The sequence below is a fragment of the Pleurodeles waltl genome, chromosome 9 (genome assembly GCF_031143425.1).
Source record: "Pleurodeles waltl isolate 20211129_DDA chromosome 9, aPleWal1.hap1.20221129, whole genome shotgun sequence".
In the NCBI taxonomy this organism is placed as follows: domain Eukaryota; kingdom Metazoa; phylum Chordata; class Amphibia; order Caudata; family Salamandridae; genus Pleurodeles; species Pleurodeles waltl.
Window position 1 is genome coordinate 950326366 of NC_090448.1, and position 144179 is coordinate 950470544.

Here is a 144179-nt window from a genome sequence, read left to right on the forward strand (position 1 = left end):
GGGCTAAATCCTCATGTCGGGGAAACTGGGTATAGCTGTCCAGGTCTTTCAACATTGCTGAAAGGACATCCTTCAACACCAGACTGAACATAGATTGGGAGATGCCAGCAGTTAGGGCTACTGTATGTTAGAAGGACCCTGTGGCTAGGAAGTTCCACACTGGCATTACGTATACAATGGGTGGTATGCTGGGTTGATAACTATTAGCTGGCATCATCTTGCTCCTAATGACAACATAAGTACACTATTGTTTGCCTATTCAGACTAAACATCAGGATGATATGGAGTACCTCCATGTTCTGATGGTCTAGCAGTAGATGGTAAAGAGTAGGTGGTCACATCCTCCCTCTCCCTGGGTACCTATGTATGACAAGGCATGATTTATAACTGTGACGGGCTGGCCAGAACCCGCCCGCACACTCTACCGACTTGTGCTGCCGCTGCCTGTAGTGTGCCGGAACACCTTAGAACCACCACCAATGGGAGAAGCGAGGCCAGGTCAACGCTGGAAGGAGGAGGAACAAGAAGGGTGGTGTCGGGACCACAGGAGGAGAAGGAGTCGGGAGAGAAGGCGATCGAGGAAGAAGAGGAGCGAGATGGAGGAGAGAAAGACCGAGAGGACACCGTGGAGAGAACCCCAGTCCGGAGGACCGGGGAGACCGGACAATGGTTTGTCCCCGACCGGGGAATTGAGGACGCCGAAGCAGCCGAAGGAGACCGGAATAACGCGGCGACCTGGGAAGCGGAGCGCAACAGCCTGCCACGCTCCTGGTGAAGTGTGCCATATTCAGGTGTGCAAAAGCGCCGTAGTTAAGGGAAGGGAGGATGGGTGGAGCGGACACAGAGAAGCACGGGAGGGGGTGGAGAAGAAAAGGGAAATAAGAGCAAACACTGGGGAAAACTATAAAGCACGGGTGAGGTGAGGGGTATTCCAAACAGCGTATATGAAATAAGGCAGGCACCAGGTCACACCAGTAATAAATAAAGGGAAAAAGCTTAAAACAGCAGTCGACAGGACCGCCGAAGAAAGAGAGCAGGAAGATAGAAGAAGACATGAAAAGACTAAGGAAAAGCATTGACAGGAAGGGAAAGAAAAGAGGAGGCTAACAGACAAGGAAAACAGAAAATGGAAAGAGAGAGAAAAGAAAAGAAAGAAAAGACAGAAGAAGAGGGAAAGCAAGAAACAGTTAGGAAAAGAGGAAATCAAATCACTTACCAATATTAATATTCTTTTCTCCACATGCGCTTCCCGGGAGACCTAAGAAACGGAGAGAAGCAAGGTAGAGGTTAAGAACCAGGAACCGTAGTAGCCCCAGCAGAGAAAGACAGAAGGACAAAGGGAGAAAACCAGCAGGCACGAATCCAAATTACTAAACAATAAACAGCACTTACCTACTTGATGGCCGACTCCTGCGTTGTTATTTGCCCTTCGATCGCCACACTAACATTAGGCTGTGTGTCCACAGCAACATACATGATGCATGTCAATGATATCATGTGACAAGGCATTCCTGAATGGATAGACATGGTAACCAGTACACATCAGAGTTGCAAATAACACAAGGGTCACATGTGACTACCCTGGTTTTCCATATATGTGGTCACAACATGTATGTGGACCAAACTCAAAGATGTGCAACATAGTTTTCCCTCAAAATGTGACTGGGAATCCAAACTCCCAAAATTACCATCTGTGGTGGTGGACAGTGCCCCACTGTTAAATGCCATCTGTGCTCTGCAACACGCTACAATGGTGTTTGAATAGTAGGACCTACATGACAAGGCAGAATAAGCCTGTTCGTGAGGTCAAAAATCTATTTTCACAGGTTTGACGCAGTTTATGTAGCCCAATTCAGCAATTCAGGCTGCCAAAATGGTGGTTGTCTGACCTACTCCACTGGAATTTATGATCCGCCCACGAACGTTGATGGAAGAGGTCATGGCGGTTGCAACCACTGCAGACGCAGCCATAGGCTAACGTTGTTGCCAGGGATGGTCATGGCCCAATGGCTGTTTCTACCGGCGGTGACGACCGCGTACATGGCAGATGTGATCGTAATGTTATGCAGATTCATTCACTTGATTCCTGACATTGTTACCAGCAAGACCTCCACGATCTGAGCTGCTGTGTGCCACCTGTGGGAGCAATCAAGCCACATCCAGCAGGTGATATGGCCCCTGCTTTCTCTCTAGAGGAGCTGGAGAGGCTAGTGAATGAGGTCCTACCCTGAATAGACAGCTCTATGGCTCACCAGACAGGCAGGTAAGTTTCTCAAGTATTTTCTCTGTACTTCACCATCCTTTCCCTCATCACAGGTAAGAATGTGCCCATGTTTGCCAGTTTGACTACTTGTGTGCCTGTTGTTGCAGTCTCTGTGGCATCAATGGGACAACGTTGCATAACTGACAGTGCCACAGTGCAGACAGTGGGTTGATCCCTGTCAGGCCATGACCATGACTTAGTAGCTTGGTCACATAGCTGAAACTGTACAATGCATGCCTTTGTTTGTTGGATGCCATCTCTGTTGTACAGACACATATGTCCAAAGGAGTGTTCTGTGGTACAGGTTTATAGCACAGAACCCCACCCCCTGAAGTGGCACGAATCTGCATTTGTTAGTCCACATGTCCACACATGGACAAGGAAGACCATTTCTGTACCCACCATGCCAGCCCCTTTGTTGTTACTCATATGTAATGTTGGAATTTGCACTTTGGTAGTTGTGTAGTGTTTCATAGTGGCTCACATCACAGTACAGGTTTCTAGAGCATGGGCTACCTAACCTAACGTCAGTAAGCTTGTTTGGTCATTGTAGGTCCTGAGAAGGGTATTGGATTAGTCTGCAAATGGAAGAATATATGTATGTGGTCAAGTCCCTGTACCTATTGACTTGTGTGTGTGTCACACTTGGGGAGTACTGAGAAATAGAAAAGTCCTAGCTTGGAGTTACTGACATATATGTGACAACCTTTTGTGATGAAACTTGTGATTATAATGTCTTGGTTTCTCTTTTACACACATGCAGGACAACACCCATCAAAAGAAGGCACTATGGAAAGCCATCACCAGGGAGGTGCAGACCCTGGGGGTCCACAGTCAGCGGAGCACCCACTGCAGGAAAAGGTGGGTTGACCTGCAAAGTTGGGCCAGGAAAATTGCTGAGGTTCAGCTGGGGATGTCCAACCAAGGTGGGCAGGATACCCATCAGACCATGACCCCCCAATGGTCTGCATTCTGGGAGTGTCCTATCCAGAGCATGATGGGCATTTGAAGATAGTAGAGCAGCCATAAGGGGGTGAGTACAGGGTATATTCCTACCTGATATATTGCCAAGTGAATGTGTTGGGTTCTGACAGCACCCCCAGACAATTAGGGATGAGCCATGTGTCAGACAGCAGATGAGTAATTGTTTGTGCAGATGTAAGGGGAGAAGAGAGATGGGACGGTAGTTTGTCAGGTCATCCGGATCTGCCTTGGGTTTTTTGAGGAGCGCGTTGACTTCAGCGTGCTTCCAAATATCTGCGGTGACGAAGGAACAGTTGACGATGGCACAGAGCTGGGGAGTGATGATTTTACTGGCCTTGTTAAAAATGTGGTGAGGGCAGGGGTCTGTGGGAGAGACTGAGTGGATGGAGTTCATGGTTTTGTCTATCTCTTCATTGTTGGTGGGGGTCCAAGTGTGTAGTTGGTTGGTGTGGGAGGGTTTTGTGTTGTTGGTTGTGTCAGTGGTGGTGATGATGGGTGCTGATGCTGTGAAGCTGTTGTGTATGTCTGTGATTTTTAGGTGAAAGTAGTTGAGAGGGAGTTGCAGAGGTTTTGGGATTGTGGAGGGTCGATGGTGCCGGATTTGGGTTTGGTGAGTTCTTTGACGATGTCAAAGAGTTCCTTGCTGTTGTGTGTGTTGATGCCTATGCGTTCTTTGTAGAAGAACCGTTTGGTGGTCCGGATGAGGTGGTGGTGTTTGACCATGGCTGTTTTGAGGGAGGAGAAATTGCTCGTTGAGGGTTCTTGGCACCAGGCTTTCTCAATTTTACGGCATTCTCGTTTGGAAGCTTGGAGTTCTGTGGTGAGCCAGGGGGCGGTCTTGATGGTGCGGGTGTTGTTGTTTCTTTTCAATGGGGCGAGGGAGTCTGCGTAGGTTGTTAGCCATTGTGTGAGGTTGTGTGCAGCAGTGTTGGGGTCGTTGGTGATGGGAGGTGGAGCTTGTGTGAGGTTGGCGATCAGGTGTTCTTTGGAGATCTTGTTCCACTTGCCGTAGGATGTAGGGTGTTGTTGGTGGTGGGTAGGGGGTTTCAGGAAGGAGACATGATTGCAGTGGAGGTCAGTCCAGTGGAGTTCGGTGGTGTGAGGGAAGGTGATGTGGCTGCTGGAGGTGAAAATGGCATCAAGCGTGTGTCCCGCTGAGTGAGTGGGTGAGGTGTCCAGTTGCTTGAGGCCGAGGTTTGTGAGGTTGTCCAGCAAGACTGTGGAGTTGCTGTCGTGGGTGCTTTCCAGGTGAAAGTTGAGGTCACCAAGGAGTATGTAGTCTGTGGAGGTGAGGGCGTGGGAGCTGTTGGTATCTGCGATGGTGTCGCAAAATGGGGGCGGGGTCCTGGTGGTCTATAAATGAGGGTTCCTCTAAGGGTGGTGTTGGCGTTGATGTGTATTAGAAAGTGTAGGTGTTCTGCGTTGTCTAGGGTATCGTTGGTGTTGGTGGATATTTTGATGGTGTTTTTTTGTATCATGGCGATACCTCCTCCTGCTTTGTTTCTGCGGTCTCTACCGGTGATTTTGTAATCTTCTGGGATGGCTATGGCTATGTCGGGTTCTGATGAGGGCTTCATCCATGTTTCCATGAGGAAGGCGATGTCAGGGGAGTATGTTGTGAGCAGGTCCCAAAGCTCGATGGCTCGTTTGGAAGCTTGGAGTTCTGTGGTGAGCCAGGGAGCGGTCTTGATAGTGCGGGTGTTGTTGTTTCTTTTCAATGGGGCGAGGGAGTCTTTTCAATGCTGTATACTGATGTGCACTGCCTATTGGCCTGGGGACCTAGGATACAACTGTGTACAATCCATAAACCACTTGTTCTCCATGGATGACATATGGCTGTGTACATTGACCAATCAAGTACTGTTTGTTGTAGTGTGTGGAAATGCTATGCAACAGACTACTACTCATAAATGTTACAGGCCAAAGATAAGTAAGTGATAGATCACTGTCCTCAGCCATGTGTATAGGTAAATGAATATATTGGCATCTCCCACCCAGAGGCTAGTTGTCTTCAGCGTATGACAGGTTCTGGTGCCTCACTGCAGTTTGTAATATGAAGGTGGCCATTATACATGTGACAGAGCCTACGTTGTACTTTGAGTGCAGCTATAGGTCAATATTTTCCCTTGGTAAGTGGGGAATGTCTATTGACATGGTTTATGTGCCATCACTGCTGCCAACATTCATTGTACCTACATGTCAGCATGTGTCTCTTTCTCCATTGGAAAACATTTGTAGGCTATTGTTCAAGCATTGTCTACCTGTGTTGATGGGATGATGTCTGTATTCTCTCATATACATTTGCATAACATGTGTGTGGAATAAGCCATTTACAGTGGGGGTACATTTCAAATTGTGTGGCATACAGGAGTGTGTCATCATGGTTTATTGGTTGATACATTCCTTCATGAATCATAGCATGTAATTTGGCATGTACAACTGCAGTGGCAGTGAGGGGCAAGACAGGTAGGCCTAGAGTTTTGAGCCACATTGTGCATTCCTATACCACTGATGTGGCAGCATGTAGCAAAGTGCACTGCACAGTGTAAGGGGTGAGGTTTGGGACCTGGCTGTTGGCATGCATCATGGAGTGACTTGCAGTTATGTTGAAATCAAATGTTTGGGTACAAGCATTCATCCACAGACAGACATCTGGATTTGCATGCCCATAATTGAGACAATAATGTAACTTCCAATTGGGCAACATGTTGATGTCCTTCAACAAGTACTTGCAAATCTCTGGGCCTCTACAACATCCAAGGGACTAATGGTGTCTACTAATGCACTCAGAGTATGTCATTGTAAAAGGTGTCACACATAAGTGGAGATTACCTCAGGGCTTGCAGATTCATTGTGTCATGGATTTTGGAGACATCTCTCCCTGACATATTGCACATCATGTCTACAGTGTCCATTTCCACATAACATGTGTGGCCCATCTGAGAAACATTAGTATTACCTCCATGACACTATGGGGACAGTTATAATTTGGTAAAGTATGCATTGTTGATATGTTTTCAGTGTGACATAAGTATTTCCATGTCACCTTCTCCAAGCTATAGTATTTTTGTCATCAACATGCAGAATTTTGGAGCATCATCTCCTATTGTTGGGTCATTATCTATGTGACAAATAGATGTGTACATGACTTTGTGTGGGCTCTGTGGGAATGCATTTGGCATTGGCCTACTATTGTATGACAACAGGTAACTGAGGTCTGCTCCATGGGGCTAAGCTTTGAGGGTAATAAGGTATCCTACTTGTTGAATTGTTACCTCTGATTGTTCAACATCAGCCATGCAATTATAGTTGTCTGAGATCATGAATTTCCTGTGGGCAACTGGTGACAGTTCAGATGGCAGGCATGGATATGGAATGGCACATGTATGAGCCACTTAGGTGGAGTTTGTTGTTGGGGCCTACTTGATTTCATAGTAATGTTTGCTAATCAGAACTGTTGTTCATGTGGGATCCTAGACATGTGATGACCCTATGTTTGTATTTGCAGCATCAGCACTGGCAGGTGAAGGAGACAGGGCACAGCCACTGGGGAAGCATCTGGCCACGGGACCTTGGAATAAGACACCACCGACAAAAAGGGACTCAGTGGTCTGGAGGACAAGGGGAGTGCCACAGAGGAGACTGGAACATCCTCTTCATCATCGGAATCTTCCTCCAGTGGACATTGCCTAGTGGTGGCAGACCCATCGGGTCATCCCCTTGTACAATTTTTGTCCGCTGCCCCCCATTCTTTCACCACCCTCACTGTTGCTCCCCACCCAGTTGGCAGTGTCTGCTCACACAAGAGGTGGGTATTAGACTTTTCATCCTTGGCGTGGTCTCCCTTAACCTTTCGCCTCTCCTTCCCAGGTTGTTGATGTGTGCTGGACTCTGTTTTTGCTGTTTTTGTTACTCTGGACCCTTTACCACTGCTACCCAGTGCTAAAGTGCAAGTGCTCCTATAAAAAATGTGTACGTATTTGGTTCTTCCATGATTGGAATATTTCATTTACTGGTAAGTCCCTAGTACAGTGCACTAGAGGTGCCCATGGCCTGTAAATGAAATGCTGCTAGTGAGCCTTCTGCAATGGTTATGCCACCCACAATAGTAGCTCTGTAAACATGGCTCAGACTTGCCACTGCAGTGCCTGTGTGTGCTGTTTTAAAGTGCCAATTCAACTTGGCAAGTGTACCCACTTGCCAGGCCTAAACCTTCCCTTTTCTTACATGTAAGACACCCCTAATGTAGGCCCTAGGCAGCCTCATGGGCAGGGTGCAGTGTATGTTTAAGGTAGGATATATACTAATGTGTTTATATGGCCTAACTGTGAAATACTGCTAAATGTGGTTTTCACTGTTGCAGGCCTATCCCCCTCACAGGTTAACATGTGGGCTGCCTTTAAATATGATTAAAGTGTAGATTCCTTTTGGGAGCGGAGAGACATGTGGAGTTTGGGGTCTCTGAGCTCACAACTTAAAAATACATCTTTTAGTAAAGTTGATTTTGAGATTGTGTGTTTGAAAATGCCACTTTTAGAAAGTGAGCTTTTTCTTGCTTAAACCATTCTGTGACTCTGCCTGTTTGTGGATTCCCTGTCTGGGTCAGTTTGACAGTTTGGCTGTTTGCACCTCTCTCTAGACAGTGATACAAAGGGAGCTGGGGTATAGACTGCATGTCCTGACGAGTTATCTGTGCCATGAGTGAGGGGAGGAGTGGTCACTCACACCTGAAAGGGCTGTGTCTTCCCTCACACAATGCAGTCTACAACCTCCTAGTGAGTGTCTGGGGCCTGGCCTGGGCAAGGCTGGATTTCACAAACAAGGGAGACTTTTCTTTGAAGTAAGCCTACTTCAAAGGGCAAAATGGGTATAAGAAGGGCACCCAAAACCACAGACTTTAGATAACTTCTGGAAACCAAGAGGAACCTCTGCCTAGAGAAGATCTGAAGTGCTGAGGAAGAAAAGCTGCCCTGTCTGTGACTGTGCTTTGTCAAGCTATTCTGCAGTTGCTGCTTTTGCCTGTGCAAGAGGACAAAGACTTGATTTTGTGTGCCTTCCTGCTTGTGAAGAACTCTCCAAGGGATTGAAACTGAGCTTGCCTCCTGTTGTTGAAGTCTCAGGGACATCAAAGACTTCTCTCTGACAGCACCTGGACTCTCTGCTGAGACTCCTGCCCTGCCAAGTGGTGCCCTATCCAGTTCCTGGGGCCTTGGCAGGTGAAGCCGGTGGACCAAGGTTGGAAACCCACGCACAGATCGATGTGCGGGGAAATTTCCGACACAACCTCCGAGAGTGACTAAAGAAACGATGTGCTGCCGGCTCCCCAGCTCAAATCAATGCAGAGCTTGCAGCGCGCCTGGGAAATCGACGCACGCGGCTGGAGAAACGACGCTCGACATTGCTGCCATAGACTGCAATGATGCTACATCGTTGGGTGCAGAAAAACAACGCAAGGCTGCCCAGACCCGAGCTGTTTTGTCCAGATCTATGCATCTCTCTGCTGCGGGGAAAGAAACGACAAATGCCGATCAGAGCAGAGAAGGAGAAACGACGCACAACTGTAGGAAAGTACCATCTTACTTGGCATGTTACCCCCATTTTTACCTGTATGTCAGTATGTTTTTGCCTGTCTCACTGGGATCCTGCTGGCCAGGACTCCAGTGCTCATAGTTTATGGCCTAATGTGTGTGTCTGTATAGTGCTTGACTGTGTCACTGAGGCTCATCTAACCAGAACCTCAGTGCTTATGCTCTCTCTGCTTTTAAATTTGTCACTATAGGCTAGTGACCTCATTTACCAATTTCAATTGGCACACTGGACCTCCCTTATAAGTCCCTAGTATATGGTACCTAGGTATCCAGGGCATTGGGGTTCCAGGAGATCCATATGGGCTGCAGCATTTCTTTTGCCACCCATAAGGAGCTCAGACAAACCCTTGCACAGGCCTGCCAGCTGCTCCTCCCTACCACCTCCCCTTCTTAATGGCGCCCGCTGCACGGAGCCCTGTGTGACCCCGACCTGCTTTTGGCCAGGAGTCAACTTTGGCTCCACCAGCCTGCCTCCATGCCCCTGACCCTGCCATTGGCCGCTAGAAGGAAGTTCGAGGCCCTCCTCCACCCACAGGCACCCGCCTGCGCCTCATCCCTGGTGCCTAGTGATAGGCAAATCTAGTGTACTCTGCACTTTGTATTTGTATTTCGCTTAGTATTTCATTTTTGGTATATCGTTTTTCGTTTAATGCACTGTTTCTGACTGTATTTGTGCCCTATTTCCATTCCACTTCATTTTGACCTCTGCGTTTACTGGCTGTTTTTCCAGCCGGCTCTTGACGGTTCTCCCGATCCCTGCCGCTGCGTCCCGTGCGGCCCTGCCCCCCCCCACACCCCCATTGGTCTTTCCCTCCCGCCTCCCAGCTGCTCCTCCCTCCCACCTCCCCTTCTTAATGGCGGCCACTGCGCGGAGCCCTGTGTGACCCCCTGACCTGCTTTTGGCCAGGAGTCCACTTCGGTCCCACCAGCCTGCCTCCGTGCACCTGACCTTGCTGTTTGCTGCTAGAAGGAAGTTCGAGGCCCTCCTCCACCCACAGGCACCTGCTTGTGCCTCATCCCTGGTGCCTAGTGGTAGGCATATCTAGTGTACTCTGCACTTGTATTTGTATTTCGCTTAGTATTTTGTTTTTGTATATCGTTTTTCGTTTTATGCACTGTTTCTGACTGTATTTGTGCCCTTTTTCCTTTCCACTTCGTTTTGCCCTCTGCGTTTACCGCCCGTTTTTCCAGCTGGCTCTAGCCAGTTCTCGCGATCCCTGCTGCTGCGTTCCCTGCAGCCCGCCCCCCTCGCGCCCCCATTGGTCTTTCCCTCCCGCCTCCCAGCTGCTCCTCCCTCCTCCCCTTCTTAATGGCGGCCGCTGGCGCGCCAGAGTCAAGCCCGTCTGCGCCCATCCGTGCCTGGACCGTGCTCCGCGCCCATCCCCTTGGTCCACGCTGCTCCAACCCCCCAAAGCAGCACTACTCCTCCACAGAACTCCATGGCCTCAACCCGGGACAGCACCCCGCCTGTGCCCAGGCCAACCCTAAGGACACACATGGACCATTCACATGCCACTCATGCCATTTTTCCTGCACTCAGACTAACACCAACAACACCAACATGCGCTGCAATAACACCAACCCCCGCAACCACCTTAACTGCGTCCTCCTTAACACCCGCTCCGTTCACAAACACGCCATCGAGCTTTGGGACCTGCTCACAACATACTCCCCTGACATCGCCTTCCTCATGGAAACATGGATGAACCCCTCATCAGAACCCGACATAGCCATAGCCATCCCAGAAGATTACAAAATCACCGGTAGAGACCGCAGAAACAAAGCAGGAGGAGGTATCGCCATAATACACAAAAACACCATCAAAATCTCCACCAACACCAACGATACCCTAGACAACGCAGAACACCTACACTTTCTAATACACATCAACGCCAACACCACCCTCATTTATAGACCACCAGGACCCGTCCCCATTTTGCGACGCCATTGCAGATACCAACAGCTACCTCGCCCTCACCTCCACAGACTACATACTCCTTGGTGACGTCAACTTTCACCTGGAAAGCACCCACGACTGCAACTCCACAGCCTTGCTGGACAACCTCACAAACCTCGGCCTCAAGCAACTGGACACCTCACCCACTCACTCAGCAGGACACATTCTTGACGCCATTTTCACCTCCAGCAGCCACATCACCTTCACTCACACCACCGAACTCCACTGGACTGACCTCCACTGCAATCATGTCTCCTTCCTGAAACCCCCTACCCGCCACCAACAACACACTACACCCTACCGCAAGTGGAACAAGATCTCCAAAGAACACCTGATCGCCAACCTCACACAAGCTCCACCTCCCATCACCAACGACCCCAACACTGCTGCACACAACCTCACACAATGGCTAAGCAACCTACGCAGACTACCTCGCCCCATTGAAAAGAAACAACAACACCCGCAGCATCAAGACCGCCCCCTGGCTCACTACAGAACTCCAAGCTTCCAAACGAGAATGCCGTAAAATTGAGAAAGCCTGGTGCCAAGAACCCTCAACGAGCAATTTCCCCTCCCTCAAAACAGCCATGCGCAAACACCACCACCTCATCCGGACCACCAAACGGTCCTTCTACATAGAACGCATAGGCATCAACACACACAACAGCAAGAAACTCTTTGACATCATCAAAGAACTCACCAAACCCAAATCCAGCACCATTCACCCTCCACAATCCCAAAACCTCTGCAACTCCCTCTCCAACCACTTTCACCTAAAAATCACAGACATACACAACAGCTTCACAGCATCAGCACCCACCATCACCACCACTGACACAACCAACAACACAACGCCCTCCCACACCAACCAACTACACACCTGGACCCCCACCAACAATGAAGAGATAGACAAAACCATGAACTCCATCCACTCAGTCTCTCCCACAGACCCCTGCCCTCACCACATTTTTAACAAGGGCAGTGAAATCATCGCTCCCCATCTCTGTGCCGTCGTCAACAGTTCCTTTGACACCGCAGATGTTTGGAAGCACGCTGAAGTCAACGCGCTCCTCAAAAAACCCAAGGCAGATCCGGATGACCTGACAAACTACCGTCCCATCTCTCTTCTCCCCTTACCTGCAAAGGTCGCTGAGAAGATAGTCAACGCCCAAATGTCTCACTTCTTAGAAGAAAACAACATACTCAACGCTTCCCTGTCTGGATTCCGCAAGAACCACAACACTGAGACTGCCCTCGTCACCTGCACAGAAGACATCAGGACCAGAGTGGACAAGGGCGAGACTGTCACCCTTATCCTCCTAGACCTCTCTGCAGCATTCAACACTGTATGCCACCAGACCCTCCGCGCACGCCTTTTTGATGCCGGAATTCAACACAAGGCCATTGACTGGCTCACCTCCTTCCTTGCCGAAAGAACCCAAAGAGTCCACCTCCCTCCCTTCCGATCTTCAGCCAACAAGATCATCTGCGGGGTCCCCCAAGGATCCTCCCTCAGCCCCACCCTCTTCAACATCTACATGGCCCCCCTGCTTCTTGCAGATTTCTTGAATGCCTGTTCAAGTGCTTCTGCGAGCGCTGCTTGCTTCTGCATGGACTCTCTCTTTTGCAGAGTGCCTCCTCTGTCTCCTCCTCAAAGGGGCTACCTCCTGGTCCTTCCTAGGCCCGGGCATCACCCATTATCTTCAACCGCAACCCTTGCAGCTAACAAGGCTTGTTTGCGGTCTTTCTGATTGGAAACAACTCTGCATTCTCCAGGACGCCTTCGTACATCTTCTGACCAAAGGAGAAGTTCCTGGCAACTTCCGTTGTTGCAGAATCTTCGGCTTCTTCCACCCAGAGGCAGCCCTTTTGCACCTTCATCCGGGGTTTAGTAGGCTCCTGTCCCCCTGGACACTTGTGTGACTCTTGTACTTGGTCCCCTTCCTTTGCAGGTCCTCAGGTCCAGGAATCCATCTTCAGTGCTTTGCAGTCAGTTGTTGTGTTTGCAGAATCCCCTATCTCGACTTTACTGTCATTCTGGGGTAGTAAGGTAACTTTACTCCTACTTTTCAGGGTCTTGGGGTGGGCTATCTTGGACACCCTTAGTGTTTTCTTTCACTCCCAGCAACCCTGTACACACTACACTAGGACTGGGGTCCATTCGTGGTTTGCAATTGACTTTGGGAGTATATGGTTTGTGTTGCCCCTCGGCCTATTGTCTCCTATTGCATTCTATTGTGTTCTACAGTGTTTGCACTACTTTTCTAACTGTTTACTTACCTGCTTTTGGTCTGTGTGTATATTTTGTGTATATTTTACTTACCTTCTAAGGGAGTATGGGGGTCATTCAGACCCCGGCGGGCGGCGGTAGCCGCCCGCCTGGCGGGAACCGCCAAATGACCGCACCGCGGTCAAAAGACCACGGCGGCCATTCTGTGTTTCCCGCTGGGCTGGCGGGCGACCGCCAGAAGGCCGCCCGCCAGCCCAGCGGGAAACCCCTTCCCACGAGGACGCTGGCTCCGAATGGAGCCGGCGTAGTGGGAAGGGTGCGACGGGTGTAGTTGCACCTGTCGCGAATTTCAGTGTCTGCAATGCAAACACTGAAATTCTATGTGGGGCCCGCTTACAGGGGCCCCTGCAGTGCCCATGCCATTGGCATGGGCACTGCAGGGGCCCCCAGGGTCCCCACGACTCCCCTCACCGCCATCCTGTTCCTGGCGGTCGGAACCGCCAGGAACAGGATGGCGGTGAGGGGGTCGGAATCCCCTATGGCGGCGCAGCAAGCTGCACCGCCATGGGGGATTCCTCAGGGCATCGGAAAACCGGCGGGACACCGCCGGTTTTCCTGTTCTGACCGCGACCAAACCGCCGCGGTCAGAATGCCCTGCGGGACACCGCCAGCCTGTTGGCGGTGCTCCCGCCAACCGGTCGGAATGACCCCCTATGTCTTCTGAGACACTTTTGGCATATTGGGCCTGATTACAACTTTGGAGGACGGTGTTAATCCGTCCCAAAAGTGACGGATATACCACCTACCATATTACGAGTCCATTATATCCTATGGAACTCGTAATACGGTGGGCAGGATGTCCGTCACATTTGGGAAGGATTAACACCATCCTCCACAGTTGTAATCAGGCCCATTGTCACTAAAATAAAGTACCTTTATTTTTAGTAACTCTGAGTATTGTGTTTCATATGATATAGTGCTATATGATATAAGTGGTGTAGTAGGAGCTTTGCATGTCTCCTAGTTCAACCTAAGCTGCTCTGCTATAGCTACCTCTATCACCCTAAACTGCTAGAACACTATCAATCTACTAATAAGGGATAACTGGACCTGGCACAAGGTGTCAGTACCACAAGGTACCCAGTATAAGCCGGGCCAGCCTCCAACATTGGTGGTGCAGCGGTGGGATAAGTACTTGTAACTGCTTTACCACTTTGTTATTGGTGCTTTTCAAAAGACAAACATATACCAAATACTTTAAAATATACACAGTTAACCTAAACAGTTTAACTTTCTTTCTTTAAACTTTCTAAAAAGTTTTAGAAAAGTTTTCAAAAGTTTGAAAAAGTTTTTTATTTTCTTTAAAAAGTTTCAAAACGTTTTTCTCTCTCTGTCCTTAACCCTTTCATGTCTGCAGTAGAACTTACTCCCCCAGTTGTCCAGTCAACATGTGGTACTTTAAACTTTAAAAGTTTGAGTGGTCTCTGCATTGAAATAGGTTTAACCATTGGTAAGAATCCATCCAAAGATATTCTTCTTAGGCTTCTCTTAGAAAGTGACCAGAAGCAGTCTGGCCCATCCCATGATCAGGAGGTATAGGAGGGGGGTACTCAGCAAGACTCAGAGGGGTCCCCTGAGGATGCTGGGGAGGGTTCTTCCAAGGACCTGACAGCTACCTAGTGACACTGGTAGTGGGAGGGGGCCACACACTAGTAGGGCACCTTTCACTCCTAAAGGCCAGGTTACTAGAGTCCAGCCATTTAGGGACTGGTCTAACTCTGCCAATTCCCATATTTTGTCTGTGTCTCACAATTCCCAAGCCTCCCACCCAGGGGATAACTTAATGGAAAGGGAACTCAGAAAGCTGAGGTTGGAAGAGGCCAGGCTGAAGCTTTAAAAAACAGCTGCTGGCCTTACACAGGGAATCTCTGGATGTGGTAAGGGAAAGGCAGAGATTGGGTTTAGTTCCCCATGGTGGCAGCAGCAGTGTTTTGATAGCAATCCTGTTAGAAAGCAACATTCCAGAAACCTGCATAAGATAGTCCCCCTTTACAAGAAGGGGGATGACATTAACAAGTGGTTTGCTGCACTTGAGAGGGCCTGTATGGTACAGTTGGTCCCTCAAAGGCAGTGGGCTGCTATCTTGTTGCTATCTTTCACTGGTAAGAGTATGGATAGGCTCCTTTCTGTCATAGAAAGTGATGCTAACAATTACAAAGTTTTGAAGGATGCACTCTTGGATGGATTTGGCTTAACCACTGAAAAATACAGGATTAAGTTCAGAGACACCAGAAAAGAGTCCTCTCAAGACTGGACAGACTTTGTAGACTGTTCAGTGAAGGCCTTGGAGGGTTGGTTTCATGGCAGTAAGGTGACTGACTATGAAAGCCTGTATAATCTAATCCTGAGAGAGCATATTTTGAACAATTGTGTGTCTGATTTGTTGCACCAGTACTTGGTAGACTCAGATCTGACCTTTCCCCAAGAATTGGGAAAGAAGGCAGACAAATGGGTCAGAACAAGAATGAACAGAAAAGTTCATACAGGGAGTGACAAGGATGCAAGAAGAAGGATGCTAAGTCTTCTGACAAGACTGGGGACAGCGATAAAAAACATTCTGAGTCTTCATCAGGCCCACAAAAATCCTCTGGGGGTGGTGGGCCCAAATTCTCTTCTCACAATCAGCAAAGGCCATGGTGTCATTTATGTAAAGTAAAAGGGCCATTGGGCAAGTGATGCCACTTGTCCAAAGAAAAACACCAAGGCTCCTGCTATCACAACCACAACTGCTAATTCTAGTGCCCATAGTAATAGCAGTGGCGGTGGGAAGTCTACTACAAATAGCCAATCAAAAGGGTGTAGCTGGGCTCACTATTGGCAGTGTAGTTGGGGTTGGTCTTGTTAGGGAGACCACAGAGGCTGTTTTAGTCTCTGACGGTGACAATGACTTTGCCACCTTGGTTGCTTGTCCCCTTAATATGGGTAAGTACTAGCAACTATTCCTAATTAATGGATTTGAGGTTGAGGCCTACAGGGACACAGGAGCCAGTGTAACTATGGTTATAGAGAAACTGGTTCACCCTAATCAACACCTACATGGTCAGCAGTACCAAGTGACTGATGCTCACAATCACACATTTAGCCACCCCATGGCTGTTGTGAATCTCAACTGCGGGGGGTTACTGGACCAAAGAAAATTGTGGTAGCCACTGAATTACCTGTAGATTGCTTACTAGGAAATGATTTGGAGACATCAGCTTGGGCTGAAGTAGAGTTGGAGGCTCATGCATTAATGCTGGGCATTCCTGGGCATATTTCTGCTTTGACAAGGGCTCAGGCCAAGAAGCAAAAAGGACAGGGAGACTTGGATCCTGGAAAAATGGACCAAGTGCTCCTAAAAGCTAGGGGTAGTCAGGGTAAACCCTTGCCCACTATCCCTCCCTCACCAGAAGACTCCCCTTTTGAGGAAGAGGAATCCTCTCCCTGTGCAGAACCTACTCCAGATGAGCTGGCAGCAGACACTGCTGAGCTTTTGGTGCAGTGGGACCTGCTAGGGAAGAGCTGAGTGTGGCACAGCAGACCTGTCCCACACTAGAGGGTTTGACACAGCAAGCTGTCAAACAGCAGAATGGGGATGTCAGTGATAGCCATAAGGTGTATTGGGAAGACAACCTCCTATATACTGAGTCAAGGGACCCTAAACCTGGAGCTGCCAGTAGATTGACCATCCTTTTGCAGTATAGGGAGTTTCTTCTTACCTTGGCACATGAAATTCCTTTGGCAGGGCATGTGGGCCAAAGTAAAACTTGGGACAGACTTGTTCCATTGTTTCACTGGCCTCACATGTCAGAGGACACTAAAGAGTTGTATCGCTCTTGTGTGACCTGCCAAGCCAATGGCAAGACTGGTGGCACACCAAAGACCCCCTTAATTCCACTTGCAGTGGTTGGGGTGCCCTTTGAAAGGGTAGGGGTTGACATAGTTGGCCCCCTTGACCCTCCAACAGCTTCAGGCACTAGGTTTATCCTTGTGGTAGTGGACCATGCCACTAGGTATCCTGAAGCAATCCCCTTAAGGACCACTACAGCTCCTGCAGTGGCAAAGGCCCTCCTGGGAATGTTTGCCAGGGTGGGCTTCCCAAAGGAAGTTGTGTCAGATAGAGCTAGTGACTTTATGTCTGCATACCTCAAAGCAATGTGGAAGGAGTGCTGTGTAACATACAAGTTCACTACTGCTTATCACCCACAAACAAATGGTCTGGTTGAGAGGTTTAATAAAACTCTCAAAGGTATGATAATGGGACTCCCTGAAAACCTCAGAAGGAGATGGGATGTCCTGTTACCTTGCCTCCTTTTTGCTTACAGGGAGGTACCCCAAAAAGGAGTGGGCTTTAGCCCCTTTGAATTCCTCTTTGGGCACCCTGTTAGAGGTCCCCTTGCACTTGTTAAGAAGGGTTGGGAGCAACCTTTAAAAGCTCCTAAACAGGACATTGTGGACTATGTACTTGGCCTAAGATCAAGAATGGCCGAGTATATGAAAAAGGCCAGTAAAAACCTTCAGGCCAGCCAGGAGCTGCAAAAGCAATGGCATGACCAGAAGGCTGTCCTGACCCAGTACCACCAAAGTCAGACGGTGTGGGTATTAGAGCCTGTGGCACCAAGAGCACTCCTGGACAAATGCAGTGGACCCTATTGTAGGAAGGTAGCATCTTTCTAGCCTTGTTACCCCCACTTTCGGCCTGTTTGTGAGTATATGTCATGGTGTTTTTACTGTCTCACTGGGATCCTGCTAGCCATGGCCCAGTGTTCATGGTGGAAACCCTATGTTGTCAGTGTGTTTGATATGTGTCACTGGGATCCTGCTAGCTAGGACCCCAGTGCTCATAGGTTTGTGGCCCATATGTGTATTCCCTGTGTGGTGCCTAACTGTATCACTGAGGCTCTGCTAACCAGAACCTCAGTGTTTATGCTCTCTCTGCTTTTAAAATTGTCACTGCAGGCTAGTGACTAATTTCACCAATTCTCATTGGCACACTGGAACACCCTTATAATTCCCTAGTATATGGTGCCTAGGTACCCAGGATATTGGGGTTCCAGGAGATCCCTATGGGCTGCAGCATTTCTTTTGCCACCCAAAGGGAGCTCAGACAATTCTTACACAGGACTTCCACTGCAGCTTGAGTGAAATAACATCCACATTAATTCACAGCCATATTTCACTGCACTTAAGTAACTTATAAGTCACCTATATGTCTAACCCTCACTTGGTGAAGGTTAGGTGCAAAGTTACTTAGTGTGAGAGCACCCTGGCACTAGCCAAGGTGCCCCCACATTGTTCAGGGCAATTTCCCCAGACTTTGTGAGTGCGGGGACACCATTACACGCGTGAACTACAAATAGATCAATACCTATGTGTACCTTCACAATGGTAACTCCGAACATGGCCATGTAACATGTCAAAGATCAATTAATTGTCCCCCAAAGCCAAATCTGGTATTGGGGTGCCAATCCCATGCATCCCCAGTTCTCCAGCATTGACCCCGGGTACTGCCAAACTAGCTCTGGGGTTTTCTCTGCGGCCACCTCTGCTACCAACCCTCAGACAGGTTTCTGCCCTCCTGGGGTCTGGGCAGCCCAGTCCAAGGAAGGCAGAACAAAGGATTTACTCTGAGAGAGGGTGTCACACCCTCTCCCTTTGGAAATAGGTGTTAAGGGCTGGGGAGGAGTATCCTCCCCCAGCCTCTGGAAATGCTCTGAAAGGCACAAATGGTATCTTGGACACTCTTAGTGTTTTCTTACACTCCCAGTGACCCTCTACACACTACACTAGGCCTGTGGTCCATTCGTGATTCACATTCCACTTTTGGAGTATATGGTTTGTGTTGCCCCTAGGCCTGTTGTCTCCTATTGCATTCTATTGTGTTCTACAGTGCTTACACTACTTTTCTAACTGTTTACTTACCTGATTTTGGTTTGTGTTTATATTTTGTGTATATTTTACTTACCTCCTAAGGGAGTATATCCTCTGAGATACTTTTGACATATTTTCACTAAAATAAAGTACCTTTATTTTTAGTAACTCTGAGTTTTTTGTTTCTTATGATATAGTGCTATATGATATAAGTGGTGTAGTAGGAGCTTTGCACGTCTCCTAGTTCAGCCTAAGCTGCTCTGCTATAGCTATAGCCTAAGCTGCTGGAACACTACTAATCTACTAATAAGGGATAACTGGACCTGGCACAAGGTGTAAGAACCACAAGGTCCCTACTATAAGCCAGGCAAGCCTCCTGCACCCTAGCAGCTGCAGTTCACCCAGTACACAGGATTATGGTCTGGAGAGGGGAGGCAAGGACTTACCTCCTCCAAATTAGGACAGCTGGACCACTGGACAGTCTGGGTAACTAGGGTCCACCACCTGTGTTCCAGGGGCCACGCTTGTCAGGATTAGAGTGGTCCCAGAGTACCATTGACGCTGAAGTTAGGTGCCTGCTGGAGCAGGGGGAAGATTACGTCGACCCACAGGAGATTTCTTCTTGGCTTCCAGTGCAGGGTGAAAGCAGACAACCCCCAGAGCATGCACCACCAGGAAACAGTCGAGAAAGCTGTCAGGATTTGGCGCTACAATGTCGCTGGTATTCTTCTTGCTACTTTGTTGCAGTTTTGCAGGCGTCCTGGAGCAGTCAGCGGTCGATCCTTGGCAGGAGTCAAAGAGGAAAATGCAGGGGAACTCTGGTGAATTCTTGCAAGTCATTATCTGAGGATAAACCCGCTGGAGAGATCCTAAATAGCCCCAGGAGGAGGATTGGCCACCTAGTGAGGTCTCTGGCGTCACCTGCTGGCACTGGCCACTCAGAGTCCTCCATTGTTCCCTCACACCTCTGGTTTTAAGATGGCAGAGGTCTGGGACACACTGGAGGAGCTCTGGGCACCACCCCTGGGGTGGTGATGGACAGAGGAGTGGTCACTCCCCTTTCCTTTGTCCAGTTTCGCATCAGAGCAGGGGCTGGGGGTTCCCTGAACCGGTGTCGACTGGCTTATGGAAGGAGGGCACCATCTGTGCCCTTCAAAGCATTTCCAGAGGCTTGGAGAGGCTACTCCTCCCAAGCCCTTAACACCTATTTCCAAAAGGAGAAGGTGTAACACCCTCTCTCAGAGGAAATCCTTTGTTCTGTCTTCCTGGGACTGGGCTGCCCAGACCCCAGGAGGGCAGAACCCTGTCTGTGGGTTGGCAGCAGCAGTAGCTGCAAAGAAAACCCCAGAGAGCTGGTTTGTCATTACCCGGGGTCCATGGTGGAGCTCTGGGGATGCATGGGATTGGCACCCCAATACCAGATTTGGCATGGGGGCACGATTCCATGATCTTAGACATGTTACATGCCAATATTCGGGGTTACCATTGTGAAGCTCCATATAGGTATTGACCTATATGTAGTGCACACATGTAATTGTGTCCCTGCACTCACAAAGTCCGGGGAAATGGCCCTCAACTATGTGGGGGCACCTTGGCTAGTGCCAGGGTTCCCGCACGCTTAGGGACTTTGCACCTAACCTTCACCAAGTGAGGGTTAGACATATAGGTGACTTTTAAGTTACTTAAGTGCAGTGTAAAATGGCTGTGAAATAACGTGGATGTTATTTCACTAAGGGTGCAGTGGCAGTCCTGTGTAAGATTTATCTGAGCTCCCTATGGGTGGGAAAAGAAATACTTCAGCCCATAGGGATCTCCTGGAACCCCAATACCCTGGGTACCTAGGTGCCATATACTAGGTATAGTATAAGGGTGTTCCAGTGTGCCAATTAAAATTGGTGAAAAATTTTAAAGGCAGAGAGAACATAAGCACTGAGGTTCTGATTAGCAGAGCCTCAGCAAGACAGTTAGTCACTACACAGGGACACACATTCAGGCGGTCATGGTGGAGGAAATCCTCCTGTTAGAGGCACAGCTATTCGGATCACAGGTGCAGCACACCTCCATTGCAAGGAAGATGGAGCTATGGCACAAAATTGTCGACAGGGTCAACGCAGTGGGACAGAATCCAAGAACTAGGGATGACATCAGGAAGAGGTGGAACGACCTACGGGGGAAGGTGCGTTCCATGGACTCCAGACACCAGATTGCTGTACAGAGGACTGGCGGTGGACCCCCACCACCTCCCCCACAACTAACAGCATGGGAGAAGCAAGTCTTGGCAATACTGCATCCTGAGGGCCTCGCAGGAGTAGCAGGAGGACTGGACTCTGGTAAGACATATCTTTATTACCACATCCCCCACCTGCATGCCATCACATAGCGCCACCCTCACCCCCATCACTCGTACACCTCACATATGCCCCACGATCACAACCCACCCATCCCAATACGAAGCCCTGCATGCAACACCAAAGCATGGACACCCATTACCAAAGCATGTCTACTACAGACACCTACACAGACCCCAAACCAACTATCACACAAGGACCAAGCCAAGAATGCAAGCACTGGAGTACAGGGTCACTCACCCATTTCACATGATGGCACATACAGATTTAATAATCATGCCTTTACACCCCTACAGGACCCCTACCCAACGTCACCGTGCAGGATGTGCCAGCCATGGCCCCCCACAGAAGAGACCCACAGTGATGACAGCAGCTCTGCACAACTGGATCAAGATGACCAGCCTGGCCCATCAGGGACCTCGGGACAGTTGGTTCCCCTGACACAGTCACAATCCACCACTGAACCTCCCCCTGCAGGAAACACCAGCACAGGTCCCACCAAGCGGGCCCATCCCTCTGTCCCCAGGACACGTCAATCAGCAGTGTGTCCACCACTACAGGGAACCCAGGCAACCGCACTAACACAGGACAATCAGGGACCTGGGGACAGTGGCAGTGGGCACATGGTTTAGGGGACAGAGGCACAGGAAAACAGGGAAGCTGGGAGGACTGCTGTGCGACAGGGGGGGGGACAGGCCCAGGGAACCCACTCACCACAAGGCACTCTCCAACATCATGGGAGCTTCCCATCATTCCCAGGAGCCAAAGGCAACGCTACTGGCCAAGTTTCAGGAGACCCAGCGGCTGCAGGAGGAACACTACCTGGGGATCAGGGAGGACTTGAAGTCCAATAAAAACACCCTGGTCACCATTGCAGGGGTGCTGCAAGACCTTGTCAACACCAGGAGGGACACAGTGGCACAACAAGGGGCCTCAGACACTAACCTGGACGATGAACAGTCCTCCACCTCCGCCGGCACTAGTGGACAGGACGCACCACCACAGGAACACAACACCAGCACCCCACCCCCTGCAGATGGAGAACCACCCCGCAAACGGTCCCTGAGATCCAGGAACAAACCAGAGAACATTGTCAAGACCTCCACCAGGAAATGAGACCCCCCTGAATGCCACCCGTGTGTCCCACTTTGTCACCCTGTCCATCCTTCACCTGCCATTGCTCCACTTCCTATGCCCCTTTGGACAATGCACCTGTGAAACAAATAGACTGGACTCTACCATGGACATTCCTCCACCATCCCCCCAGCCCAATTTACAACCCCCTCCACTTATTAGCACAGAAATAAACACACTTCAATTACAAAACAATCTGGAGTCAGTCCGTGCTTTCACAAACGTGTAATTGCAATAACCATGGAATATAGCAATGTCAATTTACTTGTGCACATACCGATGTAACACAGCTGTAGGCCTGCAGGAAATATAGCAGAGGGCACAAAGTGGGACCCACATCTGTGAAATGGAAAGGCAAAGTGACAAGTCAGGGTCCATACACTGAGTGAAAATGACAGACGTATGCTAGCTCCAGAATTTGTATGAGATGTGGGAGGCAGTGACATGCTCTTACCTGTGTCTCAATGGAAGTATTGCATGATTATATTGTTTTGGTTGTCGATATCCTCTTCTTCTGCCTCCTCTTCTTCACTGTCCACAGGCTCCACAGCTAACACAAGATCACCAGCTGGCCCATCCTCCTGGAGAAAAGGCACCTGCCGTCGCAAAGCCAGGTTGTGCAGCATACAGCAGGCCACGATGGTCTGACACACCTTCTTTGGTGAGTACTAGAGGGAACCACCTGACATATGGAGGCACCAGAATCTGCCCTTCAGGAGGCCAAAGGTTCATTCGATGACCCTCCTAGTTCGCCCATGTGCCTCATTGTAGCGTTCCTCTGCTTTTGTCCTGGGATTCCTCACTGGGGTCAGCAGCCATGACAGGTTGGGGTAACCAGAGTCACCTGCAAATATGGAAGGACAACTGTTAGACAAACACTAACCCTTATGGACAACCCCATACCCAGACACCTATTCACAGTGTATTGGGTCCTTTGCCTCACCTATGTGCCTCTGGAGTTGCCCCATCACATAAGGGATGCTGATATTCCTCAAAATGTAGGCGTCATGCACTGAGCAGGAAACTTGGCATTCACATGGGGGATGTACTGGTCTGCCAAACACACCATCTGCACATTCATAGAATGGTAGCTCTTCCGGTTTCTGTATACCTGTTCACTCCAGCGGGGGGTACCAATGCCACATGTGTCCCATCAATGGCACCAATGATGTTGGGGATATGTCCCAGGGCATAGAAGTCACCTTTCACTGTAGGCAAATCCTCCACCTGAGGGAACATGATGTAGCTGCGCATGTGTTTCAGCAGGACAGACAACACTCTGGACAACACGTCAGAGAACATTGGCTGGTACATCCCTGATGCAATGGCCACTGTTGTTTGAAGGGAACCACTTGCCAGGAAATGGAGTACTGACAGGACCTGCACTAGAGGGGGTATCCCTGTGGGATGGCGGATAGCTGACATCAGGTCTGGCTACAACTCAGCACACAGTTCATGGATTGTTGCACGATCAAGTCTGTATGTGATAATTATGTGTCTCTCTTCCATTGTGGACAGGTCCACCAGGGGTCTGTACACCGAAGGATGCCGCCATCTCATCACCTGCCCCAGCAGACGTGCCCTATGGAGGAGAACAGCGAGCAGAGAGTCAGCCAACACTGAGGTATCCCAAAATGTCATTTGCACAAATTTATTAATCCGCAATGTGCCTGTAACTGTGAGTATTCCAGGCCGACATTGGTGTGATGCAGTTATTATTAATGCCATGTGACCCCCTGAAATGGCGTCTGCCTGACCTGTAAGGTGTGACAAGGGGATATGAGGTAACTGCGCTGGCGTTTTACACCGTTGCGGTGGGCGGTCGAAGACCGCGGCGCTATTCTGCATTGGTTAACATTGGGTCCTGTGGGTCCGAGGAGCCAATGACGATGTTCGCCGGCGGTGACAGTACGCACCGCCGTGGACGTGACTGCCATTTTCTGTCTGTTCACTCACTTGATACCTGACCTTCAACTGGAGAAGACTTACGCTGCAAGTGCTGCTGTGACCTCAGTCTGGAAGCGACGATGGCTCATGTGTCTGGGGATAGGGCCCCTGCCTTCACTTCGGAGGAGTTGATGAGACTAGTGGATGGGGTCCTCCCCCAGTCCATGCAAATGTACGGTCCTCCAGACTGGGGAGTGTATTAGCATCAGGGCAAGGGTGGGAACGGGGGGCAATGAATATGACGGCCTGGACCGGTAAGCAATGTTCTTTCCCCCTGTACCATACCTGTAGGTCAGCACCTACCAGAAGAAGGGTATTAGGCGTGCCATCACCAAGGATGTCCGGACCCTGGGGGTCCACCACAGATGGAGCACCCACTGCCATAAGAGATGGGAGGACCTGCGCCACTGGAGCAAGAAGATGGCGGAGGCCCAGCTGGGGATGGCCTCCCAACGTGGGAGGGGTGCCCGTCGCACCAAAACCCCCCCTGATGTTCCGGAACCTGGCAGTGGCGTATCCGGAGTTGGTTGGTCGCTTGAGGGCATCACAGCAGCCACAAGGAGGTGAGTACACTCTCATCCAGCTGACCCTGTGCGCATTACGAGGTGTCTGGGTGGGGGAGGTGGGCAGTGGGTTCCCCGAGGCCAGGGTGATCTTGGTAAGCAAGGTCCCTTGTGAGGCAGGCTCTGTGGAACCCCAACCCCACTAGAGGTTAGTGCCATCTACACCTAGTCAGGCTCCTGTGACTTCCAGGTGTGCAGCAATCGGGCTTAGGCCTTGTACCCCATGGGCATGTGATTAATCTAGAAACTATAGGTGCATGGTGTAGTGCAGAGGGCTGCTGTGTCTGTTGTGTCCGCCAACGGTAGTGGTGTTGCATGCACTGAACATGTCTTTCCCCTGTCTCCCCCCCCTTTTTGTGGTCTCCCTGTTCTTGTGTGCAATAGCATCATCAGGCGGACGAGCATTGGTAACGGAGCAGGAGGGAGCTGCATCCCACTCGGCCCTGGAGGGTGAAACAACGGAGTCTGAAGGCACCAGTGGAACGGAGGGCAGGGGAGCTCCATGGCGGGGACAGGAGCAGAGACCAGCGACAGCGACTCCTCCTCTGATGGGAGCTCCCTTGCTGTGGCGGGCACCTCTGTGCCCACCGCATCAACAGGTACAGCTGCCACTCCCCTACCAGCACCACCCTCTCAGCAGCCCCTCAGCGTGTTTCCTGTGCCCACTCATCCAGGAGGGTGGGCATCTCCTTCGTCCCAGGCACCTCAGGCCCTGCCCCAGTCAGCCCTGCTGCCCTCAGTGAGGAGGCTTTTGACCTCCTGAGATCCCTCACTGTTGGGCAGTCTACCATTCTGAATGCCATCCAGGGTTTGAGAGGCAATTGCAACAAACAAATGCATACCTGGAGGGCATTCATTCTGGCCAGGCAGCCCAACAGAGAGCATTTCAGGCTCTGGCCTCAGCACTGATGGCAGCCATTGTCCCTGTGTCCAGCCTCCCCCCTCCAACTTTCTCCAACAAGACCCAATCCCAGGTACCTCAGCCTATCTCAAGCACACCATCATACCAGCGTGCACACGCATCAACACACAAGAGTGGCTCAGGGAAACATAAGCACCACACATCTCACAGGCACTCACACAAGCATCATGCCCATGCACACATACCAACATCCACTGCCTCCACTGTGTCCCCCTCCTCCATGTCTCCCTCCTCCCTCTCTGTCTCATCTCCACTCACACCTGCATGCACTACATCCTCAGCCACTACTGCCATCACTAGCACGCCCATCACCACACACCGCTCATGTGCACTCACCACCCCCACTACCATTCACACATCCCCAGTGTCCTCTACCAGTGTGTCAGTGAGCCCACCTCCCAAAGTACACAAACGCAGGCACACACCCACCCAACAGCCATCCACCTCACAGCAGCCTCCAGCCTATTCACCTTCACCCAAATTCAGCAGCCGTATGCCTCCTACAACCACTACCTCTACCTCCACTCCCAAACCCCCTCCATCTACCCGTCCCAGTGTGTCTAAAAAACTTTTCCTGGCTAACAATGACCTCTTCCCTACACCTCCCCCCCCGTCCTTCCCCTTGGGCCAGGCTTTCCAGGTCCCAGCCCAGCACCTCAGCCACCACATCCCCAGGCACAATAGTGCCAGCAACTGTGTGGTTACGGAGTGCACCAACCATCATGGCTGCCAGTGTGCCACGGAGCGAGGGTAAGGACATTCCACCAAATTCCAAGGTGAAAAAGGTGCCCACATCCCGGAGGGAGAAGCCGAAAACACCTGCCACCAAGGGGTCAGGGAAAACAAAAGGTGATAGTGGCAAGACAGCTGTGCCACCATTAAAGGTGGGGAAGGGCCAAAAACTGAAGGGCAGGTCAGGAGAGGGCATGGTGGCACCGACTGAGGGACCAGTGTCACACCTTCTGTCCAGGTCGCCGCCCACCTGTACGGCGGAGAGCACCCCCAACCACACCGCCACAGACCCCGCCGCCAGTACCGCCGCCACAGACCCTGCAGCCAGCACCGCCACCACAGACCCCGCCGCCAGCACCGCCGCCACAGACCCCGCAGCCAGCACCGCCGCAAGCACCGCCGCGACTGACCCCACGACAAGCACCGCAGTGACTGACACCGCCGCAAGCACCGCCAGCGGCCCCGCGACATCCTCAGACAGTGGCACCACCGCAGACATGGCTTCCATCCCCAGTGGTCAGTCGCCGGGGCTGGTGGAGAGTTCCATGACCCTGGGCAGCTACCATGAAGCGCCACTGTCATCACAGTTGTCACCTGCATATGGAATGCGAAGCCGCAGCAGTGTGGGGTATGTCTCTGCCTCCATGGCGTATCATGCTACCTGTACCTCGGCAATCTTGTGGCACACACACCCGGGCGAGTGTATTGTTCCAGCCAGACTGCATGTGGAGTACTCTGGGCACCAAGCCCCCTCCAGAACCAGTGGAGAGATACATCCACTACCTCAGTCCTTGGCTGGATGAAGCCCTCTGGGCACCATGCCCCCTCCAGAACCAGTGGAGTATCACATCCACTACATCAGTCCTTGGCACGATGTGGAGTATCACATCCAGTACCTCAGTCCTTGGCAGGATAAAGCACTCTGGGCGCCATGCCACCTCTAGAACCAGTGAAAAGATACATCCACTACCTCAGTCCTTGGCAGGATGAAGCACTCTGGGCACCATGCCCCCTCCAGAACCAGTGGAGAGATACATCCACTACCTCAGTCCTTGGCAGGATGAATCCCTCTGGGCACCATGGCCCCTCCAGAACCAGTGGGGTATCACATCCACTACCTCAGTCATTGGCAGGATGAAGCACTCTGGGCACCATGCCCCCTCCAGAACCAGTGGAGTATCACATCCACTACCTCAGTCCTTGGCAGGGTGAAGCACTCTGGGCACCATGCCCCCTCCAGAACCAGTGGAGACTGTTATCCACTAGAGATACTGTGGCTTTGCACTCCCCAGGATGCAGCAGTGGGCAACCCACCCACTGGAAAGACTTGAGAGACTGTGGCTTTTCACTCCCCAGGATAAAGCAGTGGGCAAACCACCCACTGGAAAGACTTGAGAGACTGTGGCTTTGCACTCCCCAGGATAAAGCAGTGGGCAAACCACCAACTGTAAAGACTTGAGAGACTGTGGCTTTGCACTCCCCAGGACCAAACTGTGGGCATGGAGCCCCCTCGTGGAGCAGTGGCATCGTGCGATTATCAGGCTGAGGTGACTGTATATTTTCTATGTGATGCCCTTCCGGTGTTCTCTCCGTTTGGAGTCAGGTATCTAATGTGGGCCTCGCCCATGCATTTTGGGCCCAGTGGTCCACGGACAATGATTGCTGCACTATCCGGACTTGTGTATTTGGTGTACATAATTGTATATACTGGATTTTGCATTTTGATAATGATATTTCACATGATTACATTTGTTCAAATCATTTCTTTTTGTCCTTGCGTTCTTCCAAGGGGGAGGGGAGTGTATATGTAATGTTGCAGCATGTGTTTGTGTGTATGGTGTTGTGGGTGAGGGTGGGGGTGGGGGTGTTGCGTGTTGCGTGTGTGTGTGTCACTTTCTTTTCCCTCACCCCTCCCCTGTGTTGTAGGTGCAGTACTCACCGTGGTCGTCACCGCCGTCGTTGGAACTCCTAATAGAGGAGCAGGAAGACCATCACCGGCAGTATCTGCAATTCGGGCTCCATGGCGACCTGGTTTCTCGTGGGGTGTGGAGAGGTGAGTGTTTTCCCTTCTGTGTACTGTTTCCGCCATATTTTTATTTGCGTTGGTTCCGCCCCGGAAAAGGTGGCGGATAGGCCTGTTGTGATAGGGTGGACGGTACATTGTCTCCCGCCTGTCTGTTGGCGGTGTCCGCCGCGCTGTTTGTTTATCCCGCCGTTGCATTCGGAGTGTTAAAGTGGCTGTCTATGTTGGCGGTTTCTGCCACGGTCATAATCCCATTTTATTTCTGCCGGCCTGTTGGCGATATTACCGCCGCTTTATCACCGACGGCCAGGGTTGTAATAAGGGCCTATGTGTCCTTTTCTCCACCGGGATATTTACATCAGCCAATTTGCTCCATTTTGGGCTTGTTGTGCTCCTAGTGGTTAACCATGGCTACCAATTGCATTTTCCTGAGGCCTCTTGCCCTCTAAAATTGATTTTCATCAATGAGCTGGTTTTTACTGCTCCTTCACAAAATATGTTCTCTGTCTGGGCTCTCTCAACTGTTCCTTAACCACATAAGAGACCCATCTCTTTTTTAGATGCCAACTGAAGTAAAAGTTAAAAAGTTCATCCTTGCAGAGGCGGTCTTCTTCCTTCCAGCTTGGCATCATTCCAGCATTGCAGCCTCAGGTCCAGAGCCTTCTCTAAAGTTTCTGCCTTGTGTTTGGTTTTTCATGTGGGGTGGAAAGCTCTAGATGTCAGACATCCCTTGATAGTCCTAGGGTACCACACCATCACGCCAACCCTTTCCCACCCTCTTGGACATAGGGTATTTATAAATGGTGACTTCAATTTGTCTATGAAATCCTTCCCGGAGAAGCTCATTTTGACCCACAAATGAGAAAGCTACCTGATCCTACCAAAACATCAAAGGAGTGCACTGTTTGGCTCTAGAGGTCTGGCCTTCCTCCATGGTTGTTGTAGGCTGGGAGTTTCCTAACCCAGGTGAGTGTGAGGAGTTAATTAACACACACACACATTTCCCCCAAATCTTCCTATCCCAGTAGCTGGGGCTAGAACTGTTAATGGCTCTTTGGTGTGTGGAGGCATTCAATTTACCTGCTGGCCAGTCGAGTAATTAACTTGATCCGGTAGGGAGTCAACAAAGGCCTGTGATCTAATTATGGCTAAGCCAGGGAAATATATAATTTCTCATAAGGGAGGTAGCTAGAGCAAATGTGACTGTGCATCTATTCTTGTGATGCATGCTTACACGAAGATTGGTACCTCACTTGACTCTGTTGGCCTAAGTGGGGTGAAACTGTACTTTGTTGAACATTTTGCCTATAATGTGATATTCAGTTAAGCACTGCAGACTTTCAGTAAGCACCACTGACCTACACTACAAATTCCCACACACATTAATAAGACCTACTCCAATTCAGCACCATGGCTTGAAGGATCCTTTATGTGAAAGCTACCTGTGCACAGATACTGGACTTTGCAAGACGAAAGTCTCACACATACCAGCCATACGCAGCCTGCGCATATGCACAAACCAATGTGCTCAGGGGTTCATAAGTACCCAACCCATAGTCTCCTACCCTAGGTGCGCAGCAGCAGCCTTATCTCAAAAGGTGGACAATGGCAGTTAGCATTCTCATTCTATTTCTACAGAATTTACAACAAGCGAGACTTGCTCACAGTCCAAGTACCAGATAGTCAAAAGGAAAATATCCAGGGGGATGTGATGGGCACAGCCCATTTCCTACAGGATGGATGAATAATTTTGCATAGGACTTATTAAATTACCAAATTACCCCCATGACCAGAAATCTGTTTACATCACATGTGGGCAGTGAGCCGAAGTCCTTGCTGTTGAGGACTTTCGGTTAAAGTTCAGTTCTCTTCAACATTTAGCTTTCGTGAGAGTAATAACATTCACAGAGATTTGAGCTTAAGCACTATAGCTAGATAAAGGCATCACAATGTTTGTTTAATAAAATTTAAATAAGAGAATCTGCTATGCTATTGCATGACTCCCTGGCATTTAGCATTAACTCTACATGCATGTATGCATGAATTCACAATTTCTATTAATCAATGTGAGAATTGCTGGTATGTTCTTATGTTTTACAGATAAACATGTATGTCAATAAAACAAATAGAAAAACAGAAAACCTTAAATCATCCTAGGGTCAAAAGGAAAAATACAATACAATCAAGAGTCTGAGTAGTAATATGTAGCAGTCAATTAAATTAAAACTTATAACGAATCAGAAGAAACCATTACTCTGCTACCCTTAACTAGTTCCTTTCCTTCCCCTCAACTCTTACCTTAGCAAATATCCTGCCACCTTCAAAAAATTCCCCCCACCAATTGACAGTAAAAACAGTGCATTTGTCACATTTTGACCTCACTGTGGAATGTGTTGCTCTGTGCTCTTTGTTAAAAACATTTATCTTCTAGCCATGTTCAAATTCAGTTTTCTTGTGGTTGAGAGCCATTGTAATGTTTTGTGGTTGAATGAGGTTAGTGAGTCAACATATAGAATGCCACTTCCCACTGAATCATTTGAAACATAATAATTCCCAATGAAGTCAGTTTAAACGTGTTAACCTCATTTAATAGTCATGTTGAAACTTTTAGTTATTTCAATCTGTGACTGTTTCTTGGACGTCTGTGTGTAGGTAGTCTTAATTGGGTTTTTGTTTCTGAACTGGTGTTGGTATTCAATGTAGAAATTAAATATACAACATTATGAAGTATTTTCACCCCCAAAATCAAAACCAAACACGGAGCATGTGGCAAGATGATGAGAATATTGAAAATACATGTTGTGTGTATGAGTAGGAAAATCCATTTTGTCACTTTATGATCATGCTTGTTTAGTTGCATTTCTAATATGCTATATCTAGGTTGTTGAAATTACTTATTCATCCAAATACTATCATGGCGAGCGTATCAGTGTAGAGTCGCAATTGCACAAATATTTATAATATTAATATTTTATTGAATACATTTATCATAGTTTGTTTGCACAAGACAAAATTTGTTAAGTTATTTACATACAGAGAGACATGGACAGCAAACCTATTTACAGCTAAAACTAGTGCTTAATTTGAGCCAGTTGTTTGCAGTGCAGAGCACGGGCACTTATTTTTGAAGGCCGATACTTATTTTTCTGACTCAAGCATTTACTGCGAGCAAAAGACACATGTGGGTAAAACGGGGGAAGAGAAAAATAAAAAAAAGTGTCACAAACTGAAAAAGCAGAAAGCTGAAAGAGTGCGCTCACTTTTTGCCTTCATTTTAGAAATGGGGTCTTTGGTTGGCAGTCAGGTTACCCCCCTATCTAAACAAGGACTCTCACTATAGTCAAAGTAAGTCACACACAATTCAAACTATCCTGTGCCCACCCTCTGGTAGCTTGGCACTGAGCAGTCAGGCTTCACTTAGAAGGCAATGTGCATAGTATTTGTGCAATAAATCATGCAATAACACAGTGAAAACACCACAAAAATACAACACATGGGTTTAGAAAAATATAGAATATTTATCTGAGTAGATTAAGGTCAAAGCTCACTTTTTAAATGATAAGATGATTTTTAAGTTCTTAAAAGCAACAATTGTCTCTTGCAAGCACAAAGTACCTGGTTGTGTCAAAATTACATGCATGAAGACCACAGAGGAGGTGATGTTTTGAAAAAGTTGGGTGTGCGTCGGATTTCCGGGCGCACATAGGTGATGTGTTAATTCTTTTCCACATGGCAAGTGCTTTGCGTCGAATTCTGACGTGCATTCTTGAATCCTCTTTGCTATGCAAGGTCTTTTGATGCCCAGTGACGATGTGTGGAAATCCTGGACGTGCAGGACAAAGTCACAGGTGCTGCGTCAACCCGGTGGGTGATGCATCAGAGTTTCTGTCACACGTCAGGTGCTGCATGGATTCCTCTTGCAGGAAGTCGGGCTGTGGCATTCTGGCTCAGCGATGCATCGATCCAGTGGGCTGTGTGTCGAAGTTCTGGTCACAACGCTGGCGCTGCATAAATCTCCACTGGGGGAGCTGGGCTGCGTCATTCCGGTTCAGCGATGTGGGGATTCTTTCCGCACTAAGCAGGCTGTGCGTTGTTTTTGGCAGGCTGTGCGTCGATTTTGCCTTTGAAGTAGGGTAGACTTTAGAGAGGGGCTTAGAAGTGCACAAGGCCCCCTTTCAGTACAATCCTGTCTGCCAGGGTCCCAGTAGGGGATTTGGCAGTCCATTGTATGAGGGCAGGCCACTGTCTTTTGAAATGTAAGTGTCAGGTCCTCCACCCTTTCAGCCAAGGAACACCCATTCAGTATGCAGATGCGTGCAGGTGTGACTGAACATCCTGTGTTTGTGGTTGTCTGTATGAAATGCACCAGGGAGCTGTCAACCATCCCAGACGTGGATTGTTAGGAACAGAAGGATTTAAGTGCAGAGAAATGATCACTTTCTAAAAGTGACATTTCTAAAATAGTAATATAAAATCCAACTTCAACTGTCAGCAGGAGTTTGTATTACCGTTCTGGCCATATTAAATATGACCTGTTTACCACTTTCTATTCAGAGTCTACCACTCAAATAGTTTATGAGGGTAGCCTTAATGTTAGCCTATGAAAGGATCAGGCTTCATAGCAGTGGAAAACGAATTTAGGAGTGTTCCACTACCAGGACATATACAACTCAGAGATATATGTCCGCCTTTTAGGAAAAAGCGGAGCTTAAGGCTTGGCAAGTACTTTTAGGTGCCAAATCGAAGTGCCAGTGAAACTGCACACACAGGCCTTGCAATGGCAGGCCTGAGACATGGTTAAGGGGCTTCTTATGTGGGTGGCACAGCCAGTGCTGCAGGCCCACAGTAACATTCAATTTACTGGCCCTGGGCACCTGTAGTGACCTTTACTAGGGACTTACCAGTAGATCAAATATGCCAATTCGGTATGAACCAATGTTACCATGATTTAAGGGAGAGAGCATATGCACTTTAGCACAGGTTAGCAGAGGTAAAGTGCGCAGAGTCCAGCAAACACAGTGTCAAAAAGTGGAGGGAGGCAGACTAAAAGTTGGATGTTACCACCCTAAGGCTGTTATGTCTAACACTTCACCTTCCTGTTTTGTTGCATTTTAGGACTCTGCACACTTTACTTTGCTAACCGTGCTAAAGTGCTTGTGCCCTCTCCTTTAAACATAGTTGAATTGGCTTTCCCCCAATTTGCACATTTAATTTAATTGTAAGTCCCAAGTAAAATGGTACTACGTGTAAACAGCACCAGTGATTTGAATGCTACTAGTGGACCTGTAGTTGTGTCACCCACTTAAGTAGCCCTTTTAAACATGTCTCAGGCCTACCATTGCAGTCTGTGTGTCCACTTTAAACTGCCATTTGGACCTAGCAAGATAAACTTTTTTAAAGGCCGAACCCCTCCTTTTTAATATATATAAGTCACCCCCATTGTAGGCCCTAAACAGCATGGGAGGGTGGAATGTTTCAGTACACTCATGGAATTGGCATACTTTGCTGAGTTCCAATCGCTGTGTGGTGGATTATTTTCCTGTGACGCTCCAGAAATGTGAGCTGGTGAGCACAAGCGAGATTTGGCGTCCAGTAGTAACACAATAGGTTGCGAATGGTCGTGAGCGGTTGCAGCCAGAGAGCTACTTCTTCAGTAGGTTTGCTGCCGCTTAAGTAGATTTTCTACTCAGCAGCAGCAAAATCAACTCAACTGGCTGCATACTCAAGTGCACCGTATGACCCCATTCACATGGATTTTTTAGCACTGATCACACTACTGGCACTAAAATGCAGTGCAAGCAGTGCAATATGCACAGTTTCTGCCCATTGGTGGAACTCTATTGAATCACACAGAGTATTCCAGTGGAATTCCGTGAAGTAGAACTCTGCAGGTTTCATTCAACCCTACTAATGAGCTCAGAGTGCAGGTGCAATGCATTTAAAAAGTTGGACATGTACATTTAATTTTGTCTTGGAAGTGAAAAACTCTTAAATTCATTTTTCTCCACTGCAAGGCATACATTTCCCATAGGATAACATTGGGGTACACTTTCCAATTTACAAAAGTGATAACTTTCAATTGGGAACAAGTCAGAACCTCGAGTTTGGTGTCTAAAGAATTGTAATTTAAAATCCTCTTTATATGGTAAAGTAATATTTTAAACCATGTTTCTGAAAATGTCCCTTTTAAAAAGGTTGCATTTTTTTCTCTTAACCATTTAGTGCCTGCAGTCTCTATTCCGGATGTAGCTTACAGCTGGTCATTGTGTATTACTCTCAGACAGTGAGAAAAGGGGGACTAGGTGCTGGCAGGATGGGCCGTCTCAGCCTTGCCAAGGGGGCAGAGCTGTCAGCTACCACATTTGCACATCACAAAGACTCTGCCTCAGCACACTGACAAAGGGTTTCATGCTGGTCTTTTGTGCCCTCAGACAAGGTGGGCCAAGGCAGGGAGGCAGGAAATTCTGAAAACCTTTGGGGGTGGACCCCTCTAGAAACCTCTCCTACTTCAAAGCAGGCACCAAGCAAAAAAAGTGGCTACTCAGACTCACCGCATCAGTGCACATCTCAGAAGACTAGGAAAAAAGAGTGTTGTGCTGTTCTGCTTCTAGAAAGAATGCCCTAAAAACCGGTTGCCTGAGCTAGAAGGACTGGAACTGCACCTTGAATCCAGGACCACCACAGTGACTCTAAGGGAGAGTTTGCTGGACTGCTGATCAGAGCCTCAGGGACAGAAAAGTCTCCAACCACGCTAAAGCCTGCACCTGGACTCAGCCTGCTGTAAGTCCTACTCCCTAAGTGCTACCACCCCTGGTCCTGAACCCTTGAAAGAGGACCTGAACGTTCTCTGCCTACCCAACTGCAGTCCTAGCAGAACTAATGCAATATGATGTGTCCCCTTGCAGCTCCACATCAGAATCACTACTGAGCAATGCATTCCAATGCTGGACTTTGCAACCCCTCAGAACCGCTGCTTCGTGATGAATCCTTGACACACGACTTTGCATTGCAGCCCCGCAGCTCCTCAGAACCAGAGCTACACAATGCATCCTCAATGCATGACCTCCGATTACAGCCCCGCAGCTTCTCTGGACCGCCACTGCACAACTCATCCTCAATGTGGGACCAAAACAAGGATTTAAGGTACTGTGTTTAGCAAGCCTAACTTAGTCCCTATATCAGGCCCGCGCTTCATCGAGGTCAGCTTGAACTTGTAACTTTGTCCTGGTCCAGCGTGACCAGATAATCCCATTTGGCACTTTGTATTTGTTTGCACTATTTCTAGTTACATCATTGAAACTGCATATCTCCAGTTCTACTTATTGGATTTTTTGTTTTTTTGGTGTCAAATAATTTATTACATTTTACTCTATTGTGTTAAATTAGAGTGGGATTTCTCTTCTGTTGTGTTTACACTTTATTACTGTTTGAAGTGCTGCATAAATACTTAAATCATAGTTTCTAGTTTAAGCGTGTCTGCTTTTCAGCCAAGCAACCAGAGGGTTAAGCAGAGGTTAATTTGGGTTTTGCTTGTGTTTCACTCTAACAACAATTATGTTTGCTACTTGATTGTGTTTCACCCCCCTCAATTAGTAATACCATTTCTTACAAGCACCGACCTTTCCCTTTCAGTCAAGGACAAGGGCAAGAGTTACATTTCTTAAAGTGTTTTTTTTTTTTAAGTTGATGGCTAGTGGTTGCAACTTTCACCAATTTGTGTGAAGTGCACACTTTGTTTCATGTCAAATATGTAATATGACTGACTCGATTGGGACATCTGAGTTTATTATTTGATTTAATTAGGTAAATATAATGGAGAAGAATTAACTTTGTTGTCCTGATTTTGGCCTCACCAATTACTGCATAGAGATTGGAATATCAGCTACTGAGTCAATAAGTCTGAAACAACATGAAGATACTTGCTTCATATTTGTGACTGTTGTTTTTATATCACTCCTGCACTGTTATACTATTTTCAATGCATTGCTTGTACTGCCACTTTTACATCTATATAAAATCTTTGTAATAAAACATTGCTTGCTAATTGTGATATTACCCAGATATCTGCCTTGTTTGTTAACTGGAATTCACTGAATATATACAGAATGAGACTTTACTACGTGTTAAACTCATATCGTACCTAACTCATATCGTTGTATTAAAGGAGTATAAAAGGGACATTGCCATTTATTTTATATTAGTAAATAGATTTCCGTCTGGCATGCTAGGCTGCCGTTTTGTTTTTTTACTAATCTGTGAAGAATATGTAACATGGCACCATTTTGATATGAGCAGAGTGTGCTAAAATATTGTAATGTATACAACGATTCGAACTGAAGCTGGTCTGATGAAAGGGAAGTAAATTGCCCCTGCCCGCTCATTTTTCAGTTCACCTGACTAGCAGAAAATTGTGCCCGTTCTGCTGAACTATGAATCCTGGACTAACGAATGACCTAGGAATGACTGGTTAGCCTTTTTTTTATGTTTTGGCACTAGTGTGACTGACTTCAGCCTCACTTCACTTGAGTCATTTGGGGTTTATTTCTCTTTTGGTAGTGGTTTGCTATTTCTTTGGGACAAACTTTGCACCATTGATTCATTCAGGTCAATCTTGCTGTGTTACTTAAGCTTTTAGATGCAAAGAAAATTAGGATTCAAAAAAACAAATTAATCAACATATACACATTGTTCCCATCACTGACTAGGTTGACACTGATTCATTTCATTTAAAGCTACAAGCTTATGTAACTACAGAGATTTGAAAAGGTAAGGCTCATATTTACACTTTTTTTGTGCCGCATTTGCGTCATTTTATGACGCAAACGTGGTGCAAACTTACAAAATATAATTGTATTTTGTAAGTTTGTTCCACTTTTGCATCAACAAGTGACGCAAATGTGGTGCAACAAAAGTAGAAATATAGGATTAAAGATCTAACAGATCATAATTAGTGAATAGTTTGACATAATTTTGTGTTTACAGCTCAAACCTTTAGGAGCTAAGCTAACGTGTTTCTGCTGCCCATGTGTGCAAAACTGTAAAGAAAAGTTATTTTTAATGTAAAGAGCAGGGTATGAATGAAGCCGCTGACACAACTGTGCCACTCCTGCTTGCCCAGTGTGATGTAAGGAGTTGGGAGAGAAAACTGGTGCTGTGGCCGAAGAAAAATACATGTCTATTGCAAGCCTGCTCAGCACTTCATAGGGTGAAATGAGAGAATCAAAATATGCTGTTCCAAACCCGCCTCAGTGCATATATAGCACTGTGGCTCTCCGCGGATATGGATAACAAAATGATCGAACAAAACATAGTCTGATATAAATATTTGAGACCTTCATTTATTCTTCGCATTTTTCCTACTAATTCAATGTAGTAATATTTTTGTAACCAATATTTAAGACAAAATATTTTTGTCAGACAAAGATTGCGGCTCAATATTTTAGTACAATACCTTCTGCTCACCATGGAGCAATTTGAAATATAGCATGGGTAAGTATGATAGTCTGCTGTTGTTAAAAAAATGTTTATCATTGGCAATCCTCAGCAAAATTCATGGCCTACGTAATGTGTTTCTACAAAAAATGCGACTTTAAGGATTTTTGAGGGCACAGTCAAGACATTTTTTGCGGCCCCCAGTTTTAAACAACTTTGCATTTTATTCCAATTATCTGCTACATTCAAGCATGCAAGATAACAATATTGATTAGCATGTTACATTATCAGAAAGGGGGTAATTAAAACAGCTAGAATATGCCTTAACTGGGGCCCCAAAACAATGAAACTGGGTAGAGAGGGAGACAGGGACTGAGCTGGTGGCAGGAAGACAAAGGAGTGGGTGAGAATGAAAGGAGAGACACATCACTTGCTCAGGGGGGCCCTAGGAAGATAGGGTACTGGGCAATTGCCCACTTTGCCCATGCATTAAAACGTCTATACTAATAAGAACATTGAGTTTCTTGTGTATAACGGAGCAGAAACCATATTTTCTTTTGCAGACACATTGGATAAATGTAGTTCAAAGTCACAGTTTCATCCATACTTCGCTTTCAAAGAAAAAATCATAGCCATGGAAAAGGAAAAGCGTCTGTGAAACTGGTCTCTGATACCACAATTTAGCTGGTCTCAATCAAAGTACTATGAATGTCAGTGCCATAAGTTGTAGGCGTTTTACAATGTAGAGAACTAAACTACAACATGATCATTCTGGAAACAGTATGCGTTTTAACATACCACAGATGGGAAAGTTCCCATTTCGGCCCTTTCCCAAAAGAAAAAAAAATAACAATGCTTCTTCTGCCAGTGCATTCATTAGATCCCATTTCTGATCTTGAGACTGAATCGGGCTTTGTTCTTCTCGGAGAAGGATTAGGGAGGTTGCTATTTTGGTAATATGGTGGGGGCTGGTGTGCTTACTTTGCAGCAGTGATTCACGCTGAATGCCTGCAGAGCGAACACATTCTGTTACCTCAAATGAACTTTGAAATCGTGATTAGAATCACAAAGTGCAGAATTTAGTAGGAAACGAACACTGGACATAAGAAAGATGGTTATGTAGAAATGATTACAATTTTATGCACGATTTAAACACTGTTACCCTTGTCTCCTGTGCTATGTGGAAGGAAATAAACATTATAAACTGTGGACATTAAAGCCATGCCTCCTGGGAAGTTACTCTTGTTCAATCGGTATTTGTGCCAGACATCAGCAAAGCTAATGAAATGCCAAAGCAAAGAATTCAGAAAAGCAGCTAGGCGAATAGAATTTGCGAATGAGGGCAAATAAATTACTTTGTCCCAATTAGTCACAGATATCTGTTGAAACAGAAATGCAATGTTTCAAACAATGTATTTGTACTTCGGGTTATCTGCCATACTTGGATCTAAAATGAAATATTTAGGACCACTTGAGAGGAGACACAACCACTTTAAACCAGCATGTCCTTTTTAGCCCATTTGGCTGATGATTCCGTCTATGATGGCCTGGCCTGTCGAATCAACAAAGAACTCTTTTTAACATTCAGGCCACAGAGGTAACCTCAGATGACCAGTGCATAGCTGACAAAACCAGTAGACACGATGGCGGTATTGGTTTCTGCCAAAGCAAACTCTACATAGTCAAAGAACAGCTCCTTCTGTGCAAACTGGGTATCATTTGTAGTACTGCAGAATGCAGCACCTCAACACAATTATTTTCTTACAGCATGTTCAATTGGCATGCTAGGATGCAAGTGTTTTTCTCCTCTTTTATTCTTTCGTCTTCATTTTAATAACATGCTCTAACACCACAGCCTAGATTTAATATGGCTTTGCCTAGCGCCACTCGATGCACAGCGATGCACAGTTTTTACCATCAAGTGCAGAAGTTGTTTGCTCCAGTTTCAATTGATTTCAGTGAAGGTGGCATTACTGTGGCAGATCAGCACAATTACCAATAGGAATTGACACAAAGCCTTAACCACTACGACAGTCGGCCAGACTTTGCATCAAAAACGAATGCCCACTGAAACAGGAGTAAACATGAAATGAGTTAATTTCTCAACAATTCCGTACATAGCATAGTGCTGCAGTGCACAGCACACAATCAATGTACAGGATCCTTGCGAGTTTGCGGAGGCATGGGAATTTGTACCAGAAGGGTATGCTTCCACCACAAATCCTGTGCTAAACAGAGGACACTCAACTTTGCACTATGGTTCCTGTGTGTCATGTAAGGAAACCTCGTTAGAGCACATTCATTGATGATGACAGCAGTAGCAGGTCAAACTTAGTAGTTACCATTGTACAGCACAGCACAGCAAATTTGGTTGCTGCACTGCACGGCATGAAAACTTATTACATCTGGGCCCACACGTGACTGTTTGGTGCTAAGAAATGCAATTTAACAAGACTAATATACCTGTTGTTTATTTGAAAGGCAAACGAAAGGTGTTTACATTTATCCTGAAGTCCAAACCGGTTTCATTTTTCCTTATTGCCAAAGGCATAGCACTCCATAGTTTTGGACTAATGTTGAAAAAAGCACAATTTTCTAATCTTTACATTAATTTACTATTTATTGTAATTTATTTCATTTGAGAATTTTGTAAAGGCCTTCTAACCACTCTCCAGTGGCCTCAACAGCTCTGGGATAGAGGTACTTTAAAAGGAGAGTAGTAAGTTGCAATATATTATGTATACTAGATACTTTAAGCCAAACTGCTCAAATGAAACGGCATAGTACATTTTCTTTGTATTGTTCAATAGTTAAATCTGTTGCACCCATTGGATGTGAGGGTTTGAGCACAGGCGTGTTTTTAGGGTTGCAACTGCAGAGTATTTGTGGTGTAACTGTTAGCCCTTTTAGAGACGAAACTCACGTTTATGTATCACTCTTGTGATTTATTGATGCCTGAAACCAGAAGGAGGAGACATGAAAAGCCACCTTATTTTTGTCTTATTTTATTTTTGTATTTCCTTTTCTCACATTGCATTAAAGTTTCATATTTACCACATGGATAGATTATTTTTCTGTAGGTTCCTTTCGAGGCCAGATAGTTGATAGGATGTAAACACATTCCGAAGAAGGATGACCCATTCCTGATTCCAGGATGTTGTCAAGTTTTTACCTCTGTTTAAAAATAATTGAAGTCAATCATGACATCTTGTTCAAATAGACGATTTACTTTTTCATCGAAGATACAGCTCCATATTATTTTGTTTGCTCTAGTAACTGTTAAGTGCTCTGCTGCAAGTGTATATGATTTGTTGAACCACTTGCATTTCTATTTACGGCATATGTTGCGGTTGTTGATCACTTTCTACTGTTACATTAATTTTAAAATCATATTTAAAAATGTAAACTATGTGGATAAAAATAGAATGAATAGTGGTGTTTTAACAATAAATAGGACGATATGGATAGCTGGACAGTCACTCCCAATTACATCATTTAGAGATCAAAATCCGAAACTGAACAAGAGCAATGCAATAGTCTCCCCAACAAGCTTATTTTTTTTTGTATTATGTAAAAGGTATGGAATAAAGAGGGTCTGAAGTATCTTCTAACAAGAGTTGATGTAATCAATGGAACAAATTGGCATGATCCTCACCAGTTATTACTACTGTAGTATGTGGATGTTACTGACTTAGGTTCTTCATTTTCCAATAAAAACTGTTCTATTGCTCTCTTTTAAATAATCATTCGTGGCCATTAGATACAAATCAAGAGCTGCCTTTAATCAATATAGTTTTAGAGTACAGCCAATTCATCTGTCGATTTCAGTGTTAATTTTGACCCAACAATACTAAGGTTGGTATTAATCAGTCTTAATAATAATACTTCCCTTATCTGTCCTGTCGGGTTTTTAGTTTCAAGTACTTCAGGCGTGGCATAATAGGAGAAATAAAAATGTTGGGTTTCCCAAGTTTTTTTTTTAAACAATTGATATGATACACTTTAAAAAGATATTAGAGATGTGCCAGCTAATTTTAAGTGTTTGTCAAATCCCACGGTATTTCAAGAGCATATTTGCATTTTTATCAAAGAAGAAATTATTTTGAAATGTTTGTACATATGGAAATCTACGTTTGATTTTGTCCATTTGCCTTCTCTTCGGGGACTGCTGTTCATCAAGTCCAGGATATGTTATTTGCCTTTTTGATGGATAGTGTCTAGAAAGTGCGAATTCTAAATTGTCTACATTATATTGTTATAGCATAAATAACATTTCACGTACCTTATGATGTCTAGACTTAAAATGTATACTCACCCACTCTAATAACATTACATGACACTTGTTATAGCTAAATTATTTCAGTCAGCAGAATTAGGTAAACTTAGGGCCATATTTATACTTTTCGACGCACAACTGCGCCAAAGCAGTTGTGCGTCAAAAAATCTAACGCCATTCTGAAGCGCCATGCGGGCGCCGTATTTATTCAATGACGTTAGCCGGAGTTAGCCGGCGGAGCTGCCTGGTGTGCGTCAAAAAAAATGACGTACACCAGGCAGCGCCGGCGTAGGGGAATATGGAGCTTGGGCGTCAAAAAATGGGGCAAGTCAGGCTGAGGCAAAATTTTTGCCTCAACCTGATTTGCGCCATTTTTTTTTACTCCCAACCCCCATTGAAATGACTCCTGCCTTAGCAAAGACAGGAGTCATGCCCCCTTTCCCAATGGCCATGCCCAGGGGACTTATGTCCCCTGGGCATGGTCATTGGGCATAGTGGCATGTAGGGGGGCACAAATCAGGCCCCCCTATGCCACAAAATGAAAAAAATATATATACTTACCTGAACTTACCTTAAGTTCCCTGGGATGGGTCCCTCCATCCTTGGGCGTCCTCCTGGGGTGGGCAAGGGTGACAGGGGGTGTCCCTGGTGGCATGGGAGGGCACCTCTGGGCTCCTTCCGAGCCCACAGGTCCCTTAACGCCTGCCCTGACCAGGCGCTAAAAAACTACGCCAAAGCGGCTGGATGTCATTTTTTTTGACCCGCCCACTCCGGGGCGTCATTTTCGCCCGGGAGTGTAAATACGGCGCACATGCCTCGGAGTCATTTTTTAGACGGGAACGCCTACCTTGCATATCATTAACGCAAAGTAGGAGTCCACGCTAAAAAATGATGCAAACTCCATGAACTTTGGCGCTAGACGCGTCTAACGCCAGAGTATAAATATGGAGTTTGTTTTGCGTTGAATTTGCGTCAAAAAAACCGACGCAATTCCGGCGCAAACAGAGTATAAATATGCCCCTTAGTTTAAAGCGACCTGACTATACAATAAAGCACATGATAAAACAAACATAAGCATTGTACCCTTAGCATACAACTGTCCTCCATCCTACTCCATATTTGGAGAAATACTGACCGATAGCTGAAAGTGGATTAACCTTTCACGAAAAATGTAGACACTTTACTTTTTGTAACATAAAGTTTGGCCTATATAAGTGATCAAACTCTGGGCCTCATTCCCTGAAATAAACCTGCACTTTTATGTACGTGTACGATTATTTGCTATTCACAAAAGGGTTTACGAGTTTCTGTAGCAATGAGTCTCTGCACATAAAAAGGAACAATCTTTTTTCATGTGCAGAGACTCCACACTCGTACATATACTACTCGTAAATCCCTTTGTGAATAGCAAACAATCGTAAACTTACACAAAAGTGGAAGTTTACTTTTGTGAATCAGGTTCTCTGTGTTCAAATAAAGGTGACAAGAGAAATAGTATAGCAAATAGAAAAACGCTTCTCTTTGACCTTCCCCACCCTCAGGGTGGGACTGACCATTCTGCCACTCTAAGACTTTCCCTGTATGCTGCAGGATAGTGGGAATGTTTTAAAAGCAGGTGAGTCGCCATAACACAATCATTACATTATTGGCCACGTCTAGCCATGGTTTCTAGTAGTGTGGCACTGCTTCGAATATTTTCACCAGGGCTAATGTTCATTTTCAGTCCACACCACACACCTCCTAGTTTGTCACTGACCTCTTTAAAAAAAACTTTATGGTCAATTGCGCATGTTAGGAATTCACTATCTATGCAGACATAACAGTGAATTTATGGACAAAAACATGTAATTCCGGTGGACCATTGACTTCTATTAATCAGGTTCAGTTTCTTTCTATTGACAGAGCACAAATTGATTTATTTTAATTTCAGAAAGCATAGAAGCTCCTTGACTAATGCAACCAGTAGATCTGTATAATTTTAAAAATAGGAACGCAATTGTTCAATTTCTATCCTTAGTACTAATACTTAAACTGATAATATTGATTAATTGATCCATGCTCTTTGTCCCTTTGTAGTAACATTTATTTTTTTACAGTAAAATACATTTGTGCACACTTTTTAATGGAAATTACTTATTTTACTATAAATGGTTACAAATGAAACCCTCTGGTAGTTGTGTGGTTGGGATAATCACAACGCTTCCCTAGCCCTTTAAATCCTAGTGAGCTTACCTCAATTCACCTCCTTCTCTCAAACCTCAAATGAAACAGGTTATCCGTTTTGGCTTTGGAGAATCAAAGCCTTTGGCGAGAATGAGCCCTCCTGCCTGGATCTGAGAATGCCTCTGTATTATTGTAGGCTTTAGATCAGTCAAATTAATTTATTTATCTCAGCCAGCTTATAAACTCCACTGATCCTCGTGAAAAAAACATTGTGCTCTTCAAACAGTGGTTGTGCGCTCATAGTAATCACAATTTCCACCTAATTTAAAGGCCCTCCAGTACTATGTGTAGACAAGAGAGCAGTATTGAGCAGTCAGTAATATCTTTGGTGGTTTCATTGTAAAATAATGTGAAACACTTTGTGCCTGATTTAGAGCATGGTAAACCGTTAATCCATCACAAATGCGATGGATATCCTGTCCGCCTCGTCACCAGAGCTTTATCTCCTAATGCACTCGTAATGAAGAGGATGGGATATCTATCACGTTTGTGATGACTACCAGTCTTTCCAAACTCTAAATCAGGCGTATAGGCTCCATGCCTTCTCATTTTTTTTCTTCTATTGTTACTATTGCATTTTTAATGTAGACGATCTTGTTGAATCGACATCTCCATGGCCTTATTATCGCCCTTTCAATTTTTTACCATGATTTTTCCTTCTGTGTGTTTCTGGTGCAATTCTACCTCGATTTGAGTTTAGGTTGTTAACACTTAAAGTACTTTCCCTTCGTCAACTTTTTCTCCAAGGCAATTCATCATGAGGATAACAATTTTCCAGGTTGTTCTGAAATCCATTTGTATTTGCCTCTGAAACTGAGAACTGTTTCAGGCAAAAGCCTTGGCACTCATTGGCACGAAAGGATTTCAGAACCTTTGAACGAAGGGAGAAGGAAGCCTACAAGCCCACGTGTCTCCCTCAGGAGTGCCAAACGTCTCCACATAGAGAGAGAATCTATCAGCGGTCCCCCGCAGCTTCTGGAGTGAAGCTGGTCCACTGCTAATATTACTTTGCAAGCTGAGTTGATTGGGTAAGTATTAGTCAAAAAATAATCGCGTTCTAGAGAATAATATCTTCTTTATTACTGATTTCATGCAATACACCTTCAGCTTTCCACTGCATATTTAAACTTTGTTCCAATGCATTTCGGAAATCCTGTTCTTTTTAGCATAAGGATATCATAATCATGCAAGCCGTATCGTCTATATATATAGTGCAGTCTAATTTCTACATTGCAAACCAGTAGCAGCTGCTGGCTTTAAAAGTGGTGGACCTAAATGAACATATATACTGTTGTGAAATCTTACCTTGACGTTCACGTTCATTTCAGCCATTAGACTCCATACCCCGAGGTAATCCTGCTCCCTAGCCAATCTAAGAACTGCTCTTACGCTGCTTGTAATATTAAACAGCATAACAACAGGGTTTGGATTGGCTGGGACAGGCAGACCCAACGCTTCCTTGAAGACAGATGGGGCTGTGTCTTTGCTGATGTAGCTCCATGCTAGCCTTCAGTGTGGAAGCTGGAACTGCGCATGTTAGGTTGGCCAGAGCAAAAATACCAGCCAATCTGACATGCGCCACTCCGCAAACAACCTCAGCTGCTTATACTACCCACTCACATCTTTCATGAGAGCACTTTAGCCCCGCCCCATAAAAAGGAAAAATGAATGGAGGTACGGGCAGTTTGAATTAAATGCTACACTAAGGAGCCTGGGAGGTAGTTTCAGCAACAGCTGGTCATCGCCCCTTCACCTCTGTAAAGGAACCACCACTGTTACAAATTATCATAGTTGACACTTCAGGACTGTGAAATTGTAGCAAAAAGCACAAACTTAAAGCCAAACACCATAAACTGTGGCTTGTCTTGATTTGTTAAAATTTGCCTTTACAGGGAATGCCATTTCATGTATTTCCGAGAATTATCTTCCTTGCTTTCAGGTTCACAAAATATTGATTATTTCCAATGCGAAATTCTTCCTCAGATATTCAACTAAGTTTACAAACACTTTGACAAATTTTGAATGCCCTGCAGATAGAATTATGTATCAGCCAAGCAACCTTTAATAAGTGATCTCAAGGCTGCCAGTTTTTGAGTTTCAAGCATTGCAACACATTTCCATTTTTATATATTGGATTTAAAAAGCATATTGCTACCCAACCAGGGTTTCCCAGTGCAGAAAGACTGGAAAATAGATCTATGGTGCCTCAACCAAAGTGAGAACATAAAGAAGCCTTGTTTAAAACTTATTTTTGAAAAAAGCCAGGTTTTAAGTCGTTTTCACAATCCCATCTTTGTAGGAAAGAATTGCGATTGAAGAGGGAAAGGAGGTCCACATATTCATGGCCAGGAACGTTCCCCAATCCTGGCCTGTTTAACTCTCAAACCTGGACAAAACGATGCTGGGAAGAATGAAGACATCTGGTGGGACAACATAAGGAGATCATACAGCTGGGCCACCACCTATTACGGCTCTGTAAACAAAAGAAAAGGTTTTAAACTAGATACATTTGTCTACAGGAATCCAGTAAAGATCCCTCAGTTGGCCAAGATATGAATGTGAGCTGTCGCGTTCTGGATGATCTGTAGACACTAAACAATGGCATTAATCACACTAAGATATGAAATATTTCCATAATCCAGACATGATATATTTACAGCTTGTGTGATGTTTTTTTGAGTCCTAGCCAGTAGAGACCAGAGAAACTCCTCAAATCTGAGAAGGACAAAACAAGAGGTTGTAATCGTATTGACCTGGCGATCAAACTTAAGATGGTTGTCAAACCAAATGCTCAGGTTTTTCACTGTTGTGGATAGCACTGAAATCGGACCTAATTCTGAAGTACCATCACAACAGACACCTTTTATGAGGTCCTGATGATGCTTCTAAAGTCTCAGAGGTCTGAAAATGTTCTAAAATGTTCAACTTTTCAGTTTCTGGAGCAGCTCATCTCGGTCACTTCTAATACTCCCAGGACCTCATGACAACACTTAGGGGCCAAGACTAACTCCAGCAGAGGCCACCAGCAGCGTTCAGTACAAGTGCAGTTACTACTGGTCAGCTGGGCATTTCAGGAAAAGGGCCAGTTGCAACTTGTATTTCTGCAGCCACACAGGATTTCAACCAACTGACCTACTTCTTAGTCCTAGCTTCTGGTGGGAACAGGTCCAGTAGACCCGGTGAAGACCTAGTCCAGTACTTTTTGGTCATCCACATTTTCAGAGAATTTTCAGATAAGCTGTGATGAGGTGCCTCTTTTGTAGAGTGAGGTCGCCAGTTGATAGGGGTGACAAATAATAAGAAAGTTCCCAGGGCCACCCTTTCCCACTATTTCAGTCCCTCCTTCTGACTCTCTTACAAATGGGATATGTTCTACAGAACATCTCTGTGCACCCCTGGGCAGTAGAGCAAAGGGTCTAACCTACACTGGGCATTTCTAATGCCCAAGTGTACAACCAAGGGCAGTTCATAGGCCAGTAACAATGAGACATTACTGTGCATCAAGAGAACCACTAGCCTCTTGCTAGAACCCTTCTCAGGATTTACCTGCTCACTAGGAAGTAGGCCATGCTCCCATCCAATAAAGTGTTTTTTCACCACTCCTTTTGCTAAACTCTTCCTGGGCTTCCTTGCAAAGTACCACAAGCATGGGGCACTTCCCATATGCTTTGTGGAAATCATTCCAGGTAGACCTCCCAGAAGTTAGCAAGCTCTGTAGCTCTGGAAGTGACCCAGACTCTAGCACCTGGTCTGCTCTGGGATCTGCATCCTCCTTCCCCTCTGGAGAACAAGCAATGACATCCATGGATTGAGCTTTTCTGGAGTTTGTCCTTTTCTGCACTGTCCTTTCCTGGAAACTACATTGTCCTTGTCCCTGCAATTCAGGAATAGCCCCAGCCTCCTTTTGAAACTGCTGCACAGCTTGTGCTCGGTTCAACACAGCTGACAATATTCAAGCCAAAAAGTCTTCTGGTTCTGGCACTAAGACAGAGGCAATCAAATTACTGCCCAGTCCAAGAAAACTAGTGTCTTGCTTCTATCTCATCCTTCTGTTAACCCTTGCTGCCTTGCTATTGATTTCCACCTCAACTCAGGCAAACCCTTTGTCCTTGTTACAAGGGAAAATAACCTAGGAGTGAGATACTTCCTGTCAACCACAGTCCAGAAAGCTCCAGTATCCAAATGCCTGGCACCTTTGTCATATTGATACCAACTTCTTGAACAAACCTAATTGTGTTCGGATAAAGGTTCTTCACAGCATCTAGTTCCCTCTTCCAGTTGTCCATTGCCACTAAGTTGAATGCATAAGGGCCCTCTCTGGTTGCTTCCCCCAAGTGTAACACACTAGCTATCACTGGGTGTAGGAGGCTGGCCTGGTTTGTATTGGGTACCTTGGGTACTTACACCTTATACCAGGTCCAGTTATCCCTTGTTAGTGAAATGTAGTAGCGTTCTAGCAGCTTAGGCTGATAGAGGTAGCTATAGCAGAGCAGCTTAGGCTGAACTAGAAGACATACAAAGCTCATGCAATACCACTTATAAGGCCATATGTACCAACTCATTTTCCCATAGACACAGAATGGGTAAAACCCTTTGATACATCTGGCCCATAGTTACACAGTACTTATACACAAGCAAATACAATACTCAGTGTTACCAAAAATAAAGGTATTTATTTGCGTTGACACAGTACCAAAAATATCTTAGAGACAATACTCCTTCTGGAGGTAAGTATTATACACAATATATACACTAGACACCAGAATTAGACAAGTAAATAGTCATAGAACAAGGCGAACAGTAGGAAATCCTATAGAATGCAATGGGAGAAAATAGGTCTAGGGGCAACACAAACCATATACTAAAAAAATTGAATGTGAATCACAAATTCCCCCCTAGACAAGGGTAGTATGTGCAGAATCGCTTGGAGAGTAGGAATACAGTAAAGGTAAGTAAATTACCCCACCCCAGGGCCCAGAAAAGCAGGAGTAAAGTACTGCAGGTTTCCTTAGGACACACTACACCTCGTTTTGGGGATTTTGCAGCAGCCAACCAAGTCTGCAAAGAATGACTGCTGGATTATTGGACCTGAAGACCTTCAAAGTAAGGGGACAAAGTCCAGAAGTCAAAGGAAGTTCCAGAAAGGACAGGAGTCCCTGCCAACCCAGAAGTGGGTGCAAAAGAAGAGTCCCTGGGTAGGCCCCTGGTTAGGCAGAAATGCACCCTAGGAAGATGCCAGCAGGTTTATGCATGATGCAAAATATGTCCCACGGTGTGAAGATTGTTGCAGATGAGATTTTGTGTTGGAAGGCGCCAACAAGTCTTGGCTACGACAAAAGTGTGTTTTTCATCAAAATGGCACTGGATTGACCCAGGAGGGACCTGAGGGCCTCAAGTCTGTGTGAGGAGGAAGTAGAGACTCTCAGCAATATAGAGAGCCCTCAGGATGCCAGCCAGCACCCCCAGAAGCAGCAGGATCCAGGTTCAAAAGAGGTGCAAAATGCAGTAGATGCAGCACAACAAAAGAAGATCCCACACCGCCAGAGAACAACTTAGCAAGTTGAGAGTCACAGGGTGGAGTGCTGGGGACCTGGGCCAGTCTGTGCATGAATGAATTTTGCAAAGAGTGCACAGAGGCCTCAGGAGGCGAAGAAGACACAATACACAGGGGTACTGTCGTTCTTGGGGAAGGCAAGGTCTTACCTCCTTCATGTTGTGTCAGCAGGACCTCAGGACAGTCTATGTCGATAATGCCCATCCTCTGTGTCCTTAGGAGCAGGCTCATCGCCGTGAGTGGAGTCACAGGGTACCAGTCGTAGTCTTGGAAGGTGCCTGCTTGGAGCAGGGGGGTGACTCTGTCACTCCACAGGAGATTTCTTTGGTTCTTCTGGTGCAGGATGAAGTCAGGGAGTTTCCAGAACCTGCACACTGTGGAAACTGTCGTAGTTGCTGACTTGGAGCTGAGGTTGCTGGAATCCTCCTCTATGGACTATTTAGGGTCTCTCCTGTGGGCATTTCACCAGATAATGAATGCATGAGCTCACCAGGGTTCCTCTGCACTTCCCTCTTCGACTTCTGCCAAGGATCGAACGCTGACTGCTCCAGGACGCCTGCATAACCGCAACAAAGTAGCAAGAAGACTACCAGCAACATTGTAGCGCCTCATCCTGACGGCTTTCTTGACTGTTTCCTGGTGGTGCATGCTCTGAGGGCTGTCTGCCTTCACCCTGCACTGGAAGCCAAGAAGAAATCTCCCGTGGGTCGACGGAATCTTCCCCCTGCCAATGCAGGCACCAAACCTCTGCATCACCGGTCCTCTGCGTCCCCTCTCATCCTGACGAGCATGGCCCCTGGAACATAGGAGCTGGGTCCAAGTGTCGTCCACAGTCCAGTGGCCCTTCTGTCTAAATTTGGTAGCGGTGAGTCCTTGCCTCCCCACGCCAGACTGTAATCCTGTTTACTGCGTGAACTGCAGCTGCTCAGGCTTCTGTGCACTTTTGCAAGGCTTCCTTCATGCACAGCATAGCCCAGGTCCCCAGCACTCCGTCCTGCATTGCCCAACTCACTGAGTTGGACTCCGATGTCGTGGGACCCTCTTTTGTGACTCTGAGTTGACCGTTGTCCTCAGATATTCTAAGTGCCTCTTCAGGTGCTTCTGCGGGTCCTGCCTGATTCTGCATGGGCTCTCTGTGTTGCTGAGCGCCTCCTCTGTCTCCTCCTCCAAGGGGCGACCTTCTGGCCCTTCCTGGCCACTGGCAGCACTCAAAATCCTCAACTGCAACTCTTGCAGCTACCAAGGCTTGTTTGTGCTCTTTCTGCGTGAAAACAACTCTGCATCCTCCAACACGCCGTGGGACATCTTCTGACCAAAGGAGAAGTTCCTGGCACCTTCTGTTGTTGCAGAATCTTTGGCTTCTTCCACCCAGAGGCAGCCCTTTTGCACCTTCAAACGAGGTTTAGTGGGCTCCTGCCCCCCCCTGGACACTTGCGCAACTCTTGGACTTTGTCCCCTTCCTTTATAGGACCTCAGGTCCAGGAATCTGTCTTCAGTGTTTTTCAGTCAGTTGTTGTCCTTGCAGAATCCCCTGTCTCAACTTTACTGTCTTTCTGTGGTAGTAGGGTAACTTTACTCCTACTTTTCAGGGTCTTGGGGTGGGGTATCTTGGACACCCTTGGTGTTTTCTTACACTCCCAGTGACCCTCTACACACTACACTAGACCTGGGGCCCATTCGTGGTTCACATTCCACTTTGGGAGTATATGGTTTGTGTTGCCCCTAAGCCTATTGTCTCCTATTGCATTCTATTGTGTTCTACTGTGTTTGCACTACTTTTCTAACTGTTACTTACCTGATTTTAGTTTGTGTCTATATATTTTGTGTATATTACTTTCCTCCTAAGGGAGTATATCCTCTGAGATACGTTTGGCATATTGTCACTAAAATAAAGTACCTTTATTTTTAGTAACTCTGAGTATTGTGTTTTCTTATGATATAGTGCTTTATGATACAAGTGGTGTAGTAGGAGCTTTGCATGTCTCCTAGTTCAGCCTAAGCTGCTCTGCTATAGCTACCTCTATCAGCGTAAGCTGCTAGAACACTACTAATCTACTAATAAGGGATAACTGGACCTGGCACAAGGTGTAAGTACCATCAGGTACCTACTATAAGTCGATTCCTCCCGCAGGAAGTCAGTCTGCACCATTCTGGCTCTGGGATGTGTCAACCCAGTGGGCTGTGCATCAAAGGTCCGGTTGCAACGCTGGCACTGCATCGATCTCCACTCGGGGAGCCGGGCTGCATCGTTCCGGTTTAGTGATGCAGTGATTCTTTCACCGCTAGGCAGGCTGTGCGTGTATTCTGGCAGGCTGTGCATCGATTTTCACCGCACAAGGAGTTCCTTTGCAGAGATGAAATCTTTTTTGCCCTGAGATTTCAGGAAACCGGGAGCAAGCTCAATCCAAGCCCTTGGAGATCACTTCTCGGCAGATCCACAGGCCAGCAAGGCAGCAGGGCATCAGCAAGGCAGCAGTCCTTCACAGCAAAGTAGTCAAGGTGAGTCCTTTGGGCAGCCAGGCATCTCCTCTTGGCAGGTAGCAGGGTCTGGTTCAGGGTGTCTGTCCCAGGAAGGTCTAAGTTGGTAGGGTCAGGGACCCAGTCGAAATACCCCAAAGTACCTTTGAAGTGGGGGATACTTCAAATAGTGGTTTTGAAGTGCACAAGGTCCCCTTTCAGTACAACCCTGTCTACAGGGTCCCAGTAGGGGGTTTGGCAGTCCATTGTGTGGGGGCAGGCTACGGTCCTTTGAAATGTAGGTGTCAGGCCCACCACTCTTCCAGACCAGGAAGATCCATTCATAATTTAGGAGCTTTTCACCACTAGGGCATATAAAACACAGGTAGATGGCCTACCTGTTACCTACATAGCACCCTGCCCTGTGGGTTATCCAGGGCCTACCTTAGGGGTGACTTATATTTAGAAAAAGGGTAGTTTCAGGCTTAGCAAGTACTTTTAAATGCCAAATTGAAGTGGCAGTGAAACTGCACATACACACAGGCCTTGCAATGGCAGGCCTGAGACATAGTTAAGGGGTTACTTATGTGGGTGGCACAATCAGTGCTGTAGGCCCACTAGAAGCATCTAATTTACAGCCCCTGGGCACATGCAATGCACTTTACTAGGGACTTGCAAGTAAATTAAATATGCCAATTGGGTATGAGCCAATGTCACCATGTTTTAAAGGAGAGAGCATATGCACTTTATTACTGGTTAGCAGTGGTAAAGTGAGCAGAGTCCTAAAACCAGCAAAAACTGTGTCAAAAAGTTGAGGGAGGCAGGCAAAAAGTTTGGGGTGACCACCCTAAGGCTGTTAGGTCTAACAGTCCATGTGTCTTTCATCAGGTCCAGCGCTAACATTTTTGCCATGTTTCCATTGTACAAACGTGCCATTGGGGGTTGCAGTCTTAGCGCCCATCCTGCCTAAACATGCCCATAATTGTAGGCTGGATTTTCGTCTTTTGTTGGGCCACTAACCCAAGTCACTTTTGCGATGTAGGTGGTGGTAGACTCAATTTATTTTATGGTGCAGTCACTGTATGCTTTGGTGTCTCCATCTGAGTCTGAGTCTTCCTGTGCCATTCTGAGGTCACTGAGGTGGGTAATTCCGGCACACTGCTGTGGACAGGGCTGTTTTGCATGAAGATGTCACCCACTTCTTTCTCACTTTCCACTGTAATGTGACCAGTTGTAGTTGAAGTTTCCTGGCTCTCCTCATCTTCACCACAATGACCAAGTTCAGAAATATTTTTAAGGTGTTCCTTCCACTGGGATTTTGTGACGTTTTTTCATATGGGACCAGGCCAGCCCCCTGCAATTGGGCATCTAGTGTTACCATCCTAGTGTGGTGGTAACACTAGAGAAAATACTAACATTGTTTCAGCAATACAAGACACGAAAATTAACTGAACTATAAAAAAATTGCAAAAACAGTACACACATTCTCCTATGCGATCAAAAAATATTTACCATGCAACATATACACTTTTTTCAAAAATAAAAATGAAATGCAAAAAAATAGCCAACATTTTTAATTTAATCCAATGCAATCCCTGCCCTAAATGAAGTTTTAAAAGCAAATGCCACTGAAATATTTATTTTGTGCACTGATGATTGCTAGTACTGGGCCTACTAGCTAGATGGCCCTTTGGAAATCTAGGCCACATAGTAAAATAATATTGCAAATGTTACAAACATGTAGAAAAGGATAGGTGCTGAGCTGTTAAACAATTTTCCTTCACAAAAGATGAAAAATCATTGAAATGCAAAATAAATAATAACTAGGCCCATACTTGAACTCAAGGCAACCCACCACTATAACATTTTTAAACTCAAATTAAAGTACAGAGAAATACTGATGCATGCCCAAGCAAACAAACACCACCCCTATTCAATAGTTTTTTTTACCTTACCTGTGTGATTTCAAAAAAACAAAGTCCTTAAATCCAAAGGAATTTCCAGGGGATAAAAAGAGTGATCACAAAAGAAAGGCTTCTTAATCTAAAGAACAACTTAAAGGGTCAATTGGAGAAGAAAATTATCTCAAACACACTTTTTTTTACTAGATTTAGATATCTGTGGAGTAGAAAATCTTCTTCAGGTGCATTCGCGCTTGCGAGTGCTACAGTTTTGGCTGCCATCGCGGCTAGAAGAAGCACGAGTAAATGTGAAGTCTTGCTTGTGTGGCTGGAAGCAGCGCGATCGAACGCAAAGTTTTGCGCATGGTCACTAGCAGCCTGGGAGTATCATGGTGCTCATGAGAGAATGCCAAAACCCGAACTCCACAGTACTATGAGTAGCGCAAAGTGCGTGAATTCTGCAAACTCTGCCGATGGAGCAGATTTCTATGCCCAGGCCTAGAAACTAACAGTCTTTGCAGTCCTGGTTGCAGCATGGTCTTGGTGATCTTATTTTTTTTATTTTTTATTGAGCTCATGCAATTTCATCATACAAAATACCTTCACAAAAAATATACTTTCTGACAATGCTTACAATAGAGTGCAAACCGTCATAATAATTCAAGAAAAGTGCTTCTTGTGAAGGCCGAAGTGCCATCTGCAATAAGCGCAGCCAAAATAAAGCTTTCAGACCTAATACGGGGGGATGTAACAGAGAATGTACCTTCATTAAAAAAAATATACATTCTGGCAATACCCAGAGTAGAGTACAGTCAGTCAAAATAGCTCAGAAAAAGTGATTCTGCTAAAGTGGCATATGCTATGTGCAAACAGCATAATCAATATTAACCAAAAGCAGAACAAATAATGGAGAATAAATGACATATCCTTAAAGTAATCTCAACCAGATGCACAGTAATATATGAAACCTATATCATTCCCTATTTTCTGTTAACCAACCTAGAATAAAGTGCCATGTGCCAAAAGGTGAAACCTATAATCACCTGGCAATAAAGTGCAGTATATATCCATGAGTTGCTAAAACACAGAAAAGCCTTATTACAATTCAGGTACAATAGAATACATTGACTGCATATAGCAAAAAGTGGTGATAGATGCATTGCAATAGTTTGTAGTAAAATAATCAGATGTATTCCATGAAAGATTACCCTTTATATATTTTAAGAGTTGAAAATGCTGAACACCCCCACCCCTGGGACCTTTAATCAATTCAGGAGCTCGTGATCAGACCAGATTGCTGGAAACATATTAAAACACCCAACACGTTTCGCATAGGCTTCCTCAAATTTTCTCGTTCTGGCCATTTTCTCCCATCACCTCTGCAATGTAGGGACCTGGCTAGTCCTCCAATTGTTGAGTATTAGTCACCTAGCAACTCCTAATGCAATTGTGATATAGTGCTGCCCTGCCTTATTAATTCTCTGACTATCCTTAGAGACCCCAGATCGCTCTAGGCTAGCCTCCGGGACAACCGTGTTTATAACTCCCTTACTGATAGCAGAGAACAACCCCTTCCGAAAACTGCAAAATTTAGTGCAAGTGCAAAGTACATGTAGTCAGTCCCCTGTATCATCCCTTTGGCAGCGGAAACATTGATCAAGAACATCAACGTACATCCTATGCAAAACGTGAGGAGTGTAATACACCATCCACCATGAGAGAAAAGCCATTCTCTTAAAATTAGCTGCTCTCAATGACTTATCCCCCATCTCAGAAATAGCCTGCCAGTCATCCTCTGAGACTCTGCAGCCAATTTTCTAATTTATTTTTTCAAGGAACTTGGGAATAATGTCCTGTTTTCAGTGCTCAGCAGTGATCTGTACTAGTTCCCATTCCCTGTAAGCCTTATCTTATTAATGAGCACATACCTGGGGTGACTCCCGACTTAAATCATAGGAGTGCAAAAGAAAATAAGTTAGCTGAAGAAAACTCCACCCAAAGTTGTCCCCTTGGTGCCCACATTGCCGCATTACCTCGTCCCAGGTCATTAATTTACCTCTTACCACAAAGGGGGTCATTCTGACTCCCGCCGGACGCGGTCACCGTGCGCCCGGCGGGAGCCGCCAAAATACCGTACCGCGGTCGGAAGACCGCGGCGGGTATTTTGAGTTTTCCCCTGGGCTGGCGGGCGGCCGCCGAAAGGCCGCCCGCCAGCCCAGGGGAAAACGACCTTCCCACCATGAAGCCGGCTCGTAATCGAGCCGGCGGAGTGGGAAGGTGCGACGGGTGCTACTGCACCCGTCGCGTATTAGGACCCGGAGGCCTCCATAACGGCCCACACTCCCTCCACCAGGAATACACGAGACGACAAGCTCTATTCGTTGGAAGAAGTATCTTTTATTTTCAAAAAGACATAATTCAAAATAACTCATAACTTCAACAAGCCAAACATCAAATAGCAAGTATAGCAAGGTTAGTCAACAAAGAAAACATTTTTATTTATATGTTACTGAGAAATTCTTGTGACCATAACCAATCTGACAAATCAAATCAAATCAAATCATTAACATTTATAAAGCGCGCTACTCACCCGTGCGGGTCTCAAGGCGCTAGGGGGGAAAAGGGGGGTTATCGCTGCTCGAACAGCCAAGTCTTTAGGAGTCTCCGGAAAGCGGAGTGGTCCTGGGTGGTCCTGAGGCTGGTGGGGAGGGAGTTCCAGGTCTTGGCCGCCAGGAAGGAGAAAGATCTCCCACCCGCCGTGGAGCGGCGGGTGCGAGGGACGGCAGCAAGTGCGAGGCCAGCGGAGCGGAGGGGGCGGGTGGGGACGTAGAAGCTGAGGCGTCTGTTGAGGTATTCCGGTCCCTTGTTGTGGAGGGCTTTGTGTGCGTGGGTGAGAAGACGGAAGGTGATCCTTTTGCTGACTGGGAGCCAATGCAGGTGTCTCAGGTGTGCGGAGATGTGGCTGTTGCGGGGTACGTCGAGGATGAGGCGGGCCGAGGCGTTTTGGATGCGTTGCAGGCGGTTTTGGAGTTTGGCGGTGGTCCCGGCGTAGAGGGTGTTGCCGTAGTCCAGGCGACTCGTGACAAGGGCGTGGGTCACGGTTTTTCTGGTGTCGGCGGGGATCCAGCGGAAGATCTTGCGGAGCATGCGGAGAGTGAGGAAGCAGGCGGAGGACACGGCGTTGACTTGCTTGGTCATGGTGAGAAGAGGGTCCAAGATGAAGCCGAGGTTGCGGGCGTGGTCTGCGGGGGTCGGTGCGGTGCCGAGGGCCGTGGGCCACCAGGAGTCGTCCCAGGCGGACGGGGTGTTGCCGAGGATGAGGACTTCCGTTTTTTCAGAGTTCAGCTTTAGGCGGCTGAGCCTCATCCAATCTGCGACGTCCTTCATACCCTCTTGTAGGTTGGTCTTGGCGCTGGCGGGGTCCTTGGTGAGGGAGAGTACAAGTTGGGTGTCGTCGGCATAGGAGGTGATGATGATGTCGTGCTTGCGTACGATGTCGGCGAGGGGGCTCATGTAGACATTGAAGAGTGTCGGGCTGAGCGATGAGCCTTGAGGTACGCCGCAGATGATCTTGGTGGGTTCTGAGCGAAACGGAGGGAGGTAAACTCTTTGGGAGCGGTTAGCGAGGAAGGAGGCGATCCAGTCCAGGGCCTGGCCTTGGATCCCGGTGGAGCGTAGGCGGGTGATTAGGGTGCGGTGACAGACGGTGTCAAAGGCAGCCGAGAGGTCGAGGAGAATGAGGGCGACTGTTTCACCGTTGTCCATCAGGGTTCTGATGTCGTCTGTGACTGAGATGAGGGCGGTTTCCGTGCTGTGGTTGGTTCGGAATCCGGTTTGTGAAGGGTCGAGCAGGTTGTTGTCTTCCAGGAAGGTGGTCAGCTGTTTGTTGACGGTCTTTTCTATTACCTTGGCTGGGAAAGGTAGAAGAGAGATGGGGCGGAAGTTTTTCAGGTCGCTTGGGTCAGCCGTAGGTTTCTTTAGTAGGGCGTTGACTTCAGCGTGCTTCCAGCATTCGGGGAAGGTAGCAGAAGAAAAAGAAGAGTTGATGACGGTCTGGAGGTGCGGGGCGATGATGTTGTCGGCTTTGTTAAAGATGAAGTGCGGGCAGGGGTCCGAAGGGGCGCCGGAGTGGATAGAGTTCATGATGGATTTGGTTTCTTCCGTGTTGATGTGGGTCCAGTTGTTGAGGGTGATGTCCGGGGAAGCGGGTTCAGTGGTGTATGGTTGGGTCTGGTGTCCGAAGCTGTCGTGGAGGTCGCTGATCTTGCGATGGAAGAAAGTGGCGAGGGATTCGCACAAATCCTGTGAGGGCGTGACGGCGTTGGCGCTGGCGCTGGGGTTGGAGAACTCTTTGACGATGCTGAAGAGTTCTCTGCTGTTGTGGCTGTTTTTGTCTAGTCTGTCGGTGAAAAAGTTCCTTTTGGCAGTGCGGATCAGGTGGTGGTGTTCGCGTGTAGCGTTCTTGAGGGCGGTCATGTTGTCAGCGGTGTGGTCCTTGCGCCAGGCCTTCTCAAGGGCACAACAAGTTTTCTTTGATTCTTTGAGGGTGTCAGAGAACCAGAGAGGTTTTTTGGTGTTGGTCTGTCGATGCGTGCGTTTGAGGGGAGCAAGGTTGTCAGCGCAGTTGGAGATCCAGTTTGTGAGGTTGAGAGCTGCGTCGTTGGGGTCGGTGGTGAGGGTGGGTTGGTTGGCGGCGAGAGCGGAGAAGAGTTGCTCTTCAGGGATCTTGTTCCACTGTCGACGAGGGATGGGTTGAGTGCGGAGGTGGGAGGTCTCGCGTCGGAATGTGAAGTGGACGCAGCTGTGGTCGGTCCAGTGTAGGGCAGAGGTGTGGCTGAAGAAGACGTGTTTGCTGGCGGAGAAGATAGGGTCGAGCGTGTGTCCGGCGATGTGGGTGGCGGTGTTCACCAGTTGTTTGAGGCCGAGGTTGGCGAGGTTGTCGAGCAGGGTGGTGGTGTTGGGGTCGTTGTTTTGTTCCAGATGGAAGTTGAGGTCGCCTAGGAGGATGTAGTCCGGTGAGGCGAGGGCGTGCGGGGAGATGAAGTCGGCGATGGCGTCACTGAAAGAGGCGCGAGGTCCGGGAGGACGGTAGACGAGGGATCCTCTGAGGGTGGTCCTTGGGTCGGTGCGAATCTGAAAATGCAGGTGTTCAGCGGCGAGGGGGGGGTCTTCGGTGGAGGTGGTGACGCTGATGGAGTCTTTGAAGATGATGGCGACACCTCCTCCTACTTGGTTGGTGCGGTCTTTTCTGGAGATCTTGTAGCCTTCGGGGATGGCGGTAGCGATGTCTGGAGCAGAGGAGGCGTTCATCCATGTCTCCGTGATGAAGGCGACGTCCGGGGCTGTGGAGTCCAGGAGGTCCCAAAGTTCAACGGCGTGCTTGTGGACGGAACGAGCGTTGATCAGGATGCACTTGAGGTGGTTGATGGCGCGTGGGCTTGTGGTCGTGGTAGTTGCGTGGTGGAAGATGCGTTTGCAGGAGTTGCAGGCGAAGGGTCCATGGGTGCGTTTGGGGTGAGCTAGGAAGCAGGTTTTGGAGCGCCCTGGGTTGAGGGCGTGGAGGGTGGTGGGGTCGTAGCGGATCAGCGGGGCTTGGGGGAGCTGGGGACCAGGGGTCGTGGCGCTGGGCGCGGGCCAGGCGCGGACGGGCGCAGACGGGCTTGCCTCTGGCGCGCCTCCGGCGCGCCAGCGGCGTGCCCGCTGCGCGCGCCCGCTGCGCAGTCGCGCAGCGGCCGCCATAAGAGGTAGGAGGGGGGGGGAGGGGTCAGCTGGGGGCGAATGGGAGCTGGGGGGCGGGGGCGTGCAGGAGGTCGCGGCGGGAAAGCGCGAGGGAGGGGGGGGACAGGTAGAGTGAGAGGAGCTGGGGGAGGGGGTTTTAGGGTGGAGGAGGGTGAGTGTTAGGAGGTTTGGAGATTAGGGAGAGAGATAGGAGTAGGGTTGTGAAGATAGGGGAGGGGGGGTTGTAGAGGTGGGTGAGGGAGAGAGGTAGAGTGAGAGGATAGGGAGATAGGTAGTAGAGGGGGTGGCGGGAGGGGGGAGAGATAGAGAAATAGATAGAGAAAATAGATAGAGAAGTCGATAGATAGGGAAATAGATAGATAGACAGATAGGTAGGTAGGAGGAGGTGGAGAGTGGGGGAGTTAGATAGTGAGATAGGGAGCTAGAGAGATAGGAAGATAGGAGGAGTGAGGGAGGTAGATAGCGAACGGGTTAGCTAGGGGTGAGAGAGGGGGAGGCGAGTGAGGGAGGGGGATGAGGAAGGAGCAGGAGGGCAGGCTCGGGGGAAGAAGACGGAGGAGGTAGAAGAGCCGAAGACAGGAGAACAGAAGACAGAAGACAGAAGAACAGAAGACCGGAAGAGCAGAAGAACAGAAGAACAGAAGACAGAAGCACAGAAGATCGGAAGAGCAGAAGAACAGAGAAGAACAGAGAAGAACAGAGAAGAACAGAGAAGAACACAGAAGAACACAGAAGAACCGAGAAGAAGAACACAGAAGCACCGAGAAGAACAGAGAAGAAGAACACAGAAGACCGGAAGAACACAGAAGAACAGAAGGGAAGAACAGAAGAACAGAAGAGAAGAACAGAAGAACACAGAAGAAGATTGCAGAGGGGGAGCGAGGAGGAAGAGACAGAGAGGAGGAAAAGAAGCAGGAGCAGGAGAGAAGGTGAGTGGCGCGGGGCAGGGCGAGGGGCTGGGAGGAGGGGGGTACTTACAGTTAGGTGGGTCTCAGGAACACAGGAACTCGGGAACTTGGAGGAGCTACAGCGGCAGGGGGAGCGACCTACCCTTGGGTCAAGGGTCGCTACCACTGTCGCGCAGCGGCCGCCATAAGAGGTAGGAGGGGGGGGGAGGGGTCAGCTGGGGGCGAATGGGAGCTGGGGGGCGGGGGCGTGCAGGAGGTCGCGGCGGGAAAGCGCGAGGGAGGGGGGGGACAGGTAGAGTGAGAGGAGCTGGGGGAGGGGGTTTTAGGGTGGAGGAGGGTGAGTGTTAGGAGGTTTGGAGACTAGATCCCTTCCTGTCCTGAACCACCATTTGGACCACACAGGTGACCCATGTATCACCTGTATCCATAGGAGGGACGGTTGCCCTGACTACACGGTACCTTGTCCTCCAGTTTCAGGTTCCGCCCCCCCTCCAAACACCAATCAGCCCTGGGGTGTAATGGGGGGAGCCAAGAGCTGGAGCCCCATGTTCTCCCCCAGCGATCTGAGGTCTCTTACCCCCTGATCTGGTGTGTACATCCGCTGGTTGGCTCAGAACTTCAGGATCCTATCCCAGATGTCCTCCTGGGGGCCCCACCTTGGGGACCCCCTCCTATTGTTTCTAGTCACATTTCTTATCTCAATTTCCGCCACAAGGGCGACCAGGGCCCAACAGGTCCTTCGCCCTCCCCACCAAAAAAGAGGCTGCAGGCACAACCTCACATGTCCCGGATAAATTGGTTGGTTCCTTCGTCAGATAAATGAACCTGGACGCTGTGAAACATGCGTGTGCCTTTCAGCAGTTTGTAGGGGATAATCCATAAACGCCCTGGGCCCGTGCAGCGTTGAGGGCGACCAGGGGCCCAGAGTCCTTCGCCCTCCCCATCAAAAAGGAACCATGGGAAAAAAGGCCCCAATGACCTCACTGCATCGGTTCGTGCCCACAACAGAGATATGCACCCTGTTCTTAGCATCTGACTGCACCACCACTAATCCTGTGTCGGGTATTCCCCGTATGCCCTGCACCGGGCAGTACCATGGTAGGCTTACCCTTCCATGACCAAGTCTCACCTGTATACGGCAAAGAGGTCTGGGAACAGAAGTCCCCCGCCCCTCTCCACCTTCAGGACCAGTCGTTGTAGGTGAGCGACACACAGCCCGACGATCACCACTGTGTATGCCGCGCAGCCCATGCCGCCATGGGCTTACGGAGCGGAGGCAACCTGTAAGCCGCCTGCCGGACAAAGGAGTGACTGAGCACTCATAAACCGTCCTGCTACTGAAACAGAAGAAAACAAGCATGAGTGTGTTTTACAGAAGCGAGGCATAAGCGAAGCAGAATAGCATTTGCCAATGCATCACCGGCTGAATACAACGCCAGCAGCAGACAGGGGGCCCCTAGCCGCTTGCTCCTGCTTCCCCTGGGAACATACCGGCGTTTGCCGCCGCGGCAGCCGCCCCTTGAAGAAATGACCAACAAATAACCAGTTGGGGGCTGCAGTTATTCTTGAGTCCGCCGCCCTGTCTGAAGAGAGCCAATACCGAACCCGTTCATATTCACCCGTGTGAAGGCAAACCTTGCTGAGGAAGCACACACCTCTCCAACAGGAAATGGGGGTTGCTGCCTTACAAAATACAACTGCCCACCAACAGGATGCCTTTAAGTCAAATGAGCAGCTGCTTGCCGTGGTCTCAGTAGAATGTTGCTGAAGCATCATAGGGTTCTGGCCGGAACAAGCCTCCTAGGGAGGGGACCACGGGGGTTCCAGGGACAGGGCGAGAGAGAGACGGCCCGATAAGATGAGGGAGAGAGAGACAACCTGCAATTGACTCAGCGAGGATTTGCATATGCCCCCCGCTAGGCTTGCATTGGGCCGGGAGGGGCTCGTGTAAGCTGTGCAATGACCCTTGCGATGTGAGTGCAGTCATGCTGGCGCACATCGGTGCCCCACTGCCAACACCACCTTGAAGAAACAGTGCCAATTCACGGAACGAATAGATATGAATTTGCCACACATACCTATGAACCCAAGGGCAAGGAACTAAATAGGTAACATACGATACCTCTATGAATTGCCTGATTCACTTACGGACTCACAGTAGCTTGGTTACTGTAAAATTGGTATTCATTGTTCTGACCTCAAAAGGATGAACGGGTGGGCTCCCAAATGAAAAGGTATCTCACCCGCCATAGGTGAGAGATAGGGTGGCCCGGGGCAGGAGCCCCCATCCCCCTCAATTCGAGCCACTAAGGCAATGAAATATGTTCATGTTTCAGCCTTTCACCCCGCGATGCAACCAAAGGTCAACAGAAGCTCCAAGATGCAGACATTGTGGCACCATCAGGGTGCTACGGAGCCTTCCCACACTATTTTTTGCCAGACCTTCCTTAAGTGCTGGTAGTGCATGCGCCCCGGCTGTGCCTACAGGTAATAATGCAAGCCCTAGCTGGTCAAGCTATCCCAGCCCCAGGAGCCCCCTTAGAGATTCTGTATATGACTGGGGTTCTTTTTCTACTGCCCAGGCTTTAAAGGTTGGAGAACACCGACAGACGCAGAGTAGCATCATGTTCTAAGCAAATCCTGTGGTGAGCCATTTTAACTTGGCACACTAAATTACCTATATGTAATGCCCCCTCAAATTATTGCTGAGGAAAATTGTTCCTGTTCCAAGAGAGTATTTGGTGCCAACATTGCCCTTTTGTGAGGCCTAACCGCTGACCTCGTCCCTGCCCCTAGTTTAAAGCAGGGATCGGGGATATACATTATTGCTATGTATTAATGCTTGCATGCGACCAAGCCCAGCCCCCTACATGCTCTCCGAATTAGAGTTTGCTAACAAGGAAGACCTACCCCTTGATTGAATTCAATGCTTATTAATTGGAAATGCCTAATTCAGTTGTACCATTCCATCCACCTGATGGTACTTCTCACACACTTCTGCACATTATGAGAAGCGATGAGCCGAAAGGAACAGTACATAACCACTGGCACAAATACCTATTAACTACTTCTCCTGTTACATAAGCGCCCAGACAATAGTTCCATATTACCTGAGAACCCGTGAAATATTGTTTTTTCCGAGCATTCCTGCCTATGAATGTGACGGTTCTATATATATATATATATTTGTATTTATTATTTATTATTATTATTATTATTTTTCATTCTTAATACGTTGGATTCAGTGTACCCCTGTGCTCACTTACTGCACCCCACCTGGAGCCTGCATGGTTCCTTACCAGTGCTAAGATGACCTACATGACTTTAGCAACTGAACATTTTATTTGTCCCCTCTTCATACACTCCTCATTGAATTTTCACCTGCAAATATCCACATTAGAATCAGAATGACCAGCAATTAGCACGGCCGGTATCTCCAACCTGCTGCTCCCGGAAGTATTGGTCACTAACACAGTTTTGGGACAACTGATGAGACTGTGTAATAAAAGCCCAGGACAAACCACTGCTTCCCATGAGGAAATGCTGCGACGAAAAGGCCCCATCACCCCTTAGCACCCTTGGGAACAAAGCACCTCCAGCCTGGGGACTTTCGTCCCTCCCTAAGAAACAGCGAGGCGTCCCGTCTGTTTCGCCGAGAAGGTGAACCCCTGATAAGAAAGGCGCTAAATCTACACTCGGGAACAGGGATGCTGTTAAAGGATATATGTCGACCCATCACCAAGGATTCATACAGTATGTGTGTTGATTAAGAAATGATTCTAACCTGAGATCAAACTACCTCAAAGGAGAGTACTAAGTTCAAAAGAAACTGTAGACCCAATGTACTTACGCGTAAAGTAATTGCACTTGATGATAATTCATAGCACTATTTATTTTGTTGTTACCTATGAAAGGATGTGACTGTTCATTAACCAGCCAAAAGAAGGAGAGAAATGCCTTTGTTAACTAAGAAGGAAGCGTAGTCTGGGTGAACTTAGATTGCCCATGCACATCCAGTGCGATCTATCAGACACCATAACAATGCCCAGAACACACGATGGTACGAACCCACCTTCCCATACTCCGATTCATCTTTCAACCAGTTTACGAAACCCCTGCCGCCCCAGGGCCCTAGACCTTGCCACTGAGCTATAGCTCCTTAAAGTGCAACTAAACCCAATAAAGTGAAAATCTTCCCTAGGGAAAGACCGCCCTTCCCGCCATTTGCCTATGGTGAGAGTATCAGCTATTGTGTTTTTTTTTTTGTTTTTTTTTTGGGGGTTACTCCAATAGCAAAAGCTATTGTTTCGCATACATATCATAGGCCATATGCCTAAAATTGCTGCTAAATTTTTACCCGACAGCATTCCGTAGCTCTCAACCATACCGTGCTGCGTACTAGCAAACAACACAGCACAGGCACACCACCTAGTTGGGTGTCTGTCCACACGTTTGCTACAACACTTTCCATTGACCATGACTAATTCTGCACTTAAGAAGACCAAGCACCATAGGGCGAACTAGAACAGTAAAGGTGCCCTCTTTTGGGTTGGTAGCCATGAAATTACCACACATGCTCCCCTATGATCACCAAGTACCCGTAGTCACCGGTACCTGTCTTAATGACCGTCATAACACCCTCCCAGCCCAGTATGACTGCTGTGAGGTATCCCTGGCAGCATCCATTACGCGCAGCAGTTATCAGATCGCCATGATTAAAACCACTATGACAGTAAAGAGGCTATAACAAATAGAATATACTCAAGGAACCGTTGAGATTTTTTCCTCAGGATCTCCTCATATGCGGCAGGCGCTTTAGCGCCCCAAACCACAGCGCTCCAAACCAAACACCATACTTCCAAAAGGCTGCTAGGGCAGCTGGCGCCCCGCCTCGCAAGCCAGGGAGCGCGCCCCGCCTATGCACGTGTTCGGGGCCCCTAATGGAAGCATTAGATGTAGGAGACCAAACAGATCGGAGACTGCCCCGGAACATGGCCCTGAATTCTTATGCTTGATTGACATAGCATTCGAGAGTACTACCGTGAAATTGCACTGTAGATCGATACGCTGCCCATAGCACCGCTGAAAGTTTAGTGAATTAGAATTCTTGTAAACCTGTCCCTCTCGTTACTGAACATGTTACAATACAGTCAAACACACAGAATGACCAAGGCAACCTTTTTTCAAAAATTTCAAATTTTACAAGCGCCTCAGGCATGTGTGTCCTCCACTATTACACCGTGTTAAAATTGTGCAGGTTATCAGTTAAAAGATAATGCAATTACTCCATATGAGGTACGAGCTCACAAACACGGCCTGGCTCAGTGCAGATATTGCTGTATAAGCAACACGCACTAATTGCGCCACTGGGACTGACTTCACAAATGGGAATTTAACAACCACAAAGGACCTCACAAAGCGACCCCGACAGCCTCCGGCGACCTGCCCCGCAAAACGCTTATACTTTAATGGCGGTGGCTGAATTCGGACCCCTGTCCCTGGTTGCTTCCTACACCAAAGGCACTAGACTTGGCCACGAGCTAAAGACTCGACGGGGAAGACAAACCCTACCCCCACGCCAATGTGCTCCTGCCGAGAGCAATCCCAAACGGCAAAAAAAAAAAAAAAAACGCGCCTTGATTACGACTCAAAAGCTACGCTACCCACCGTGCGAAGCTAACAATATAGTTGCCGGAGCATTTTTCAGAGGAATGCGACCCTTAACCCCTAGTCGACTCGCCCCGCACGGCGCTCGCCGTGGAAAGCAGTCTGTTGGAGAAATCCAGCTTTGATTCCCTTATTCCCCGTATAGCCAAGGGCCGCGCTATCGCAGGAGCTACAGCTACACCCCTACACAACAGCGCGCCCGCGGAGACTCACCCGGTCCAAACTGGAACACCAGGCACGACAGAAGTACCCTCCGATCCAGTCCACAACAAACGGGGCCGCCTGCGTGCTTCCTCGACCGCACACCAACAGGGAAATACAATCGCGGGCCGCACGCCAGGTCCCGCCGCCGCACCTCGGAAAAGAAGGTCTAGCCTTCTTGGGGGGGCCCTTAAATAGCCCCCCACCGGTATGCGGCGGCCGGAACCGGCGCACGGCGAACGTCGGCCGCACGACATGCCCCCTGCATGATGGACTTCCGCCCCAACGCCTCACGAGGCGTCAGGGCGGACATCCGGCCGAACTCCAGCACCCCCGGCAGAAGGAGAAAGGCGGGGGGGGAGTGCCCCAGGGCCTTGGAGGCCCCGTGTCCTAACGAGACGCGCCCCCCCACTGCGGAGCGGGCGCTCTTCCCTTCACTGTCTGCCATGCAGACAGTGAAATACAAGCGGGGCCCTCTTACGGGGGCCCCTGCAGTGCCCATGCCATTGGCATGGGCACTGCAGGGGCCCCCAGGGGCCCCGCGACACCCCCTACCGCCATCCTGTTCCTGGCGGGCGAACCGCCAGGAACAGGATGGCGGTAGGGGGTGTCAGAATCCCCTAGGCGGCGCAGCATGCTGCGCCGCCTTGGAGGATTCTGACGGGCAGCGGAAAACCGGCGGGAGACCGCCGGTTTTCCTGCACTGACCGCGGTCAAAGCGCCGCGGTCAGAATGCCCTAAGGGGCACCGCCAGGCTGTTGGCGGTGCTCCCGTGGTCATTCGCCCTGGCGGTTTTTACCGCCAGGGTTAGAATGACCACCAAAGTCTCCTAACTTCTTCCATCCATGAGCTATCCAGAATAAGATTGCTGCCTTCGTAAGTGACAGCCCAAAATGATTGCATTCCTTAATCTGAAGATAATTAAAACCTGCTGGTACCTGAAATAGCTTATGTATCACAATAACCCTTCTCTCCCACTCCTGCAGAGATGTATACCTGGTTTTCTTTGGCAGTTTTGCAATTTTGATGAAAGCAGGGAGACTAAGGGGGTCATTCTGACCCTGGCGGTCGGTGATAAAGCGGCGGCCAACCCGCCAACAGGCAGGCGGTAAAAAAAAAGGTATTCTGACCCTGGCGGGAACTGCCAACACAGGCCGCCACTTTAACACTCCGACCGCCACGGCGGGACAGACAAACAGCGCGGCGGTCACCGCCAACAGCCAGGCGGCAGACAATGTACCGCCCACCCTTTCACAACTCACCAATCCGCCACCTTTTCCGGGGTGGGAGGCCCGCCGATAAAAACACGGCGGAAACAGACTACGAACGGGAAAACGCTCACCTCTATACACTCCACGAGGAATCTGGACAGCATGGAACCCAAATTAAACATCCTACCAGCTATTGTCTACCTGCTCATCTACCACGAGTACGAATGCCGGCGCAGACGACAACAGTGAGTACTGCACCTACGACACGGGGGAGAGGGGAAAAAGGAAAGCTTACGGGCACACACATATGCGACCCCCCCCCCCCCCCAAACAATCTACACACCAATGCAGAGCACCAAGTCACAGTGCCACCACCCAAACCCCCCGGAATAATGCAAAGACATAATTAAAGTGAGAAACAACATTTATGTATATAAGAGGTTCTTTGAAGTCATGGTAAAAGAGCAATATGAATTGTAAAAAATCAAGTAAGAACATTGCGAAACCGATCAACATAGGCAATAAGTCCTGCACAGTCACTTAAATTTCCACTGTCCGTGGGCCAAAGTGTATCGACACATGGGCAAAGCCCACACAGGAGACCTGAGTCCGTTGGAGAGAACACTGCTGGGGCATCAGATGACAAAACTACAGGCACCTCAGGGCGAAGGGAAGGGGGGGCACCTCAGCCACATGAGTCCACGACGCCAGATCCACGAAGGGTCCACCATGCCCACTGTGCCATCCTGGGGAGTGCAAAGCCACAGTCTCACAAGTCTCTACAGTGGGTGGATTGCCCACTGTGCCATCCTGGGGAGTGCAAAGCCACAGTCTCACAAGTCTCTACAGTGGGAGGGTTGCCCACTGGACCATCCTGGGGAGGGCAAAGCCACAGTCTCACAAGTCTCTACAGTGGGTGGGTTGCCCACTGTTACATCATGGGGAGTGCAAAGACACAGTCCATCAGGTGGATTACAGAGACCACTGGTCATGGAGGAGGCATGGTGGGCAGAGTGCGTTGTGAAGGCCTGCCCGACACAGAACCGGGACTTCCAATGGGCCAGCGGTGCTTGACAGGAAGGGCCCAGCGGAGCGGTGCTTGAGACGGCGGGCCCAGCGGAGCGGTGCTTGAGACGGCGGGGCCCAGCGGAGTGGTGCTTGACAGGAAGGGCCCAGAGGAGCGGTGCTTGACAGGAAGGGCCCAGCGGAGCGGTGCTTGAGACGGCGGGGCCCAGCGGAGCGGTGCTTGACAGGAAGGGCCCAGCGGAGCGGTGCTTGAGACAGCGGGGCCCAGCGGAGCGGTGCTTGACAGGAAGGGCCCAGCGGAGCAGTGCTTGAGACGGCGGGGCCCAGCGGAGCGGTGCTTGAGACGGCGGGGCCCAGCGGAGCGGTGCTTGACAGGAAGGGCCCAGCGGAGCGGTGCTTGAGACGGCGGGGCCCAGCGGAGCGGTGCTTGACAGGAAGGGCCCAGCAGAGCGGTGCTTGAGACGGCAGGCCCAGCGGAGCGGTGCTTGACAGGAAGGGCCCAGCGGAGCAGTGCTTGACAGGAAGGGCCCAGCGGAGCGGTGCTTGAGACGGCGGGGCCCAGCAGAGCAGTGCTTGACAGGAAGGGCCCAGCGGAGCGGTGCTTGAGACGGCGGGGCCCAGCGGAGTGGTGCTTAACAGGAAGGGCCCAGCAGAGCGGTGCTTGAGACGGCGGGGCACAGCGGAGCGGTGCTTGAGACGGCGGGGCCCAGCGGAGCGGTGCTTGACAGGAAGGGCCCAGTGGAGCGGTGCTTGAGACGGCGGGGCCCAGCGGAGCGGTGCTTGACAGGAAGGGCCCAGCGGAGCGGTGCTTGACAGGAAGGGCCCAGTGGAGCGGTGCTTGAGACGGCGGGGCCCAGCGGAGCGGTGCTTGACAGGAAGGGCCCAGCGGAGCGGTGCTTGACAGGAAGGGCCCAGCGGAGCGGTGCTTGAGACGGCGGGGCCCAGCGGAGCGTTGCTTGACAGGAAGGGCCCAGCGAAGTGGTGCTTGAGACGGCGGGGCCCAGCGGAGCGGTGCTTGACAGGAAGGGCCCAGCGGAGCGGTGCTTGACAGGAAGGGCCCAGCGGAGCGGTGCTTGAGACGGCGGGGCCCAGCGGAGCGGTGCTTGAGACGGCGCGGCCCAGTGGAGCGGTGATTGACAGGAAGGGCCCAGCGGAGCGGTGCTTGACAGGAAGGGCCCAGCGGAGCGGTGCTTGAGACGGTGGGGCCCAGCGGAGCGGTGCTTGACAGGAAGGGCCCAGCGGAGCGGTGCTTGAGACGGCGGGGGCCAGCGGAGCGGTGCTTGAGACGCCGGGGCCCAGCAGAGCGGTGCTTGACAGGAAGGGCCCAGCGGAGCTGTGCTTGAGACGGCGGGGCCCAGCGGAGCGGTGCCTTTCTGCACGGCAGGGCCCTCTTCAGCGGTGTCTTTCTGCACGGCGGGGCCCTCTTCAGCGGTGTCTTTCTGCACGGCGGGGCCTTCTTCAGCGGTGTCTTTCTGCACGGCGGGCCCTCTTCAGCGGTGTCTTTCTGCACGGCGGGCCCCTCTTCAGCGGTGCCTTTCTGCACGGCGGGGCCCTCTTCAGCGGTGCTTGTACAGTCATTCAAGGGAGCCAGACCTGGCCAGGACTCCCTGGTTAGTCGCCCTCCAACCGTGCAGTTGCTGGACCCTTCTGTGACGGACTCCTGGGCCCGTGGGTGTCCTCCCTCACACCCGGGATGGGGCTTGCGGGGCCCTCCTGGTCCACGCCCCTGCTGGCTGACTTCTCCGCCCTGCTACCCTTGCCCTCCTTCGATGAGGCTCTCTGGCCCTTGCCTCCCCTGGATGTTGCGGCAGGTGACGGCCCAGGACTTTGCTCCTTGGGGGCAACCGTGTCAGTCTTCTTGCGGCGGCCCCTGATTTTACGGGTCCTCTTTCCAGGGGGGTGGCTGGCTGTCCCCTTGCTGCTGGCCGATGTATCAGTGCTGGGAAAGGGTGGACTCCAAAACCCATGCACAATGGTGACACTTGAAGCAGGGCTGGTGGTGGCTGATGTGCTCTTGGGACTCTTAGCAGATGGAGGGGGTGGGTCAGGTGGGGCAAAGAGGTTAAGTTTGGAGAGGTAAAGTTTTTTAGGACCAATGTAAAGGGTAGGTGTAGTGGGTATGGGAGTGGAGGAAGAGGATGTGGTTGTAGGAGAGTCAGGTGTGCTGTCTTTGGGTGCAGGTGCTTGTGACGTAGGCTGTCGTGAGGTGGTTGGCTGTTGGGTGGGTGGCTGCCTGCGTTTGTGTGTCTTGGAAGAGGGGGTGACAGACACAGTGGGAGAGGACACAGGGGACGTGTAAATGGCAGTGGGGGTGGTGACTGCACGTGTGCGGACTGTACTGCGAAGGAGATGCCCGCCTTCTTGGGCGAGCGGGCACGGAGCGAAGGCTGAGGGGCTGCTGGGAGGGCGGAGCTGGTGCGCTGGGTGGCGGCTGTACCTGTAGAGGCGGGGGGCCCGGATGTTGCCACCACCGCTAGGGAGCTCCCTTCCGAGGACGTGTCGGTGTCGCTGGTGTCACCACGGGTCCCCGTTGTGGTGCTCCCCTCGCCCTCCGTATCACTGGTGACCTCGGTGTCTGTACCATGGCCCACCGGGGCCTTGTGAGTTGCAGCTCCCTTGTGCTCCGATGCCAATTCTCCTCCGCCTGATGATGCTAATGCACACATGCACAAGAAGATAAAGAAAAAGGGTGGGGGGAGAAATAAAAACAGGTTGAGTGCATGCATTGTCAACACCGTTGGCGGAGAGGACAGACACAGGAGCCTCATGCACTACGCCGCGCAATCGGGGTACACAACTCAGTACTTGTGACTAGGCCAACAGGTCTATGGACAACATATGCGCACATGGGTGATGCTGGACCATGGATTGCTGTACTTGGCACCCTACAGAGGTGGGGGGCGGGGGCACAGGGCCATGCCTAAAGGAGGGGACTACACTACAGAAAGCGCCCTGGCCTAATGTTACCCACAGCCCTCCTCCCCCACCCAGACGCCTCCACTGCGTGTAAAGATAGCAGAATGTGCTGGTACTCACCCCCTTGTGTCTGCTGTGATGTCCTCACGCGCCCATCCAAATCGGGGTAGGCCACCGCCAGGATCCGGGACATCAGGGGGGTCAAGGTACGACTGGCACCCCTCCTACGTTGGGAGGCCATCCCCAGCAGTGACTCGGCGGTCTTCCTGGTCCCGCGGCGGATGTCCTCCCACCTCTTTCGGCAGTGGGTGCCCCGTCTTGTGTGGACCCCCAGGGCCCGGACTTCCTTGGCGATGGCACGCCAAATGTCGACTTTCTGATGGGCGCTGACCTATTTGACATGTACAGGGTGGGAAAGGAATTGTCAAAAAATTTCTGCATGTTAGATGTGAATCCCCCCCCCTCCCCAACCCTGCCATGTGGCACATGCTCTCATCTGTCGTGCCTTGCACTCCTCATTCGCTCCCCACCCCACCATCTTACATCCACCATACACAACCCAGGCATAGCCCATTCAACGTGCACCCAGTGTACTTACCTGTTGGTCTGGAGGACCGTAGAGTAGCGCATACTGGGGCAGGACCCCATCCACAAGTTTCTCCAACTCTTCTGAAGTGAAGGCAGGGGCCCTTTCCCCAGTCGCAGCAGCCATTGTCTCGTCCAGACCGAGGTCACAGCAGCACTTGCAGTATAGGTCCTCTCCTGTGGATGATCAGGTCTCGAGTGATTAAGCAGATAGAAAATGGCGGTCACGCCCGCGGCGGTGCGTACCGCGGCGGTGTGTACCGCGGCGGTGCGTACCGCGACCGCCGGCGCACATCGTCATTGGCTCCTGAGACCCATAGGGTTCAATGTTAACCAATGCTGCTTTGCGCCGCGGTCTTCGACCGCCTACCGCCACGGTGTGCCACGCCAGCGCAGTGACCTCACATCTCACTGTCACACTTCACAGGTCAGGCAGCCGCCATTTCAAGGGCCCACATGGCATGATTTCTACTGCGTCACACAGGCCTAGGCCTTGCATTGCCAGTCATACAAGCCTTTGAATGCATAGCGATTCGTGTACTGTGCAAGCTGTGGGAACGAACCTGTGGGTTGCTTGACTCTGTGCTCCATGTTGTCCTTCCTAGGCACCGTCCGCTGGGACTTGCGAGGAGAAGGATGAATCCTCCTGTGTACCGACCGCTGGTGGACCTGTCGACAATGGAAGAACGATACATTATACTTCGATACCGACTTGACCGAGCCACTATACTTGAACTGTGTGCCCAGCTGGAGCCAGACCTGATGTCCCCCATCCGCCAACCCACAGGGATTCCCCCTCTGGTGCAGGTTCTGTCAGTACTCCATTTTTTGGCAAGTGGGTCTTTTCAGACAACAGTGGCCATGTCATCAGGGATGTCTCAGCCTATGTTTTCTAAGGTTTTGTCCAGAGTGTTGTCTGCCCTGATGAAATACATGCGGAGATACATTGTTTTCCCTGAGGAGGGTGATTTGGCCACCGTGAAGGGTGATTTCTATGCCCTTGGACATATCCCCAACATCATTGGTGCCATTGATGGGACCCATGTGGCTTTAGTACCCCCAAAAGACAATGAGCAGGTGTACAGAAATAGAAAAAATTACCATTCGATGAATGTCCAGGTGGTCTGTTTGGCTGACCAGTACATCTCCCATCTAAATGCCAAGTTCCCTGGGTCAGTGCATGACGCGTATGTCATGCGAAATAGCAGCATCCCTTATGTGATGGAACAGCTACAGAGACACCGTGTGTGGCTAATAGGTGACTCTGGTTACCCCAACCTGCCTTGGCTATTGACCCCAGTGAGGAATCCCCGGACCAGGGCAGAGGAACGGTACAATGAGGCACATGGGCGAACTAGGAGGATTATAGAACGGACCTTCGGGGTCCTGAAGGCCAGGTTTAGGTGCCTGCATATGACAGGGGGATCCCTCATGTACTCACCAAAGAAGGTGTGCCAGATCATCGTGGCCTGCTGTATGCTTCACAATCTTGCATTGCGACGCCAGGTGCTTTTCCTGCAGGAGGATGGTCCAGATGGTCGTGTTGTTGCAGCTGTGGAGCCTGTGGAGAGTGAAGAGGAGGAAGACGACGGGAACGACACGGACAACAGGGACACAGTTATACAACAGTATTTTCAGTAGCACCCAGGTAGGAATCACCCACGCCATTTTACATTTACTTCTGGCCTCCTGCATCTCTACTTTCTGTGTTTCCCCCCAGTTCCTTTTCACTGATTTTTGACTTTCCCTTCCCTTTTCAGAGCTGTATGACCCACAGCGTGACTTCTGCTTTGTTTGCCCTTGACTAATGCTTATTGACACTGGTATGTTGTCATCACAATGTTAATGAACATTATTGCACCGTTATGTGTAATACATTTGTAAAGAATACAAGCAGACTCCTGACATTTGAAGTGCAATTGGTGATTTATTTTAAGTGCTGCGTATAGGTCCATGATAGTAAAACGGTGATGGGTGGGGGTGGAGTAATGTCCATGGCAGAGTCCAGTTCTCAGTAGCACAGGTGCATTGCCCATATGCCTGTGGAAGGATGGAGCAGGGGCAGTTCAAGGTTGGACAGGGTGACAATGTGGGACAGTGGGATGACATCAGGGGGTATCTTCGGCTGGCGGGGGTCTTGGCATCCTACTCTGTCTTCTTGTGTGATCTCAGGTTCCGCTTGCGGGGTGGTTGATCTTCAGCAGGAGATGGGGTTCTGGTGGCCTGTCGTGGTGTGGGGGCCTCCTGTCCACTAGCGCCGGCGGAGGTGGTAGGCTGTTCGTCGTCCGGGCTGGTGACAGGGGCCCTTTGGGGTGCCACATGGTCCCGCACTGTGGTGACTATCTGGTTGAGGGCCAGGACGATGGTCCCCATTGCGGTACCGATGTTCCTGAGTTCGTCTCTGAACCCCATGTACCGTTCCTCCTGCTGTGCCTGGATCTCCTGGAACCTGGCCAGTACCGTCGCCATCGTCTCCTGGGAGCGGTGGTATGCTCCCATGATGGTGGTGAGGGCCTCTTGGAGAGTGGGTTCCCTGGGCCGGTCAACCCCCTCTCGCACAGCAGCCCTCCCAGTTGCCCTGTTTCCCCGCGCCTCTGTCCCCTGGACGGTGTGCCCACTACCACTGCCCCCAGGTCCCTGTTGTTGTTGGGGTGGTGGGTCAGCCTGGGTGCCCTGTAGTGGCGGACACACCGCTGATTGACGCGTCCTGTCCTGGAGACAGAGGCATGGGCCCGCTGGGTGGGAGCTGTGCTGGTATTCCCAGAGGGGGTTGGGTCTTCTGTGGCCTGTGTCTGTGTGTGGGGAACCGACTGTCCAGAGGTCCCCGATGGTCCGGGCTGGTCATCAGGTTCTAGGTCGACAGAGCTGCTGTCATCACTGGGGGCCTGTTCTGGGGGCGGGATGGACAAATCTGGACCCTCCTGGCCGGTGTGTTGGCGTTCGGGCCCTGCAGGGGTAAAAGAGTATGGTTATTGCTTCTGTGTGTGCCATGGCGTGCGATTTGTGGGTGCCCTTGTCCCCCAGTGCTGGCATTCCCTTGTGGGAGGAGTTGTGAAGGTGGTTTGGGGGGGGGATGGGTATGTGCAGTGGTCATGCTTGGGTGATGGGTGTCCATGGTTTGTGTTGGCATTCAGGGATTGGTGTTGTGGTGGGTGGGTTGTGCTGGTGAGACATTGGCAGGGAGGATGTGTGCTGGGAGGTTGGGGGTGAGGGTGGGGGTGCGGGTTGGCATGCTGGTGGTTGGGGGGGGTGAAGTAGTTGGGAATAGACTTACCAGAGTCCATTCCTCCGCCTACTCCAGCGAGGCCCTCAGGATGCAGGATGTTCAAGACCTCTTGCTCCCATGATGTGAATTCGGGTGGAGTGGGTGGGGGTCCGCCGCCAGTCTTCTGCACAGCGATGTTGTGTCTTGACACCATCGACCGCACCTTCCCCCGTAGGTCGTTCCAGCGCTTTCGGATGTCTTCCCGGTTTCTGGGATGTTGTCCCACAGCGTTGACCCTGTCGACGATCCTTTGCTATAGCTCCGCCTTCCTGGCTATTGTGGTGTGCTGCACCTGTGTGCCGAATAGCTGGGGCTCTACCCTTATTATTTCCTCCATCATGACCCTGAGTTCTTGGTCCGAGAACCTGGGGTGTCTTTGGGGTGCCATGGGGTGGTGTGGGGTGGTGTTTGTGGTGATAAGTGTGGTGTGTGTGGTGGTGTGTGGTGTTTTGTGCGTGGATGTAGTGTGGGTGATGATGTTGTGTTCCTCTGTGTGTTGGGGTTTGCGATAGCTGTGCTCTCTCTCTCTCTCTCTCTCGCCTTCTCTCCGAATTTCTAGTAGTGGGGGTTTGTGGGTGATGTGGGTGTGTGTTTTATAGTTGATTGGATGTGTGGGAGTGGTGTGTGTATGTGTATCAGGTGTGTGTATTTTGCATTGTCCAATGTGGCTGTGTTTTGTAAAGGTGTGTGTATTTTGTACCGCCAATGGGATACCGCGGTTAAAAGACCGCCGCGTGGATTCGTGGGTCGTAATGGCATGGGTGTGTTTGTGTTGGCGTGACGGTGGAGGTTTGGTCATCTCCAGTTTATCGCTGACCGCTGATGAGGCAGCCTTCCGTGGATGTCGGGTTTTTGGCGGTTTGGCAGTTCTGGGTCAGAATGACCATGGTGGTTTACCGCGGCCGCGGCGGTAGAATGGCGGACTTCTGACCGGCGGTAAGAGCCTTTTACCACCGAGGTCAGAATGACCCCCTAAATGTGGATTCTTAGACCATTTTGTTTAAAAAAAATTATCAAGTGTTCGCCTACCGTAATTTTCCCATTAGATGTAGAAGTGCTGCGTGATAATACGTCCACATATGGGGGAGAACCAAGCCTCACTGTGACTTATCTACCTGCACTATGGGCAGCTTAACCCTGCCTCTGTGAGCTCTGACTACTCTGGTACCAGGAAACCTTTTTAAAGAGAATTTCAACTTCTGGCACTAGGACAGTTGGAATCAAGACCAAATGAAAATATGTCAGGAGGAAGAGGAAACAAAACAAAAAACAAAAAAACACAAGAACCCTAGAATAAAACCCTAGTGAGAATGAAAACAATGGGTCAGAAGGCAAACAAATGATGGAGTACCAACTTAATTTACTGCATACTATGTCCATTTGGGACCAGGATACAATTGCAAAGGAAGATGCAATCCTGAATGTGGAAAATGTTGACATAGATGTTGATTTAGGATGCCCTAGTGGTTTCAAATCCAAATCTGTATTGTTATCTATGTTACCATTCAGTGCAATCGATGTTTTTGAAAATAATTTACTGTATGTTCGTAAGAAGATTTGTCATGACGTCGGAGGGTTGGACCATACAACCTGTCCAAAGGAACATCTCAAATCTCTGCATGAACTACAATTCAATCCCAACATGGTGATTAAACAATCTGAGGAAGGGGGGAATGTAGTAATATGGTCAAATGACAAATATAAGAAGGACGGTTACAGACAGGTCCAGGATAAATTGTGCTATGAAGTTTCCTCTACATCTGAGGTTAATAGAGCTAATCAGGTGTATTTTGAAACATTAATGGAATGGCAAGCATCTGGGTTATTGGACTGGGATGAGTATCAAATTCTAAAATGTGCCCACCTCAAGTTTCTGGTGATTTATTTTCTACCCACATTGCACAAGAATATTCTCAATCCTCCCAGAAGGCCTATAGTATCCTCCGTAGGCTCTTCACTAGAGCAAACATCCCAAATGCTTTGATTTTTTCTTGAGTCTGTTTGTTGAAGCTCTTCCCTCCTATGTAAAAAGAAACAGGTGATTTCTTAAGGATCAAAGAAGGAATAAAAATTGATGAGGAGTGTTTAATGCTAAATATGGATGTGAACAGTCTCTATACTAGCATTCCCCATGATTTGGGTGTTTCTGGTTGCTGACATTGTGTAAGGGCATGTTCATTATCATGTTTAATGCAAAACAAGATCAAAATTGATATGCTTTGGTCTTGTCTTACCCAGAATTATTTTCTTTTTGATGGAACCATCTATAGACAGATCCAGAGCACTGCAATGGATATGTGTTTCATGCCTACTTGCACTTGTTTATTCCTGGGTTGGTGGGAGGAACAGTTCGTACATAACATCAGTGTCTTTGACCATACAGTGCTCTGGGTCAGGTATATAGATAACATATTTGTCATCTGGAAAGGCACCGAAGTAGAGGCAGATGAGTTTGTGAGGCCCTCAATAGCAATGAGCTGTATCTGTCTGTGACCAGTCATATCAGCAATCATCCCTAGATTTTTCTAGATTTGGAAATTGAGAAGCAGGAGAAAGTCTGACCACAAAAATATATAGAAAGAGACAACGGGCAATAGTCTACTGCATGCCCAGAGCCGTCATCCTAAAAATCTTATTGAGAGAATTCAGTTTGAGGAATTACAACAGGCCAAATGTAATTGGAGCACAGAAACAGCATTCAACATAGAAAAAAAAATCATGATCTGCAGGTTCCAAGAGAGAGGTTACATTCAGGATACTCTACAAAAGGCAGTGAGAAGGATAGACAGCATTGAAAGGGAGGATACTCATACCCTTTGAAAGAAACGTGGGCAAGATCTTAATGCTATTAGGTTTAGAACAACCTATAAGAGGAGAGCCACCCAAAATGAAACAAATACTCAGAAAACATTGGAATATTTTGCATAGAGATGATGTGTTGTCTAGATATTTAACACCTCAACCTTGCATACCCATCAAAAAAAGCAAATCTTTGAGAGATAGGCTATGTTCTAATATGATTCTTACTAAAGAACAGGGCAAGATACGCTGCCAAAGGGTTTTTTCAGGTGCACAAGCTGTAAAGCATGGAAATGTAACACTTACAGGAAAACAAAAACTTTCCCAGGGTGATGCAAAAACACTTATGAAATTCTGAGCATTGTATTTACACATTAAGCTGTTTCTGCACCAAGTTTTATATAGGCAGCACAATCCAAAAGGCCAAGAAAAGGGTCTTGGAACATATGAGTGTGATCACTAACAATTATAGACATTACCCAGTGGTGAGGCTTTTTAAAGAGTATCATGAGGGAAATGCCTCAAAACTACAGATGGCAGTAATTGATGTAGTACCACCGGATGTTGGGGGTGGTGACAGGATCCTGAAGTTGAGGCATTTGGAGTCAAGATATATTATCAGGTTCAATACCATGACTCCAATTGGCCTTAACTTGGACGAAGAATTGGCTTACATCTCATATAAGATTGACATTATGATGTTTCTAGTTTGATAAGAAAGATGATAAGCTTGGTTCTCATGATTCAGTTTATGACCTAACAATGTTTTTTATTCTATTTCTTCTTACAGGTGCTGAGACAGACAGGGACTGGAAGAGCTAAGTAGATTTGTTGATTTGCATTAGTAGTAAGTATTCCAATGATTACAGTAGGGGCCAGTAATTATTTCAGATTGTGGTCATGTGCAATGTAAGACTGTGATAAGCCCACTTGGGCATTATATTTGGTTATAGAGTTTACGTAAAGATGCCTTACATGTCACGACTGTCAGTAGCTTGTTTATATTATGCCACGTGTAAACAGCATTATGATGACGCCCGCCCCCTGTGGCGATAATTGTAGTAACATGAACTAGAAATTTAAGCCATTTGGCTGAATATGCAAATAGGTCCAAATGCCCGCCTAGGACTCACTTTGCACCTATTTGCAACTATGATCTAACATGATATTGAAGCTGTTGTAATGAGTTTGTAAGTACTGCTTAGAATTGAAGTAATTGGATTTGTAAATTGGCAATTATTTGTCTAAGTGTCTGAGCAAACTATTATTGAAAAAATGATATCTGCATTAGTTTCTGTTAGAATAATACTAGCCCCAGATAACGACTATAGAAGGATAAGTACAACATGTAATTGTATTATCAGTTCTTCCATTACTTTAAATGCACTGGGATTTGGTGGTTTTAAACTTGACCCATGATCAGGTGCGTATATATATATATATATATATATATATATATATATATATATATAACTCTCTAGATATATAACTCTCTAGAGTTAGCTGTTGAGGAGTATCCAAGGCTTATCTAGGAGACATGTAAAGCTCATGCCATACCACTGTAGTCACACAGTACTCACACACATGAAAGAAAACACTCAGTGTTACAAAAATAAAGGTACTTTATTTTTGTGACACAAATATCAAAAATACCATTGAGACTATACTCCCTTAGGAGGTAAGTAATACACAAATTATATACACTAGTACGCAGACTTAGGCATAAAAACAGTTATAAAACAGTGTAATTAGTGAAATTCATAATAGATAGAAATGGTCCTGGGGGAACACAAACTATATACTAAGAGAGTGGAATTCGAATGTCAGTTTCCCTCCTAGGCAAGTGTGGTGTGTAGAGGGGCACTGAGAGTACTAGAAAACCTCAAAGGCAAGTACTAGAACCCACCCCAGTGCCCAGGAAAGCAGGAGTAAAAAACACTGACTTTCCCAGAACACACACAGAAATGAAAAGAAGGATTATGCAAGAACCAGAAGAGACTGCAAGACACCAACAGTAGATTCCTGGACCTGAGGACCTGTGGAAGAAGGAGACCAGGTCCGAGAAGCACAGAAGAGTCCAGGGAGAACAGGAGCCCCTGCTAACCCGGATGAAGGTGCAAAAGAAGAAACACTGGTGAAGAAAGACAGTCAGTATTGCACCCAAGAAGACGGAGTCGGGTTCCTGGTTGGTGCAAATGATGTCCTACGCTGAGTGGAGGATTTCAGTCTGGTTTGCGTCGCTGGAGTCCACCAACAAGCCTTGGCACACTCATAGCTCACTGTTAGCAGAAACTGGCGGTGCCCGGTACCAGGAAGGACTAGGTAGACTCTATCCGGGAAGTGGAGACAGAGTGGGTTCTCAGCAACTCAGAGAGCCCACAGAAGGCCAGGCAGGATGCACAGGAGTCCCACAGCAGGGGGACAAAGAAGGTACAAAAGGAGACCCACACAGCACTACGACAAAGGCTCCCATGTCACCGGAGAACCACTCAGAAAGATGTGTGTCACAGGATAGAGTGCTGGGGGCCAGAGCTGCAAGATGCATGAAGAACTTCATGGAAGGATGCCAACACGCATTGGCAACTGCAAAACACCCGGAATAAGGGGGTACTGTCTTGCATGGGGGACAAGCTCTTACTTCCACCTAAGTTGGACAGTGGGACGTCAGGACCATCAGGAACACTTCAATCCACCACCCGTGATGCAGTATCCACACAGCTCAGCAGAAGAGGGAATCCACACAGCCAGTCGTTGTTGCAGTAGGTGCCTGCTCAAGCAGGGGAGTGACTCCTTCACCTCAAGGGAGATTCCTTCACTCTTCTGGTGCAGACTGAAGACGGGCTGTCCTCAGAGGATGCATGACTGGGAAACAGTTGCAGGCAGTAGCTGAAGATACAATGTTGCAGTAGGCATCTTTCTTGTTTGTTGTAGTTTGTTGAGTTCCTGGAGGGTCCAGATGCAGTTTCTTCAGTGAGAAGTTGAAGTGGAGCATGCAGAGGATTCCTGCATGAGTCATGCAATCCGAATCTGAAGTACCACCCAAAGGAGAGACCCTAAATAGCCCTGAAAGGGGGATTTGTCACTTTACCAGGTAAGCACCTATCAGCGGAGGGCTCTGACATCACTTGCTGGCACTGCCACTCACATGCTCCCAGAGTTCCCTGCCAACCTTGGATCCAAGATTGTAAAACTCAGGGACCCTCTGTAGGAGCTCTGGGCTCCACCCATGGGATGGCGATGAACAGGGGGGGTTTCACTCCCCTTTTCCTTGTCCAGTTTCACACCAGAGCAGGGACTGTGTGTCCCTGAGCTGGTGTAGACTGGATTATGCAAGGAGGGTACTGTTTGTGCCCTTCAGAGCACTTCCAGAGGCTCTGGGAGGTTACCCCTCCCATTTCTGTAACACCTATTTCCAAAGGCAGAGGGTGGAACACCCCTCTCCCAAAGGAAATGCTTTGTTCTGCCTTCCTGGATTGAGCTGCTCAAGCCCCAGGAGGGCAGAAGCCTGTCTGTGAGGTGGCAGCAGCTGGGGCTGCAGTGGAAACCAGAGAGCTGGTTTGGCTGTACTGGGGGTCCAAGTTGGAGCCCCCAGGGTGCATGGAATTGCACCCCCAATACCAGATTCAGAGTGGGGGTACAATTTCTCAATCCTAGACACCTCACATGGCCATATTCGGGGTTACCATTGTGAAGCTACTTATATGTATTAACCTATATGTAGTGCACACCGCACTCACGAAGTCTAGGAAATTGATCCTGGACAACGTGGGGCACCTCTGCTAGTGCAGGTGTGCCCTCATACACCATAACTTTGCACCTAGCCTTAAGGAATTAAAGGTTAGACATATAGGTGACTTATAAGTTACTTGGTGCCGTGAAAATGGCTGTGGAATAGTGCTTGCACTATTTCACTCAGGCTGCGATGATAGTCCTGAAAAAGTGTTTGTGTGAGCTCCTTATGGGTGGCAAAAGAAATGCTGCAGCCCATAAGGATCTCCTGGAACCCCAAATGCAGGCTACGGGCGTTTGAAGTATATGAGAAAGCCCCTCCACCCTTCCTGCCCAGGGAACCCATCTGTATGCAGATGAATGCAGATGCAGCTGAGTGTCCTGTGTTTATGGCTGTTTGGGTGGAATGTACAAGGGGAGCTGTCAACCAGCACAGACAAGACATGGATTGGGGACAGGCTGTAAGGCACAGATGGCAGTAATGCAGGGAAATGCCTACTTTCTAAAAGTGGCATTTCTGAAATAGTAATGTAAAATCCAACTTCACCACTAAGAAGGATTTTCTACTACCATTCCAACTATACCAAATATGCTAAGTTTATTTCTCTCAGATCAGAAATTACCACTTAAAAGCATATAAGGGAGTCTGGAATGCTGGCCAAGAGAAGAGCAGGCTCCACAGGGTTAAAAAATGACTTTGTTTTTTTTTTACTACCAGGAAATGTAAAACTTATACATGTCCTGTCTTGTACTTACATAGCACTCTGCTCTATGGGTTACCTAGGGCCTAACTCTGGGGTGCTCTTTTTGTAGAAAATAGGAATTTAAGGCTTGGCAAGTACTTTAAATGCCAAGCTGAAGTGGCAGTGAAACTGCACACACAGGCCTGGCAATGGCAGACCTCAGACATGGTTTAGGGGTTACTTATGTGGTTGGCACAATCAGTGCTGCAGGCCCACTAGTAGTATTTAATTTTCAAGCCTTGGGCGCATGTAGGGCACTTTACCAGGGGCTTACAAGAAGATTAAATATGCCAATTTGGTATGAGCCAATGTTACCATGTTTAGAGAGGGAGCATATGCACTTTAGCACTGGTGCCCAGAGTCCTAAAGTCAACAAAAATTAGGTCAGAAAAGGAGGAAGAGGAAGGAAAAGTGTTTGGGGTGACCCTTCAGAGAGGGGCAATTCCCAACACTCATGATAAAGAAATGGTGAAAGAGGTGATATGGTTTCAGAGCCACAAACATCACAAAGTCACATACATACATTTTTTAACAGAAAGTGTAGTGGACAAGTCTGTTTGACCAAGCCAGTTTTCCATACGTAATTGGGGCTCTCAATTAAAAAGGGCTCCATTTCAATTCCTATGTGTTTTTCTAAGTTCATCTACACAACTTGCCATGCCCAAAAGAATACCTGAAGGATGATTAGAAGTTATATGTGAAATAATGGAAAGTGTGATTAAGCAAGTACCCATACAAACATATGTTTAACTATTCAAGGTTGTGCTATACCATGTAGGCAAGCAAGCACATCAGAACTCTAAATAAGACAAATCTATCAGGGAGTGTCAAACTCACTGTCACCATTACAACCTATACATCTCTAAATGCCTGCTAGAGAGTCCCATCTAATGCTGGATAAATTGCACATATATAGTGTCAAATTCACATATAACTGATACAAATAGAAAAAACCTGCTTGTCATTCCTGTCTTTTGTCTAAACACAATAATCCTCACTTTGAAGTCTTGTATCCTTTACATGATGTACAATATGTACAATTAATCAACATTTTCTAACATGTTTAAAGCAATGTTCAGCAATACTTAAAAAATATCAGTGGTAAAGAAAACAAAATATAGTTGATAATTGCCTGCATAGGTAGAAATCACAAAGAATACAATCATTGACTTGTCATGTTTTTGCTTTCCAGGTGACCAGGGATATGGTTTGCAGCCATGGCGGATGATCCTATTCACAGATCCCCCGACAGAGGGCCAGAAAAATAGAATGCATCTCTGTCAAAATTTTGCAATGTTGTGTAGCATATGTTTGGGGTACTAAAATCCTGCTTCATCTGCGTGGACAAATCAAGTGGCATACTACTATATTCACCTACAACATCACCTTAGTCTATGCGATTCTACACAATATCTGTATAAGGACAATTGTCGCCTGGGATTATGAGGGTGCAATCCCACCTGACCAGGAAGAGGATGAGGGCTCAGAGGGAGTAAAACTCTACACAGTGGCCTGTTGTCAGAGATGGGTCCGAATTCTATTTTTTTTATTAATTATATTAAAATGATGGTAATAATGACTGAAAAGATATGAAGCTGTCATTGAAGAAATCACTTCTTTGAACCCATTCATTTTGTGGTGTTTCTGTGTATATCAGGTACACATATTGCCACTCACATCTTCTTAACTGGATGTAGGCTTCAGCATGTATGAATCTTGAATTGGTATGAAACATAAGGGCATATCTCAAGCTTACAACAAAACAATGCAGCAAGCCGATGTGATGCAGTGCACTACATGAAAAGGAGAGGGCAGGGTTGCCCCATATCTATATAGATATGTGGCATTCCTGTCCTCCCTCGTTTAAGCAATGCACTGCAGCACAGCAAGCTGTCTTGCTGTGTTCTGCTGTATGAAAGTGTATTCAATGTGGCCCTCATTGTATGTTGAATCACAATTCTCCCAGTAAGTTAGTCCCTGAGGCGTCAAGTTGATGTGTGTGATGTGTGTTGTAGACATGGACTACCATGCAGAGTGTCAGCACTTTGCAGAAACAAATGTGTCAGAATTTACTAACACTGATCATGGGAGAGATCTACAATGGCCAAAGGCCTATGCTCAGGTGTAGATGTCCAAATATAATTTTTCAAACTGGCATTAATGCATGTGTGGGGCTCCACAAAAACACACATATGACACCGTCCCAGGGCTGATTGATGTAAGGTCTACATTTGCCCACTGCTCACATTTGATACAAAACACATTTACCATGCTTTGCAGAGTAATGCATGAAGACGCAAAGGCTTTGTACCAACACATACTAAACTGCTGTAATAGCAATGTGCAGCATTTGTCTGAAACCTAAGACAAGGGAGATGTTTGCCAAGCATCACATACCTTCAGGAGAATGGAGATGTGTAATGTGAGAAGCATTTATGACATAATTCAAGCACAAGTGGATGTGCACATACACAGATATTGAAAATAAAGTGCAATGGTGTGGTTATTTTGGCTTTTTCCTCAGCATGCTTAGAGATGTGTAGCCTTGCCTTGAGTGTCCGACTGAATTGTATTCTGAATCCCTAATGCTTGAATCTTCCCATAGCAGAACATGGAATATGCGTGTGTACAATGACACAGGCCTGTGTCATGGATCATAATCGTGTTAGACCTGGAGGGTCATCTAAAGAGCTACACTCGTAGTTTTCTTATGGTACTGCCTTCACCAGGGGTAAAACAGCACAAGCGTGGTGGTGGCAGCATACCTTGCAATGATCAGTAGTAATGAACATGATCATTATACCTTGGGTCACTGCAGTGAGACCTACAAGCTCACTGACCTTTTCTACAGTTCTGCTGCGGTATGTTTAACTACCCCCCCACCCAACATCAGCTTGATCTGAAGGGTGTGCGTGAGTAAACATGTGCTGAATGCATGTGCAAGACGTAACCTACACATAGTAGAAAATGTGTGAGCAGTGTTCACATAGTAAATATGTGTGTGCTGGTAGTGTGTGTTCAATGTGACAAACTCTAATAGAGTGCAAAGGGAGTCTAGTACTGAACAGCGTGTGCAGACTTAGGCCCTCATTTGTACCTCAGCCGTCTTTTTCAAAGACCGCCGAGGTTCTGCCGGGCTGATGACCGCCAGTGCAGGTGGTTTTGCACCCAGCGAATTATGACTACTGGCAGCCCTCTGCTCTTTTTCGGACGGAGAGCCTCCAGCAGCCATACTGGCTGCTCCACCTCCACCGCCACGTCATCAGAACACTGCCCACCGAATCACAATCATCCACATTTCCGTGTGGCAGTGTTCTGGTGATGGGGAGCTGGCGGCAGAGCAGCCCCCATGGGTCCTGTTCCCTCCCGGAGGATCACCGGACAAGGTAAGTTGATCGTACGTTAGGGGGGCGTTGTGTGTTGTGTGCGTGCATGGTGGTGTGCGTGTGAGTGTGTAGAGGGGGTGTGTGAGTGCCTGTATGCATGCCGGGGTGTTGTGTGTATGGGAAATGTATGCGTATATGACTGTGTGCATGTGTGCGTGTATGTCTACGTGTATGTCTGCGTGTATGTGTAGTAGTTGTGTGAGCGTGCATGTAGGGGGTGGGGGGTGTGTGTGTCAATGTTTTGGGGCGGTGGGGAGGGGGGTCCTGCTACCTTTGGGTGGTAGGGGGGTTGTGGGGTTGGGGGGAGGGGGGTGGGGGAGAAAGAGTCGGGGGGCCACCCCCATTGGTCCTTTTCGCTGACTATCATTTCCTAGCTGACCTTTTGCCCAGTTGCTTTACTCAACATTGATACAGCCATTGACTTACTTGGCCAAAAGGGAGCGGTGCTCTGTCTTTTTAACTGTGTCAATTGGCCCTAGTTGTGTATTTCTGTTATATTTAGTGGGGGTTATTTATTGCACAGGGGTAGTCGTTTATTTTTCATTCTATTTGTCTACCTGTAAGTAACCTTGTGACGGGAAAGAAGAAAACAATTGGGCCCTTCCCAAGGTCTTGTCAGGGTAACCCATGGATATCCACCATTGAGGGGTTTTTGACACGTGCAGTGGGTGTGGTTTCTAAAGATATTGAGTTAGCAGAAATAAGACTATCCTCATCTAGGGATGGCATTGTCTGTCCTTTATCAGCCACCCGTAGTGCTCAGACAGGCTGTCTCACCCCACACCACCATAATAGTGGATGAATAGGACATTGTGCAGGTGAGATCCCCTTAGCAGCGTTTTCATTGTCAAGGGGGTCTGTTGTAGAGGAGGGTACCAAGGGGGATATTCCCCAGCCTAGCTCTGTAATCAGCCCAAGAAACAAGTGCAGGAAGCAAGTGAGATTTGCTAAGGAAAAAAACCCTGCGGCAAGTGTGGGTGTTCAGACAGAACCTCTAGCACTCCCGCCTGCATCTGATACAGGCCCCTTTCTTGATCATTTTGCAAAACTGGAAACATTCCTAACTAGGGCATTTGGTGATTTGTCTGCTTGTATACGCAAAGTGGACAATCGTATGGGCCACCTTGGGGACTTTCTGAAGGAAATCTGTGCTATTTTGGGCACTTCTAGTCCTCGCTGTATTAGAGAGTTTGTTGGTTAGTGTGAAGGCAAGGCTGGGTGCCAGCCTTACTAAGCCTGACCCCACTCTCACAGACAGGGGGTCCCAGGCTGTAACCTACTTCCCAGACAGGTAATATTACACCCTTTTAGCTCCCTCTCCTCTCTCTTCCTGCCCAGTTAGTGGCACTGCGATAAGCCCTCCCACTCTACCCTCATCTCTGCCTTATCCCCAGATGAAGAGGGGTAAGCCAGATCCTTTTATTTTTCCAGCAGGAACCACACCTAGCGAGGTCACCATACAACTACCCCAGCGTCAGCCCCCTATATTCTTGTTATGAGCAATGTTCCTCCTATTAAGAAGACAGCCTCTGAAAGGTTTCCAAAATTAAAGAATAAAGTACTCCATTGGCTCTCTAAGATGATTGAGCTTGATCACCTTTGTGCCACGGAAATTATTATGGTCAGGAGACCAGGCTGGCTGGGACACTCCCCCAAAACCATTACAGGTGACTGTGGGGTAATTAACTTTTCCAATAGCTGGCGGGTAGGAATATCTTAGAACATTTTTCATACAGGCCTGCGCAGGACAGGAATATCCTTCTTCTCCCCTTGGGATATTTCTATAAACCCCTCCACCACTCAGTGGGTGGAGGTATGGCAGGCGAGGGTTGTCTAGGCCTATGGTTCAGTCGCCAGGGCCCAATGTACTTTCCTGATCACCCAGGCTCCCAGTCTAACTTTGAGCAACCATTTAGAGCCTTTGACTGTTATTGATGCACAGGATTGACTTGGTTCTGGACCAAATTATATTTTGTCCCATATTTCTCAGTGCCCTTCCCATATCATCTGTCACCCCCCAATTCCTTAAAGGTCCTGAGCTGGAATGTCACAGGAATCAGAGGAAAGTTGGCAGATAGAGTATACAGATTTATTATGTTCCGCTGTCATTGTTTGTCTACAAAATACATGGCATACAGGGGGTTCTCTTGTCCTAGATGGTTATGCCTCATTTATTTTTCATGTCCTGCTATCACCTCATGGAGAGCTAAGGGTGGGCTAGCCACCTTTATCAAACTTAATTTGAATTGCAAAATGGAGAAACTTGTCATACCCTCAAAATTTGTCTTGGCCATGCCTTTGACCTTTGTAAATCAGGTTCTAGTTAATGTTTATTATCCATCCCGGGAGGGTCATTCCATTTTGAGTGAGCTGGGTCAGATTTTTAGTAACACCTTTGCCAGCTCACTCAGGTTACAGTAATCCTTTTGATGGGAGACCTTAATTTATACCTCTGTCCTAATTGTTATTTGTGTGAGAACTCACTCGTAGATGGCGACTCAGAGGAGTGGGATCAGGCAAACGCGAAACGTACCCTCTTAGGAGACCGGTTAAAAACCTTCTTTGTAGATCATTCCCTTGTGAATTTTTTTAATCGGTGGGGGTATTAATAACAAGCTGGAGACATCCACCATTATTGATTACATTTATGCTTCTAAATGTTTATTTGCATGGCTAATTGACTTTAAGGTAGTTTGTACCCGACAAGTTTACATAACTCTTTGTGGCTGGGCCTGGTGATTTTTTGCTGGAGCTGATCCTCACTGTGGCCCAGGGGCAAAGACTTAAGTGGGCGAAGATTGTTCCAGCAGAGTTTTATTCCTCTCTCCTATCATGTTGTCCACAGGACTTTAGCATTTGTCTAGACAATGGGGCCTCTGACTCCAACATCTTGCTGTTTTTTTCAATTATCGCCACTTATATTAGGTCAGCCGTTACTGCTCCCACTGCAGCTTGTGCTGCACGGCCCAGTAGATGGTTTGATAAGGCATTGTCCAAGGCTCACCGGGAGCTTGTGGCCGCTTTGCATAGGCAGCCCAGGGACAGGGAGGAAGTGTGGAGAGCCAGGGTGGGTTATCACTTGGCTCTCTCAGAGAGGAAAAAGGCTTTCAAGAGGGTGCTTTGGGACAAGCTGTAGGGGGCTAGTGCCCTGCGTGATAGCACAGAGGTGTGGAGGGCTATGAACCACCCATTTTTTTCACTTATCAAATGAGTGTGCAGGCACTGACCATTTCTCCTCAGGCATGGCTGGAACATTCAAACCTTGAGCTTACGAAGATTTTATGTCTGGTGAGCAACTGAAACATGATAATTGTTTCCAATGGAAGGAGGTTAGGGAAGCCATCATATCCCTCGTGAGGTCAAGGCTCCGGGCCGAGATGGTATCCCAGGGAATTTATTTAACTCAGAGGTTGATTTATGGACCCTATCGTAACACATCACTTTATTGCACCCGCTAGGGGGAGATCCCATGCAGCTGGAAGCATTCTATTATTGTCCCAATCTTTAAAAAGGTAATAGGACTGACTTTGCTTTCTCCTGTCCCATTTCACTGGTGGACTGTGAACTTAAGATGTTTTGAAGGGTTCTGCTGGATCGCCTCTCTGTCTGGGCTAAAGACAACAGTGTTCTTTCAGAAGTCCAGTATGGTTTTAGGGCTGGGCGGGGCACTGTTCACCAAAGCCTGAATCTTTACCTGCTGGTCATGAAGTACACAAGGGTGTAGGGATGGGAGGTTGACCTGACTTTCATGGATCTAAGCTTGGCTTTCAATAGTGTTAATATAGCTAAGCTCTGGGCCACGCTTGAGTCTATGGGGATCAAACCGGCCCTACTTTCTTTTTTTGCATACCTTGCATGATGGTTTAGCTGCCTCTGTTAGATATGGGCCAGATGAGGAATGCAGACTGAAGCTGAAGAGGGAGGTGCAACAGGCCTGGCTCTCTTCCTCTTCACGCTTTTCATTAACAATGGAGACAGCCCTACTAGATTCTGGAGTGGTAATACCTGTTGCAGGTGGTCACCTTCTACCTGTTCTCCTATATGCCGATGGAACTGTACATTTGCCACGTACGGCCAAGGGCTTACAGAGTCTCCCAGATTGTTTTGTCACCTTCATTGATGGGCTTTACCTCACCACCAATTACTCTAAATCTCATGTTATGGTGGTGGCCAAAGGAGTACAAGATCTATGTTTCTCGATCACGGGCCAGCTCATTTCAAGGGTGGACCATTTTTCATATTTAGGGATGTTACTAGACTCTATACTCTCCTGGCAACCTTTGCTAAAGAAAAACACTGTCAGGGTTCAACCTGCTATTAATGGGGACAGCATCTTGGCCAGGCGCTTGGGAAATACTCAATTGGAGGATATGTTAAGGGTTTTTAGGGTAAGTGTGTCACAATGGTCTGTTGTGGATGTGACATCTGGGCTTATGTATCCTCCTCTCAGCTCCAGGTCAGAATTCCTTCTTGAAAGGTCTTCTCAAAGTCACTCAGAATGCATCCTCTGAGATGCTTCCTGAGGAAGTGGGTCTGGGGTACTTCTCTGGCCTGATCGAACTGCACCTTTGGTTACTCTAGCTGTCTATCTGGCTGAAGAAGGACTTGGCTCTCAAAAGGATTATCTTACGTACTGCTTGGCTCTTGATCACATGTCTTGTATTCCGTGGCTCTTATACATTAAGTGCACCATAACTTCTTTGGGGTGTCCTGAGCTTTTTGCAGAACCAGAGAGAATAATAAGGAGGGATATTTCATAGTTAAAGAAGGCCTTTTTAACCTTGGCAGCTGCAGAACGAGAGGCCATAGTCCTTCATAAGCACACTATGCCTCATTTTGTTGTGGTGAAAACTGTTCCTAGAACATAGCTCTACCTGACCCTTGAGTTTTCCATCTTTCATCGTAGGTTGCTTACCTCTTTTAGATTTACCAATTTAACAATTTAACCTGCTTTATCAACTCTAGCTGCCTGAGAGGTCTTCATTTAAAGCTGAGAACCTTCCAGCATGTCCTTGTAATGATGTCTCTCTCCTCGACACTTTCCACATTGTCATGACATGCCCAAGATTTAACTACCTTTGGCACAAGTCTATTCACCCGCTCCTTATGCCTATGAACTTCAAACAAGTGAGGCCCACATTTTGTTTTCTCCAGTTGCTAAAATAACCCACTATCTGCTATATTCTGATTCATTTTCTATCTGAGGTGTTGCATGGGGAACTAATTTTAGCATATTTTTTAGTGGGTTCTTATCCCTACTTTAGCTTTTATGCCTTGATTTTAATCTGTTACTATTTTTTTATAGGGTATTATCTGTTTTTGTTTTTTTACATATGCTGTTTGGTATCAGAGTGTTTGCTCTATGTTTCTTATCATGTATGCTTTTGTGATTTCATTGAAATCAAATAAAATTTATTTACTTACTTACTCACAAGGAGGGGGCCTAGACACATCTCAGGAAAAAAGAGATTGGGCTGAAAAGGGAATTAATCAGAGTGGGGCAGAGGGCCTTGTATCGGGCCTTGTAATGCACATATGATTGTAGCTGACACCCAGGTGTGTACCCTGGTAACTCTCATGAATCTTCATATGGGATCAATAGCTTTTGGAGTCCTACCTTGCTGTGGTGTCCTGCTGCCTGCTGTTGCCCTGTCTGGGTAAGTAGGACTGCACACACATCTCTTGACCCCAGCATGACCCCAAGGCCCAGCTGGCTGGCCTCCTGATCTGAAGTCTCAGTGACTTCTTGGTGGTTCTAACCCCACTACCTTTCCCCTCTCCATCCCCCATTCATATCATCCATGACAATGCTTTAAGACTTCCTTGACCATTGTGTGGGCTTAGATGTTGGGTTCATCAGTTTGATTTTGTCCTCTATCTCCTTCTTCATTGGACTCAGTTGATTTTGTGGATAATTCCAGCGCTCCAGGGGCTGGCGCTTTTAGGCAGTCTATCAGACGGTCACATTTTCTAGCTGCCTCTATTGGGGCGCAGCCCCTCGCTGCTTCTAGATGTAGGGCCCTTCCCTCCCCTTCCGCCCATCTTAATAGTATATCCCTCCATCTACTCAGGTGTGGTCCCCCTTGATCCTTCCAGTGTAGTGTAATTTCTCTCTTTGCTAAACTTAATGCCAGGTCAATGTATTTATTTGTGACTTTTTTGGCATTGGGGCGGAGAAATTCTCCCAGTAAAGCCACTATTGGCGAGACAGGCAGCGTCCGTTCTGTCACCTCTACAATGTTTTGGAACACCCCCTCCCAATATTGCTTGATTCGTGAGTACCCCATAACATATGTACGAGGCCTGCTTCCTGTTCAGTGCAACGGGACACCCACTATTCGCTGTTTCAAACATCGTGGCAAACTTCTTGGGTGTGGGTTATGCCCTATGGAACACATAGAAGCTAATCAGCTTGAAGCCAGCATTTCTAGATACAGTACAGATGTATGATGTAATTCTGGTCCACTGATTTTCATCCATAGGTGCCTCTATGTCTCCCTCCCATGCTAGTCTTAAAGTGTCCAATGGGAGCAATGTGTCCTTCCTCAGTGCTTTATATAAGGTAGATACAGCCTTCCCCTCCCCGCCAACCGCGGAGATAGCCTGACAACCCGCATGTGTGGGTGGTTCCGTCATTCCTTGTTTCCAATGATGTTGTATGAGGGCTAACAGTGATCTGTGTATGAGAAACAGACCTGGGGGAACATCAAATTTTTCTATAAGGGTTTCAAATAACAATAGCTCCCCATTGCCATACAAATCCCCCATTGTGGAGAAATTGAACTCCGCAAGTCACAAATATTTCCTTTAGGGCATGGCCTCCTGGGAGTGTGGAGAGGCCAATTATTGGTATTTCCAGTGCATAAGACAAGGAGGTTCTAGTGCGCTGTAAACTGCGTAGCCAGCAATTGTGCAGTGTGTGCATGTCTGGTTGGCTCATTGGGCGTCTCCCTCTGGGGTTTAGCAGGATCCTAAATAGGTCTTTTTCCAGAGTTCTCTGATTGATACCCTACTCTTGGACAAGGAGTCGCCGCATGCATCTCCCATGGCAGCCACTGTAACTGGCACTCCAGATAGAAGAGTTCCACATCAGGCACTGCCATCCCTCCCCTCGTCGGTGGGCCGTTGAAGTTTAGTCAGGGCTACTCTGCATCTGCCCACCTGCCAGATGAAACCAACCATTATGGAGATAATCTCCCGAAATAGGGTGCGAGGAAAAATTTATGGTAAAGTTGCAAAATAGTATGTTAATCTGGGCAGGGCTACCATTTTAACCAGTGCAATTCGCCCCGCCACCGACAATGGAAGCATTTTCCAGAACAGGACGTCCGCTATTAAACTCTGAATTGCCTAAACCACGTTGCCCTCTAGTAGGTCCTTGGGCTTGTGGTATATTTGTACTCCCAGGTATGGTATCGAAAGGTGGAAGCTATCCACATAGGACCCTGTGTATTCCCCACCGGTGGAGCACCTTTTCGCAGCGGGAAAATATGGGATTTCTGCCAGTCAATAAGTAGCCCAGAGAGGTCCCCAAACTTCTCAAGCAGCTCCATCACACCTGCCAGTTCTTCCTCTGCGTTGTTTAAGAAGAGTACCATATCATCCGCATAAACTGCTATTCTGTGAGTCTGACCCTCAATATTTGACCCGTAGAAGTAGTCACACGTTCTCACAGCCTGCGCCAGAGGCTCTATTGCTATAACAAATAATAGAGGTGAGAGAGGGCAATCTTGTCTGGCTCCTCTGCCCACCGCGTTACGCCGTGATATCGTACGACTTGTTCGAACACGAGCCGTTTGGTTCGTGTATAGTAGTTTTGTCCACTTGATAAAGCCCTATCCTAAGCCCATCCCTTCAATCACTTGGTAGAGATAGTCCCATCTAAGACTATTGAAGGGTTTCTCTGTGTCAACCGCTATGATTACTGCTTTCTGCAAGTCCGGGGTGTGATGTTGAAGTACAGAGATCAAGCATCTAATGTTAATAGCCGTGTTACGGTGAGGAATGAATCCTGTCTGGTCCGGATAAATCAGCCTGGTCATGTAGGGCAGAAGGAGCATGGCTAGGATCCGAGTTAATATTTTATAATCCATGTTCAGTATGAACAATGGGCAGTATGATCGCACTTCTGTTGCAAGGTGCCCGGACTTTAGGAGTGATATAACTACGGCTTTGTTAGTGGATAGGAGCAGTGTTCCTGTCTTCAGCGCCTCTGAATAGAGTGCACTAAGTTGAGGAGCTAGTAATTCAATATATGCGCTATAATATTCCATCGGAAGTCATCCTGTTCCCAGCACTTTTCCCCTGGCCATTGCCTTCACTGCTCTACTTATTTCTAGGGGGGACATTACATCCTCCAATGCCAGATGGTCTGCCTCCTCCAACTGGGGAAGTTGAAGCTCCTCAAGGTTCCTTAGTTGGGTGTGAGATATGTCCTCTGCCAGAGAAGCATATAGTAAGGAATAATAGTCTGTAAATCTAGCATTTATTTAATCTTGCCTAAACAGCCAGGCCCCCCTTTCATCCTCTATCTCCATCACTAGAGAGTGCTGTCGGGGAAAGGTCAAGAGCCATGCCAGAAGAGCCCCGCTTTATCCCCCTCTGAATGTATTCAGGTCATGTACTTTTTATGATCAAAACATCTCAGTATTTCTATTGCTATCGCAACCTTTTTCTTAGCCCCTGTAATAAAGGGGGACATTTCCAGGGCACCTGGCCTCTTCCATTCCAGTGCTCTGAGTCTCTCTTCACTGTCCCCAATTTCTTTCTCAAGGGTCTTCTTGACCCCCATCACCCCGGTCATGCACTGACCCCTGACTATCGTTTTGAAGGCATCCCACTCTAAGGCATGAGACGATATGTTTCCTTATTGTGCTCAAAATAAGTCTGAATTGTTTTGCCATTGACTGCCAGAAGGCACAATCTTCTAGTGTTTCCACTATTAGCCACCAATCCAGTATTTGAGGGTGCACCCTGTGTCAGGCTAGCTTAAACAATAAAGGGTTATGATCTGAAACCGTGCGGCAGAGGAACTCTGCAGCATGGGCCAAGCTACTGACTTCCGGTGATGCCAAGAAGACGTTCAGTCGGACATGCAGATCATGTAGGCTCAAATAAAAGGAGTAATTCCGATCTCTGGGATGCAAATGTCTCCAAGAGACTGTGAAGCCCCAGTTTTGTTGCCAATCTGTAAATGCCTTGGCCGATCTGTGTGTTGGGGAGCGCAGCAGTGGGGGGTGCAATCTATCAAGTTCCGTGTTAAAGACACAACTGAAATCTCCGCCAATAGTTGTCTGTGTGAGTTTTGGTCTTAATGTATGCGATAGCGATGCCAAGAAGGATACCTGTTCTTGATTGGGTGTGTAAATCCCTCCTATCGCAATGTCTCTGCCCTCTAGCACAGTGGTTCCCAACCTGTGGGCCGGGGACCCCTGGGGGTCCGCGAAGCCTCCTCAGGGGGTCCGCGACTGCTTAGAAAATTTAATAATATTAGGTTCCAACTATCAGTAGTGACTCAGTGGGGGTCCCCAGATTCCAATAATGATTCAGTGGGGGTCCCCGGGCTCCAGTACTGATAAAATGGGGGTCCACAGAAGTCAAAAGGTTGGGAACCACTGCTCTAGCGAATGCTGAGTATGTTGTAGCATTTACCTGCCCATGCCATCTTTTGGCTATAGCTTTGGCCTCAGGGCCTGTAAGATGTGTTTCCTGGATAACAGCTATATGTATATCTCGTCTTTTGAGTTGAGAGTAGTCCTTATGTCATTTAGCTATGCTATTCAATCCCCTGACATTCCACATCAAGAAATTGTAAGTTAGGGGGTGTTCCATGTGGTGTTCCTGATTGAAGAACATGTATCTTTCTGCACCTGTGCCCTACGTCTGGAAGTCTTTAATAACTTACCCTTGTGTTTCAATGGATGTGGTTGAGCAGATACGCCTTTAGTGATCGAACATATGTTTAATGAAATAAATACCACAACATCCCAACTCCCTTTCCCCAGGACCGGCATCACAAGCATCCCCATCCAAACTTTCAATAACGTTTCCAACTTTTCAAATAGGGGGTCAAAGAAAGAAACCAGGAGCAGACTGCTGAGCATTCACCTACCATCCGATGTTCCAGGTTAGTTCTTTGTACCTCAGCAGTTGTGTGGGGTGACCCTGCGCAGACCCAGAGCAGAGCATAGTGTTGTGTTGATTAGTTAATTTGGCAGCTAACACCGTCCTCAGTGTAAAATCATTCATGTTCCTTCACCCCAGAGTTTGGGTAAGGATTCCTTCAGTCCAAAGGTGTCACTAGTAGTGTTGGGCTGTTCTCTCTCAACCTCCCGATGTGGTAGACACATCAGTATGGTTTGGATCAGGCCTCCACTATATTATCTTGTCTGATGTCCCTTGGGTCACTCCTGGAGGAGGGTCCGAAGTGTCCTGGGATGAAACAGATGCGCTGCCAGATGTTGAGTCACGGTCTGATAAAACATGCGAGGGATGGGACGATCCCGATCCTTGTCTATGAAGGGACGCTGCTATGTCCACTGCCTCCTGCATTTCCAGCAGCGCCTGTGTGTGTGGTGCTGCCGCAGCTGTAGTCCGTCATCTGGATTTCCTTTACTATCTGTTGTGTGGGCCTTGGCCGTTTCTTGTTGTCCTCACCAGAGCTGGGAAAGTTGAATCCAGCCATTCCTATACTTGCTGTGGGGAGGTAAAAAAAGTACTTTGTTATTAGTAACAATTCGTAACTTGGCTGGGAATAACATGGCTTACTGGATCTGTTTCAGTGAATGAAGCTCATTGTCTCTGAGTATCTCTTGTGAAGTCCGGGAAGATCATTGTGTGGTGGTCCCCTATTTTTTTCTCTCCTATCAGTCTGGCCTGAGTGAGGATGTGATCCCTATCTTTAAAGCGGAGCAGTTTGGTGACCACCGGCAGGGGAATTGTACCCGCCGGCGGGGGCTGGGCCGGCACTCTGTGGGCACGCTCAATCTCAAAGTATGGAGATAGTCCTTTAGGGACCACTTCCTTGTGTATCCATTGTTCTAAAAATGCCTTCATGTTTGTTGCATTCTGCTCCACTTTTTTTGGGAGACCCACCAGTCGTAGATTGTTTCTTCGTGCCCTGTTTTCTGTGTCTTCCGCTCGTGCCTCCAAGATTTTGATGAGAGCTATCATTTCAGATGTGGTCATATTCAGCTGCTGGCAATCTGGGATGAGTTGTTCCAGGGATCTTTCGTTTGTAGTGACTCAGTCCGATAGACTGCAATGATCATCCATGAGAAGGTTCAGGTCAATGACTATTGTATCTATGTTTGACTCCAAGGCCTCACGGGAAGCCGCTATGGCTTGGAGAATAGTGTCAAGGAATGTTTCCAGAGGCAATTCCCGATTTGGAACTCCTCGGCCAGCACCATCGTCTTCGACAAGCGTGCCCATCGTGGCCACCCGGTCCGTGCCTTTCCTTCTTTTCATTTTGCCCATTGTGCGAACTGGACAGCCCCCGCCATGTTCAGATGGCCGCGCGGGCTGTCTTTATTGTTCTTATGCATGTTTTAGCACCTATCTCGGAGTGCTGCACCACAGGGACGCAGTGTCCGAGGGGGCTATTCTGCCTCTTTGTATCCAGTGCTGCTCCTTTTAGCTCCTGTGTGTCCAAGGAGCTGGGGCATGGGGCTGGCTGCAATGTTGTACTGCAGCAGCTCTGGGGAGGGCCCCTTCATCACCCTCCCCCAACACAGGCAGCACACAGAGTTCTCTACTATTCTCCGCCTCCCACCTATTTCCGAATTCAACTGTTCTGGGGGGGGGGTGGGTCACCAGTCACTTTTGCCCATATCTGGATTGTCTTCCGCGCATCCTCACTCTGGGCCGGTGCTAATGCTGCACCGCCCATTGTCACTCAGCCTATGCCCAGCGCTGGACGTACTGGCAGCGGTAACGGAGGGCCTGCAGCTCCGCTCAGCTGTCCACCACCCCTCCAGTCTCCGCTCCCAGCTCCATGGGTCCTTTGGTTCCTCCCTACCCTCTCCGGCAGCTCCTTCTCTTGTTCTTTGTCTGTCCTCAGCTCTGCCGCCGGGGGCGAAACCCCCACGCCTCGCCAGTCGCTCCTCACCAGACCTCGGTTGGCCACTCAGTTCTCACTCCTCACAGGTGTGCCAGGCAGCCACGCTTCTTGTGTTTGGAGCCCAGGCTCCCACGCCACTCTAGGAGTCCTTCATTACGTTTTTCAGGGCCACATTTTATTTCGCTGGTGCAGGAAGCGCTCAGTCCGCGCGTGCCTCTCAGGGCAGTACCAGCCCCCAGTGCTACACCAACGGTATGCAGAGTGTTTCTGCTCCGAGAACTGGGGCCCCTGGCTGGTTTCAGAACAGCCGGGGGTGCAGGATAACGGCTGATGTCCAGAGGCCGCCGAGAACTTCGCTCTTAGCACGCTACTTCATCGGCCTCAAGCCACGCCTCTGAGTCTCAGTGACATAAATGACATACAACCCCCCTGATTCTACCTCTGGACTCTGCCATTTGTCAGTCTGCCCTGCCAAGTTGTGTCATCCTAGTCCTGGACCCTTGGAGTAAGACTAATGTGTTTGCCTCAGTGGAAACCATGTACCTTCAGTTGAATCGGCACATCTCGTTTGTTGCCTGGCTCAGAACTGGTACATTGCGTCTGTTGCGTGGGTCAGAACCAGTGCATCGCATCTGTTATGTGGGTCAAAGCTAACACTTTGCCACCATTGCATGGCCCTTAGCATTTTTGCACAAGTGCAACTGTGCAGTGCATCACGCAATGTACATTTGTGTAACAATGTATCCGTAAAATCGAAGCACATTTTGAGAACGTCCTTGCCACACCCAGGAAATGATGCAATGGATGTGGCTGCATACTAGGAGGTAGATAGTGTAAATGTTGCTTTCACTCTCTGTTAGTGCCTGTTGGTTGGTGTTTGTGGTTTTTTGGAGTGCTTTGAGAGTTTGGAGGAGTTTTAGCTATTTCTGGTGTTGTCTATGTCTGCTCTGTCCCTATTTATCATATTTTTGTCTTGCATTTGTGCCAAAGTGTTTTTTTTGTAATTGTTATTGTATTTGTATTGTTACATGTTTGTCTTTTTGGGGGTAACTGTAAATTAGTAGTGGTGTAAGGGGTTATATTTTTTTATTTAGTAATGTAGGAATGGGTAGAGCTTGTGCCATTGTGTCCATGTCCGGGAATTGGAAAGGGAAGAACTTTACAGAGAGAGATAGGCTGCCTCATCTGGGTGATAAAGCACCTTCTGCAGCTGATGCGGGCTGCAGAGAGAAGGGTGAGTAAGGGGTACATAGCCCAAAATTGGAAGAATCGATGGGAGTGTGAATGGTGGTACATGGCCAAAGTGGGAAATGAGGAGTGTACCATCTCCCAAATTAGGCATTGTTGGACAGGCGTCATTGCCTGAGAAGCAGATGTACTTAACCTGCTGGGAGCGGAGATTGAAGGCCTTGTAGGTATCTATTATTGTCCCTCTGCATGTAGTAAAGTAGATAAGTTTGTCAAGGTACATATCAACATAACTAACTATTTGCAATGTGTAGATGTCTTGTGACACTCATGGCAAACGGAGGGCCTCCAGGTGGCAGATATATCAAACTGTCACACAAAGCAGCACACCTGGCATAAATGCTGTGTTGCACAACAGGGAGCACCACTCTTGACCCTAAGTAATGCAAAGCAGCCCTTTATCCAAATGAGGGTTAACATTTAGCAGTTTCCAGCACTGAAGAAGGTGAGGGCTTGTAAATGTGATTGGAGCTATCATTTATTACTATTTTCCCTCACTGAGGTGCCCCAAGACTTCACGGTATATCTACGTCAGCCCCTATGGCTAGATTCACAATACAGATCATTATCTACACTGCCCAAAGTATTTGGTATGCATGTGTGGCAAGGTTAGTATACAGATACCAAGGGACACATATAGGAAATCTTCACACAATGCAGCATAGCAAGTGACCTTGCTGTGCTGCGCTGCATGAAAGTGACAAGGCAAGAATGTGTCTATTTCAGTTTTTATAGTGCATTCCTGTGCTTTTCTAGCACTGGCATCTTTCTGACTGCCTAGTGGCAGTGCTTGCATACTTGTGTCAAGGTTTAAGGGGTCTGTGTTGAAGCTGGCAAAGAGTTGTTATAACATCACATGCATGAGGTCTGACGTTGACATCTGCTGTAAGATATTTGAGACCTTTCATCTCCTGACAGATCAGCAATGAGAGGTTACTAGCTGCATTTCATAGTCTGAAAATAAATACACATTGCAATCTTTTCACAACAGATAGATGCTGGAAATGTGCCAGTTACATCCTAACTTTACTTGTATCCTGAAACAATCTATGAAAGAGTGCAATTGACATCTCAACATTTTTTGCCACAGGGGTGTGATTCATTTGTATGATGGCTAAACATTCTCTCAATATTACCACTTACCTGAGATGTAGCTGCTGTAATCCTCTTTCAGGGTTCATGGAACCTCTAACAGAGGTGTCCACGTCAGACCTATGTAGAATGGAGTGGAGGTGGCCCCATTACACTGATGCTCTGGATGACTGCATGGCTGTGGGGCAGCTCATGTATTGATCCAGGTTTGATTCTATACAATAGATCTCAGCTTGTCTAATGCACATTGTGAGGGCAGACGTCCACATATCAGGGAACTTGTGATGTGGCTTAGCAGTTGTACAGTGGATGGAAGCCTGCATATTTCAGTAACATGTATGTATCTGTTGCGCCCAATGTGGTAATATCATTGTTGAAAAACCTATGCAGCCCAGTAGGTCTCACTGCATGGATACAAAGTAATTGGCCTAAGTTTGGCAAGCAAAACATGTTCTCTAGATTTACCATATGTTGGCATATTAATACCAGCCTCAAGGGCAGTACCTAACCTATGTGGCATTTATGTCAAGCTTTCAAACAGTGAAACATGGCAAGCCACCTTGCTACAGACCATGAAAGGAAAAGGCCGGAACTGCACAGTGATTTCATGGGACAACGCCTTCCTGTCCATTCCTACTGGTGGAATACTTTGCTTGCCAAACATCACCTCAGTCACCCTTGCATCCTGGTGCAAGGAGGACAGCATTGTAGGAACAGTTATTGGGCAGGTAGTTAGCTTTTTCTATGTGTGATGCAGAATGCAGCACAGGGAGAATAAGGTAAATCAAATGTGAAAACATATTATTTCTCCTGGTTTAAGTTCATTTATGGACTTAGTGGATTATGGCATGTTTCCAGGCCTAGCACTGGTGTTAAATCTGTGAAGCCTTTAAAACAAGGCTGTTAATGCAATGAGACACCCACCCTCCATCTATAGAATGGCTCTCTGCCACAGAGTAAGGCAAGCCTGCAATGTGTGCTGCCCTGCATAACTCAAGGTGACTTTATACATGCAAACCCACATAAGATGCCCTTGCATAATTTTACACACCTTATGTAGGTTTTGCCGTGACCTTACCCCACCTTGCCTGATGCAAGACCAACTGCAAAAGTGTACATATCTGGCCCATGGGTATTATTTAACATTGACACATCTGACTGCGTGTGGATAACTGGTATGAGTGAAATTCATGGTTCTATATGGTGCCCAAATACAGTGGTGGTTGGTGGTGGCAAATTACATTTGAGAGGTACAAAACACATACACAAAAAGCTACACATAACATATACAATAACATACACATCAATATAAATATTTTAAAAAATCACTAACCTTACTCTGTGTTCTGCAGCACGTCTCAGTTCTTTTGCAGCACATCCCCTCACAGCCAACTCCCTCATCCAATCAAGACGCTGTTTCCATGCTCAGCGGGCCGACTCCACGCTCCAAAAGGCACGGTAGGCCTGTCCCTTCTCTACAACCCAGCTAGACAGCCAGGTTGGAGAGATTTGAATTGCACATGTCAGTTTTGCCATAGCTAGGTAGCCGGTCAAACCAATATGCGCACATCAAATTTAAGTGGCCACTCCACACCGCTGGCAATCATTGGCAGCAGTGTTACACTGGCCCTGCCCTGCCCTTGCACTCTGTTTGCTGGCAGAAAGTGTAAAAAATAAAATGGTAATAAAATCATTTTATTACCATTTTATTCTTGATGTGTTGTGCACAACAGGGTGGGGGCAACAATCCTCCGCTCCCACAGAGGAACCGCTGCTGCCTAAATAGATATTTCTACACCTGCACAGAATTTACTTATTTTTACATATTGTAATTGAATAAGTCATTATAATGAGGGTATATTGTACATTTCAATATACCAAGATCAGGCATAGGTATGGAGAGGTACTTATGATAGCACTAGAATGTCAGTAATCATTTGTGATATGTAATGTACACATTATACTTGCCTTAATCTGGGATACAATTTTCTCCCTAGTTCACATGACACCAGAAACCACAAAAACATTTGTCATGAGATGGGCAAAGTATGCCCGCATTCAGAAAATTGCCAATGTATTTAGGAAAAAAAGCTGCACATTTTACAAGGCCAAGGCCCAGACTTACCAAATAACCATGCAGTGCAGTCCAGCAGCTAAAAATTCTGTGCTGTGCTGTGTGACAAGGAGGGAGCAGGTGTGCCACATCTACAGAGATATGGAGGTCTTCTCCCATCTCCCTAGTACCGGTGGTGATTTTAGGTCTGTGCTGTACACACACACTGTTGCGCCATATTGCAATGGTGTGTGTGAGTCTATTATAGGTTTTGTACTGGAAGGGTACCTTTCTAGTACAAAATACTATGCTTTGGCATACTTTAAAAATGTTCCCATGTTGTATGTGTGCTGCACAGTGCAGCATGTGTGCCAAGTCAGAAAAGAATGGAGAAATGAAAATATTTATCCTTTTAATGCCAGCTGTCAAAAGGTTTTAACTTTCCGAGCAAAATCCTGTCTACTATTGTTTGTAGATGGGGTTTTGCATCAAAAGGTATTGATGGTTGCATGGGAATGCTCATGTCTCACCCATGTAACACCCCATTGATATTTTGAGCTGCTTTGCATTACATTTAGGGTACTTTCCAGCGCAAAACAGTTTTCGCGCAGGAAACTAAATTAGGAAAAAAACATTTTGTGCTGATTAGTGTCACACTGCAAAATGTTTGTAAATACCCTCCACACCCGCAGTCTGGCATTTGGACCCCACCAACATCTTGTGGATCTGTACGTGTGACTGTAGCCAGGTACATCCTATCCCACCCCTGGAATCTCTGGAGGACAGAAGCTGCAATGCACTGTACAACGTAGAAGTGGAGATACAGCCCCGTCCAATTTCAATTTGTTGCTCATGAGAGGGTGTGGAAGATGGACAAGAAGATGGCAAAAAATTGAAAGGAGCAGAAGCGTCAGGAAGCATTTGACAAACTAGCGGCACAAATACGAACTCGCCTTCAAAACCTCCACTTTCCTATTTTCTGTAAATCTTATATTGCTTTAATTACTAGTTATAGTTTTATTTCTAGTTAGTTTGGTGCAGGTTTAGGAATATTTTAGAGTATGTTTTAGATAAGTGAGTAGTATTTTATTATTGTATGTCGCAGTATTTTAGTATTTTGCATTATGGTAGACGATTAAGTGGGTGGGGGTGGGGGTGTCAATGTTTCATGTTTATAAAAAAAGAAAATCATAAAAGAAACTTTTTAAAAAACTCAAAAATTACTAAGTCTTCTATCTGTAGCTAGTATATATTCAAGATGTAGTTGATATTTGTGTTGTACTGAGGTATGTGCCTTAAGGGGGTGGGGAGATGATCTGTAATTTGTTATGTGTCAATAGTAGTTAAGATAGTGTAAGCTAAGGTAGCAAATGCTAGTGTTTATGGTAGTTAGTATGGGTTAATTAGGGTTGGGTAGTGTTTTAGTTCATAGTTATTACATTGAAATAAATTATTCATTGTTCTCTAGTTAATTATTATGTATTTGTCATGAGTTGGTACTATTGTGTTAAGTGAGAACACGATGTTCAATTTGTCCTGTGCATTGGAAGAATATGTTAGATTCTGTAGATCTTCCTTACATTTGAGATATGTATGGAACCATATCTATACTTCAGACACTGTAGGTAGGGCTCCGGATTTGATTTTACACACAGCACAACACAGGTAGTCTCCTTACTGTTGCATCCTGTATTTTAAGGTTAGGGCAGGTAAGTGTGGCTTAGACAGTTTTACTACAGATTGTTCATCCCTGCCTACATGAGGACACAAATTGCTGCCAAGCACTAATGCAGACAAGCTTGCAAAATTGTGCAAGAAGTCCTGTGCTGGTGGCTGGTTTGTAACTGTACATGAAGTTACACCTGCCTTTACAACATCCATCATCATTGACATATACTTTATTCTAAGTGTGACACATCATGCAGCTCACTTAGAAAAAGCTGACTACAATACTTTCAACCATATATCTCCCATTCCCCCCTCTCCAAGTGAGGTATAGCATTGTTATATGTGCCCTGGTCTGCTACAAATGATGCAATGCGTGGATGCACACTCTATATATGTGAGACTTCCCTGGGGCAGAGTAACATAAGTCAGCTATTATGGCCTGTGTTTCATTACCCAACATTTATCAGTATACATAGGGTGAGGCAAGGTGCACTTGCATGCCTTTGCTACTGTCATTCACAGTATTAGTTTATCCTTGTATGGCACAAGTACAATGAAAATCCATGAGGAATATGAGCATCAGTTTCTAGCTGGTATTGGTACAACAATCCAGAGTTATGCATCGTTGCTTATATTTTCTGAGATCAGTGATTATTTCACATTTGCTAATGATGTTGGCATCATTGTAGTAGTGTATTGGCCTCACATGCCTCACACATCTCATGTATAGGTGGTGAGATGCTGTGTACTTTGCATGAACGTTCTCATTGTGTGTCTATCATGCATCTTGTTGATATACTCTTACATTACATTGATAAACTACACATTGTTCTTCATACCATTTCAATGGATGTAATTGGTGTGGGTGCACATACAAATACAGCATGTGCAATTAACTTGAACTCACTCTTCTACAGTTTCAAAAACGTGACCTTGGGTATTACAGTTACATTATGGATGTAAACGTTTGAGGAACAACAATACAAATCTCATAATGGTTTCTAATAATAATTATCTTATTACTTTAGAGATTCATATGCTCACATTACAACATGCGAGTAGTTTTTTTCTTCCAAAATAACACATATGTCAAATTTTATGTATTGCATGTAACCATACATTTGGTTAAACATGTGACTTCACATTTGCATGTGTGTAGTGAGATCAGTGAGGAGGGACAAATTGCCATTATCAAGTGTAGCAGATTATTCAGGAGCTCAAGTGGACAAGATAAACTACTGCACAAAGAAAGAGCACCATACTTAGGTCAAACGAAAGGTGGCATGATGTCCTACAGAGGACATAAAGGAGAACTGGCCAGGAGGCATTCACAAATATTAATCCGGATGTTTGTCATTAGAAACTGGGTAAATCAACATCTTCCTCCTCTTCTGTGTATTCTGACTCTCCTGAAAGTTGTAGTATTTGGAATGGGAGGCAGATGAGTGATGTTACTAGCCTCAGGCACACAAACAATAGAGGCAGAAGATGTATGTGCCATGTTCCAAACAACATTTGTGAGTGTCAGTAAGGCAGCATGATAGTACCTGGCAAGGACTTACTGGTTTGGCAACAAAGCAACAATGTTTCTATTGAGGGTACTCATTGATGCTATGAAGGAGTCAACATTAGCCTCCAGGGACTGGATGTATGTATTGATGGCTCTCAGCTGTCTTTCAGATTCACTGGTGTCAGATGTAGAAGGCTGCTGCTGTTTTCCCCTCTGCATCATGCCACCAGCGATGTCAGCTAGGGATTCATCAACCCCATGGAACCAAGAGTAAGAGTCTATGATTGCCTCAGTCAAACCCTTATTAGGGCAGAGACACCTACAGACTCCTTCAAGGGTGCCTGCTATGGTCTCCATCTCCAACCAGACGTCCTTAGCTAGTCACTGCTGGAGTCCTTCCACTCACTGTTGAAAAGTAACTTGGGGGTCCTCAGAGTCCTCAGCTGTTATGTGAACTGATGATGGTCCATTTCAAGTTTGTGTTGATTCATCTGAAGACCCAGCAACATTTTCTTCCCTTGCCAGTGCTAGAGGAGAAGTTTAAGTACTGTCCAGGAGCTGTTGGAAGGTGTTTTTTATCCATGGGGGTCATAATGGTGTCCTCAACAGGTTGGGCATCATTGACAGTCTGATCTCCAGGCAATGTTGTTTGACCGTCTGGAAAGAAATATCAGGTTGTCACTAAGATTACATGATTGAATGTGACATAAGTGTTTTTGTTACATTCTGACAGTATTTATATTCAATTTCAAGTACACAGGGATATATGAAACATATGTCTCTTTCAAGCATCATTCATACCCAGGAATTCAACATCATTGCTTACACTAATGTCACCCAGGAGATTAGTTGCTCATACTCTATCTGACAAGATAGAAGTGATGATGTTCTGCAACATAAACTCACCCTGCTTGTCCAGAGAACTAGACCCGAATGCCAAATCCTCCAGACACGCCGGAAACCTGCCCATCATCCTGGACACCAATCTCCACATGAGACTTCAATTACCACTATCACCTCCATCTGTTTTCACATATTTTGCATGCTCAGACATTTCTCCATATGGCTCCCTCCTGACACCTGTAAGAACATCGCCCAGGCCATCATCACATGTAAACTGTACTACTCATTGTCCCTTACTATAGTATTTCTGAACACATCTGTTATGCAAGAGGAAGTCTATCCAATGCACCAATGCCAAACTATTATTCAACTTATCTTGCAGCACGCACATCACATCTCACCTCAGGAAAAATCAATGTCTGACCATTCAGACACACTGCCAGTTAAAGATGCTCATCCACATTTAAAAGGTACTACACTACCAGGGATCCCCCTAGGTCACCCATCATCTACACTTCCACCAACCAATCATAAACCTTCACTCTGCATCACTTGTACTCACCCCCACCACCAATATCCGTGTGAGCACGACAGGGGGTAGGGTGTTCTCTTACATGGAAGGCTACACCTGAAGCAACCTCACCCAGCACATCAGGATAGCTGTATCAAGTATAGATTTATGATATTTACTGTACAACTGGCTCTTCAATTGATCCTACTGGCAGAGCATCCACCTATTCAACACCTTGATACCCTTTCGGATGACAGGTTGATCCTCTACAAGGCCGCATTAACTGATTTTCCATTACAGTTCTCTTTTGGCTGCCTAGCCCCAACACAAGCACACTTGGGTCATGATGCAAGAGAGCCGCCATTGGTACTGCCATATCTGCCAAGCTTCCAAGGTCCATGCATGATGTGCTGCTCCAGTCTAGGTTTCTGACTATGTATTCTGGTACTTATAGTCCTGATCTATGACGTAATACATTACACTACAAGTCCAAGTATTCACAGGAAAAACCTGGACTGAGGCAGCACATCACTCACGGACCTGTGAAACTTGACAGGGCTGGACTTGACTGGAAAATAGGTACTGCCCAAGGAAAGGACTGTTATGTGATGGATGATTTACCATGTGGGGCATTCCAGCCCATTCACGTTCACACAGCACAGCAACTTGTCTTTCTGTGTTGCTCTGCCTGACAGTTTGATCAATATAGTCCACTTGTTTTTACTTACCCTGTAGCTCTTGCTGGTCCTCTAGTTCGACACTGTTGGACATTCCACTCCATTCCAACTCTGTTGGGATGAAGGATGCCACCTGCTCCTCCAATGGGTCCAACTCCTTCAGGACATCAGGTCCTCCTCCATTCCTCATGGCTGCCTTAAAGTTCATGGTCAGTTTTTATTTTGTCCTATTTGTGTAGTCATGCCACCTCTTCTTAAACTCTAGGATTGTCTTCTTTGTTTGTGCAACTCAGTTTATATTGTCCCCTATAATTTTCCATATTGCATCATTCTTTGAAAAAAATAATTTTAAGGTGACAAATAATAGGTCTTCATTTTTGGCACCACACGGTATAGTATCTGGTTCTCCTCCTCACTAAAGTTGGTCTTTCTCTTGCTCTTGCAAAATGTTTGACTCATCTTTGGTCCTTATGCTATGTTGCACTGTCCTATAAATAGGGACTCATCCATGACGCAGGGAAATGCCACAAAAGAGTGCAAGAATTGCTACTGATAAATTTGCCAGTCAATGCATGGTAAAGCCTTCATGATTTGCAGGTTTCTTATTCAAATTTGATTTACTCCTTGAGAGAAGAGGAACACCAACCTCTCTAGATTCACTTTGTACATTTTGAGCATCCACCTCAAGATCCAAACACTCCATCAAATGCTCCAGGCATCACTGCAATCCACAGTGACCACATTCTTCCTTATGGATACAATGGCAAAAGGGCCTGTGGATTTGGTCAGCTCCTTCTTATTCCAACCCGGTTACATTGATATTTCTCACATCTGGACTTCCTTTCTTCCTTACTCACAACATCCTCCCTCTCTACATAAGAATTCTATACTGGATTTAGCTTAGAACAAGGTATTTTACACTTCAGAAGTTCCAAAGGAGACTTAAAATTTATTCCCTTGGCAGTGCTGTGATGCTCCCACAAAGTTTACCTAAGAGCATCCTAAATATCCTTCTTTTCAAAGCTCTCTGAGCACACGCCTTCACCATGTGATTCATTCTCCCTAATAAGCCATTTTCTTGTGGCAAGCGGGGAGCTGTTTTTACATGACTGATGCCCAAATCCATCATGAAACTCTTCATTTCTTGAGACACAAATTGTACTCCATTGTCCATAATCAGCTGTTTAGAAATCCCTTCATTGGCAAACTGATTCTTCAAGAAATCTAATACCACTCTTGTTCTAATAGTGCTCAAACATCTAGCGGAGACCCATCTTGACACATAATCAACTAAAAGCAGAACATACTGCTCAGATGATGATAACAATTGAAATGGATCCATGATGTCCAAACCTAACTTCCCCCACAGCTTGTCAGGTATCTACATTGGGTGAAAAAGGAAATTATGGGTCACACGTAAATTGGTAGCATACAAAAAACAGACTTTGACCACACCTTCTACATCTCAATCAACTCCAGGCCATCAATATCTCTCTTACTCTAGCTTTGGTAATTTATCTTCCCAAATGCCCTTCATGTGCTAAAATGATCACTTTAGATCTCATACATGCAGGTGGAGCTAATCTCTTACCTCTCAACACTTTACCCCCCTCAAGCAACAATTAATCTCTCTTATTCCAAAAATAACCCATTTCTGAATCAAATCACTTGCAGTTCAGCCAACCTTGGGTAATGTAACAATCAACAACCAACCAACTGTCATCAATCACTTTGCTGTCCTCCCATTTCAATTGAGACAAGGCACTCTCTTTGACCGAATATATTATCTGTGCCTCAACTATCACATCATCCTCGTGATCCACTGGCAATTGTGATTGACAATCAGATGAATGATTTTTAAGCCCTCATAAACACTGTACTTGGAAGTTTAATTCCTCTAATTTTCCATTATATCTCTTCAACTGAGGCATTATATTTTTATTTCCCTTTCAAGAGAAAACCTGTACTTGAAGACAATGATATGTCTTACCATAGAAAGGTAATTCCCATAAATACATTTTGAATTGTTATATTGTCCACACAACAGCCAGCACTTGTTTCTCAGTCACAGATTAGTGACTTTCTGCCTCCTTCAATGCACTCAAAGCAAAATCCACTACTCTTCTTACCCAACAACTACCTGTGACAGTACAGCTCACAAACCCTTCAAATTTGCATCAATGGTTAAAACTGTTTTCTTTTCCTCTTTACATCAAAAGGCCCTAGAGTAGGCAATTGACCAATATCTTTTTTGACTTCTCTGAATGCTTCTTCACACTCGCAGAACAACAAAATCTCACACCATTCTTCAACAATGAGCTGCTTGGTTCCACTAGATTAATAAACCACTTGATACATTTGAAATAGTACCCTTTAAGCCCAAGGAAAGATCCTATTTAATTTGTATCACCCTGTGAAGAAGCTTTCACAATGCTATCAGCCAATTCAAATTTTGGTTTCACACCCTCTCTCAAAATCATGTGTCCAAGATAAGTGTCTCATGGCACTTTAAAAGTACACTTTTCCTTCTTCACAGTCAAGCCATATTCCAACAGTGTCCTCAACATTAATCTCAGAGTCTCATCATGTTCACATTCATTCTTCAAATTCAAATTGTTATCTTGGAAAAACAACACATGAGGAATCTCCTCCATTGCAATTTTCACTATCCTCTGGAAAAAAGCAGCTGCAGAGGCTGGTCAAATAGTATTCTCACTAACCTATAAGCACCCAACAATGTAAACCAGCATTTGCAATGCAATGGGTCTCGCATTTGCATGAGTAAGACCTATTAGCGTTGTAAATTCCTCACTGGACTTTTCTTGTCACATAAATTTAAATGAAAAGTAAAGCAGTTGAGTAAGCAAGCCTAAGACACACAACTAGAAAAATAAAAAGTAAAACAGCTGACATTAGTAAGCCGATTGGTGTGGAGTGGAATTATGTGGCATGGTGTGCAATGAAATTATGTGGATAGTAATTATGTGGTATTGAGTTTGGAGTGGATTTATGTGGATTGGTATTTTGTGTTGTGGAGTGGTATGTAGTGGAGCTTAATTATGTGGTGTGCTGTTTAATTTTGTGGCATGATGTGGAATCCTGTGGTGTAGTTTGGATCTATGTGGTATGTTGTGTAATTGTGCTGTTGAAACATATGGTTTGTTGTCGAAATAAGCGGTGTGGAATTGAAATGTGTGGAGTTGAAGTGTGTAGTGTGGAACTGTGGCTTTGAATGAAATTATGCTGATGGGAAATCTGGGCCATGGTGTATAGTGTTTTTTGGTGGATTGTTGCTATGTGTCATAGAGTGGTACTATGTGGGGTTTTATTTATCTGGTATTGAGGTGAGTGTCATGATCTGGATTTTAATCATGTTGCATTGAGTGGTATTAGATGGAGTGTAAATATGTTGGATGGTGTTCAATTGTGTGGTGAGCAATTGTCTTGTGTTGAATGACATGCTAATAGGAATACTTTTTGAAGACCAGCGAATGCCCTCAAGATCCAAAGTACTGACCCCGTCATGCCCACTCGCAAATTGGTGTTCTACAAAAAACAAGTGAAGCCTACATTTTTAAAAGAGACTGGATGGAGAGCACCTGAAAAGTAAAAAATCAAGTCACCTCAAAGTCAGCTCCTGGGAGGGGTATGCAATTGATTTGTTCAATAACTTATCATTTTATCATGCTACTATGAACTATGCACCTTTTACTTTACATCACAAAGCTAATTTGAGACACAAATGCATGTAACAAAAATGTAGTTTCACTCACTGTCTACTAAGAAACTGCAGACCTTTAGAGGAGTGTGATTTTTTTAGCTATTATCCTGCATTTCATTTTAAAAATGCTAGATTTTCCTCAACATCATGCTGGGTGAAAACATGGGCAAAACTAAGCACGAAAAATCGCGAACACCAAAGCTTTAAATATTAATAGGCATTGGTGCTTCAGGTGGTGAAATAAATATATTGTGGGCACTAGACATGGCAGAGAAAACTAAAACCACACGTATCATATTACACATGCTGAATCAATGGTTCCCAGCACCAAAGCTGGCCTTTACCTACAGGTCATGACATACCAAGAAATGTGACCGAGGTTTAACACAAAGCGGGACAAAAGATCAGAGAGTGTGTTGATTGCACCAAGTGCAACAAGGCCGAGCTGCCATTCCTACGTTCACGTGCCCCAAACACATCTAAACCCCTTAAGGACAGACATGGGTGCAGGTTCAGGACAGCACCATCACATTCTACAGGAAATACCCAAAAGGAGGTGTTTGTGTGCAATTTGTGGCCTGAGTTTGAATCCTGACATGATTGATTTAACCCTTAATCCACCCAAGGTCAATAGAATTAATATGATTGAAATAGTAGTACCTCACCATCAGCAAATATAAACAAGCCATTTTGGGGCTTGGGATGGTTGTGTACTGGCAAGTTCAAGTGGGTGAAGAGCAGGACTAGCAGTTGTAGTTCATGGATTGTTCAAAATAACGCACATTAGTGGTTTAAATGATACAACAGGAGTTTTGACTGTCAGTACGTCGCCTCTCATGCTGATCATCATGGGCATATGTGAGAAGGAAAAGGTGAACTTGATTGCTGGTTTTGTTTCTGTGCACCACGTGACCAGCATGTGCACGAGCCTTTTATTAAATAACAAATACATCACAGAAGAAAACAACAACTGCAACATCATAGGATTGTCCGCTTTCATGGTAGGGCATGTGCAACAACTACACCCCTGTTCCCAGAAATTATTTTCTCTTAGTTACCTGTTTACTGCCTTACACATCAGAAAAACTACATTTTTCATTTATTTTCACAGATCGTTTTCACACTCTACTGCTTTACGTTGCTTGTCCTGGTACCGGCCCTTTATACACAATAGGGTTCTTGACTGATGACAGAACAACACCAAGCATGAGAAGCTCAAAATCTCTCATAAGACACCCGTTGCCCACAGCTTTTACTGCAGAAGGGCATTGCACACATCTCAATTCCCAGAAACGTCTCTGGTTTTAAAGTTTGCAGATGAATTAAAGCTACCGGGACAGAGTTTTCCATTTTCGATAGAGACAACGGCAACTTCAAACATGGCAAAAGCAGTGTTTCCAGCAAGTTGAACCTCCTGTGCCCAACGGCCAGCGATGACCACAAAGGGAGTACAAACAAAGCTTTTTAAAAATGTTTTGGAAAACGTGTGTGCGCCCTTCCGGAAATGTATTCATTTATTTTTCTAAATTCTGCACATGCTTCCTGAAGCGTTTTAACAAATGGAGTGGAGCATCTAAAAAAAAACAATGGAGCACAAGGCAGAGCAACTTATTATAACTAGGGTCTTGCATTTGTAGGAGTTACAGCTGTTCACAGTTGTAAACACCCAACTGGATTTTTCATGCATTAAAAGAAAAAAACAGCGCGATCGCGCTGCTACAGTTCACACGTATAACCTATCAGCAAAAGTGCAATTATGAAAGTAACCAACAAAAGTGCAATTAGCGAAATCGCGCTGCGAAAACAGAGAAAAAGTAGTCCACAAACGCAGCGAGCCTCGCATGTTTTCTGTACTTGGTCGCTGCGCTCAAGCCTTCCACTAATCAAAAGAAGCGGATTCTAACAGGCAAGCCAACTTGCCAATGAAAGACACTGACGTGACGTCGACATGGCTCCGAGCCCTTTTCTAATACCTAAAGCGTCTCGCTAGCGATAGGCATGAGTGAGCGCATGCGACGGAGACTCGACCCTAAAAATGACATTAAGGGGGTCATTCTGACCCTGGCGGCCGGTGGCCGCCAGGGCCACCGACCACGGGAGCACCGCCAACAGGCTGGCGGTGCTCCCACGAGCATTCTGACCGCGGCGGTTCAGCCGCGGTCAGAAGCGGCAAGTCGGCGGGCTCCCGCTGACTTACTGCTGCTCGGGGGAATCCTTCATGGCGGCGGAGCGCGCTCCGCCGCCATGAGGATTCTGACCCCCCCTACCACCATCCTGTTCATGGCGGGAAAGCCGCCATGAACAGGATGGCGGTAGCGGGGGTCGCGGGGCCCCTGGGGGCCCCTGCCGTGCCCATGCCAATGGCATGGGCACGGCAGGGGCCCCCGTAAGAGGGCCCCGCAAAGTATTTCAGTGTCTGCCTTGCAGACACTGAAATACGCGACGGGTGCCACTGCGCCCGTCGCACCTTCCCACTCCGCCGGCTCGATTACGAGCCGGCATCCTCGTGGGAAGGGAGTTTTTCCCTGGGCTGGCGGGCGGTCTTTTGGAGACCGCCCGCCAGCCCAGGGAAAAAATCATAATACCCTCCGCGGTCTTCTGACCGCGGAGCGGTATAATGGGGGCGGAATTCTGGCGGGCGGCCTCCCCTAAGTATTTTAATTCCTCATGCAACATCACTTTGTGATAGCCAGATAACAAATCCAAAACACTAAAAACATTCACAACGGACATCACCATAAGAGAGAAATGTTAGGCAATGACTAACGGTCAACTTAACCACACTTTTCCTCCATCTTTAGGGACCAACTCCACTGGTGCCAGCCTTTACAAGACTTCCAAGGCTTCAATTTCTTCACGGAATCCAATTTCACTCAACCGACTCAACTCAGCTCTCAACAGTTCCTCCATCATTAGATTTGACACTTTTCCTACTTTATGAACAACAGGCTTAGTTCCATTTTCAGGTGATTTTGCACTCAAAGTTCTTCAATGTTTATAGTTTATTAGTGAACACCTGTGGGAAATTCCTACATATATCCTCACAATCACCACCCACATCACTTGCTCACCTGGCACCTTTGGTCTTCCCTGTTAGCAAGCTAGCCTGTTACTACTATGACCTACCACTGCCTTAAAATGCCACCTTGGGAAAAACCCTGTGGTAAGAAGACTCCCTTCCTTAGGTAAGAGAAGAGCTATGGATTGAATTTAACTTATTTAGTTAGCAATTAACTCCTACTGAAGAAGATGTTGCATGTCTGTATCTAGGTTTTATAGGCAAAATAGGCAATGGCAACCATCCCCTAATAGTCAATATAGTTGCAGAGGGAAGTAGAGCAAGGGTCTAAGTAAATTACATGCACTTTTTTTTTAGCAGATTCAAAAAAGGGATACACTAAAAGACAGCAGTGCAAACCAAAACACCAAAATAAACATTTGAGGCATAAATCAAGTAAAATAAAGTATCCCCTTTTTATTTTTAACAAATACAAAAATCCACCCTTACCACCTACAGCAGGCCCACCTCCTTCCAAAACAAATAGCCTCATCCCCAAAAAGTCCAATACGAAACATTTTTTAAAACCCCATCCCAACTCCCTCCCACCCTCTTCATCCACAACAAGTGCCTCCCACCAAAACATTTTTTTTTTAAAAAGGTGCAGAAGACGACACTGTTTATATGGGTCTGTAGAAGGTACAGGCTCCGCTTAATCCTAGAGAGCAAGCTCTCCATCCGGTCCATCCACTGCAGGATATGGTGGAGCAATTACCTGTCAGAGTGGGAGAGGGTAGCAGCAGGTTCAGTCAAAGACCCTGACAGCTGGCGGCATTGGTGATATATTGGCCAGGAGGCTAGGGCTGGCATGCTGCTGAGCTGAGGCCTGGGTTTGAGGCAGCTATTTCAGCCTCTTACTCCTCCAGGACCACCAGCCACTGATATTTAGCCGGGATGTTGTCCAACCTCTGACCCCTTAGATGGGCCGATATCTCCTTCCTGGTTGGTGGTCATCCAGCAGGAGTAGCTAGATTTAGAAAAACAAAAGTAAAAAATACAAATTGTAAACAATGCTCTGAACAAACACTTCTTCAAAAGTAGGTAGCGGGTTGCACAGTAGCACTACATTGCTGGTCCCATAGGGACCTTAGAATTTGATGTGATTATGAATAGGAGAGTTACAGGGCCAATTTTATTTGTTTACCCACACAAGCCTCACATAAAAAGCAATGACTGTCCGAGAGAAACGAATTAAGGCAGAATAACACAAGATTAAAAAAAAGTGATTTCATGTTTTTTCTTTTAAAGGCTTTTATAGTAACTAAATAGACACTTTTAGTAGAAAAAATAAAAATGAATTAGTTAATGGAGGCATGCTAGCCAGCGCTCTGAGTACTTTTCTACTGGCTGCAACTGGGGCAGCTGTAGATGACAATTCTCCATCTTTAATTCCAATGACCCTGAGCTTCCCCAAATGACTTCATTTACTTTCTACCCTGACTCTAAAGAGGCAGGTGAATAAATAAGATATGTCACACATTTCATGTATAATATGCAGGGATATGTATTCTGTCTGCCATAAGTAGATGGTGTGGAAAACAATGCACTGCACTACAGGGAAAGGAATGGACTATGCAGGTTGTATTTGGCATATTCATAACAGAGTATACTCTTATGCCAAACTTGAAATCAAATCGGGCACTTACTAGTCACACTTTACTCACTACCCACCCCCACCTTCACAAATTATTTAGAACAAATTACTTTGATGGGTAGTAAGAAAAGGAAACTTGACTTACTCCACTGCAGAGAAACCCAGAAGTATTAGGCAGGTACGTAGAGCTTTTGCTATAGAATAGAGTGGTGTCACTGATCATCAATTCATTGTGTGCCTAAGCTTTGGCTTATTCAGTCACTGTATAGATGAAAGTTCAATGGGGAAAATCTGAACAGGCATAAAATAAATCTGTTATGGGAAACCATGAAATATAATTTGGAAACACTTTACATAGCCATAAAAATGTGGCACATACAAAGAATGTTTTTCTCAAATTGCTTGGTAGGCTGGGATGGAAGAAGTTAGGAAAGAATAAAGGTAATAAAGGTATGAAGTACTAGGAGGTGACTCAGTTAGCAAAGGGAAAACAACACACCTTGGGGGATATTCTAACTTTGGAGGAGTGTTAATCCGTCCCAAAAGTGACGGTAAAGTGACGGATATACCACCAGCCGTATTACGAGTTCCATAGGATATAATGGACTCGTAATACGGCTGGTGGTAAATCTGTCACTTTTCCGTCACTTTTGGGACGGATTAACACCTCCTCCAAAGTTAGAATAACCCCCCTTGTGTGTTCAGTTTGCAATGCATTGAAAACTTTGTAAATACACATTAACTGAAGCAGACACCATTGCACAGCCACCACTGCAGGCACTAATTGAACCATACTGCAGTTCTTCGTCATGGGTGGTGAGATGCCATGGGCAGGGAAGGATGTTGAACGATGATGGGTGAGATACATATCTACCTCATTTAACAAATACAGTGAGTCAAGGGATTAGCACCCAAATTAAAATACCCCCCACTTCGAATCAGCTTTGAACACCATAAAGCACAAAGTAAGTGAAGTAGGTGAGCAGCATGCCCCTATATAGAGGACCTTTCTTGTTCATGCATCCAAGCAATTGTTCAATCATCCTTTCCTTCTTCCTAATACATTCACCCATAGCCACAATGACTTAAGCTTTATTTTCTCCCATGCAGTCTTCCACCAAAGCTCACAATACATATCCATCCCTCAGTATCTACTATCTACCCTTTCTTTCAATCATCCTTTCACCCAGACATCCATATACCCAGTACTCACCCACTTATCCTTTCAACCACCCACACATCCTTTCCCTTCACTCATTTCACTCATCCTTTCTTTTAACTTTCTGTTATTTACAATTTCCATCAAGCCAGCATTCTTAGTGTGCATTATGTGTGCTTTTGCTGAGTTGCAGATAGAATAGGCCATAAGTAATCCAACCACTGCTGTAGCTGTAACACAAGGGGGTCATGATCACAACAATGCCCTTGTAGCTAGTGAGTAATAGTAATGGTCAATAAGCAAGAAATGTGACTTATCTCCACCCATCCCTGGCACCGCTTCTCCCCCTGTTCCATCTGCTCCTGCAGCGGAACTTGAGCCAGCTCCACTGGCGGCTGGTGTGGCTAGAAAAAAATATTATAATTCTTTTAGATGCTAAGTATACCTACTGTTAAATTTTTTGATTAAAAAAATACAACCGCAATACATCATTACAGTTTGGGTAGCACTGCAGTATCTTCTATTAGAAATATCACTCTGTGCATTTGTTGGTTCACAATGTTAGAAAAGCCAGGTATGTCAAGCCAAACAAAAACCTTGCATAATGGAGGGGCAGAGCTAGAGCCTATGATGATTCTAACTCCCAATCATTGAAGCACAATGAAGGGGTGGAATAAAAATGGTCAATGAAAGACAGAAAAAAATGATAATGCAGAGATAACAGGAATTAAACACAAATTCAATAGGGGAGTTGGAAAATGAGACAGTATAAAAAAATTAAACAAGGCTAAATTAAAAGTAGCTAATAGGGATTAGAGGCAAAAGTTAGGGAAATAATAATAATATCAAATAAAAGGACATACTGGGATAAGCAGAGTCCTCAGCATTGGCACTGGTGGTAGGTGCCGCCCAAGCCCCTACCAGACCCACCTCCGTGGTGCTCCCTTTCTTGCCCCTTGGTGCTGATGTCACAAAACAAAAATAGTGGTGCAGTTACTTACCACAACATTATTATATAACAGGCAAAAGCAGTAACATTGTACTTAAATCAGATTGCCTATTGTACTAGTATGATCCGCTATCATTGAGTTACCCATACTACTAAAATCCCTATTCCAAATTTCCTTAATAAAATTACATTTGGAAATAATGCATTGCAATGAAAGATGTTTAATTCTATTCTCATTTCTCATTCCCCTTGATGTGCCAATTCAGTCTCCCTTTTTTCCAATGCATAGATACATACAAGTACTACACATCAACGTGAAATTGCTTGGGACTATATGACCTAAATAAAGAAAGTCACAGAGAACACTGACTCACGTGACAGGAGGACAGAGGAGTTTGCATTGCAATAGCTACTTAAATAATCAGCCAAAGTGAGTGCCTACAAGTAAAATGATGGCGTGGCAAGCACCTGCCTACTTCTAACTGGATCACATAATTAATAATATTCTAAACGTGAACTAAATGTAACTTACCTCTGAGTGTGAGAAGCATGCTATTGAGAAAAAAAGTTAGCACTGTAGAGTACAAACACAAAAATATAGTTAATACTCACGAGCCCCTGCATCTCTATGCCTAGCAGGTCCAGCATGTCCTGCTTGTGGTCAATGAGATCCGTCCAGCGGTGCTCTAGCTACTCGGTGGTGTCCTGGACCTGGGTGTTGCCCAGAACATACCTCTTCACCCTAGCCCAACGAAGCCAATGGTCCCGCAAGGGGTAACCTCTGCTAGGCCTGCTGCCTGCTGCCAGCATGGAGAGGAGGTGGTACTGCACATAGAAAATCAGTGCTGCCACTTCCTTCTCACAAAAAACGTGCCGGGGCTGCACCCATTGATGGCACAGCAGCCCACAAGGTAGGCAGATGGTATTGGCTGTCCAGGACGGCCTGGCGCTGCCACTCCCCTGTGAGGCGGTGCCAGGGTGCCATGATGATGGGTGGTGGGGTGAAGAAAAGAAGCAGGAAGAGAAAGAAAGAAGGAACAACTAAATAAGTAAAGGGAAAAACAAACAAAAATACCAGTCACAAAAAGAATGAAAAAATGGAAAAAAATACAGACACAAAGAGATACACTAACATAATACATATCAATGAGGGGTAGATTAATAAGAAAGGTGAAGGTTTGAAAAGATAATTAAGGGACACAAAAATCAGGTCCAGCACCATAAACAAAGTGAAAAACAAGATGACCATGCAAACCATGTAGGGCCGTTCACACGCGATTTTGAACACAAGTGCGTACTTCACATTGCATTTGATGAAAAACACAAATAGAACGGGAGCAACAAGGGCCACCCCTGCCCACTGAACTATGCGTAGTGTGGTAGAGTTTTTTTGCCATTCCGCGGAGTTCCACGTAGCCTAATATGTGCCTGCCTTCAATCCCTCGATTCTGCAATAAGATTGCTTGTGTCTTGGCAGGGGAAAACCTTTCACCCCCAATTTGCAACCAAATAGGAGTCAAATAATTTCCTCCATTGTGTCCACAGTAATATGGGATTACCCTTCTCCAATAAAAAGGCAAGAGGTTGCAACATTTTAGACATAGACATTATTAGCAAAAGTACAGTTGTTAATACAAAATAACAATTAAGATACTTTCTTACCTTATTCAAAAATTGAGAAATAAACTGAAGTAAAACTGTGGTCCTTCCATGCCACAAGGCAGAAAGCTGAAGGTCAACCAGAGAAATCCATGTAGTGTGAGCCTGGCCTTCTTCATTACAATGTGGAACATTTTCCTAAACTAGAATAGCCGACAACATGATGATGAAAAATGTTCAGGATGAGAGCGCAGCTCCCAGCATTACAGTCCTGAAGCAGAGCCTGATCCAAAATGGTGTGTTTAATTACAATGTACATTGGTGACACGAGAGCAGCTCCCAGCATCCCCACAATGCGCGCACATACACACAGACTCCTTGCAATTGTAGACACACTCATGCCTCCTTGTGACTTGACCTCCACAATGGATTATGTAACAGACTTTGACTGTTGGGACACAACCATACATGGTACTGCTTCCACAGTTACTCAAAAAGTTAAATACAAAGTACTTACAAAGTAGTGGGCCTGTGTTTTCTGTTCGAGAACCACCACTGCCCCAGGGGGATTGTTGTTGTCCAAAGCTTGCCCCATTCAGGTTTGCTCATCAGCATTGTTCCAAAGAGAATTAGAAAATGTGACAGAGTTAATATGACAGGAGGGTTGTTATAACATTGTATAAACACCACTTACAACTCCTCACTACACCAGCTCCTCCAGGCTCCACATCTCACCAGTTCTCTTGTCAACTGCCTCTTCCCGAATCCCCACACCCTGGAAACCCTAAGCATTCCAGCATGTCCCTATGCCACAGTTCCCCACACAAATACAACCATAATATTTGCTCCATGGAGAGTGTGAGTTTGAGAAGGCTTTAAAAGTGGGTTAAATATGATGGTTTTGGAGAAGAGTGGATGAATGTATGTGTGTTGGAATGGACGTGAGTTGTTGGATGAGTGAGGGTATCTGCTGGGAGTGTATTTGTTTTTGTTTTTACTCACAGTACTTTCTGGTATATTGTTAGTGATCTGAAGTGCATTATTTGAGCTTGAAGGATTAGTGAGTTGTAAATGTTATAGGAGGCAGAAGTGGGTTGTGTGAGAGCAAAGTCTGTGTAGTTTAAGAGAGGAAGAATATTTTTATAGAGTGAGCAGGAGGATGATATTGCCTTATTTGGTGTTGATAGAATGTTGTTATGGGTTTTGTGTGAGAAAACAATGAGAGTTGTATTGATAAATGATAGATGGTTGCAGTAAGAGCTCAGAGGGGTGTCAAGTGAAGTGTTAGGAGTAGTCAAGGGGTAAAGAAAGGTATTTATGTTTTAACCCCTACGGTGCCTCGGTGAGGTGGCCTCATCCTCGCACATGGTGTCCTCCTGGTGGGTGGTTGGGGGTGGAAAACAGACACAGGGGGAAAGAAAAGAGTTTTTCCTTTCCCCTTGTGCCTGTTTTGAGTGGATTCCTGCTCTACAATTGCAGGTGAGGCCCGTGATCGTGGAGCAGGAATCTACCCACTTGACACCAGGGATTGTTTTTTGTTGATTTTGGGGAGCGACCCCTTGACAAGGGTCGATCCCCTGGGGGCATAATTATATCTGTGTTTCGGTTCCCCTGGGGGCAGATCAGCCGATCTGCCCCGGGGGGGGGGGGTCAAAACCTACTAGACACCAGGGACTATATTTGAAATAATGTTTTAAGGCAGCGACCCCTCAGACAAGAGTCGCTGCCCTGGTGGTAATATTTGTTCATATGCTTCAGCCCCCCCGGGGCTAGATTGGCCATGTTTTCAGTCGATCTTGCCCTAGGGTGGGTTGAAACCCACTAGGCCCCAGGGATTGTGCCGTGTGTATTTTGTGTCTTGGGGGCACCCTTTGGGCAAGGGTCGCCCCCCCAAGGGGAGGACATTACTGTTGCCCATTTTCGCCCCCCTCGGGGCAGATCGACCTATTTTTTTGAGGCCCATCTGCCCCCAGGATGCCAGGGAATTTTTCTTTGTTCCCCTTTGCTTTTTGTTGTGCTGGGGTTGCCCTGGGCCTATTTTTTTAGGCCCATCTGCCCCCAAGGGGGGACAGAATCCACTTAGGCACCAGGGATCTTGTGTGTGTGTGTTTTGTGTGGGCGGCGGCCCCTTTGGCAAGGGTCGCCCCCCCAAAGGGGGAACATTACTGATGGCCATTTCTGCCCCCCTCGGGGGCAGATTGGCCTATTTTATTTAGGCCCATCTGCGTCCGAGGGGGGAAGAAGCCACCAAGATGCCAGGGAACTTTTTTTATTTAGGCTCCTCTTTGTTTTTTAGTGCTGGTAGTGCCCCTTTTCTCCCCCCAAAGAGGGGCACAGAACTATTGGTGATTTCTGCCCCCCTTGGGGGCAGATTCTCCTATTTTCTCAGGCCTATCTGCTCCCAAGGAGGGCAGAATCCACTTAGGCACCAGGGATCTTTTGTGTTTGTGTGTTTTGTGTGAGGGGGTGGCCCCTTTAGCAAGGGTCACCCCCCCAAAGGGGACGCATTATTGATGACCATTTCTTCCCCCCTTCGGGACAGATCGGCCCATCTGCCCCAAGGGAATTTTTTTTTTTCCCCTTTGATTTTTTTGTGCTGGGGGTGCCCCCTTTGGCAAGGGTTGCCCCTCAAAGGGGGCACAGAACTGGTGGCCATTTCTGCCTCCCTTGGGAGCTGATCGGCCTATTATTTTTAGGCGCATCTTGCCCCAAAGGGGGCAGAATCCACTTAGGCAACAGAGATCTTGAGTGTGTTTTGTGTGGAGGGGCGTCCCCTTTGGCAAGGGTCGCCCCCGCAAAGGGGGCACATTACTGATGGCCATTTCTGCCCCCCATTGGGGCAGATCAACCTATTTTTTGTAGGCCCATCTGCCCCCAAAGAGGGCAGAATCCACTTACGCACCAGAGATAATTTGTAAGTGCTTGGTGGCTGGGTGTTTGTCAACTGGTGAAGTATTTGTATTTGTGATTATGACAGTTTATTTTTTCTTTTTGTTCTAGTTCAAAGCTTTTGCTTCCCTTGCTGTGGATACTTGCGGTTCTGGCAGTAGTTGACCTGCAGTTTGTGTAGTTGCATGTTTTAGGTAAGTAAAAGCAATTTACTTCAAAGGGGTATTGTTGACATGTATGAATGACATGTTTGTAGGTGGTGTACTAAATGCAGGATTGTGTGAAATTGTCCATAGATTTGAGCACAATTATATTTTTGTCTAATTTTCTTTTCTTTTTTTCTTTTTAGTGGGATATCATTGGTGATTGCTGTATCTCTGCAGAGTAGTTGCTGGCCAGTCTAGCTTTTTCAAGCAAGTGAGTGGTATAGTTTTTGAATATATAACTCTTTGTTATAAAGCCACACTTTGTTTATTATTTATTTTAGACAGTGCTGGTTGCTGTTGGCAATCCATTTGTTGTTAGAAAAGATCATGGCTAGCCGCAGAGTGACCACTCAGCAGGTTGTTGGCATGCTTTTTGAGCCGTCTTCTGACCATGATTAAGAGTCTGACTCTGCATCTGAGGAAGAGGAGGAAGTGAGAGATTGTGGCAGTGAGTTTTCTGTTCCAGAGAATCTTCTGGTGTGGAGGCCACTCTGAGTGCAGATGAAGGGCCTGTTTTAGAGGAAGACACTGATGTGCCAATAGTGAAAGGTTTCCCATTGGAACACCTGACACCTGGGTCGCCTCAAACATGGAGCAGCTACAGTTGCCTGCCTTTACTGTTCTCCCAGGGTGTAGAGTAATTACGAAAATCCCTTTGCCTGTCAATTTCTTTGAGTTATTTATGGAGAATGTATTTTTGGAAGGGATTGTTGAGCAGACTAATTTGTATGCAGAGCAGTATTTGAGGGACAATGCTGCCAGACTTAGGCCTCAGTTTAGAGCTACCCAGTGGATTCCCACAAATGTGGAAGAGATGAAAAAGTTCTTGGGTTTGACTTTTTTGATGGGGTTGATAAGGAAGCTGTCACTGGCTTCTTATTGGTCAGAATTTGGCACAAAAAAACCCACTTTTTCCTTTCATTTCGGTGACAGAAAGTTCTGGAATCTGAGAGGAGCCACAAATGTCCTTCCACCCAGTGTTCCTCCAAGTCACCCAACAAAAATGGTACCTCACTTGTGTGGGTAGGTCTAGTGACCTCGACAGGAAATGCCCAAAACACAACATGGACAACTCAAATTTTCACAAACAAAACAGATATGTTTTTTGCAAAGTGCCTAGCAGTGGATTTTGGCCTCTTGCTCAGGGAAACTTACCAAACCTGTGCATTTTTAAAAATGACACCTAGGGGAATCCAAGATGGGGTGACTACTGGGGCTCTCACCAAGTTCTGTTACCCAGAATCCTTTGCAAACCTCAAAAGTTAGCAACAAAATACTTTTTTCTCACATTTCGGTGACTAAACCTTGAATTCTGGAGCACAAATGTCCTCTCCACCACATTCTGTGTCCTTCTGTGGCCTTCATTGTATGCCCTCTCTTCCTCCGTTGTCGCGTTGCCAAAAGAGGTCATCACCATGGCTGGATGCTGTAACTTTTGTTGGCCGCAAAGGAATGTGAAAACATGTGTCAGTCATGCATATTTGTGGTTTCCTATGTGCCATAGCAGATGTTAGTTTTAGGTGGAGTGGTGACTCAGACTCGCATCTGGTATTGTGCGTGCTCCTGTTTAGTTGAATCGTTGCATTGGTGTGCGGTAGTAGACATTACTATCCTCGGGGACCTGGTGATTGTCAAAAATAATTCTGGACGGACAGTTCGACCATGCAAAATATGTGTTGTGTTGTCCATATTTGAGGGTGTGTCTTAATGTTAGTGGAAACTACCACCTCCTTGCACCACAATAGCGTAATTTGTATTGACACTATGGTAGCCCCCCCTATAAGGCCAAACTCAGGCCACCATGTTCCCATGCAGCACTATGAATGCAGTGAGACACTTAGGTGGTCATTACAACCCTGGCGGATGGTGTTAAAGCGGCGGTAAGACCGCCAACAGGCTGGCGGTAAAAAATGTACAATTACGACCGTGGCGGAAACCGCCAACAAAGACAGCCACTTTAACACTCCGATCGCCACGGCGGTACAAACAAACAGCGCGGCAGTCACCGCCAACAGACAGGCGGGAGACAATGTACCACCCACACTATTATGACAGGCCAATCCACCACCTTTTCTGGAGCGGATTCACCACGGATAAAAACACGGCGGAAACAGGAATCTCGAAGGGAAAACGCTCACCTCCACACAACCCACGAGGAACGAGGACACCATGGAACTGGAAATCCAAATTCTACTTGCGATAGTCTTCCTGCTCCTCTACCAGGTGCACGAACGTCAGCTGCAAAGACCACGGTAAGTACTGCACCTACGACACAGGGGAGGGGGGAAGGAAAAAACAGGGACACACACATGCAACATCCCCACCCTCACCCACTACAACACACACACTAATGCATATCAATACAATACAGTTACCCCCCCAAACCCCCCCCGGAAGAATGCAAAGACCAAAGAAAATGAGTGTAACCATCGGAATATATTACAAACAAGTAGGTAGAAATATATATATATACACCATGTACAAAATATATATACCAGGCATAGTAGTCCAGGTACTGCACAGAGAAAGTCCGTGGAACACTGGGTCCACACGGTATGGGCGAGGCCCACACAAGATCCCCGACCATGACGGAGAGAACACTGCAGGGGTATCAGATAGCAACTAAACAGGCACCTCAGGGGGAGGGAAAGGGGGGGTACCTCAGCCTCTTGAGTGCACGACGCCAAATCTACGAGAGGGCCACATGCCCACTGTTCCATCCTGGGGAGTGCAAAGCCACAGTCTCTCAAGTCTCTCAGTGGGTGGGTTGCCCACTGTTCCATCCTGGGGAGTGCAAAGCCACAGTCTCTCAAGTCTCACAAGTGGGTGGGTTGCCCACTGTTCAATCCTGGGGAGTGCAAAGCCACAGTCTCTCAAGTGGATAACAGTCTCCACTGGTTCTGGAGGGGGACTGGTGCCCAGAGTGCTTCATCCTGTGAAGGACAGAGGTAGTGGATGGATGTCTCCACTGGTTCTGGAGCGGGACTGGTACCCAGAGTGCTTCATCCTGTGAAGGACAGAGGTAGTGGATGGTGCTGGCGGTCCTTCATGGCCCAGCGGGGCTGGTGCTGGCAGTCCTTCATGGATCAGCTGGGCTGGGGCTGGCGGTGGCCTCCTGGGCAGCTGGGCTGGGGCTGGCGGTGCCCTTCTGGGCAGCTGGGCTGGGGCTGGCGGTGCCCTCCTGGGCAGCTGGGCTGGGGCTGGCGGTACCCTCCTGGGCAGAGGGGATGATGGCGGTCTTCCCCGCCGTGCAGTTCTTCCCAGACTTGCCGGGTTTCTTGTGGCCCTTCCCCACCTTGGAAGGCGTCACAGCTGACTCCACACTCCCAACGGGACCCCTGGGAGCGGCTTTAGTGGCTGGAGTCTTCCCCCTCTCCTGCCGGGCACTGGCCAACTTCTGATGCTTCACAGGTGGGGGACTGTCTGTGCTGTGGCTCCGTGCCACACTGGCTGTCCTGGTGGCCGGTGCACTCCACATACCGGTGACTACAGGCACCACTGGTCCCGGAGATGTTGTGGCTGAGGTGCTAGTTCGGGACCTATGAGATGGACGGGGAGGGGGAGGTGTGGGAAAAAGGTCAAGGCTGGACAGGAAAAGTTTTTTGGACACACTGGCATGGGTAGCTGGAGGGGGTTTGGGAGTGGAGGAAGAGGTGGTGGTAGTAGGAGGTGTACGTTTGGTGACTTTGGGTCCAGGTGCATGCGCTGGAGGCTGTCATGAGGTGGATGGCTGTTGGGTGGGTGTGTGCCTGCGTTTGTATATCTTGGGAGGGGGTGTCACAGACACACTGGGAGAGGACACAGGGGACGAGTGAATGGTAGTGGGGTTGGTGACTGCACGTGAGCGGGGTGTGCTGGTGAGGGACATCCTGCCCTCTCCACACAGGCATAGCCCATACAACATGCTCCCTGTGTACTTACCTGCTTGTCTGGAGGACCGTAGAGTAGCGTGTACTGGGGGAGGACCCCATCCACGAGCTTCTCCAATTCCTCCGATGTGAAGGCAGGGGCCCTATCCCCAGACGCACGAGCCATTGTCTCTTCCAGACCGAGGTCACAGCAGCACTTGCAGTGTAGGTCCTTTCCTGTCGAAGATCAGGTATCAAGTGATTGAACAGATAGAAAGTGGCAGTGACGTCTGCGGCAGTGCGTACCGTCACCGCCGGCGTACATCTTCATTGGCTCCTGGGACCCATAGGGTCCAATGTTAAACAATGCAGCATTGCACCGCGGTCTTCGACCGCCTACCGCGACGGTGTACAACACCAGCGCAGTTACCTCACATCCCATTGTCCCACTTTACAGGTCAGGCAGCCGCCATTTCAGGGGCCCACATGGCTTCATTTTCAACTGCGTCACACATACCTAGGCCTAGTCTCAACAAACATACAGGCCACCTTTTGTGTATGATTGGTGTTCTGGGTAAACTGTGGGTTCGTACCTCTGAGTTGTTTGACTGTGTGCTTGCTGTTGTCCTTTATAGGCACCGTCCGCTGGGACATGTGAGGAGATGACGTCATCCTCCGGTGTACCGACCGTTGGTGGACCTGTCAAAAATGGAGGAGCAACATATGATAATCACCTACAGGCTTGACCGTGCCACAATCCAGGAACTGTGTACCCAGTTGGAGCCAGACCTGATGTCAGCAATCCGCCATCCCACAGGAATCCACCATCAAGTGCAGGTGCTGTCAGTGCTCCATTTCCTTGCAAGTGGCTCTTTTCAAACAACTGTGGCCATGGCATCAGGGATATTTTCCAACGTATTGGCCAGAGTGTTGTCTGCCCTTCTGAAACACATGCGGAGCTACATCGTTTTCCCTAAGGTGGAGGATTTGCCTACAGTGAAAGGTGATTTCTATGCCCAGGGACATATCCCCAACATCATAGGTGCCATTGATGGGACACATGTGGCTTTGGTCCCCCCCCACAGGAGTGAACAGGTGTACAGAAACCGGAAGAGTTTTCATTCTATGAATGTACAGATGGTATGTTTGGTAGACCAGTACATCTCCCATGTGAATGCCATGTTCCCAGGCTCAGTTCATGACGCCTACATCCTGCGGAATAGCAGCATCCCTTATGTGTTGGGTCAACTCCATAGGCACCGCATGTGGCTATTAGGTGAGCACCTGGAAGCAAGTCAGTGGGAATGGTTGTCTGGGTCTGGGGTTATCCCTCCAGGTTAGTGTGTGTCTAACAGTTGCCCCTCACCATTTGCAGGTGACTCTGGTTACACCAACCTGTCATGTCTACTGACCCCAGTGAGGAATCCCAGGACCAGGGCAGAGGAACGCTACAGTGCGGCCCATGGATGAACTAGGAGGGTGATCGAGCGGACCTTCGGCCTCCTGAAGGCCAGGTTCAGGTGCCTCCATATGACAAATGGATCCCTTTTCGACTCACCAAAGAAGGTGTGCCAGATCATCGTGGCCTGCTGTATGCTTCACAACTTGGCTTTGCGACGACAGGTGCCTTGTCTGGCGGAGGATGGTCCAGATGGCGGTGTTGTTGCAGCTGTGGAGCCTGTGACCAGTGAGGAGGAGGAAGCAGAGGAAGAAGACATGCACAACAGGGACTCAGTGATCCAGCAATATTTCCAGTGAGACACAGGTAAGAATACAATCCTGCCTACTACATGTACTTTAACACTACTACCTCTCTCCTGTCTGTCGTTTTCACCCAGTGTATGGTCACTGAGTTGTCACTTTCCCTTACGGTTTCACAGATGTGGGTCCCACTGTGTGACATCTGCTTAAATTCCTCATGGACTAGAGCTGTGTGACATAGTTATGTTGACATTACTATTTCAAAAATATTTTGTCACTGTAATTGCTAATACACTATTTCGAAATCACAGACAGACTCCAGATCATTTTGTGCTTTAGGTGTGTTTATTTAAATGCTAAATATTGGAGGGGGTAGTGAAATGGTGAGGGGTGATGGCGGAGGAGTGTCCATGGCAGAGTCCAGTCTATTAGTCTCACAGGTGCATTACCCATATAGGCATAGGAAGTGAAGCTGGGGCAATTTAATTATGGACAGGGTGACAAAGTGGGACAGTAGGATGACAATCAGGGTGGTCTCATTTCTTGGCAGGGGTCTTGGCATCGTTCTCTGTCTTGTTCCTGGATCTCAGGGACGATTTGCGGGGTGGTTCTCCCTCTGCAGGGGATGGGGTGCTGGTGTGGTAGTCCTGTGGCAGGGCGTCCTGTTCACTAGCGCCGGTGGAGGTAGTGGGCAGTTCATCGTCCATGCTAGTGTCAGGGGCCCCTTGTAGTGCCACAGTGTCCCTCCTGGTGTTGAGTACTTCCTTCAGCACCCCTACGATGGTGCCCAGGGTGGAGCTGATTGTTCTGAGTTCCTCCCTGAAGCCCATATACTGTTCCTCCTGCATGCGCTGGGTCTCCTGAAACTTGGCCAGTACCATTGCCATCGTCTCCTGGGAGTGGTGGTATACTCCCATGATGGAGGAGAGGGCCTCGTGGAGAGTGGGTACCCTTGGTCTGTCCACCCCCTGTCGCAAGGCAGCCCTCCCAGTTCCCCGTGTTCCAGTGCCTCCGTCCCCTGGACAGTGTGCCCACTACCACTGCCCCCAGGTCCCTATTGTTGTTGGGGTGGTGGGTTATTCTGGGTTCCCTGTAGTGGTGGACACACAGCTGATTGACGTGTCCTGGGGATGGAGGTATAGGCCCGCTGGGTGGGTGCTGTGCTGGTGTTTCCAGAGGGGGGAAGGTCTGTGGTGGCCTGTGCCTGTGTGAGGGGAACCGACTGTCCAGAGGTCCCCGATGGTCCGGGCTGGTCATCTAGATCCAGTTGGACAGAGCTGCTGTCATCACTGTGGGCCTCGTCTGTTGGTGGTGTGGACATGTGTGGACCCTCCTGTCCGGTGACTTTGGGTAGGGGTCCTGCAGGGGTATAAATGGATGTTTGTTAAATCTGTGTGTGTAATGGTGTGCAATGGGTGGGTGACCGTGTACCCCAGTGCTAGCATTCCTGTGTGGGAGCTTGTGTGATGGTGGTTTAGGGGAGTGTATGGGTATGTGCAGTGGCCATGCTTTGGTAATGGGTGTCCATGCTTTGTTTTTGCATGCAGGGCTTGGTGTTGGGATGTGTGGTTTGTGATGTTGGGACATTTGTGAGGAGTTGGGGTGCTGGGGGTGAGGGTGAGGGTGGGGGTATGTGATAGCATGCAGGTAGGGTGGGGGATGTAATAGAAAAAGCTTTGACTTACCAGAGTCCATTCCTCCACCTACTCCTGCGAGGCCCTCAGGATGCAGAATCGCCAAGACCTGCTCCTCCCATGTTGTTAGTTGTGGGGGATGAGGTGGGGGTCCGCCGCCAGTACGCTGAACCGCCAGGTGGTGTCTTGAGACCACGGAACGCACCTTCCCCCATAGGTCATTCCACCTCTTACTGATGTCCTCCCGATTTCTTGGGTGTTGTCCCACTGCGTTGACCCTGTCCACTATTCTGCGCCATAGCTCCATCTTCCTAGCTATGGAGGTGTGCTGCACCTGTGCTCCGAATAGCTGTGGCTCTACCCGGACGATTTTCTCCACCATGACCCTGAGCTCCTCCTCTGAGAACCTGGGGTGTCTTTGCCGTGCCATGGGGTGGTGTAGGTGATGTGTGGGGTGGAGTGTGTGGTGGTAAGTGCGCTGATATGTAGTGGTGTGTTGTGTGAAGTGCGTGGAAGTTGTGTGGGTGATGGTGTTGTGTGCCTGTGGATGCTGTTGTTCTTGCTGGTGGTGTCTCTCTCTGGCCTTCTTTCGGTATTTTTTGTCGTGGGGGTTTGTGGGTAATGTGGGTGTGTGTTTTATATTGTATTGGGTGTGTGGGAGTGGTGTGTGTATGTGTATCAGGTGTTTGTATTTCGAATTGTCCAATGTGGCTGTGTTTTGTAAGAGTGTGTGTATTTTGAGCGCTGCGGTGTGTACCGCAAATGGAATACCGCGGTTGAAAGACCGCTGTGTGGATTCGTTTGTCGTGATAGTGTGGGCGTATTTCTGTTGGCGTGACAGTGGAGGTTTTGTTTTCGCCAGTTTATCACTGACCTTTGGTGTGGCGGACTTGTGTGGGTGTCTGACTTTTGGCAGATTCCGAGATGTGGGTCAAAATAGCTGTGGCGGAATTCCACGGCCGCGGCGGTGTGTTGGTTGTCTTCTGCACGGCGGTAAGCGGCTTTTACCGCCAATGTTGTAATGAGGGCCTTAGTGACATTTTGTGGCAGATTATGCCTGTGCCAGGCATCATTTGTACAAGGGGGAGATTCACACAGTAGGAGGACTAGCAAAATTGGTGCAGAGGATTCTCAAAAGGTCCCTAGGCATTATTTCCCAGATATGTTAAACAGGTGCACAGAACAGGATTTAGGAGGGGACACAACATTTATTAGAATGTGTTCCTATGTACTGTGCATGAAAGGGTCAAGTATTTTGTCAGTACTCCTACAGAGTATATCAATGGCATCCATTATCTTGACACTATTGCATCTACTCTGGGCCATGGTGCGCAGTATTTTGTATATGGCGCCCACATGGTAGCAGTGGCGCTGCTGTCGATGTGGTGCCACTTTTCTAACATGTGGGCCTCAGTCCCTTCCCTTTAGACCTGCAGAAGAGTGATGTTCTGGGACTTTGAACCTATTTTGTGTGCTGTGTGCCACGACACAGGTGTTGTGCCCTGTGTGTAGCATGTGATTCCCAGCCCTTTCCCCTTGGAAAAATTCCTTTGCACAAAGTGTTGTTGTTGCGAATTGCTGGCTGGCATAAGTATATGGATGTGAATCATGGGCACAGTCTGGCACAGTTGTACAATATGTTTTGTTATGTATGCATGAGTTTTCAGACACCTGTGTGACGGAAGAGGGAATGATGTGGTTTTCTGCAATGACCTGCATCGCATGACCAGTCCTGGTAAGTCCCATGTCTCCTCATTCACATGCATCTCTGGCCTCTCACAGTACATTGAAGTAGTCCAACTGCCACAGTACCCTGTTGGTACCCTGGTATCATGTTGGGGAGTTGTGGAATTACCGGGTATGATTGTAGGTGTGCTGTGAAGTATCCATCCCTACACATGGTCATAGCTGGTGATGTTGTATTCCTATGTGTGTGGCACAATGCACCAGACAGGTGAAGGTGAACACAATGGGTACGTCTGGTATTTTTTGCTGATATGTAGTTGGTGATGGCAACACTTTAATGGCATTTGATATTGTGCTGCTGGAGTCTTCTACACCATGACAAATGTGGATCTGTGCCTATATGTGACTTTCTTCACATTAAAATGGCCAATGCCATTCACATAGCTGAGCTATCCCTTGTTAGGTGTAATGTGTGAGGGATCTGTATTTAGTTGTCAACCTGTAGACACTTGTAGTGGTTTGGGCCCAGCTTCTGTATGCAAACGAAATATAGCGCCACCTGTCCTTCGTGTGGTGTGTCTGTCAGGTTGTGTCTGTATTATGTACATATTGGTGTACGTGTGTGTAATGTGCAATGAATGTGCTGTAGTATGACATATGGCATATGTATTGTTGTCTGTACATCTGGGTTCCCCTGTCCATGTGTGTTTAGTGTGGTGTATGTATTGTTTGTCCTACAGGTTTGGTGTGTTTTCTGTGTAATAATTGGTAAGGTGGCTTACCTACAAGTAGTCTAGCCCATTACTATATTGGCCATTCTGGAACCGCTCATTGATGGTGGAGTGCCAGAATATGCATGCATCATGGACGCTGTCGGGATATTTGGCCAGGATGTTTGTGAATAGCTCATGGTATACCACAATGGCCTGCATATTTATGGAATGGGTGTCTTTACAGTTCCTGCAGAGGTGTTCCATTGCAGCAGGAAGCACAATTTGGACATGGGTGCAGAGGTTTGGTAGAAACCATGCATGGTCTCCTGTTGCAGTTGCTGGGTGTTGTGGAACTGGATGTGGTGGGGTGTGAGGCAGATTACAGCATCCAAACCTTTGGAAGGATGGCTGGTAAGGATGGCTGGGAGATACCACCTGCTTGTGCACCAGTTGTCTGGAATGCTCATGAGGCCAGCATATGGAGGGCAGCCAGGAGTTTTGTCATGGGTGTAATAGCTGTTTGAGTTCCTACCCTTGCATTGATATCTGGCACAATGTGATGCAGCAGGCGTCCAATAAATTCCTGCTTCAGACGGACGTGTCTGATGACATCTTGTTCCCTGAGCAAAAGGATGGTTGTGCGATGTCGAAATATCCTCTCCTGACTTCTGCGCTGTCTTTGTGGCTGCTGTGGTGGTGCTTTGGGTTGCTGCAGTGGTGGTGCTCTTAGGACATGTTGTTTTCGCTATTGTCTACAGTGTGTGCCGACCTGGAGCAATAACAGCTCCATGTTGTCCAGGGGGGTGCCAATGCTCCTTCTGTGTGTTTTTCTTATGTAGTACTGTGTGGGCCTCATTTTAACACCTGTTCTGACCAGGTGTTAAATTTTGAGGCTAAGTGGCTTTAGTGTTATTTTTTTGGACCAGTTCCTTAACGTGTGTGATTTTTGCTTCAGGCAGTAAATATGGAGCAAGAGGGCTAGCGTCATTTTTTGGAACGGAACGCCTACCTTTCATATCATTGTTGCTAAATGACGCATAGAGGTGTGGCGCTCCCAAAAAACATCACTAAGTATGAAATGTTGTTGCTAGATGGGTCTAGCAACAAAATATAAATAAGGCACTATGGTTAGTGTCACAATTGCATCAGAAAAAATGGCACAAAGGTGGGGCTAAGTTTTGTTTAAAATGGGCCTAAATGCTTTCCCCAAGGTCCTGATCCTTCGGCTGATGTCAAAGTGTACCCCTCTTAACCTTTCCTGAAACGTAAGGCTTAGAAACTTTTTCAAAGACCTCTGGGGGACTGAGAGCAAACTGCCAAGCCATTAAGGTTAAAGTTTGTTGTAACTTGCCAAAGATCAAGAGTGTTCCCGCTCCAAGCTTTTCTGCAGCAGAAAATCCAATTCAGCGAGACCTCAGGGGGAAGGTATCTGTCCTCGTGAAGTCCTATTCACCCCCAGCCTGTTGCCTTGCTCTGCTGGAACAATCCAAGTTTCAAAAAATGATTAGGCCTGAATAGAATTTTTTATTAGGTAACTAAATCAAAAATATCTGGCCAATGAAGGACCTTCTGTGGGTGCAAAATTCTAATTTCTTTTTCCCAGAGCTTTCCCACCAGAAGTCATTGGCTCCAATGAGACCTCATCTAGCACATATCTGATGACATGGAACCCTTTATAGCCACAGCCTCCGGCCTCACCCCACTAAAATGTTTTGACTTCCATTTAATAGATTGTGTCCGAAGGTCAAACTTCCTACTGGGTCGGACCTGGTTTTCTGTATCTGACCTGTGCTCCATCGTTGTTGGCCTTAACTTATGCCTCAGTACCAGTCAAGCACAATCAGATAACCACAGTTGGAGCTTAATGCTTTTTGGCACTACTTCTACATTTAAATTTTAAAAATTCATAATTCTGGTTTTCCTCATTAGATGTTTGTTGCCTCTGTGTCATTTTTGTTAATTAAAATTTACTCTGTTTTTCTAAAAAATAGTTTGAGGTGTTTCTTGTGTTTTATTTTTTACTCTGTTACTGTTTTGGTACTACATAAATACTTTACACATTGCCTCAAAGTTAAGTCTGTCTGATCTATTCTATTGTTACCGGGAGTTGAGCTCTGGTTTATTTAGTGGCTTTAGTGGTTCATCTTGACAACAGATGTTTATTACTTGAGGTTGATACTCATCCCCCTCAGCTAATGCCCCAATTTCTTACAGGGGGGAAATGTGTAGTGTTTGGGATTCATGTACACAGGATTTCTGTACAAAAGTGTGTGTGCATGTGTTACTCATATAAAAATTCTTACTCTAGAATAATAGCGTTCTTGGAATTCGCCTGGGGACAGTTGTGGTTTGTGGATGTGATTTACGTGAGCAGCTACGATTTGTGGGGTTTCTTGCTTGAAATAAATCTTGTAAGTTTACTCACATGTTTCCAGCTTCAGTCTTAAACAAATTGAAACTCAATCGGATTGCCCCCAATCAAGGTGCTGGTGTCTTAGTAAGGCCAACTGACCATCATGTCTGCAAGTGATTTTGAATAAAATAAACTTTTTTTATTATGTAGCCTAAATCTTTAAAGGAAATGGGGCTGTGGGTAAAAACTGTTTTAGAAAGTTTGTTTAAATGTTGTCAGTGGTCACTTGGACCATTTCCTACTTTTCAACAAACCTTTTTCAGAAGGAACCCCTTCAATTTTGCAATTGGGTGACCACCTGAAGGTGGTGGTATTTTTGCAATGTTTTGCTTCAGGATTTCAGTTGCATAACATCAATACATAAGATACCAATTTGGTATTATGCAGAAAAGCCTACAAGCCCCTTTCAGTTACCAAATCAGTATCCGTTCAGATTTGCATTTGAGGAATTATAAAATCATTTCCAGCTCCTAAAATGGGGTTGGTACATAGAAAAAAGTATTTTAACTGGTGCAAAATAGAATCTGAGTATTTGTGACACTTAAAATGCCTAGCAGATCTATCCCCAAGAAAATTAATATTTAGATTTTTTAATCAATGTCAGTCAAAAGCTGGGTGACTCTCTTACAAGAGTTTCAAAGAGATGAAAGAGTTCATTGACCTACAGAACTGAATAAAAGGTCTTTTTTCCTTATACGCTTCTGTGAAAGTCACTAGCTACTACTGTCACCATTCACCAATTCCTGCTTGTGAGGAGGAAGCTAGTTGGCGAACAGAGGTTGAATCCATAATGAACTATGTCAGAGACCCCACCACAACGTACCACAGCTATCTCTGATATTCACATGCATGAGCAAGGCCAAACATGTCAGCAGCAAAAGCTGGACCCCCTGTTTCATTGATATTTATGACAAAAGCTACTACATGCAGATTTGGTTGATTAAGGTATTTGAAGAGAGTGCACCATACAGCTTCTTTCTAACTGTCTTGCTTTTGCTATTGCTCTGGTCAGGTAGGTTGCGACTTGAAGTTCTTCCAACTTGATGCATTTGAAGATGAAGTTCCCCTGAGATGAGATATCATTTACTTGGCTCAGTGATGGCTCTTGATTAGCTTTGTTTTTTTGTACAGGAATTCATTTTTCCTTCTCTTGGGTCCTAGTCCCAAGGTTGTGATGGTGCTTTTCCAAAAATGGAATATACTTTGAGGTTCTATCCACAATTCTCAGACATAAGCATCGGTTTTATTAAACAAGGTGTATTGTGTTTTCTTGAAATACATATGACTTAGGGCCTGATTCTAACTTTGGAGGACGGTGTTAAACCGTCCCAAAAGTGGCGGATATACCACCTACCGTATTACGAGTCCATTATATCCTATGGAACTCGTAATACGGTAGGTGGTATATCCGCCACTTTTGGGACGGTTTAACACCGTCCTCCAAAGTTAGAATCAGGCCCTTAGTTTTTCGAAGCCACTTTGTACCCTTAATGTTGAGATAATGGATAAGTGCTCAACTAGTCGCTGGAGGTATGATTCAATGGCTCAAAAGACAAAATGCAGTTCTGAAATTAAACTTTGAGTAGTCACTGCAATTATGCTTCTAACTTCTTGTACAGTGGCTAGGGCCTTTGATGTCCACAGCCATCTCCAATTTAGGAAGCTGCAGACAACACTTCCCACAGCAGACCAGTGCTGCTCGCACCTTCACATCATAAGAGAGGCAGGTGCCCATGCTGATGCCTTCTTCTCCTTGCCCTTGTCAAATTAAACAAGACTGGATATGCTTTCAACACAAATCAATGTTGTCCTTAATTGCTCTAGTCATTACAAAGAATATTACAAGGATGACACCTGGCAAATTCTCGTTAGAAAATGAGCAACCAAGACTTAGCGTTCAGTTTGTGAGCTCACACGTTTATCCAATATGTAGAGATTCCTACCTATAATAAACCAGATTATTAGACTACAGTAAGTGAGGCTTCTTTTTTTTACCTGAACAATGGATAAACACCCATATACTCAAACAATCCAGTACCTACAAGTAAAAGCAGGACTCAGTGCGAAACCCCCAGCTTAGTTTGTGTAGTTTGGCTCAGGTAGCAGAGCATTTACATTTAAGAAATACACACATACAAATTCCAACTTAAAAATAAAATAAAACAAAGGCAAGAATAGCTTTGGCAGGTTAAAAGAGTGTTGTTTCATGGTATAATAATGGGACTATAAATCACAAATTAATTCTCTAAGGTATAATTATGGGTTGATGCAAAGGTCAAACATATCTCATGTAGGCATCTAGAAATTTAAAAAATGATTTAGGACACTTTTAACATTTAAAATGGTCCATTGAAATGAAAAAATAAACACGCTTATGCTTTGGTTGTGTAACTCACATATCAGCCACCTGTCAGACTATTTCTAACTTCTCTTTTGTCGGCAACACTGTGGAAAGGGAATAAATGAATAAATTATATAACTACATGCCTACATAAAACCAAATTATCTTCCCCAGGACCACTATCTGCGTTCTAACTGGTGATGGGCACTGAAACAGCACTTACCATCATCAAGGAAAAACTGTTTCTCTCTTTTGCTGAGAATACGAATCCCCCTTGATTCTTTTTCAACCTCTCAATGGCCATGGCCTATGACACTGTTGACCAGACAATACTTCTTAACAGGCTCAAAATAATGTTGTCACATACCTTCCAGACTGTGCTGCAATGGTACCAATCATTCGTCAGTGGCCACAACCAAATGGACAGAATTGTATTAATTAATTGTCCTCGTGCCAGTGAAGTGTGTTCTTCCTATAGGGTCTTCCCTCTCATTTCCTGGAGCATCTACATACAATATCAATACCTATCTACCTCGTTGGGCAATACAAGATGATCTTTTAAATGTATGCTGAAGATATTCAAATCAGCTTCCATTTGGAAAAACGATAATGCATGTACCTAGGCCACATGTTTGATTGCATGATGGAGAGTCTTTGTGCATTAATGGTGCCATTACAGGGATCCTTATGAATATAGATCGTGAAACCAATGGACCACTGTTTATCTGGCCCAAAAACCTTGTAACATCCTTTCCACTGCAGAAAAAGTGGGGAACCTGGGAATCCTCTTTAAAACTGTCTTTACTTTTGTACCCCAAGTCAATGCTGCTGCAAGAGGTGTAAATATGGTGCTGGCCCAACTCCGGTGCATTCTTCACAGTGAATTGATCAGAGCAGAACCCTCATTATGACATGCATCAGGTACTTTAACATCACATAATCTGGTCTACTCAAGGAACTCATCAACAGCCTCCAAAACATTTATAGGAAAACACATCTGAATGTACCTTGAACTTAGAAAGTAGGATCATATCGAACCTACTCTTAAAACTCTCCACTAGATTTTAGTACATGTCAGTATTCAATCCAAGGTCTTTTGCACCACTCATAAAATCTACTCGGGTAAAAGTTCTGCATACATGTAGAAACTGACACCTCACTTTATGCCCAGAAGACATCTACAATTTTGCCTTACCATCAGACCATGCAATGACCCTTCAAGAGTGTGAATCGTCATGGCAGATCTCTTATTTTGCAAGGACATTGCACTCCTCTCTCACTCTGAGGTAACCTGAAGGCAACATACAGCTCACCAATAAATAAAGATATAACTAATTAACTAAATAAAGAGTAATTACAGATTCATAAATTAGCTTGAAACCGTTGAGGAAAATCAGTTATATTTGTTTTTTCTAGACTGCCGCTTTCTGTCAATAGTACGCCCTTTCTTTATTGATTATAACTTCTTTGCTTTCTAGCAGATGTTCTCATTTCATATCCAATGTCTCCCATCTAAGACCTTTTTAGTCTGGGTCATACTCATGGCAGTCCTAGCCAGCCACTTAGGGTGCCACCAGCAAGGTCAGTAGAACTGCACTAGAATCAATAAACAGGACCCTAGCACTGCAGGGTGGGACAATAAAACCTCTCAAATGTTTGCAGTGCGTTAATCTTCACATACGTTCTTTGCTCCACGTGGAGTTCATTGTGACCCTTCCTTAACCTTCCCACTTTTACCATCCTTCCACATATTCTGTTATGGTCAATTTTCTTTGGCCTTTTTAAACCAACATATTTCTGTTATAGTCTTTCCTACTTCTCTTTATCAAGCACACAGTTGGCCTATTTCTGGAACTTAATGGCTTTCCAGTATTATTTCTTCTTGAAATGTTTCCACTTCTTTCATACTATCACAAACACAATGCCCCTATTGGAATGTTTCCTATTTCTTTTCTACGTTCACAACTCATTTTCCATTCACTTTGATAAGTATTTCTACATTCATGAGGTAAGCCAGCAGCCTCCAGACACCACATAGTGGTTGTGACATATTAAAAAATAAGGCACGAAAATAACCCTTTTATCAGTGTATGGTGAGTGGTCCATCCGGGAAAATGCTATTTTGCCTGGAGTGCTAAAATCGACCAGATGTTTCAGTTATCCCCGCCGTCACAGCTTTGCACAACCACACTTCCACTGAGTTAAGTGCATTATTCCTCTTCCCAACGTTAATCAAACATCTGTCTTTTTGCGGGTAACAGAACCCAGAAGGCAGGCTGTATAAACACTATTTCTGTTGCGACGATGACGACGTTAACTGAACATCAAATCTGAAATATAATTTATCACATTCTAGTGGAGCATTAGAGAAAGTTCTTGGTGATATTAATTTTCCTCAGCTAAAGTGACAACCCAAACAAATATCCTGATTTATGAAATGTCTGCCTTGCACAGAACATTTGTTGAAGGAGTTCCTTTTAGTGTAGAAGCCGCCTGCTGTTCATTTCCATCCTGTTGCTTCTTTGTTTTGGACCTTATTCAATGAAGGAAGCGGTGGAGCATCCGCTGCAGGTCTTTCGTGGAGTATTGACTTATACTGAACACAAATTCACATTAAGAAGAAAGTAAGCTACAAGTAAGCCCTTTAAAATAAAGTGATATGTATTTCCTCTAGTTCACAATGTGTATGTCCGTGCATTACAGTATGTCACTATTTATTATTTGAAGCAATCAAAAATGGAGCCTACCTTACTATATTTAGAAGCATTTAAACTCATATTTCATGAACGTACATTGGGTTCTTTCAGTGTGATTTAGCATTCTTTCTGAAATGGTTACAAGGCTTGGCTTACTGGCTTTCACGGCTGCTCTTTTCCTCTAGTCTTAGATCAGCGAACGTCGGAAACAGGAAAAGGGAATAGATGGAGGCTACTGATTTGGTTGCCTCTCTGTAGCAAACTGAGAGTGCGAGGACTTGTGTTAATAACCTTATTGCTGCAGAGGGCCTAACAGCTGCTAGCTGCCCTTTCATCTCATTATGACTCAGTCTCATCACTGAAGAAGTGAAGGGAAATTAATGGCTCTGAGCAGATGGTGTTAATCAAAGTTAACACTCTCGTCAGTGGTCAATTATGCTTTGATTCCGCCCAGTTACTTCAAGTCAACCAAGTAACATCTTGCAATATTATAAAGAACTGGAAGGCTGTATGCATGTTTGGATACTTGAATCCAAGTTTGTCAACGAGAATTGTAAAATAATTTGAGATTGTGAAAATAGTCCTAATGCACAGGATAACACTTACCAAGAAAATTAAAAGGTACTCGCTAAATAATATAAGAATACTTTGGATTTTTCAAGCAATGTTTTCATTCGAAAACAGAGATAAAGTTAGAACAACATAACATTCTTCAGATTGTCTTCCTTGGGTGCAACAGCTTTATCGAATTTTTTAATGCAGGCACAAACAGAGGCGGTTCCTTCGCAATGGTGAAGGAGCGTCGTCCCCCTGTCTAAGCCAGGTGGTGAGAGATAAAAACGATATTGTTTTATCTTTCATCTCGTGGCTCACTCCTGTCTCAGCCAGTATGTGAAGGGAGGGGCGGGGCTGGGCTACGGGAAGGGGGAGTAGGGGAGAGTGCACCTAAGTGTGTATGTGTGTTTGGCCAGCCGTCTCAGGCCGGCTAAAAACGCAAGCGCGCTTAGGTTTCTCCAGCTCATCTGTGTTTAACAGCAGGGCTGGAGAAACTGCACAGATCTGGGGGCTCTGTCTCAGCGGCAGTCACTGCCACTCAGACCAATCCTTATGCTGCTTTCATGCTAGCCTTTGCCTGAAAGCAGCACCAGGATTGCTGGAGAGCCTGTGCTGGTGTCCCAGTGAATATTGGAACACTAAAAGAAGGTCAAAGGAGCACCGTGACAGGAGTCGGCGGCGATGGGGAAAAAGTATTTATTTATTTTTTTATATATTTTTTATTTATCCCCCGCATCCCTCCGCCTCTCCCCTTGAGATTTGTAGCGGCCGCCGCTGGGCACAAAACTTTGCATTTTTCACATTTCAAAGTTTATCTGCTTTCATGGGCTCAAGTTGTTTCTAGTTGACTTTCCGAGAAACTTTTAACAATAAATCAACCCTCTTGTGATAAAATGACTCACTGATATTTTCAGTTGAAACGTGACATTGACAGTCCCATGTTACACCCTGATTACTAGTTAGGAGTAAACACGCACAAACATTCCAGGTTGCTGAATTTATCTTTTCCAACTGCTTTCATGCCATATTTTCTAAAATGTTCCATATACTTTAGCATGTGGAGATCTCTGCCCGGTATGGTATATGGAAAATGTATAAAATAATTAAATTTGTAAATAAATATTAAAAATATTACATGTATTTTATGTATTTACTTTACATGTAAGAAATAGAAAAACTGCTACAGCACTAATAAATTAATTCAGAATTCTGAAATAAAACATTAATAAATGGAACTAAACTAAATTAACTCAAAATTGTTTTTATAAAATTTAAATTAAAAATATAAACTCCGACCGAAGAATTTTTTTTTTTTTAAAGGGCATTGATAATTATAAAAAATGTTGTAAGAACTCATCAATGTATTTTTTATAAATGGTAATGTTAAATTAGGTTTCAAATTAAAAACAGATTATAACATTTTTTATAATAAATAATAAATGTGCACTATTTTGATATAGGTTAACGTTAATTTATATGCCTTTATACTTTGAATAACCTAATTTAATTTAAAGTTATTTTCTATGGGATTTTATTTTAATTCCCTACCTCTATTATTTTCTGTGGGAGTGTGTTGCAGTACTAGTGGTGGGCCATGTATAGTTCTGGACTTACTTTAAAAATGTGTTACTACAAAAGTGTAAGTTACACATGTATGTTATGACAAAAGTGTAAGTTAATACAAACGTGTAAGTTACTACAAAAGTGCAGTTTGCAAGTACCAAAAAGTACTAGATTTACTCAAAAGTGTAAACTTACTCAAAAGTGTAAGTTACTTCTGTGAATTGAGCTCATAGTAGCCATAAAAAAATGCATACACATTAAAAAGAAATGAATCAAATTTTCTAACACTTATGCAAAACTGCTATTCAAACAGGGTGTACTCAATGCAAACACAAGCAAGACAATCTTCCACAGTTACATCTCATCAACTCACTAACCAATCACACACAGGTCATCACCATATATAACCCAGCCACAGGCACTCAGATCTTTCCACAACGCCTGTGTCAGAGTTTTTTAGACTGTCCTTCGTCCAGAGTAACAGCTACTTGAGGAGGAGAGAAAGTACACATAGAAAGGATCACTATGTTTATGTCTGAGGAAAAGACAATATGGAGGTACCACTTACCTTTAAATGTGATCCTGGATATAGTTGCAGAATGGAAACAGGAGCGTGTGTCATTAATAGCCTTATCCCATAGATTCATCTCTCTCCATGGCCCAGCAAATCAACACCATATCGTCCTCCTGCTTCAACACCCTTCGCATGCTACGGAAGACTTTCAAATGGATTCCCTTAGAAACAAGAAAAACGGTCACCCATGCCCTCATCAAGCAGCAGACTGGACTATAGCAGCGCCCTCTACGCTGGTACCACAGCAAAGCTTCAGCAAAAACTCCAGCGAATCCAGAACGCAGCCGCACGTCTCATCCTCAACCTTCCCCACCACAAACACATTTCCACTCACCTCAGATCCCTACACCGGCTGCCCATCAGCAAAAGGATCATCTTCAAAGTCCTTATCCACGCTCACAAATCCCTCCACAACACTGGACCAGCCTACCTTAACGATCGAGTAAACTTCCACACACCTACTCGACTTCTCTGCTCCGCTGACCTCGCCCTCGCCACAGTCCCCTGCATCCAATGCACCACCTCTGGTGGCAGATCCTTCTCCCACCTCGCCTCCAAGACCTGGAACTCCCTCCCCACCAACCTACGCAAGACCCAGAACGTCCTAACTTTCAGAAAGCACTTCAAGACATGGCTTTTTGAGCAGTAAACGGCATCCCTTCCCCCCCTCAGCGCCTTGAGAGCCTAACAGGTGAGTAGTGCGCTTAATACATTTTTTGATTGATTGACTCTTGTCCATATAAAGGTACTTTCTGGACTATATTTCCTGGCAATTGAAGAATTCTAGAGGTCCGGCAACGTCACAATGGTATCCTATGGGAAACTCTGTTCCAGTGCTTGCACCATGTAGTGAGATGTACCTGCAGTCCATTCATATATCCTATTTGTTGGACCTGGCCCTTTTTGTAGGGTCAACCCAAAATGTTTTGTCTCATTCCACCTATTTCTTTTTGCCTGTTTTTTGTTGGCTTTAGAACTCTGGGCACTTTACCACTGCT